The sequence below is a fragment of the Lytechinus pictus genome, chromosome 11 (genome assembly GCF_037042905.1).
Source record: "Lytechinus pictus isolate F3 Inbred chromosome 11, Lp3.0, whole genome shotgun sequence".
In the NCBI taxonomy this organism is placed as follows: domain Eukaryota; kingdom Metazoa; phylum Echinodermata; class Echinoidea; order Temnopleuroida; family Toxopneustidae; genus Lytechinus; species Lytechinus pictus.
In genome coordinates, this window is record NC_087255.1 from 10207200 (window position 1) to 10334152 (window position 126953).

Here is a 126953-nt window from a genome sequence, read left to right on the forward strand (position 1 = left end):
CTAATATATTCTCTTTCATGTAGAATGTTGACATTGTGTATTAGTTGCTGTTATTTATAAAACAGTTCAGGATTCATGAAAAAATACTCTGTTTTAAATTATAATTTGCATAATTTATGTAAATTAGGTAATAATAAACAAGGATATCCCAATTATTTTATGACAATTTTCTTCCCTTTCTTACCCTAAGTCTTTATGTCAAATTTTAGGGCAGTTCTGGTTAAAAATATATTCTGAAATACTTTTTTTTACTATATCGACATAATATGCAAATTTATGCAAATTACTTGCTTATTTGCATAGATACAGCGTGTCTCTTTGGATGAATCCTTTTCTTTTGACTCAAGGAACATTTGTGCCAAGTGGGACATTTGTACTCAAAAATGCAGCGTTCAACCTCTTAACAAGTCTACTATAAGACGGGCCCCTGGTCAGCTAAGTGGAGCCACGTCATAAAGCTTATTATATATGTATAATAACAACAAAGTCGCAGTCACAGTTTAAAGCTATTGGAATCGTTCGATGTGATTGACTGATTATGAAATTATGTTATAATAAGTCTTTGTGAAACATGACCCAAATCTTATATCGTATCTTCCACCAAGCATATCTTTTATTTAATCTGATAATGAATTCCCGCTTCGGAAATCTAAAATTGTTGATGTTGCAAAAAGTTAATACATGCTTTAACAGACTCGCGTGAGGAAGGAGACAAGAGAAGGCGGGTGGGGAAAAAGTATTTTTTTAAATGAGTGAAAATAAAGGAAGAGATTTCAAAAGAAAAGATATGGGGCCCATTTCATAAGACTTGTAAAATGGCAAAATCCTTCAATCTGATTGGCTGATAGTAAATTTGTAATAAAAATTGTAAATTTGTTATTATAACGAGTTTTATGAAATGGGAACCCAGCTCGATACAATAATATTAATTCAAAATCATTTTATAAAGAATAATTGCTCGTTTATTTCCGTCAGACAGAATATTTCAACGGTCATTATCTCATAAAATTGTAAAAATTTTCTATTATTCATAATCTATAAAACGCTTTATCCGATGTCCAATATGAATGCAAATCGTTATGAACAGTATGGTTTCTGGATCGTCAATTTTCAAATGTTAAAAGGCCATCGCACATCTCAAGATTGGTCTGCGACCCGATTTTAGAATAAAACATAGTGGAATTTTTTAATGTGAACATTGCCCAAGAACATTGACACATGGAAATTCTTACTCTTCGAAGTTCTTAATCGTCGTACGAATACTTGTATTTAAATCTGTGACTATGTTATCCTTGTAATCTAGTCGTAATGACGGCACAGCAATCACAATGTTTGGTTACGATTTGAAACCAATTGGGTATTTAATCCAAAATAAAGGATTGCACTTATCAAAAAATGGTTATATTGGTACTCTTACAGAACATTTGAGTCTAAAATAAAATACACTTTTCATTCGCATTTTTAGAATATAAAGCTAAACACCTGCTAACTGCGACATGTTGCAAAATCGGCTGGTTGACCAGTCGTTAGGTGTGCGGAGGCCTCTTTGAGGAACTTGAATGTACACATTTTGCCGTTTAACATTATGGACCCTGGGCCCATGCTTGTATAGTATGAATGAGATCTCAATATTTATATCAAGTCATTTTTCGAGATTACTTAGTCTCTCAGACCATATGCTACTATCATAAAAGGAAACTCAAACAACAAGTTGGTTTGACTAAAATCGAGCATAAATGACAATTCCATCAAAATCGGATGTTGGTCTCGATCAGAGGGTTATGGCATTGTAAGGTTTTGCTTGGTTTCTCAAAAACGTGGTGTATATAGGCCTACAGTACTATGTACAATGGTGCTCGAAAGTACGTGAACCCCACCAGAAAATGAACATATTCAAAGTATTCAACTGATAAGAAATTGTGAAGTCAGATGATATACATTCTCGGGGCTGGCAGTACATTGTAGTGTTGCTGTCTACATTCATCACTCAGCATGAAAGAGTGCATTTTGTGGTGAGGTTCACTAACTTTTGAGCACAACTGTATATATGAGGGCACATACTCACTAAACTTACTGTAATTTCATGGAATATGAAATAATAACATCTGTTTATAATGCAAATCAGGATCTCTTTCTCTTTTCATCAAATCTACTATGATTTCAATACTATATATTCATAATATTAAAAAAAGTGCGGTATTGATTCTGCGATATCTTCTACTTTCTCATTTGCATAATATTTCAAAAACCTAGCAAAGCTTTTGAATGTCGTAGTAATCGTATATTTTTTAAACCTTTTATTAACTTCCTTTAAGAGTAAGAACCTGCATAAAACCTTGAGAGGTTTTAGAGATTAAGTAATAAATTATGTTAACCAACGGATCGCCAGTCTTTGGAGGGAGATAAACTCTTCATAAAAATTAAGATGAATTTCATCGGATTATGTGATTATCATAACTTTGGAATTATACTCAAATTCGGATCGATATTAAATATTTTGTTTAATCAACCGAAAGCTTGGAGTACTGAACTCACCAACCTGCCAACTTGGTAATTGTATCATTCTTGAGAAGTGGACAATGCATGCCTGACATATAAAAAAAACGCGTGACAAATAACCACGGAGAAGTGTCCTCTTAGTTAACTATAACTATTTTCAGATGATTCATATTTCGTTGAACCCGAGCAGACTATTCCGTCTCGATTCCCGTGAATTTTTCTTCGTCCTTAGGTAACGGCAATCGCGAAGCTCGTCCCAACTGTAAACGTCTGATTTCTCCTCGCTCTCTACATTGAGATCGACGGCTTGTTTCACCAGCCGCATTGACTCGTCACGGTTCCGATGGAGAAGACGGCCGCTGGGGTCGACAACGGGAAGGCGAACGTCGGACGGGAGGAGCTGCTGGTTGCGGTTGAGACCTGGTGCTTTGGACGAAGCTGATGCAGCAGTAATGAATCTGATCAAGGAGGGGGGAATAAAGAAAATAAAGATTAACGACATGATACAATAAACGTCCGGGGCGATGCCGAGCATTGACCCTCTTCCAGTGGAATCGACATTGTATTGAAAATTGGTTAGATTTAAATCGAAATCATGTTAATAAATTCCAAAATTAGGTGGGCATGAAATAGGTGCAGCCGTGCAGGGCGGTTAATTTTAGCGGAATAATTAATGCCCAACCCCTTCCCCTGTAGCGATATCGTAATTTTAGAGCATGATAATTATATAATGATGAAATTGAAATCATAATCAGTCATTTAAAGTTTGATAATCAGCCAATTTGTAAGGTGATCATGGTGAAGGAAATCTGGGAAGTCTTGCGCTGACATGACAATTTTATCCTTTAGATGAATGGCCATGACCATACGCAACGGGGGCAACTTTTTATTTTAAATTTTCACAAAATTCACCAAAAGTGTATACAAACTCATTCCATTCTGTTCAGAGAATGCTTAAGCGCCCCATAATAAGCGTTACAGTTTGTTTGTTTGTTTGTGTGTGTGTGTGTGTTTGTTTTTTTTTTGTTTTTTTTCAAAGGCAACGAGAATTGAATATTTTGGTGGATATATTCTCTTTAAAAAGTTACACCATTTGTATTAGGGAAACCTAGGCATTGATATTGACTTTATAGGCCATAAATGGGATCTCAAACCTTTTTACATTTGGGAGAATTGCTAACGTTGGTACGCTTTTGAACATTTGAAACAGATGGTAAAAGACTTTGACTCACTCGGGCTTGGATAAAGAAATGTGACAAATATTGTTACTGATTTGATTTGATTTGAATTTATTCAGACAAATAAATGTCTTGGGTTGCCAAACAAGGTTTAGAGAAACACATACATGTACAAGTAGGCATCCCATACTGGACATGTTAACCAACTCTTTTAGTTGGCATGTTAAAAAACTGTCGATCAGAACACCAACATGACCGATGGATAGCCAGATTTCGACCAACCTCAAGTTACGATTTTGCCCAATTCTTGTTGGTCAGAATTTTTAACCAACAGTGCCATAAGTTCAATTGAGTACCAAACTTGATTGAAACATGATACGTACTTGATGATGTTTCCCGCTGTTTTCATGTCAATATGATTGTGCTGGTTCCGAACGGGAGTGATGGGACATGTCTGTCGATGTTTGTTGTGCTGCTCACTAATCTTCCGCCTCGGATTCGACGACCGGTCCGGCGACGACGACATCTCGGACGAACCCATACAGCTGTCTCCGCTTATCGACGTCCTAGCCTCTCGAGAGCGTAAACGTGATCGCCTCCTCAATCGGGGCGACGCGGTCGACTGCAGGCTATCTGCGGTAGGGACGCTAATGACTATACCTTTCGCAGTTGCGTCATCACCATTGATAGCACATGTCGAAAGTCTGCTGTCGAGCGACAATCTGATTGGACGTCGCGGCGACGTGGTCTTGATGTGATTGTTATTTTCACTGTCCTCATTTACTTTACACACTGACTGAGAGCGGTTGCTGGCGTCATCGCCATTAATTTGGCATGTTGAAAGTCTGCTATCCATCGAAAACCTTAGAGGGCGTCGTGGAGACGTCGTTTTGACGTGATTTTTACCCGACTTGTCTTGGTTTATTTTACACACTGGTGGAGACATATCTTTATTCGTACAGTTATTTTGTTCTTTATTATTTCCAAACGAATGCGACGTCGACTCACCAACCTGTGTTTTCTCATCATGGTCATCCACGCTTCCAGGAGGTGGGGCTAATTCGATGTCCAACCCCAATTCGCTCATTCCTGAAAGCTCATCGTCGGGTACTTCCTTTATCTGTAAGAGTGGCGGAGAACCGAGCGTTGTCCGTACTAACGAAGACCGCCTCACCATTAGGTCGCCAGGGCCACTTGTATCGAGGGATGAGCTCGGTCGATCATGAAAATCTGTCATTATTTTCTGGAAGAAAATGGATGAGGTCGGGAGTGGACGAGGAGATATTGAGTAAGCCGAGAAAGCCTCAGCATTATTTAAAGATTCGTCCTTGAGTCCCGATGTATTTTCTTTTTTGTTTGAAAAATCCCCGACATCAACGTCAAAATTTGTGGCACTTTCTTGTGAGTCCGATCGAGTGATAGACGGCAATCTGCGTGGAAGTCGAGGACTCCGCGGCGTCGACTGTATCCTTGGACTAGCCAGACTGCTCTTCCAAGGCGTCGTATTGTCATTGGATCCATTTCGAAGCGACGACTGCCAGTTTCTCGGAGACGATGACGGAGACGACGAGGGCGACGTTGTCTTGTTCCCAACGCTAACGCCCGTCTGGTGATTAATCTGTTGATGGTGTCCATTTCCGAACGGCTGAACAGGAGCTGGTTTGTATTTTCTTCCCGGTCGGATCGGCCTCGCTTTCGTATCACTTCGCGGCATAGCTGAAGAAGTTTCTTCTGTCCATTCATCTGGTGTGTAATCGGCCAGCTCTGCCAAGGTAGGCAGACTTGGAATTACCTTCGTCTTCAACTTTGCATCCTCACAGCACTCATCGTCCACAGGCCGTGCCCCCATGCTGACGTCACAGGGCTCGATGGCCTCGGAGGCCGTAGGGTCAACAACAGAACCAACAGAAGAAGTCATGGCTACCGCTCCTCTCTATTATCCGAAGTGTTTGAAGAACAACGGAGTGGGATGGGTTAAATGTTGATTCAAATCTTTTCCCTATCAAAATATTTGTCTTTGCGCTAATGGCTACTTATCGCAGATTTCGATTCGTCGAGAGGGTTGACTTTCGATCTCATCAACTCTAGTTGTGTTTGTCCACTCCATGATTGACTGTTGGGGTTCTTTATTAAACCTACAATGAGATACAAGACAGAAGAAAAGTTTATACAATTCAAGGAAAAAATAAAGTAAGCATGGCTCAATCGAAAACAATAAAAAGAGCAGATTTTACCAACAAGTATTCATGCTTCTTAATAGCATTCAAGGGAAATCACCACTGCAAATTACAAAAAAAAATAAGATGAACTATAAATGTAAAATGCAATAGTTCGATCCTTAATTTCATTGATATTTGTTCATTGTCTTTCCATTCCAAAAAATTCCAAAATAAACAACAAATACAATAATGTGTTTATAAATATTATAAAACGATCAATTATGTAGTGTGATGATATTGATTCGGTATACAATTTTGAATGAGTGAATAAACAAACATGTACAAGACAGTTTATCTGATATCTTGAATTGTAATTCTGTATGGTAATTCAAATATCTCTGTGCTTTTACCAAAGGTTAAGACGGTTGGTGATAACAGAGATTGCCAACCTTTAAAAGTGCAGGATTTTGCTTATTGTATATTTTCTTCAAGTCTGTATTTAGACACGAGGATAGTGATATGGGCCCCTTTTAATAAAATATGTTTATTCCCTGTCAAGGGCATTTAAATTCCCGCTGAGATATGGAAACATATATATATATATCAACTAATAACGGGTTCATATCTCTAAAAGTGGAGAGATGGGCATCAGCTGGTCATGAACTAGTCTAAATGTAAGGACCTCAATATAACGATTTCATTATTTGATACACGACACAGCCTCATATGTGTCATATTCTATGAAATATATTATCGATATTTGTCTGACCATAATGATAATTAGTACCAGAAGCGGATCTAGAGGGGGGGTTGGGGGGGTTGCAACCCCCCCCAAACAAAAATCCGGGGACCATTTTTTTAAATCTTATCTTTTTTGATGCAAGAAAACGCCATTTTCACACACAGATTTTCAAAAATTTTCCCTACTGTGGGAGGGGGGACACCACCCTCCCACACCCTCCCCCCTCGCTCGCTCCGCTCGCTTGGACTCGGTCGCTACGCTCCCTCGCATACCACCCAACCCCCCCCCTTTATAAAAAGCTGGATCCGCCCCTGAGTACTAGCATGATTTGAACTGAATAAATTTAATAAGCATTATGAAAAACACACATACACAAAAACTAATGATGAAAGAATTCCCTTTTTAATTCAAATACTTGTTTTTATTTAGTTTCATTTCATCCAGCAATTTTAAGAGGTTTTCCCCCTTTTTTATTTTCGGAATTAATATTACAAGTAATTATATGTCTTTATGAACAGTGTTTGTTGTTATGGTATAACATTTTGCAATGAACCATGCTTGTGTGCCTTAATATAAATCCAATAAATACTAGTGCAAAACAAAGGAAAATATAAGGATCCTCCCAGAATAGAAATGGAAATAGAATTACCAAACAATGACCTATGAGGCAAAGAAAATTAATGAACTGATGAATGGCATGAATGGATTGAGTTTTTGTTCAGTATACGCTATCATTCGCGAGTGAGCAAAAGATTAAAAGTAAACATCCAGATACAATTTCAAATTTTTATTATAGGCTAAGTTTTCATAAATTAAACGGACTATTCGGACAAATAGCAGAGGATATTGAAAATTCAATTATTGAATTGGTAATTTTTTTTGTCATGGTACGAATATCACAAGGACACCTATTCCGTAAACACGCGACCCGTTTCATAAAAATTTTCATTAAAATCATCATGCAGTTTGAAATCACAATTTAAAGCTATTGAAATCAATCGATATGTCTGGCAGATAGCAAACTTGTTAAATAAATTTGCATTTTAAATCACAATGTCTTTATTTAAAGGGTCCCTGGAGGCAGATGGAATGACTTATAAATTTCATTAGCATTTTTTTTATTGTTTTCCATATTATTGAAATTGATAGCATATAATTGTGAATAGGAAATCTCGAAATACACATTTTTTTCAACAAACAAACGAACTTCGTTATCTATTACCCCATATCTAAGATACATATTCATTTATATCCATAAGTCAATAAAAAATTACATAAAAAATGTACAATCATCAATACAAAAAAACCTAAAGAAACAATAAAATAGAAATGCTTATAATAACAATGGATAAACAGGGAATGCAACCTTAAAATAATATTAAAAAGTGGAGGGACAAACAAAAGCACGTTGTTGTATCTTCACTAATCAGCCAAACGTCCGAATTCCAAACTCGAGTCGAGTTGGCCTATATGATATCCAGGGTTTACTCCGAAGTGAATTTACCTGTTTAATCGTTCTACGTCTTTGCAAGATGGATGGTCAATGTTTATTGTTGGAATACCACTCAGTCTTGGAAAATGCCACGAAACTACATTTCATGTATATTCTCATGGCGTCACAATCTTCGGTATAGGAAGTGCATGCGTTGCGAGCAGCGGCCCACGCCCGGGAGCTATATCCACCATTCCCGAACCTGCATGCCTCTTCAACGTAATACAAATGCACTCTACCCTTTACCACAACTTATTCTTTTCAACAAATACTCTTGGAGAGATTCTTAAATGACGAGTGCTTGCACGGAGAAACCAATGAAGTAACCACTATATGAGCTTCGTAATTACCCCCTCTTTGAAACGTTTGGATGGTGAAAGAGTGTAATAGGAAACGAGCAACCAAGTCTATTGTGTTTCGAATCACTTCCTATGACTATCTGGGGAGTGTTTCATCAATATTTTGGTCCGACAAGTTGTCTGATCTCACAACTTTCCTTGATGTTGATTGGTTAAGAAGCACTGTTACTATGGAAACTGTCGGATAAAATGGGACTTGTCAGATAAAACGTCGGACAAGTTATTTCATGAAACGCCCCCCTGAAGAGTAATGCGTATCATGATGAAAGGGAATATATTATAGGGAATATTATTCATCCACTTATACGATTGTGGGCATTAAAGAGAAAAAAATGTATGTCAGTTGATCTGTAGCATTACTTTCTTCTTCCTCTTTTCTTTTCTCTTCCTGGTCTTCTTCTCCTCCTCCTCATCCTTCTCCTCCTCCCCCTCCTCCTCCTCCTCTTTCTTCTTTTTCTTATTTTTCTTCGTCTTCTTCTTCTCCTTCTCCTTATGTTACATATGTCTGATTCATGCTTAATGAGATAATAATAATAATAATGATAATGACGATGGTGACGATAATGATAATAATAATGAAAACAATGATAGATAATAATAACTATTTCTTCGTGTCGCCAAAGTTATCAAAGTCGACATGGAAAAGAATCATGATATAAAACCAACTGTTAGAATCTTTCCTCTTCATGAGAGCATGGAGAGATGAAAGTGTGGAATGCTGATTTAACAACATTGCATACTCACTCAAATTTACTCACCTTTTGAGGAGAAGAATCAAATCCTAGTTCAGCAGTTCTTATAAACGATGTTCCATTAATTAATCCTATATAGATATTTGCGAAGACACACATCTTAATCCAAAGGCCCACATTTGGCGTCATTAAACGAAAGATAGCACCATCCTATAACGTCGTCTTCATCCGTGTTCAGTAGCGTTAATATCCGACGAGTAACAAAATACTGGATCCAAATTGTATATTCCTAGAATTCTGCACCTATATTTTCGTCATAATTTCTTCACGTCGTTTATGTCGAATTTACAGTAAAGCTTGTTTATTATTATGGTATTGTGGTTATCAAACAACATACATTAGAAGTGTCGTCGTTAAAGGATTTAAACTGAATAATTCGATACACCCGAATGAATAGAGCGTTCAGGTCAAAGAAATACGTTGCGTTTCTAATCCATCGGTTCACTCTCCAAAAGCATTATACCACCGCGGTAAAAAGGGGTAAGCCTGGATCTTCTTTGGAAAATCTCCGAAAATCAATAGAAGGTTTTCCTTTTTCTCGGCCTACCTTTGACAACAAAATCGATTTCCAACCTTTTCAGTGGGCAAGCCGCGCCTTCACGTATTGTCATGATTACAGAGTAATAACCCTGACTCCGTGGTTTAAGTATTACTATGATCACGAAGATAATCATGATGTCAAATCAATTGATTGTTTTTCAGACGTCATCATCAAGGCCAATTCGTCGGTAGCATTTTGACGTATAAATGTTGATGTATACTGATTTACTACAAACGATTTTACCCCCTTGGCATTGATGATTCGATGATTTTGCTCTTGTAACTTTTTTTTGTTAATAACTTTGATATTTCGCTGTCTCTCCCTTTATAATAACACTAATTGTACATCAAAAGATAGGTAAACAAACATTACGATTAGATTGTAATAACGGGGAAAGGGAAGCCTATACTGTCTCTAAAAATGATATAACAGAAAAGTGACTTATTTATTGCAACTCTTTTGAAAAAGGTCGTTTTTTTAGTTTAGTTTGAGCAAGATAACAGATAAAAACGCAGGCTGTAAATATCATTGCGTATGTACTTTGTTACTAGTTTATATGTACTATTATTATTTCTTGTCTAGCATACATTTTACTCTCCTCCGAACATATTAACACTTGATTTTAAGAAAGAGTGACATCAGATTGAATTGAATTAGTTTCATAATGGGCCTTTATCGATTATCTTATTCTTTTCATGCATATTCATGATTGTGGTTGCGTCATCACCAGGTGATTATTTTCTTTTTGTATTGTAATAATTATGTAACTGCTATAAGGAAATTTCCCCCAAAAAATATGGGCAGAACATTTTTATCACTACACAGTAAAACAAAACAAAATAACAAAAAATATTCGTTCACTGTGCGAACTTAGGGTTGTTAAATTGTTCTCTAAAAGTTTAGATAATTATTTTAAAGAGTGTTTAAAAAGTATGTATAATCAAACTACAATATTCAACTTTTAAAGCCCCCTCACACCTGACCGAATGTAGGCGGACGAAGGGTGACGAATGGGAAAATGAACCAAATGCACGCGAATTCAACGAAATTTTCCGTCAAATCATGCGATCAGTAACTATTGTCAAATTTTATCAACGAACGGTAAGCGAAGGATAAATATGACATGCGAAGGATATCGATTTTTCGGTTCACCTCTTTGAGAAAATTGCTGCCTAAGGCGAGCGAATTAAGGGTTGATATAACCCAATAAGACGAAGGAACAGTGAGCAATGGTTTGATATGGCGTGCGATTAGAAACGAAGACGAGGGAATAGATCGGGCAATCTTGTTCGTTGTGTCATCGTGTTGCTTCGTTACGAATTCTTTCGAGATCGGTCCACTTTGGCAAAAGCGCGAAGAGGGACTATGCGCGACAAAAACACACGAACGATAAACGAACGATTACCGCAGACAAAATACGAGAGGCGAATTCAAACAGATGACCAACGATTTTTCAATTCGTCGGGAAATTTTAAACATGTTCAAAATTTCCGCGCGAATTTTGGATAATCGCAGCTGTTAGTTCAGAAGATGTACGAACACAAACACGAAGGGTAAATATGATTTACTATCAGTAACCATTGAAAACGATTTTAAAAAATTCCTTTCGCCAGCCATCGCAAGGCATAGTTCAGGCAATTCGGTTAGGTGTGAGGGGGCCTTTAAGCAAAAGACATCAGAATCGAAGATTGCTGAGTAAAATTTAAACAATACCTGATCGGTTCATAGTAAACCGGGTTGTATAAAGTTTTTTATTGTGTATATATCGCAGCGATTATCGATTTTCACACCTGTCAAGTCAAAAGAGGTGTAAACCAATTATCCCATTGACGATTTGGAGAACCGTGTATGCAGTCAGGTGTATTTGTAATTGGAATGAAAATAACAATGAAAGTCAACACTCTTCTTCGTAATGTAAGAAAGGGTGGGTGCAGTCTTAAGCCTTTATGTGTATCTTAATTATTGTCAATCTCTTCTTCTTCCTCCTCCTTCTCTCCTTATTCTATAACTTCTTCTCATTTCTTCTTCTTCTCCTCCTCCTTCTTCTTCCTCTTCTTCTCCTTCTTCTTCTTCTTCTTCTTCTTCCGGGCATGTTGGCTCAGTAGAGAGTGTCCGCCTCATGAACGGGAGGTCGTGGGTTCGATCCCCGGCCGAGTCATACCAAAGACTTATAAAAATGGGACCTTCTGCCTTCTTGCTTGGCGCTCAGCATTTAGACTGGAGAAGGGTAATAATAACATATTATGTTATGCAGGGCCCGCTGGAAGAGCAGTCTTATGATTGAAGTGGCTACCCTGGGTAAATAAAACCTTATTATTATTGTTATTATTATTACTATTATTATTGTTCTTCTTCTTCGCCTTCTCCTTCTTCTTATTCGTATTCCTCTTCTTCCCCCTTATATCATTCTCCGTGACGTCATATTTTCAAATTAAAATCTAGCAGCATTGTTAAACATGAACATACTGTAGTACTAAAATGCTTTCACCTTTCCCATTTTATCAATACAACGTGAAGTTGTCAGATTGATTCATTTTAATAAATCGATATACTCTCGTGCTTACAGGTTTGGCCGAACAATTATGAATAGAAGTAAAAAGTAATGTTAGATTGTGAAGAAAAGAAAGAAAGAAAGAAAGAAAGAGAGAGGGGGAGAGAGAGAGAGAGAGAAAGAAAGATAGAAAGAAAGAAAGAATCATTTATGCCATTTTGTCTTTTTTAATATAGACAATTTCACATTATTCCACAAAATGGCAATAAACTGTACACTTCTTCAAAATTTGGTCCAAAATAAAGTCAAGTATCTATACTATATTATACTAACTAATAAGAGGTAGATTTATATTAATTCTTTACAGGTTTTTGATTTTTAAATATTATTGAGAGAGCAGACACATGCGTTTATTTGTTGCTAAAATAACGTCAAATACTTTTTTAAAAAAAATATATATACACAATTGTGCTGAAAAGTTATTGAACCCCACCACAAAATCACCTGACTTCACAATTAAATATCTAAAACGTTAACACTTCCTGTGTTCGTTCATTTTTTTGTGTAGTTCACTAGCTTTTGAGCCCCCCCCCCCCCCCTCTCTCTCTCTCTCCCTTTCTCTCTCCTCATCTCTGTCATCCGGACATGGATGTCTTTCAAAGGAAGCACTCTTATTTCAGCCTTAATCTCTACTTAATTCCTTTAAATTAAATAATTCCGAATCAGCTCAATACCACAAACATTGGATGTTATCATTATTAATCCATCTAGCCTATCTAAAATCAGTTACCATATCCATTCGGCCCAGGCTATTCTAAGTCTCTTTCTTCAAAGTGAAATATGATTACGAAAGATGAAATAAGTTTTAATGGCTCTATTTATACTCGTTAACGCGAATTACTCGAATTTTTTAATTTTTAATTATTCTATCAGGTTATTGCTTTGAATAGCATTATGCACAACATAAAGAAGAAAGAATCCCCTAAATACTCTTTTTGTAACACTAAACCGGAAACTTTTATTCATATACTTATTAGGTGTAATGTACCGATTTGGGATCAAATTTTGAATGACATCAACAAAATCCACAAGATCATGAATGTTTCAAATTTTCATAAGATGTTTCGATATTCTCAGTAGAGATAAAATTATCGTTTGTAGTGTTTACTATTATATTCCTTACATTAAATTATTATATTATATTTATGAATGTCCATTTCAGAAAAAAGAACTCCAGATTTTCAATGTTTTAGAGACACTATCTGAACATCAATAAAGAGACAGGGGAGGGGAACTAAGGAAACATTTTAGTAAACAGAGGTTTGATTTGTTATTTGAAACTGGAGGTTGATGTAACATATCTTTATTTCGCCATTGCTTGCTGCAAAAGTTCATTGTTTTTTGGGGGGGAGGTTATTATATTCATTCTTGCATTTGTATTTTCTCTTTTTTGTGAGTGATATGTAACTCTTTTCTCTGAATCAATAAAAACGGGGGGAAAGTTTTTAGTCTCATCGACTTCAGTGGATTATGAGAGGGAAAACTAATTTATCTTAGAACATTTAGAAATCTGTTTAAAAACGCTTGAACGATACAAATACTTTTTTCATTATTATTTTATCATTCCCCCAATTTCTCGCCTTTTCTTTGGCTCGTGTTTACTACTTTGTGTAAGGACGGCGCCAAGGTAGGAGGTAATTAACAATGCCAAAAGATTACATCATTATGTCATTTCACTTGAAAAGCAGTGGAAATAGGAGCCCCCCTTAATGCTTTGAAATTCATTTTTATTCTTGAAAAGTCATAGCCCCTGCCTGTATCGCCGTTGGTGACTATTTAGAAACCAAGGGAACGGACTTGTCGGACGTTCTATCCGAAAAGTCCTATTCATTCGTTAGTTATATAGTTATAGTAACCATGGTAACAGTGCTTCTCAGCCAATCAATATCAAGGAAAGTTGTCAGATCCGACAATTTGACAGAAAACAATGCTGATTAAATACTCCCGAGATAATCATTATCAGATCACCTCTAATGAATAGTCGGAAGTGAAATTCATGGGGTTTTTCATTTTTTTTAAATGCATTCTTTCATAACTGTATTAGGAATACCTCTTCCGGGCTTGTTAATGATTCAAATCTCGACTTGCGATTGTAATATATACAGTAGGTCTTTCTTTCGAAGTGCTTCCGAGTAGCGATGCTAGTCTAGTGATAGACCGGGGACCATAGTAATCCCATCAGTTTTATAGATTTTTTTTAAGAAGTGAAAGGGGACAGATTGAGAGCAGTGACGTACAGATGGGTGGGGCTTTGGGTGCTTGCCCCACCCCCCCCCCCCCCCCTCCTCCACCAGAATTTTCACGACCAAGAAAAAAAGGAAACGGAAGAAAAGCAAAGAGAGAAGGGTGAAGATGATATTATTTTCTGAATATTATGTAAAAATCTATCACAAAATTTGATATTTTTTATAAAATATCGACATTTTTGCTCGCTCGCTCGCTTCGTTTCACTCACAACTTTTCATAAATTTTGCCTGATTCACCATACTTCTGGCCCTCTTCAAAATTTTCGGCTCATTGCGTCACTGATTGAGAGAGATGGAGACAGGGAGATTTATTATTAAGGATTACCTTTTTTGGTATGAGAGGTAGGCCTACATGTACCTATGAAGAGTTTCGTATGAATTAATGTTCCTTTAATATCTACTTATTGATATTATTTTTTGGCTGGAATCCAGGTCTTGAAATCGAAAGTCGACGGATCTCCGAGGGTGTCAGGATGGGGGTTTCCCAAATTCAGTATGAACACTAGATAGGAAATTATTTCTCCGTTCACAAGACATACGACAATGTCAAGATATAGTATTATGTTTTTGTTCGTTCCTGCCAGGGGTTGTTTTGATGCCAATGCTCTCCAACTTCCCTTCTCTCTTTTCCCAATTCTTCCTTCCACATCCATTCTATCCCTCCCTCGTTTTCTCTATCCATCTCTTTCCTTATCTTGAAAACTTTTCAGAAATTTTGCCACACACATGGCATCGCGCCCCCTCAATTTTGGGACTCATCACGCCACCTCTCCGCCCTTAAAGACAAGGATAATGTTTATAAAGGGTCAATTTGGCTATAAAATGTGTGTCGAAGTATGCAAGTTTCAAGTGGTGAACCCCCCACCCCCCCCCCCCCCCACTGCTGCACTTCCAAGAGAGTTCCATCACTTCATTCATCCACAATAAGGCATTGAACTTCTGTATTTCACCATTGAAATCATTTGTTAAGTATGAATGCAACTTGAAACTTATACTTCGACACACGTTTTATACCCAAATTGACCCTTTCTAAACATAAACATTGTCCTTAAAACACCAACATTAGAATCAATGAATAGGACATTATGTTGTGCATTTGCATTTATTTTTTTTCAGTTTTGAAAATAAATAACCACATGGCAAGTTGAAAATTAATCAAGAACATTACAAGTAGAGTTGTTTACTGATCAAATTATAATCATGAGAGAAGTGAAAACAAAGAATAAAAGCATTAATGTATGATCAAATCAAACATAAAAACATAATTAAAACTAGACCAACTTTGTTCACAAATACACATATACTTTGTGTACATAAATAATATGCCCATAATAAGTGCCCATTTCTTGCCATGACCTAAACTGTGTATTCAGAGGTGGGCTGAAATCCATAATTTTATCACAAAGGTTTAAAGTCATTCTTGTATCAATAATGACAATATTCTGCTTTTTTTTCAAATCAATACATCGGGATGTATTCAAAAGCTTTACAGACATATTTTTACCCAATCCATAGGTTACTGGCTTGCCAGCACACAAAGTACACAAATGCACATTCTCCGCTCCTTGGGAACGTTCCAGTAAGAGTTTCTGAGCTAAAATGCTAGGCATACTAAATTGGTCCACTGAGTATCCATTTAACACCTGGGTGGAAAGTGTCAAAATGTAGATTGATGTCTCACCAAAGGATTGGTGATTGGTGGGGATTTTTTACCTGATTGCCAAGAAAGCATGAATGCTTGTAAGCAAGCAACCAGAGGACCGACGGCTTAAGGTCCTCTCCGAAGGACCTGGTAATGAGGATTAATGCCTTACCAAAAGGCACTAGCGCACCAAGTGGGAATCGAACCCGGGTCACCGGAATACGAATCCCCCGCTCTACCGACTGAGCTATCGCGCCTCCCTAGGATGTTGTTGCAAAGGTGGGATTCAAACAAACGACCCTCTAATTAGAAGAGCCGTGGTGTAGCGGTTCTGACTCTCGCCTTGTAATCAGAGGGTCGTGTGTTCGAATCCCACCGCGGTCTAGCGTCCTTCGGCAAGACGTCAATCCACAATTTGCCACTCTCCACACAGGTGTTGAATGGGTACCCGGTAGGATGTGAAAGCCTATGTAGTATGCCTAGAAAGCGAGTCTTGGAACTCTTGTTGTTATGCTCCCCAGGGAGTGGAGAAGAGGCATACATTGTATGCGGGCATGCAAGGATCTGATAACCGGGGTAATAATATATCTGTAAAGCGCTTAGAGACGTCGTTCCGATGTGTTAAGCGCTATATAAATGCGGAATGTTATTATTAAGACAAGGGTCGGATCAACTACAACAAGAAGCTCCAACGATTGCTAGAGGGGGAAGGAATTCACTAAGCTCAGAATAGATTACAAATGGATAACTTTTGGCAGGCCAACTTACGCCCCAATCTGATCTCAATCAGTCACATAATAATGTATACACCCAACAGAATTATAGATAATTTTTGATAGTCTTTGCAACATTCATACCACAATGTTAGCCAAGAAACTCAATGTGCATAATATACTTCCAACCATTCTTGGGTTTTTATGGTCATCATACTTTTTTTAAACAAAATTCAACAATCTAATTTCTGATTGTTTAATGAAAGGGTAGGACGCATCAGGACTATCCTAATGCACACTTTCACATGGAAGGGGAATAATTGTATGCTAGAGCTCCATAGAGTTCAGTTTCTCTGTAAGTGCTTTATACAAAATAAAAATAATTTTTATGTATCAATTTCATTGCCATCCAAGGGTGACCAAAGGCCTAATTATGCTGTAACCCACAGTCCAGACACCATGCATGTATATAAGGGCGGTCTTCAACAGGTATAAGCTACACAAGTGTTCAACTTATAAAACAAAACGTAATCAAGGATTTTTTTTTTTGTAAAGTCACATGAAAATACTGTTGAGCATTTCATGTAACAAATAGCATGTGAATTTCAATAACTGTGATAAGCTATCAAAGCCATACATCAGGGCCACGTCTTACAAAGAGTAATGATTGATCCGATCAATTGTAACTCTATGGAAATCCATCAGTGTCAAAAAAATTTCCGCAGGAAATTTGCAAAATGTCCTTTGTAAACAAAGGAGAACACACCAAATTGTCAAGAAATCAATGAATTTATGGAGAAACATTCATATCTAGATTTTTTTTGAACAAACATGCATTTTATATTGTGATTTTGCTGGCTTTCCATAGTTGCGATTGATCGGATCAATCGCAAATTTTGTAAGACGGGCAAGGAGTCCCCAGCGTTTGGAAGTGATTCATGAAGCAAACAGTGAGTGATTTTCACTGACCAATTTGTTACGAGCCAATCAGAGGCAAGGATTTTAGTAGCTTATCACGGTTGTTATTGAAAATCACTGACCTATTTGTTTCATGAAACGCTCTCCTGGGCCCCCGTCTTACACATCCACGTGTCATAATTTTTTTCTATGAAAAACTTGCACGATGTCCTTTATATGCAAAAAGAAGCGCAGTGAATTTTCAAGAAAACAATGAATACATGAATATACATCATAGCTAGAAAATATTTCGAACAAACATGCGTAATAGATGTTGACTTTGCTGGCCGTCCATAGTTGCGATTGATCGGATCAATCGTAACTCTTTGTAAGACGGGGCCCTGGTCGCACAAGTGAACAGCAATACATCTGTGTGATTCCCCCCAGGAATACCACTGTTTTCTTTCTATTGCACTTTTCACCTTAATTTTTTTCTCCATGATTCTCTTTTCAAGGCTCTTTGAAAGCCTTTTACATATAATCACTATCTTATAATAAATCAATCAGCAACTAAGAAGTTGATAAATGCCCCCACCCTCCAAACAAAAAGGATGGTAATACCATAATTATGCAAATTGGTTTCTTTCCATTTCACACCTTTCTCAGTGATACATGTATATACAGCTGACATCTTTAAAATGCATAGTCGGAATTGATTTTACACGCAAATGTGCATTACTTCTACCTTTAGGTTCACAATATGTTTGCAATTTTCAAGCATAAGTCGAGCTTAATGAGTAAATGATCACATAATCACAAATAAAAGGTTGAAGCCTACAATGAAAGATCAGTTTGCTTTGCATACACTTCATTGTAGGTGACTTATGGTTCTGACAGCCTTCATCTCACATCGAATGAAGAATATCTTTGACACTTTTAATGAGCAAATATTGTAAAGCTGAAGTAGGTATGTGCCAAAAACAAAACCAGAATTATCACTGAATACTTTTGCCTTTAAGTCAAATGGCCTTATGTGGGGAAATGGCTGCATCGTGATATGACATTACCATAGCAACACAATTTTTCACACATTAAAATAATGTGCATTACATTTTTCACTCCAATACCAATCTGTGTACTAAGTCATAAGATTATTGGGCAAAGACTGAGGGAGCAATTGGCTCTGAAGGATATTTTCCCTAATTTTGCAATTACATGCCACTACTGCGGTAATGCAGTCATATAACATGAGTACTGGGTGACGACTGAGGAAGTATTTTGAGACAGAAGATTTGCAATGGATGGAACAATCAACTGCCCAACCATGGACAAGTTCTTATACCCCTTCAAACTTTGTTTAGCAGGGGGTACAAATACGCATTCAATAGTGCATTTCTTGGCCTCATGATGACATACAAACCAGGTGCAATTAATTGGGAGAAAAAATATATGAATACTACTAACTGTGAGGGTTGATCCTTTTGCAACCCTTTCCCGTTTTCCCTGGGGTCTAGTGCATAAAACGTTTGCCATTAAAAAAAAATGTGGCAAATAAACAAAAACTCAAGCAAACAAAATTATGCAGACCTGCCAACCTCTGGGAATGAAAAACTGTATTCTGTGATAAAAAAAACTGTATTTTACCCCAAAAAAGTGTATTTCATAATAAAATGCTTGGCGCACTCGCTCATCGCGGCGCTCAAGCTGCATGCAAGCTAAAATGCGCACTGCTCTTGCAGATGAAAAAAAAAACATTAAAACATGTGTACATCTTCACCCTGGTTTGAACAAAATAATTGAAAAAAAAAACAAGTTACCTGATATTACATTGATCTAATAACCATATTTGTGCACGTTTTATGAAATAGAGATTATTTTTCTCAATAAATTACGATTTACTTTAAAAAATTAATTTAAAAAAAAAAAAATATATATTTTTTTTTTTTACAAAAAACATATTTTTCAAAGAAAAAACGTACTGCCGTATTTTGGTTGCAAAAACGTACTAAATACGGCTAAATCGTACTGGTTGGCAGGTCTGAATTATGCCATTGACATCATATTGAAGAACTCCAGCAAAAAAATTGCAAGAGTTTTTTTTTCTTTAATGCAAGAGGCCCCTGGTGAAATAGGGTACTAAGTATTGTGATGTAGGTGGATGATGTTACATAATGATATTCCACTTATAATAAAGTGCTACATACATTAGGACGATACTTCAAGGTGCTTAGCAGATTACACCCAGCGTCTGATTCTGGCTTGTCTGCACCTGCTCCACTCCCTGTGGAGTAATCAGGCAAAAGCTTCTAAGCTCAAATATATTAGGCATACAACATTGGCTTGAGCTTCGAAGCTGAAATGTTCTATAGGCATACAACATTGGCTTGAGCTTCGAAGCCCAAATGTTCTACAGGCATACAACATTGGCTTGAGCTTCGAAGCTGAAATGTTCTATAGGCATACTACATTGGCTTGAGCATCGAAGCTCAAATGTTCTATAGACTTACAGCATTTTCTCTTGCATTCTCTTACTGGGTGCCCATTTAACGCCTAGGTGTAGAGTCGCGGAGTGTAGACCTTGACAATACAGGCTGAAAAAGAGAATAGGGAATTGATTCCAGAAGACGGTATCCCGTAGGGGAGCGATTGATGTCACCTTTTCCTCTTCACCTTGGCATCTTCTTTGACTTTGTAGATCATGAGTTCCATGCAGCTCCTGGCATCCTCTGTACTGTCGTGCCCACCAACTATTAAGGAAAGAACAAAACCCGATATTAGCGGCACGTTTATGTGATGGCATCGTGGTGTAGTGGTTACGACTCTTGTCTTTCAATCTGAAGGACGTGGGTTCGATTCCAAGCCATGGCGTGTTTTCCTTCAGCAAGAAATTTACCCACATTGTGCTGCACTCAACCCAGGTGAGGCAAATGGGTACCGGCAGGAAGTACTTTCTCAAAAAGCTGTGCGCACCGGAATCAGTAGACTAGCTAAGCCGGGGTAATATAGGAGCGCCTTGAGCACCTAGCAAGGTGGATACATGCACTATACAAATCCTATATTACATTATTCATTTATTTATTATTCTTGTCAGATTTCAAGGGGGAATTTGACACCATTCAGATACTTAAATCGTACAAAAATCAAATGACTACTACAAGTTTTTAATATTTGAATGTTAGATGATACTCAAATACAAGTCATATTATTGGCCCCTTACCAAAGCCAAAAACAATCTATAAAAAGAAGAAAAATATTAAGATATATGAATTGAAAAAATATCCTTGCAATGCCCATGATGCACTCATCAGGTGTAATAGCCACATAATGTAGGCTGGTGAGAATTTCAACTACCATGAATAAACAAGTCAATGTCCAGTAATCTGATGTATGGTTTGACTTAGACCATGGTCTAAGTCAGTCTAAGTCAGTGCTTAAATTATGGGAAGATGAAAATGCGTTAAAAAATTGCATTATTTGTTTTTTTTATGTGAACTTTGTTCTTTCCTCATGCTTTAAAGATGAAGAAATCAATTTTAGTCATTATTTCCTGACAATTATGAATGATTTGAGTGTCAAACGAGCAGATAAATAGATCTTGTCCTGTGAGAGTTTTTGTCACAATTCAAACCAGAGTTTGAATTAAACTTAAGTTCAGAATATGAGCCACTAATGTTTACTTACCATCATCTTGGATGAGTCTATTGAGGTATTCCGCCATTAAAGTCTTTAGCGCCCTCTTGAGGGGAGGCCCTCGACGATGGGGAAAGACGATCGCGGTGTCGATAACTGTGCTATGCATCAACTGAAAAACAAAGGGAATCATGGTTCAGAAATTCATCAAATCAATAATTAAAATACAACTATCGCAACCAAGAGGGGGAGGGGCACTATGATAGGGAAAGAGAATCACTTTGTCCACAGCAGGGCTGCCAACCTGAACAAGAACATTTCAGTATGTTAAAAGCTGTAGAAATGCCATAGGACAACACATAAAACTGAAAGTTTAAAAATTAGTATTTTGTATGAAACCATCAGCATTCTTCTCATTTTCAGTACTACTTACTGAAAATCTGTACTTCTCGGCAGCTTTAATATGCAGAAATAAAAATTCATCATATAAATAACGAATATTGTGATAAGGGAACCACAATACAAATTAAGAATTCTTCTAGCAGGCGTGGCCTCTGTGTGGGCTATTCAAGAAGTCTGCCAACTGGGTGCTCTAGGAACTTGATTTGTTGCCTTTCTTAGCTGGTTCATGACTTCAATTTCATCTAAACATTTTCCAAGTTTACTGATTCATACACTAAGAAGAGATATGGTATGTATAACCCTCAATCCATTAAAAAAAGTTCCTTCTGTTAACTAGGTTGTCATCTCACTGGCATAAGGGCATTCGGATGTAAATATTTGTCCGTTCCCATTCCCGAAGAGCATTAACTCTCTTGAGCGATGTACATTTCCCACAACATGTGCTTGAGCTGATGCCAATATACCAGCTGCGTAGACTTCATTAGCATCCCATTGCCCTTCTGCCAGCCAGTCATCAAAGTCAACTCATGTCTTTAAAAGTAATTCTGTCTTACCTTCAGAGCTAGAAAGTCGCTCTCTAAGCTGTGTCCTATAAGGATGGTCTGAGCAGAGAACATATTTAGCAAGACTGCTTGCACATCCCGTAGTTTGGTTCGGACATGCTTGAGATCATCCTCCGTTATACCGCTGAATCTATAGTGCAAAAAATATTTATTAAAGTCAGTGAGAACTTGCGCACAGGCAGTGCTGTCACTAAGGTGGTTGGCGCTGGTTAGATGCACGCACCACTTGCATGGTGCAATGCAGTATGGCCATAGCATTGCATGTGACAGCAGGGGCCGCGTTTCATAAAGGACTTGCAACTGCTGTAACTTTGCCATTATGGTAGCTACCATGGCAACCTTGATTCTGATTGACTGCTGGGCCTTGTTTCCATGGTAGTTGCCATAATGGCAAAGTTACAACAGTTGCAAGTCCTTTATGAAACAAGCCCCTGATATGTGATATTTGTTCAATTATTAAAGGCCCTGTCACATCGTTCCGCGCAAGCCTTGCAGGGGAGTTGGGGGCAATCACCCGCAAGAAAGTTTTGATCATGTTCAGAACTTTTCTGCGGGAAAATCAGACTTATGTGCACACCTGCGGGCAACTGTGTGCAAGGTACTGTCAATGCGAGTGACCTGCGGGTAGCAAAAGTGGTAATCTGCAAGTTACAAACAAGGTTTGAACGGAACAAAGTGACAGGCCTTTAATGGCGTCAGAAAACATGAGTGATATATTAGATGTCTCGCATGGATACTTTCATGGAAGTAAGAATACAAGGCCATTTTGAATCAATTTCATGCAAAATATCTTTTAGACATCATTCTTTACCTAACTCTCGTAAAAGATACTAACAATTTAAGATTTATATAGCGTCCATATCTGTTGAAAATGACACTCGAGGCGCACAATGAACATTGGACAACTTGTACAGTAGAGAAAATTAAACTGATGAATTACAGATTTAGAGAGAAATGCAGAGCAAAGGCTGTGATTTACATACCTCGTGTTGTAATCGACCACTTCATTGTCAGGCTGGACCAGGGTATCGTACACTTCATTGAGGTGTCCATCGATCACAGTCACTCTGGTTAGCTCAAGACCCATGGATGTGTAACACTACAATATAGACATTAAAGAAGGTGAATTAAGAGAACTTTAATAAACCTTAAATAGTGGGGACCTTGGTTCTCATCAGCACAAAAAAATTACTAGATTTCAAATTTGAATTGTAGTTTTTATTGTAGGTGATATTTGTTTGAGCAAAACTAGCTTAGAAATGGACAATAACACAAAAACTGAGCAAGAAGTGTTTGAGATACCATTTCCATATAGAACCATCCATACAGACAAGGTTGTGTGCTTCGTAATGGGGTACTGCCCATATGAATGGCCATAGCTACGGCTATTGTTAAGTGATTGTTAATACTTGACCATCTGCATATTTCACTAAATAATCACCAGAAATGTAAGCAGAAAATCGGTTGTCCTCACAAGAGGAAAACCAGACATTTAGGAGACTACTTTTAAATAGTTTTATGCCAATTATCCTAAAGCTACCACTACTCATAATAAAAGCTTTAAGTGAATATCAAGCAGGTGGTGTTTCATAAAGCTGTTCGTAAGTTAAGAGCAACTTTAAGAACGACTGGTGAACCTTTCTTATGCGCTAAATAATCACCAATTAACATTTTTTATGTACACCATTTACCACAAGAAAGGATCCCCAGTCGTTCTCAACTTACAAACAGCTTTATGAAACGGCACCCAGATGTGGTACAATTTTGATTAACCCCTTTTGATTGGTTCTTGGCAGGTTCTTCTAGCAAATTGTGCATGCAACCGTCACCTCGATAGGTCAATGCCTTTTTGGATCAACTCATATAAGTCAAATGAAACCTACCATTTCACAATCAAGGGAGTACATGCCCGGATGACCATTCCGTGGGATGTCCTTGGGGATCGTCTTCATGTAGCCCAAGAGGTTCCCTTCCTTGTTATTGGTTACATGGTACTGTAAAGGTGATGGAGGATAAAGAACAGAAACAGAGGGAAGGTAATAAATGGTGCAAGGAAGCTCCCCAGGGAGTGGAAAAGGTGCATACATTATATATGGGGCAGCCAGAATCCAAAATGTAAAGGAGATGGTTGATTAAGAACAGAACAGAGGGAAGGTAATAACTGTTGACTGTTACAAAGCTCCTAAGGGAGTGGAATGTGGGAAAAATCAGAATCCAAACTGGAAAGGAGATGGTGGATAAAGAACAGCATTAAAGGGAGGATACGTGACTGCTGATTGCTAGAATGCTCCCCAGAGAGTGGAATATGTGCATACACTGTGTGAGATCTAAACATAATCCAAATTGTAAAGGTGGTGGTTCAGAAAGAATGGAAACAAAAGGAAGATGGCGGAATGCTCCCCAGGGAGTGTAGAATGTGCATGCGTGAGTGTGGGCAAACAAGTATTTGATAATCAGGGTGCCTGTAAAGTGGTAAGATGCCAAGAGAAAAACATTGCATCGTTTGACTCATTGGAAAACTATGAAGACACAGAACTGTAATGGATATGGTCAGTGGACCAAGTTTATTGATCAGTTTTGAATAGCATCAGCTCATGTCCTGAAAAGCTCAAACTGTTCATGGTTTCTTACCTAGAACACAACATTTAAACCCTGTTTAGCCAAGCAATTTCGTAACAAATCTGTAATGCGAAAAGATCACACTGCAGCATTACATGATTCTTTGTTTCCAAGTCTCGTTCGTACTAAGTCTAAGACCAAATTCACAATCCCTGATGATGCGGTTCCGAACTTACACACATTTTAAAAGAGCATGTCAGACCCAAAATCGCTCCAAAACGTGGTCTCATTTACAAATCCAATGCAATTCTGTATGTAGCCAAAATTCATAAAATGTTGGAGATAACGTCGTGGGTGACCTAAATGCAATTTTTTGTCACAATCGTGCATCAACAGCCAAGATCTGACAGGGGGGGAAATAAGCTCCCCAGCTGTACAAGATTAATTATCAAATCTTAAGTTACCTACATAATAAAATGATTAACATAAACAGAATTTGCCAATTTCTATCATACAAGAGAATGTGAAAGGCATACCTTTGCAATACAGCATCCTTTGGTCTCCATATCACCAGAACAGCATGAAAAACGACTTTCAATCATCCCAGCAACTGAAAAGAAAAGTAACAAGTCATGAGCGGCATTACCAGCATCATCATAATCATCTCCACCACCATTATCATCCTCATTATTATCCCTTGCCATCACAACCACCACCATTATCATAATCATCTCCACCACCACCATCATCCTCATTATCATCTCTAGCCATCACAACCACCACCATTATCATAATCATTTCCACCACCATCATCATCCTCATTATCATCTCTAGCCATCACAACCACCACCATTATCATAATCATTTCCACCACCATCATCATCCTCATTATCATCTCGTGCCATCACAACCACCATTATCATAATCATTTCCACCACCATCATCCTCATTATCATCTCTTGCCATCACAACCACCACCATCATCATCCTCATTATCATCTCTAGCCATCACAACCACCACCATTACGAGTATCTGTTATCATTATAAGACATTGTTTGCACAAGCACTGGTTGATTTCAAGTTCGGTATTGGCCTTTTTAAACTGAAGCAGGCACTGGGACAAATCTCACTTGGTGTCGTGCTACATTTGGCACTAATGTGATTTAGATTATTTTTTTAAACTTACTGTAGGTGTTGAAGCTAGGGAAGGGAAGACAGCCAAGATTGTGTTCTCATTCCATACAATACCAACACCACACCAACACCAAATTTTAACTGTTTTTCTACAGAAATATATCAACTTACTTATTGTTATCTTCATCATCACCATATGCCTAACCAAATTCATCATCATAAACATCAATATCGCCATCATCTTTACCATCATTGTCATCAATAGCACCATCATCATCATAAATTCCTGTATCTGCATCATCACCACCATTACCAGCATCATCATAACCATCACTATCACCACCACCACCACCATCATCATAATCATCACCACTACAACCACCCATTCCATCATCATCATCATCATCACCACCATCACCACCACCACCATCATCATTATCATCATCATCCTCATTATCATCAACATCTTCTCCTTTATTTCCACAATCACCATATCATCATTATCACTACCACCACCATAACCATTATCAGCATTGTCACAATCTCCTTCATCCTCCCCCCTCTCCTCACGCTTCTCCTTCTCTTGATCAGTCACTGTACTTACTCCTTCTTGTCCATGGTCTGCCCCAATGATAGGTGCAAGACTCCCTGGTGATGTACTTTCCGTTGGGGAGCCTCAGGTATGTCGTCCCACATCGACAGCACACTTGTTGATTTGCTAGAGTTGAGAACAAACAATCGGAATTGATAATAAAGCAATATTAACTGGCCTAGGGGCGATACGACATATATCGCCCAAACTAGATTTATATCGCCCAAGTCGTAGACGAGGCTGATATCAATTTAGTAAGGACGATATGTCCTTTCACCCCAAGACCAGTCAATATTGCTATTATTAACCAAATCAGACATCTAGAGCAAAAATCGTTAAAATTCAGATATTTTAGAGTTAAAGAATGGGAATCTATTTTTTTCATGTTGAGCAGACTGGGCCTCTGAACTTTACCATTGTGACGTAATTGAAATGACGCGTTCCTGGCCTGGGGGCGCTATATCCAGCACTGTCTCAACTTGATTAAAATTGTGACGTATAGCACTGCGCGATTCAATGACGTGTACAAAAACGCGTAGAAATACGCAGATGTTAGCTCTCTGCCTTATTGCCTGCTACATTTCCACGTATTTTCTCATTGACTTTCCTAAGCGGGCAATAAATTAGTCCGTGGTTAAACAAGTGGAAACTTATTGACCGACCATTTGATCACAGTCTTAAGCAGGCAACGATGTATTAAAGTTGCCCTGCTCAGATGTCTGATACAGTTAATAATAATGAATATAGGCATTTGTACAGGGCCATAATCTTTTCAGGGGCACACTGCTACCCCGGCTTTAGCTTGCGCACCTCTTTCCAGGATTCAGTGCATTCAAGGAATTAATCCATCGGGTACCCACACTGACCTCACCTGGGTTGAAAGCAATACAATGCGGGAAAATTTCTTGAAGGAAAACATGCAATGGCTAGGTTTTGATCCCATGACCCTCTGCTTGAAAGGAGAGCGTTAGAACCACAAGACCATAAAATTGTTTCACAATCATGTAATGTGTGATACAAAATACAATTATGTGTATTATGTTGTTGCATATCATGGGGATTTTAAGCCAAATGATATCCAAACAGACAAATAATCCACATCTATCACAGACAAATAATCCACTAGTCCAAGTTTCAAATCTTTACATGCTTCTCAATGTATCATTTTTGCGTAAGCACTTTATAAAACCTGCATAAAAAAGGGGGGCTTTATTTTCATAGCCTTTTGAAATTTTGACAAATGCCAAACTTGCACTCAGATCCTATTCAACAAAGGTCGATTATAACATTAGCTGATGGGAATCAAATACATGTAATTAAGAACCTGTCTTTAACATGTAGCATCCAAGAACTGGTCCATCAGTCATGCAAACAGCCTGGTGTTAAGTCATGTGTGCATTATAAAACATCATCTATACAGTGTTCTACAGCATATTAAAAACATGGATTTTGGTCTGCATCAATTGCCCTTGCGGTATCACAGCGCATCCCTAAAAAGGATCGAAATCCGACGAATATGACACAGGCTCCTGTACAAAATTTGCTATTGAATATGAGAGCATATTCAACACTTTAATGCGCATGCGCGAATGCGTGAAATGTACAACGCGTACAACAATGAAAGCAATACGATGCGCAGCATAGAGCACAATTACGGTTGATGACGTCATGAGCTATATGCAAGTCGTATGTCGATGACCAAAATTGATCCTAAAAGTGATGATGGCATAAGTGATCTATGACTTGTTCAATCAAATTGCTCCCTCTTTTTTTTTTTGGGGGGGGGGAGTGTGATAGATGATAATAATTATATTGGATGGCTTTATTTCATGAAATACCAGAAATATTCCACTTGTTAGGGCCAATATTCCACTCATCTGCGATTTGTGGAATATTTTCCCGAACTCTTGGAATATTTCTGGTATTCCATTCTGAGCCATCCAATATAATATAAACATTTGAACAGCTTTATACCCCCCCCCCCCATTGTGTTTTTGCTTCTATCTTCAGGTAAGCTTAGAAATGTTTATGCCCTTCCAGCTTAGTATATTTATGTTCTTTATATTTCCCTTCAACCATTTCATTTTTTCAAAAAAGATTTAAAATATGGGGGGTGTTTCACAAAGAGTTAAATGTGACTCAAAGACGCACTTATCCTTATCACATGTCTCTCATTGTGATACACCCCCTGATTTAAAGGGATGGTCCGGGCTGAAAATATTGATAACTTAATACATAGAGTAGAGTTCACTGAGCAAAATGCCGAAAATTTCATCAAAATCGGATAACAAATAATAAAGTTATTGAAGTTTAAAGTTTAGCAATATTTTGTGAAAACAGTCGTCATGAATATTCATTAGGTGGGCTGATGATGTCACATCCCCACTTTCCGTTTTCTTATGTTATTACATAAAATCATATTTTTTTCATCATTTCATACTTGTGTGAATAATATGTCTCCCTTGTAATGAAATAAGTTGCAGGTATAAATATCTAATGCACTAAATCAGTTGTCAATCCAATTTTTCTACATGTAGTTCTTGGAGGAAAAAATTTGAATAAACCTAATTTCATACAATAAAATACAAAAGAACAAGTGGAGATGTGACATCATCAGCCCACCTAATGAATATTCATGATGACTGTTTTCACAAAATATTGCTAAACTTTAAAATTCAATAACTTTGTTACTTGTTATCCGATTTTGATGAAATTTTCGGTATTTTGCTCAGTGAGTTCTACTCTATTTATTAAGCTATACATGTACATACTTTCAGCCCGGACCATCCCTTTAACAACCATGAACAGGTCACCAGTTTTACATAAATATAAATTACAAACAGCCCCCCACACCCGTGTTTCTGTTTGTCCAGCTATGTATATATTCTCCACTTTTTCTTTTTTCTTTTGTATTTGTTACTTCCTTATTTCTCTGACATTGTACGGCCTGTTCATATATAGTGGAACATGCCTATAGTGCTCATCCAAGGGGCACACAAACTGTGGCTTTACCTAATGTGCCAAGGGAATCGGTTTTAGTGGTCACTATAGGCAGATGGCAGCTATAGACAGGTTCTTACACAGTGTGCCAAGGGAATCAGTTTTAGTGGTCACTATTATTGGCAGATTGGCTGCTATAGACAGGTTCTTACACAATGTGCCAAGGGAATTGGTTTAAGTGGTCACTATATGCAGGTAGCTATAGAGAGGTGGTCGCTAAGACAAGATTGACTGGACAGAAGAAGAAGGAAGAAAAAGACGTACGATCACTGCTGGCAACTTTCTTGTTGGCTTCTTCCTTGAAGAGGATTGCTTGACCAGAGATGTCCGATGGTCTGGGGTAACCGTTCTCCCGCAGTTGAACTTCTGTCAGGATGTAACGCTGGAGCTTATCATACAAATGAATCCCTTTGAGACAAAAAAATGGAGAAAAAAAAGTGTGACCAAGACCTCCATACCAAAATTGTAGAATTATTATAAAAACATGATTCTATTGAACAGCATTTAATATACTAAAATTAGGTCTTTATAGGTTATATAATTTGATGAATACTTTTCAGTGACAATAATCATAACATTCCACTTCTATAAAGGGCATAGTACATCTAAATGACTTCTCTAGCACTTCACAGATATATTATTACCACTGTCATTGGATCTTTGTTGCACGCACACAATGAATAGCCTTGCTCCACTCCCTTGGGAGCATTCCAACAAGAGTTTCTAATCTTGCTTTGCATACTTCATAGGTTTTCACATCCTACGGGGTACCCCTTAAGATCTTGGTGGAGGTTGGCAATGCGTGGATTGAGGCCTTGCCAAAGGACACTTGGACGTGGTGGGATTCAGACACACGAACCTCTGATTGCAAGGCGTGAGTCAGAACCGCTACACCACGATTCTTTCACTCTCAGTCTCATATCAAATACTCCAGAAACTAACCTTCAAAGCTCTCACTGTCAAGGTTCGAGTGCTTGTGGATGCTGTAGGAGGTCTGTGCGGCCAGCTTGCCGCCTAGGACAGCCTCATGGGAGACAACCTTCGAGGGGAAGAGCACGGACGGAGTTGATGGAGGGGATTGCAGCCTGCTATCTGTCTGGTTCTTGAGCTTCTTAAGAGCATTCACACAGAGGTTCAGGTAGATGTTCTTTGTGGAAGATCTCTGATAAACTAACTTCTCTTCTTCCAAGGCCTACAGAAAACAAAACATGGACCAAGAAAAGAACTTTTAACAAAGAGTACTGACCAAACCTTGAAATAAGCGGGCGCTGAGCGCAAATTCGCGCTCATAAAGCCATCAATTGCGCCCATAAAGCCCCAAAATCATCAAAATTTTGAGCGCAAATATTTTCCAGGTAATTGCGCCCACCGTGAGTGAGCAGTGAAGCCATATCATACATGTAATTTAAATATCTGAAAAGCCAAAATCAAGTAACTTTCAATTTACGATAAACACAGTTTAAAATTGCAAAGTGCGTCTTTTTTTCGTACCATAAAAAGTGAGCTACGTCCATCTTTTTTTTTCTGTAATACATGTGCGAGCGTGCTTCCAGTAGCGGTTTTTCCATACTTCACCATGTGCAATTTCTAATGGACACATTTCCAGTTGGGATCTCACAATTCTGCGATATAGTAATTCGAATTGCACAGGAGATAAATCCCTGTTCACAGCACATACGATGTGCGAGTCTTTTATCCTCACAGTCGCCGACTTTGCTTGTCAAAACGGAGCCTTAATAATCAAAAATCACTTAGCTTATAGTTGTGAATTGTAGCTTTTTAATTTCTTTCTTGGAGAGGGGTAAATATCAGACAATAAATCATCAAACAAGGCTCCATCTAAAAAAAAAATAGGAGGACGCCGTGCACTTGAGTGTGGTGTTAGCTAGCCAGTTTGAGCTCATGTTCTTTGCCAGAGCTCTGGGTGAGAATTCTATCAGTAATGGCCTAAGTGATGGTGATTTTCCGTTTCGGATAGAGTTTAGATTTCATGTTAATTTTTGAAAACTGTCAAAAAACTTTATGATTTCTTCATTGTGATGAATATTTAAGTTATTAATGAATACATTTTCACCGAATTTAGACTCTCCCAGAATGAAAGGCATTTTCTGTGGAGATCTGCGTTTTCAAATAACTTGTGAAAAACTTAAGGTACATGAACCTACAATACTTGTGGCTATGTGCTGGAATTTGAATAGACTGAGTTAGATATTGATTTAATTTCTTCATTTCTTTAACATAATTTATATGCAATCCAAGTGCACCTCACAGTCACAATCACACACAAACACTCACCCACACCTGTGATTCTAACCATGAAAAAAAACCTTAAAATTTTTTTTTTTTTTTTTTCTAAATTATTATTTGATCTGAATTCTCTCTTTCTCCATCTCTCTCTCTTTTTCTTTTTTATATTTTTATTTATCAATTTATTTAGATTTTTTTTAAGGGGGGGTTCATTGTTCGTGGTTCATTAAAGATGAAAAATAAATAAGCCCATGTGTGTGTGGTTGTAAAGGGGATGTGGAGTGAGGGTGTCAAAACACACTTAAACATTTAAATCTGATTTCTTAAATGTTTGAATAACCTTAATACTTATAGCATGCTATTCATGTACTAATTAAAAAATTGCAGGAGCTGCGCTTACTATAAACAAATTTGCGGTGTGGTTCACCGTTATTTATATTTTTTTTTAATTGTCCCCGGTTCCTGTAAAAAGCCCGTGAGCCGGGGGCAATTTTTCAAAAAAAATTGCCCCCGGCTCACAGGTGCTTATTTCAAGGCTTGGTACTGACACATAGGTGTAAGACATTTGATACACTAGCTTCTGCTCTTCCAAGGCGTAAAGACAACCGTACATGGATAAACAAAATGCAACTTGAAGAAGAGTGCAAAGGTTCAGTAGATGTTCTAGGCAGCATATCTCTGATAAAATTACTTCTCCTTCAAGGATCGAAATGTAACATGTTCTATCCAGACGGGACAGAAAATTGCAAGTGTAAATGTGTATTCTGTTTAATTCAATGATGATATTGCCCTACCAGCTTTCAATTTTCAATAAAAATTTCATAGGCGTCTTTTATATGACATACTCTCTGTTTGAGAATCATCCATAAGTTGCTACCCCAAGGTGTGAAGAATGCATGAGAACTCACTTTATCAAAGGCATCTTGATCATCCTCTAAAGTCTTTAGGAGTTCATCAATAAATACGTTGAGGTATCGCTGTCTGATGTTCATAGGAACCTTGCTGCCATAATCTGTAGGAATCACCGGCCTCTTGGAAACCTGTTAACCAAGGAGAGTTTAATAAGATGAACCAAGGTGGGGGATAACACTGAAGGGGGTGCTGCAGGACACTTGAAATTGCATCATCAAAATCACCAAGATCACCATGATCATCACCATATCATCAACATCAAATCCTGACCATCATCATAAGAAGCAGCAGCATCATCATCATCGATGTCATTACCCTCATTATCATCAACATCACCACCCATCACCATAATAGCCACTACTATCACTATCATCACCATCATCCTTCCCATCATTATAATCATCCCAATCATATTATCTCATCATCATCATCATCAACATCAACATCATCAGCAGCAGCAGCATCATCACCACCATCATTATCATGATCAACATCATCAGCAGCAGCATCATCATCATTGTTGCCATCACCACCACCATCATTATCACCATCATCTTCATCATTGCCCTCACCATAAGCACAAGCACCACCATCACCATCATCCCAATCATATTATCTCATCATCATCAGCAGCAGCAGCAGCATCATCATCATCATCACCATCATCATCATCATCATTAACATCATCATCATCATCACCATCAACATCATCATCATTAACATCATCATTAACATCATCATCATCATCATTAACATCATCATCATCATCATCATCATCATCATCATCATCATCATCATCATCATCATCATCATCGTCATCACCTTCATCATCACTACTAGCATCACCATCATGATCTTACCGTCCTGGGCATGTGAGCTGTCCTTTTACCCATCTTAGAGGTCATGACAGTAGTGGTTTTCTTCTCAGAGGAGGACTCCCCCAGTGTCAGTTGCTTGAGAGTGTTGTTGGTCGAGACTATACGATGAGAAAGAGGTCATCTTTACTTCGCTTTTTATATAAGTTAGTATATATCTTTTATATAAGTTCAAAGATTAATACAACTCATATGTTGCACATGCTAAAGAGGCATCTTACTACAATGTACAGCTCTGCCTACCTTAATTGTGAACAAAATCCTATTCATTATTTCTTTTTATCCTATTTCCAGCCTAAAATCCTATTTTACTTTAAAATTTGAAAAACATACCAAAATTAGCATTCTTATAAAAAAATCCTATTTCTGGGAAAAATATGCTATTCAGTGTCACTTTCCCCATAAAATCCTACTAGATAGGATAAAATCTTACTAATTGGCATCTCTGACAGTGTATATTGTGATGTAGAGTGTATTGGAATTATTCCATTTTTTAAATATAATTTGTGGATATTGTCAACTCATGGCAAAATATCTAAATCCTAATCATACAATACACAATCTTAACAGAAGGAACAATTTTCCCTAATTTTTATTATTGTTTCAAATTTCCAGGGATGTTTTCTTGACATTTTTTAAAAAGCACCACCATGCATTTTTCCTATTAAAACAATTACCCAGTGAAAGACAGAATTGATAGAGAGAGCAAGACAGAGAAAGGGAGAGGAAATAAGCAACCTCAAGGTGTTTCAAGTAAATTCTCAGTGTTAATCCTCAGCACTGTCAGTGACCATATCGACAGTCATAAAGCTTCTCAGCCAATGAAACCAAAGACTCCCATAACTTATACCTCGGTCAAATTTGCTCTACTGCGGCTGTACAGCGAGTAAAAAACAGCCGTTTTAAGATTTTTGTACCAGCTACATATATGTGGTTTGAATAAAAATGAATAAAACGTCAGTTTTCTACTCGCCGTACGGCCGCCGTAGAGCAAATGTGACCGAGGTATTATCAAAGTTGAAAATTCAGTCAGTGGTGACAACTGTCATGAAACAACCCCCGAGAAAATTACGTCGTTGGAACAAACCTGGCTGATGAGCCACTCTCTTCTTCCCTGTGATTGAAGCACCAGCGGTGGCCTCCCCAGCTTCCTGCTCCTGGGACGCCCTCTCTAGCCTACGCTCCATCATGAGATAACGATTGTGGCACATCTGAGCTGCGCTGAGCCTAGAGTTAGCGGGCTTCTTGGGGGTCTGCTTTCGTTTCACATCCTATTGGAAGGCAAATGAATGAAATAAAGTATTTCAGAACATCTCTCAGTTGGTTCACTCTTTGTCAATATCATGCAAAGATTATTAGAAAAATCACATCAATTTGTAATCATCATGGTTATTCCAAGGATTTATGTTTCTGTTTATGATTACTCCTGTAGCCGTAGGTACTTGGCAGAATGGCTTTTTGCTGGTTTGTAACCAATTACCTAGGAAACATTTTAACGTCTAGGTTAATCAGTCGTATTGGCTGACGTTATAGACGACAGATATTACTCTCGGGTCTTTTCATCAAAATGGAGACAATGGCAGATTGGGGATTCGAACTCACAACCTTGTGATTATGAGTCCAATGCTGCAACCACTGGACCGCACGACACCTTGTCAAAAAGAATCAGCAGTGTCTTTCCCACAGGTGGCCAGCTTAACGGCTTTTCATTACCAAAATTGTAGGCAAAGTAATGAGGAATGCAGTGCAGGAAGCAAATATAAAAAGATGCATCATGCCATTATAAATAGAGTGGAATACCTGCTAAAAGACACAGCAAAGACTTTTGGCAAAGGTACCATATACATGTACCATTACCAGTTGTTAGGTGCATTATCATAGCCTTTCACAATCACTTTGAGAACTTTCCTCCATCGAATTTGCTACAAGAACTAAAATTTATCCTACGGAACTGTTGGCATTTATTAAGTAAACACGATTCAGGGTTGGGTAAAATCTTTTTTTTAAGTCGGATTTGGTAAAATCTTTTCAAAGAGCCAAATTCCCTGGCACTTGAGAATCAATGATTACATCAAGGAGAAAAACTTACTCCAAACTTTGTAGAATGAGCCACCCGCTGCTTTCCAGTAGAAACTGGAGCTGATTTTGAACTTCTCTCTTCTGCTCGTTTTGGAAGCTAGGGAGATAAACATGACCATATTCAATTCCTCAGTGAAAACAAACATTATCACTTATTCGTTTAAAAGGAATATTGAAATAATTATGCTGAATGATACTTGAAGTCTTACAGTATTACACATTCATGTACCAAGTAACACATCAGGAGGGGGTGACATAGTACAGGTGTATGTTATCTAATGATGGAAGACGCACCTATTCTTTAATGTTAATTCTTCATTGTCCTAAAGTCAGTATCCTGCATATACAATGTTTTCTTCTTTTTTCATTGCACTTTGAGAACTCTACAGATTGGATATTGCTGATTATAAATATTATCATCATCATCATCATCATCATTATTACACCCATACATGTACATAATTTAAGAACATCCAAAATACTAAATAGGTTCATTATTGCGGACTGAAATAATCGCTAGAGGGTATTCATTTGTCTCGCAATCTAGTATGGTCAACAAGGAAATTTGTGATCACTCTCGCAAAAAGTGTTCACTAGCTTTCTAGCAAATTCGTGATCACTCTCGCAAAAAGTGTTCACTAGCTTACAAGTTCACGAGCTTTCGAGTGCCGCTGCAACTCTTTATCAAGTGACAAAAATTATCTGATTACGTAGTCTATTTATACCAATCCCCAGGACCGTACACACGAACGCGGGAACAATAGGTGGGCACTGATCCGTTGTGTGATAAAGAGTTGCAGCGGCACTCGAAAGCTCGTGAACTTGTAAGCTACATTGTAGTGAACACTTTTTGCGAGAGTGATCGGGAATTACCTAGAAAGCTAGTGAACACTTTTTGCGAGAGTGATCACGAATTTCCTTGTTGACCATAGTAGATTGCGAGACAAATGAATACCCTCTAGCGATTAACATCCAAAATGATTACAAAAAAACAACCCAATTTTTTAAGTGTTTTTGAAGTGTGCAAGAATGATCTAACCTTTGACAAATGACCTCTTGACCTTGCCTTCGCCTGCTCCTCCTGGAAAATGCGATAACACTCATCGGATATGTCATCTTCTGAAGAGCTTTCCTCCATGAACCTTCTCATCTCTGCCATGTATTCACTGTCGCCTTCATCTCCCTCTCCGTCCTCTTGGTTACCAGTGTCATTACTGCTTCCTCCCATATCGTACCCAGCATCGTCATCACCGCTCTCATTGTCATTACTTGATACAAGACCATTGGGGAGATCTGAACTATCATCAGAGAGAGAATAGACGTGCATTTGCTCACGTGACAGATTTTTAGCCGGTTGGTGCTTTCGATTCTCCTGGGTTGTGTTTTTGGAATCAAGACTTGACCCAAATTTACTCTGCTTTTCAACATAGATTTTATTCTTTAGCAGGGGACCTTTAGACACTTGATTCTGCCCACTGGCTGGAGTCTTTTGTGTTACAGAACTTGATGGTTTCTTGGAAGGGCCAACCTTAGAAGTCTTTACACTTGAAGACTTGACTTTGCTGGTTGTAGGAAGGAAATTTCCGGCCGACAATACCTCTCCCGAACCAGAACGAACCACTTTCCTTGGGAGATCAGACGTTGAGGAAGAGCTTTGCTTCTTGATCCTAGGAACCTCTGCTGACTTCTTCAGAATCTTTTGGGGAGAATCATTACATATCAAAGTGACTTCATCTGACTCACTATCACTATCGTCTCCAAACAGATCCAGCTCAATGATTTTGGTGCTTTCTTTCTTTGATTGTGAAGTGGACAATTTCTTCAAACGCTTTGGATCATTTGTTTTGGAAGGGGAAGCAGTTCTTTTCTTTTGTCCAGCACTATCATTTCCACTAGCATGTCTGTTCTTATCAAGTGACACTGATCTTTTTCTTGGAGGACTACATACAGGAGCTTTTGATTTAGAAGACGTTTTTGATCTTACACCTTCTTCATCAGAACTAGAGTCATTGGCTATGGCAAACATATCAAAATTGCATTCTTTGAGAGTTGGCTTCTTTGGCAAAACTTTTGTTGGTGGTTTCCCGAGTGACTGAAAAAGACTACGATCACTTCCAGTCGTCTTTGGAGACTCTTGCTTTCCCTTAGTGCCAACTTTGGCATCAGCACTGTGGACCGTTTCTTTATGATTTATTTCTTTCATGTGGCTGCTTGTTCCCTTAGAAGTGCTTTTCAAAGACTTGCTTTCTTTTGTTATTTTTATGCTGGTGCTGTTATCTTCAGTAGTTCTTTTAAGCTCCCCAATTTTTTGTTTACCCTTTGATTTTAATCCTTTCACTTCCTGGTGCTTTTTGAAAAAGTTTGCCAGTTGCTCAGCTGATACTTTTGGTTTGGACCTTTCTGTGACCTTCTCTTTCTCTGAAATCTTAATATCAGACATACACGTATTCTCTGAAGGTTTAATATTATCTGAATTGACCGTCTTGCTTCCGCTCTTAGCATCATCCTCTCTTCGCTGGGTCTTCACTCCACTTTTGCTCTCCATGATTTTCTTGTTGCTCGACATCAACTTCTTAGGGTCAGTTTTCTCTTGACTAGGCTTTGCTTTTGAAGTCACTCTAACCGATTTCCCTGATGCAGCACTGGTTTTTCCTTTGGATGGGGTCATTGATTTGCTAGATGAGCCGGAAACTTCTTTCTTTTCACTCAAAAGTTCTTTCTTTTTGTTCAAAACTACTTTCTTAGCTACACTGGATTTTGTCTTACTCTCACTTTCCTCAGGAACTTTATGACCTTTAACCCGAGACTGTTTGTCATTAGCATTTGTCTTATCAAATTTCTTTTTCAACTCCAATTTGGTTGTTACTTCTTCGTGATATTGCTCCAGGTTTTCCATATCATAGCCCTCTTCAATATCCATTGAAAAACCAGAGTCGTCATCAACATGCCCTGATGTTGAATATGTTGGAGGAACGTCATTTATGCAATGACTGTCTGAAGAAGTGTAGCTGTAAGGATGGAAATCTACACCTGTCATGGGAGGAATATCACTGTAAGAATATGAAGCAGTGTTTGAATATCCTTTGAAGTCCTTTTCATTTTCATCAAAATCATTCGCCAAGTCATTTGATAATCCATAAGTAGGGTATGCATCACTCTTTGAAATTGGATCAAAGTTGGCTTCTGGGAGATACGTTTCTGGGATAGCCTCTTTGTCTTTACGAAGTGACTGTGATGTCTTTTTGTAACTTTCATTACCCTTTTCACATGCATTTCCTTTCATTACAACCTTAATCTTTTCATCAGAATCAAAGTTGGAAGAAAATGGGTTGTACTCCTCTTCTTCCTCCACGGATGCTTGGTCAGGTTTACATAAACTCCTGGGAGTTCTTGTTGTCACAGTAACTCCACCATATGTATGGGTCTCTATGACCATATCTTCCATTTCTTCTGAAGCAGAAGGCTGTTCTGTTTTCAAGTTCTTTTCATCAGTAGACGGCATTTCTTGGAAATCATCTTTAGTGGCATTTGTTGACTGATCCTCACTACAATCTTCTGCTTCAGCTTCCATCAATAGCATATCATCACCTCCAGGAACAATCGCTTCATCAGGGTTGTCCATAGCCTCCAGTTCTGCCAGCGGGGTCGGGGTGTAAGCAGACACCCCTTCACCTGAACCAACCTCTTCATCTTTACTACCCTGCTCCTCTTCTTCGGTTGATTCTTCTAAGAAGGCATCCTTGGAAGGTTTCTTGCAGAGGAACAACGGTGTTGGGACATACTGGATAGGTTTGGTGGCTGGAGTTCTGTCTCTATGTCTCCTGTGGGATGGAAGGCTACTGCTCTCAATGGCGGGCCTGGTTTTTGCTGCCTTCTGTTCCACAGTGTTCTTTGTCTCAGTTGCAGCCTCCACAGGTGGAACTGCAGAAGAAAAAGAAAGAAAATTCATCTTTAAAAATCCCTAAAAGTATGTACATGTATAGTGCACACATATTTGCATAGTATTCTCTCTAATATGCAACCTCCCTCTTCAGAGCTACACCTTAGATAACAATGTGCTATTTTTGTACTCGGCCAGTGGCCATTGGTTAAAAATTCCAACTGAATTCAGGTACATGTAGTATTTTTTATTATTTTGTTCTTAAAAATAGAGCCATGTTTTGGCAAGGTTTTCATTTACATGTAAAAGGGTACTTGGAGTTCTTATCTAGCATACCACTGTAAATGGATTCCGAAAGCTAAGGTGGTACTTATATCCTGAAAATTCCATCCCAACCCAAGCTTAAAAGATGTTTTGATTGTGAAAATGAAAATAATGTGTAGAGGTCTAAAACATCTGGATCTGGCACCTGATCAAATTAAATTTTCATATGAAATCACAAAAGTTACCATGTAATTAAAACACATTCTCCACATCATAACTGAGTTTCTGGGCATGTATATATAGATATGCTTTTTTCTAAAGTGCCTGAGAGAAACATGAGAAAGGGACCGGATTTTGACAACCGTAATTTGTCTAAGTCAATTTGAAAAATTCCTCTCGAGTCTTGTGACTCAACAAACTATACATGTATGTAAGTACCGGTGTAAATCTATAATTTTTTTTTTTTTAAGTTACCTCTGCGAACATGTCTGAAGTGACAGTATGGTCTTTTGCATCTTCCTTTACTTTCATCATTCTCTGAGCAAAGAACACCTCGAAAAAGGCCTGCAGTTGGAAACATTTTTATAACTAGAACTTAGTAGAACTTGATGTGAAGTTGAACTTGAACTGAACCTGAAGTTGAAGTCAAAGACTCAAACTCAGAAGAACCAGGTCAGTTTGTTGTTTAATGTGCTACACTGCTAGTGTCATGCAAAACCGGGCGGCTATCATGTCCATGCCATGGCTATCAAAAGTTCTTGTGGCATCTTCAAAGAGTTTACCAGACCCAAACCAGGCAATTTGGTATTTTGGAAAGGCACTCAGCCTTTGTCATTCCCACACACGGCCTAGCCTTGGCTTGACACGGCCCCGGGCCGAAAGGGGCTTGTTGTTCCTTCCACGCCAGCGGACTTCTTCCTGTTCAGGTGGCCGGAGCTCCCCCGTCCCTAGCACTGATGATGTGGCCGACGCTCCCTTTAACACCGAGCCTTGTAAAGGCAGTGGCATCGGCAGTATATAGAGCGATTAAGGCTCACTCTTACGATATTTTCAGGTCATTCAACAAATATGAAACAATCAATACAGTATTGATAGTAATCTGTTGAATAAAATATTATGGAAGGCATTAACATTTGTCAAAATAATCATGTTCGACGGCACACTGCTGCAGCCGATTACGCCACAGACCTTTAATAATCTTCATAACGCCGATTACGAGATTTTTCTTGCAGAAATGACCGCCTAACGAACCAAAAATAAAATAGGCGAGGTTTCAATCAACGTTTTGTCCGACAAAATTATTAGTTGTCAGATCTTTCCTTATATTAATTTGATTGGCTGGGAATAACAATATCTTTGGAAACCGTGGGATAAAACGGGACTTGTCAGATCTGCAGATCAACATTTTATATATAAACAAAAACAAAGTGTTGTTGAAAACAGGGGGAATGGGTTGTCTTTTTAGAAACGAGGATTGTTAGGCACAGCAGGCCACCTTAATGAAACAATTCCAATTGAATAGGCCCCCGACCCAGTGAATATCCAAATTAAAAAAAAAATGAATACCTATTGGGAATTGGTTTCAATTTGGAGTACATGTACATGGAAGTGAAACAATAGGTAGCCATTGAAACCAATTAAATATTGGTCCCAGTTGAAACCAACCGGTTCTAACTATAGCCATGATTTGGTCTCAATTATAAACCAATTGGATCCAATTGCAGTCAATTAGGAGGAATTCCACCAATATCTGCTCGTGCTATATATGCAGAAGTACTGTCTGTAAATCCCCCCCCCCCCTATTGGCGGAGGAAAAAAAGGGGGAGAAAGAAAAGAAGAAGAAGAAGGGGAAAATGAGGAAAAATAAGAGGAGGGAGACGAGTGAATAAAATAAGGACAGGGGAAGACTTGGAAAATGATTTAAAAATATATATCTCATGACACTTTATTCAATATTCGCTCGCGCTTCACGCTCGCATAGCCTGTTTGATGAGATACATAGTTGCTCAATAGGCTGATATGTATATAGCTAAAATATACATCCCTTTAAGTATTCAAAACTAAACTTAAATTCTTTCGGCTGAAGCCCTATTTTTAGATTTTTAGACCCCACTTGGATCGGTTTTTTTTTTTACTTTTACTTTACATGTATACGTTTCCTAATGTTATTTTCATTGTATGATTGTATCCTTATATGTCCATTATATATGTACATGTTCTTTTTATCGTTGCAGGGCCTCTTTGTAAATCAGTTCTATAACTGAAAGGGCTACCCTGCGTAAATAAAACTGAAATAAATAAATAAATAAATAAAATATCAAGTTTTGAAGTCAATATATAAAACGTATTTCAGCTCGGACATCGAGCTTTTATTATTTTGTGTGATTTACAGATCGATTTTTTTTTCAAGTGCACTGTAAAATGTCCGTTTTATGGTATAAATATCATGCGCAGCTTTTTGCGCTGTGCACTCACATTTTTTGATTTGCCAAGTAGGCCTACATATTGTTTTTGTTTATTCCATAATATTCTTTATATATTAATTCTGTAACAAACTACTTAAAATCCCCCTTTTATGACAGTTTATCAAAAATTTCGTCTCGTGATTTGTGCTCGCATTAATAGTTTAAAATAATTTATATCAACTCATAAATCCTATTCATGATTACAAAAGTGCTTAAAATATCCAGTTTTCAGGGATCAAATGTCAACAAAGTTCACTCACACATTAGGCTTATTACATTTATGAATATGATAATAAAATTTTCATGAATTCCTAATAACTAAATTGTCCCTTTTTCAGAAAGGAATATCGACAAGTTTCATATCGCGCTTATGAAGAGGAATAGGAATATATAGTCATCATTTTCATATGATGACAAAATGTCCTTAGGCATAGAATGTCCAGATCCTAGGTCAAAATAAAAATAAAATTATCAGCTTGCGCTTCGCACTAGCATCATTTATTGAGTGCTATCCACATACACTTCACGATTTCCCTACACAGTGATTTAGATAATGCTTAAATTCACCCTTTCCTATACCGGAATATCAAACATTTTCCGCTCGCGCTTCGCGCTCGCATCAATTGTTTAGTTTTATACCTAATATACCGTTTACTTCAAAAAGTTGTTAGAATGTCAATTTTTTAGGTCGGATTGTCAAAAAAATTTATCTAAAAGTTGAAATGCCTTAGATAAATCTTCTCACATGGTTGGTATATTCCTGGACTTCTCCAAGGCCTTTGATACAATCAACCACGAAATATTACTTAGCAAACTTTTTCATTATGGTATACGTGGCAAGGCCTTGGAGTGGTTCAGGAATTACCTTTCCAATCGAAAACAATTTGTTTCATTGAATGACCATTCTTCCAACTTATGTGACATTAATTGCGGTGTGCCACAAGGAAGTCTTTTGGGACCTCTTCTTTTCATAATATATATTAACGATTTTTGCAGATCATCTGAAATTTTGTCTTTCATAATCTTTGCTGATGACACCAATTTATTATTTCTGATAAAGACCCACACACTCTTGTTCAAACAATCAATCAAGAACTGTCTAAAATACTCGAATGGATTAGAAGTAACAAACTTTTTCTTGATATTGAAAAAACAAAATACATGTTGTATAGTAACACCTTAAATTCATTACCTAATAGTATTAAGTTTGATAATTTTCAATTGGAATGTGTATCGAATATTACATTTTTAGGTGTCACTGTAGATAATAAACTTTCTTGGAAGTGTCATATTGACAGTATATTTGCAAAACAATTTCTCGTAATATTGGTGTCATGAATAAATTAAGAATGTTCCTCCCGTCGACTTCCTTACTCACACTCTACTCTTCTTTAGTATTACCATATCTTCACTACGGTCTTCTTATATGGGGAAACACACATCAAACTTTACTTAACAGGATTTTATTGCTGCAAAAGAAAGCACTTGGGATTGTTTTTTCTTCTCACGTACGTTCCCACACTGATCCTATTTTTTTCGAAAACAACATTTTGAAGATCAGTGATCTTTACCTACTCCAGCTTCATGAACTTGGCCAATTTATGTACCAATACAATAATAATATGCTTCCTTTTATTTTTCATGACATGTTCTTAAAAAACAGCTCCTCACACAATTACCCTACTAGACGTCGCGATGACCTTCATTTGCCTATGCTCAGAACACTGTTCGCCCAAAATACATTTATATATTGGCCCAAAATTTTGGAACTCTCTTCACCCTGATATCCAGCTTTCCCATTCTCTTAATTCATTTAACATGTTTAAACGAAAATTAAAATTCATTTTGTTGCAGTCTTAAAAACCTCACATTGATTCCTTTACCTCTATAATTTATTTATTTATTTATTGTTTACCTGTTTACAGGTTACCCTCGGTGATTGTGTTAGATTGACTACACTTCTCTCATTCTCTCCCTCTCTCTCTCTCCCTCTCCCTCTCTCCCTCTCTCTTTGCCTTTCTCTCTCTCCATTTCTCTTTGCCTTTCTCTTTCCCCATTTCTCCCTTCTTCGGATTTTCGCAGTTTGTGCAGCAATGTTTGTTTATTTTTACTCTGTTATTTTGTGTGTCTTATCTTTTGTTGTTGTTATTATTTTGCTTTGTTGTGTCTTCATGTCTTTTTTTGTCTCTGCTCACCTTTAATATTAATTTCATTTATTATAATTTTTTTTTTTCATATCTTTATAATTATTTTTTTATATCTTTATTTAATTATTTTTTTTGTATTGCTGCTTTTTTTTGGCCCATATAGATTTAAGTGTTATACGTTATACTTTTTTTTTCTTTTTGAGTGGTCCACCCTTTACAAGCTTTGCTTTTTAGTGGGCCACTCCATTTTTCCAACATAACTTGCATATTATTATCAAATTGGAAATATCTTCTGTATCAGGTGTATATTTTTTATATTTGGTTTATTTGAATATTTATGTCATTTATATTGTCTGATGTTATGTTTTATATATTGTAATTATTGCATTGTAAAATTTGTTGGAAAAATGAATAAATAAATGAATGAATGAATGAATGAATGAAATATGTATCGTCTTATGGCTAACTGCAAATCGTCCGTAACAGGTCCCTTTTCGATCAAGTCAGAACCCATATAAAAAATGTCTGCTCGCGCTTCGCGCTCGCAGTAGTTATCTAGTTACATACGCATCTTGTTCAGGTTCACAAACATTGCCCAGAATATTCAATTTTCAGGACAAAATACATGAAATTCCAAAAATTTTCAGTTCGCGCTTCGCGTTCGCACTATTCAAATAGGGCTTATGAGATAATTAAATTGTTTATGTTGTTTTATAAGAATAAAGCTAAGGAAGGACTGTTATGACATCGGCGTTTTGCCCCCTCCCTCAATATTTCACGACCAAAAAAATGGGGAGAAAAGGAAAGAGATTAGTTTAAAATATAGGCCTATAATTTTTCAAATGTTATGTCAAACTCTATCACAAACTTTGATTTTTGTAATTAAAATGTCAAAATTTTTGCTCGCTTGCTCGAAACTTCTTATGGATTTTACACAATATATCGCATCGAGCCCCCTCAAAATTTTTGGCTCTTTACACCACTGATACAACCCCTTCAAAGAATTAAACAAAAATCAACTTTGAAAATATGGGTGAAAAAAAATTCGGCCCCCCCCCCCCACCATTGGCGGGAGCTGGATCCGTCCTTGTATTACCACCCCCATATAGGTGGATCCAATGGGCCGAAGCTGCTGACCCCACCCCCCCCCCCCCCCCCGGCCTTGGACAGCGGCGAAAACACTGAAGGGGAAAGGGGTAGGAGAAGAAAGGGATAGAAACAATTTTTTTTCTTATTTATTTTTTGATACGCAATATGCCACATAGAGCCCCTTCAAAATGTTTGGCTCTTTACACCACTGATACAACCCCTTCAAAGAATTAAACAAAAATCAACTTTGAAAATATGGGTGACAAAAATTCGGCCCCCCCCCCCCATTGGCGGGAGCTGGATCCACCCCTGTATTACCACCCCCTTATAGGCGAATCCAATGGGCCGAAGCTGCTGACCCCACCCCCCCCCCCCCACCCTCCGGCCTTTTCACCCTGGACAGCGGCGAAAACACTGAAGGGGAAAGGGGGTAGGAGAAGAAAGGGATGGAAATGATTTTTTAAAAAGGTAAATAAGATGAGGGTGAAAAGGTGAAAATATGAAGTTAGAAATAAAATCACCTTAATAAAATATTTGCTCGCGCTTCACTTTCGCATTGACTGTTCAATGAGATATCCTACAAATCTTGTTCAAGAGTAAGACCAATTAACTACTCTTTTAAATATCACGTTTGAAGTCACTTTAGTCCGGGTTCAACATTTTTCAAACTTGCTCAGCCTTATCCCATTTTCAGCGGGTCTGAATATCAGCAATGTTCAGCTCATGCTACCTTTGTGACAGTCCTTAAAATCATGTCACTTTTTTCATATCCAAAGTACAGGTTAGATTAGACTGATAAATCCGCTGTAACTCTCGGAGGAGTTTTCAACATTTTCTGATTTTTTTTTTTTCTTCCTCCTACACAGACGGATGATGACCACATGCGGCTATGGTGCTTGGAGTTCTACCTACCGACGCCTTAACTACAGCGTCTGTGGAGAAAAGGGTGCGATTTTTCACCCTCCTCGATTCTCCTAAAAAAAAAATTTTGACGGGGGAAAAAGGGAAGAAATTATAAAGATAAATTTATATTGAATACAATCAGCTTATACAAACCACCTTACAGAAAAATATGCTGGAAAAATAGCGAATTTTTATGACAAACAGACAGGGCCGTAGCTAGAGGGGGGTATGGGGGGTGTGACACCCCCCCAACATTCGTGGCAGTCGGCAAAATCATGTACCAGTTGGCAAAATGGAGGATAGGGGAGAAAAAGAAAGAAAGAGAGAGGGGGGAAAGAGAGAAAGAAAGAAAGAAAGAAAGAAAGAAAGAAAGAAAGAAAGAAAGAAAGAAAGAAAGAAAGAAAGAAAGAAAGAAAGAAAGAAAGAAAGAAAGAAAGAAAGAAAGAAAGAAAGAAAGAAAGAAAGAAAGAAAGAAAGAAAGAAAGAAAGAAAGAAAGAAAGAAAGAAAGAAAGAAAGAAAGAAAGAAAGAAAGAAAGAAAGAAAGAAAAGGAAAGAAAAATAGGGGTACTAACTTCGAAGAAGGCTACGACTTTTAGAGTAAAGACAACCAATTGGCAAATCCAAGTCCATGTAGCCAGGCTTAGAGCCCTACTAGTCAGCAAAATACTAAGTACAAAACAGATGGAGCTATAATAACACACAAAGTAAGCCCCCGGTCCTCCCCCAATATGAACAAGCTTGTTAGTTTGCAAATTATACCACAATTATTGACGATTTAACAAACACATTAGTTTTGTAAAATTAGAGGCAAGACTATAGCTACATAAATATTGGGTGGGATGAATTTCCAAGGTTTAAGTTGAATAATCAAAGCCAAAGTATAGTTGGCAAATTATAAAGTGGGCCTTTTAAAGTGGCAGAACACTATACGCTCTACCAGTCAGCAAAGTGATGTACAAGTACTGTCCCGTTTCAGATCTGAAAAGAACAGAACACATGACTTAAAAAAACTGGTAACTCTGCAGTTGGCAAATTCATGAAGACAAGTCTACAACTTGTAGACTTGTCTACAAGTTTGCAGTTGGCAAAAAACACAAAAATGTTCTAAGTTATTTTTACTAAACTTTTTTTTTATTATTTATGGTGTCAGAAGGTGCTTAGGGTGGGGATGGGGGCAGGTTGGGGTTGCATCATTCCTGGTGCTCGCATTATCTGACTAATGAGATATATAGTCCTGTTGTATTTTAAGCCCATAAAGATTATGCACCAAACTATCTCCTTGCACTTGAAGTTATCATTGCTTTATGTAGTGACGTATGCTTTTTTCATGACTATATACTTAAAGTGATTGCCCCCTTTTAAGGCCTTAATAAAACATTTCTAGTCTGTGCCTACGTTCGCATTGGTGTGGACCGATATAGATACCGGGCTGGTGTTAAATCAACACCGGCGTTTTTGCAGTGCACGAATTCCTAAAGACAGTCCTTAAAATGTCCCTTTTTCAGATCTAATTATAACAAATTTTCAGCTCGCGCTTCGCGCTCGCATCACTTAATTAGTGAAATAGTAAATTCCTACAAACAAGCCATAGAATGCCCCTCTTTAGGTCTGAATTTCAAAAATTGTCAGCTCGCGCTTCTCGCCCGCAATATTTCATTAGTGAAATACGTATCATGTTCATGATTACAATGACCACAAAAAGTGCTTCATGTGCCAGTGTAATTCTAACAAAATCAGCAAACGCTTGGCGCTCGCATTAGATGACTATGATGAGATACATACGCACTTCATAAATTCCAAAAGATAGTCCTGAAAATGTCCCTTTTTAGGGTTAAGTTATACAAAAAATTTCAGCTCGCGCTTCGCGCTCGCATTGTTTGTTTTGTAAGACAGGTACGTATCATTATTACAAAACTTTGCTTATTATGTCCCTTTTTAAGACTGAATATCAAACATTTTCAGCTCGCGCTTCGCGCGCCCACTTAATGACTCTAAATTTTTGTTGGTGCCCCCCCAATGCCGTGACCCACGGTACGCCACTGTTAGCAGTAGCACTCTTGAAATTTTAGTTGAGACATCTTGCACAGAAGGTCAATTAAAAATTAACAAATCTTTGATTTTGATATTATTAATGCATAGGGTGTATCATTATACTGCAAGTTAGCAACTACGGCACACTAGCCTTTCTATTTTGATCCAAAATGTTTATTTTTAAAGTGCAAATATCTTTGTATATCTTTGTATAATTTACCTTAAAGTATTCACCAAATGCCACTGATTCAATTCTAAAAATTCAAAATCTTTTAGCATGTGATTATTTTAGGGGGGCATATCCCCCATCAGACTCCCCCTGTGCTCACGTTGGCGCTGTCACGCCAAATTTAGTTGGCAAATTTAGCTGGTACACCCCCCCCCCCCCCCAACAAAATGCTTCTGGCTACGGCCCTGCAAACAGATCAGGATCAGCCAGGTTCTCCATATACTTATTAGGTCTTATATTTCTGATAATGTCATGTTAATTTCTCTTGAATTTGGTGCCTCTACAAAACTCCCTTGATACTCGTGTTTAGAGGTCTAATTCGAACATGAGGAATGGAAAAAAAAAGGGAGGTTTTGAAAGTCTTTCCTCCGAAGGCCCCCCCCCCCTTGAAATTGGCAACTTATTTTTAGCATAGCTAGGGGGTCTTCTAGAGAAAAATTCTCGAGAATCTCGAGATTTTTCTTCTGCGATTGACAATTCACTCGAGCTCGACGACCCAAACAAGTCAATAATTGTGGTATAAATTTAGATAGAAATATGACTTTGTGCTGAATAAAAATATACTTTTATTCATCAGTAGATTCAAGATGATCTAACGCTTTAGATCTGACCTATTTATTCAGGAGAGAGCATTCAGGATTCCTAAAATACTCATCACTAGATCGTCTTGTGCAAACGCTCGGTGAACAGGGAAGGGCCTGAGCGAGAATTGTCTGACTTGTACGCCAAAAGGTCCGGCTTGTGCCGACAGCTACAGTCGTCTCGCTGAAACCATGTCGCAGAAAATGACAGGTCGCAAAGTGAAGGGTTTTCCGTGTTTGACGAACACTAGGAAAGTGGTTCGACCATCTTTCAATGTCACTCAAAGGCTTCGTATGCGTGAGGTATACTATTTAACCAAAATTTATTCATATTTTAGTTCGAAAGAAACTGATTGATAATGATCAGTAGAGCCTAGACTAGAGTAGAGGCGCACGGTTAATATTGCCTGGATTTGGAGACTGTCTTGTCTCCAATGTGGGACTCTGGGAGATTATCTCCAAAGAGTCCAATATCAGAGACTTTTGTAAAGAATTTGGGTATCCAATTTCAGAGACAGTCTCCAGTTTTGGAGACCAATTTCCTTTGTTTACATTTGCTGCAAAAGGATTACCTTGTCGGCAAATAAAAATGTGATAAGCAGATTCCTCATGAAAAATTACCCCTTTTCACCGTCTACTTTTGTTAATTGTTTTGATAAGGATTTTTGTTGTCAATCACACACAAAACAAATGGGCTTCTGACCTCAGTGAGACAAAATTTTGGGTGGAAAAAATCATGCTTTTGTTGGTGTTGTTTCTTTTGTCCTTTTGCAAAGCAAGTCTCCAATGTGGGAGATTGTCTCCCCTATCATGCCTATTGGAGAGAGTCTCCCATATTGGCCGTGCACCTCTACTGATGATAACTAACCCAGGGAGCTCCCGCCCGCGCAGCGGCCGGGAGCCCAGGGCCGGGGCTTACCGTGTATTTTACCATACTCACAGGACTAGGGTGATTTATGGTCTAAATATTTCTCCAAATGAATTGTGAAAACAGAAATTATGCACTTACCACGATTATATGGATGAAGGTCTAACGAGTGGCAGTTTCCTGACATCTGGGCACAGACTGGAAACTCAAAAAACGAAAAGTTCTCTCCTTCTACCCCCTTCTCGATCGGCCATTTTTGTAATGAATTGTAACAAAATGGCCGATCGAGACTGGGTTAATTGATAACATGCAATAAGATTTTGAACAGTATACCTAACCCAGGGAACTCCCGCCCGCGCAGTGGGCGGGAGCCCAGGAGCTTACCGTGTATTTGACCATACTCACGGGACTAGTGTGATTTATGATCTAAATATTTCTCCAAATGAATTGTGAAAACAGAAATTATGCACTTACCACGATTATATGGATGAAGGTCTAACGAGTGGCAGTTTCCTGACAACGAGGCACAGACTGGAACTTCAAAAAAACGAAAAGTTCTCTCCTTCTACCCCAGTCTCGATCGGCCATTTTGTTACGATTCATAACAAAAATGGCTGATCAAGACGGGGGTAGAAGGAGAGAACTTTTCGTTTTTTGAAGTTCCAGTCTGTGCCTCGATGAGGGGTCGGGTGTCCGGACACTTTATATTTTTGAAGCCTTCTTTTTTGTCGTGCATGTCCCGCAGGGGTAAGTGAAGAGAAACTGTCCCAATAGATAAGGGCAATCTCAATTTATCAAGACATGATTTGTCTTGGTTTATGAGGATATCCTTGTTTTCTGGGACAATCCCAAATTTGCCACCCTTATTTTGCCACACATGGAGATATAACTGAGAACAAGGTAATATCATAACATAGTAAAATCATAAACTAGCTAACAGAGCCAGGAATTGCTTCCCATTCATCTGCGTGTACCACCCAAAAACCTGAAACTTTTGCCCCCGACATTTCTACTTTCCTTCTTCAAGAATAAAGATCTAGCCCTAAATCATTGGATACAACTTCATTTCCGACATTTCTACGATATTGATTTCATTTTTAACCAAGAATTCATTCAAAAAACAAGAAAAATGTTATTAAAAGACAGGGAAAACTTGCCACCGTGTTTACGTCGCCATCTTGATTTCATTGGCTTTCGCTTGGCGACAGCACGCAAACCGTGTGATAGAAACAGCCCGCCAATGTGTACAGACCCCGTCAGGTGCGACTCTGTTTAGAACCAGCCCGCCATGACACCATGGCAACTGACATCATGCTTCGGTCGGTACTCTTGATGCTTTGCTGAATATTACTGCACAGGCACCCTCTTGAAATATTTTTCTCAATTAAACAAACTAATGAAGAAAAATTGTTTTGAATCCCTGATTCAGCTGAGAGGATGTTTGCAACCCACCAGACAGACGTACCCAGTGTGCCGGTCTCTCTTCGGCAAGATCCCCGGCCGTCTTGGTATACCCCTCAAAGCCATCATCAATGATCGCTATCTTACTGAGGAAGGGTGAGTATTCATTTTCAATGCAACTCAATTTATTTGGTAAATCTATTTCAAGAAAATGCTCAGTAAATACAGATAAATGACCCAAAGACCTGTTAAAAGCAGCATTTGCTTGTGTTTGAGGCTTAAAGGTACTATTATGAAATAAAATGAAATACAAATATTGAATTAAATAAATGCTAAAAAGCATCAACGAAAGGCTCACACAATAAACATACATAAAAAATCACATACACATTTACACCCATAGGTTTATACACCCTTTGTCAACAAGCAATTGAGTCTCCTCAGATAGTCTCATACCACATGGAATAAACCCATTTGGTTGATAATCAATTTGGTCTGATTACCTTTTGGTCATCACTGCAATTGATCTAATACTCACCGAGTCTTACCCTCATTTAGTGACTGAGTTGGTTTAGATGTACCTCCTACATGTATTTTACACAAAGTAGTAGCTTTCCTTCGGATCATAAAATCTCATTGTGAAATGTTCTTTGTATGATAATGGAAAAATTATTGTCATTAGTTCATGAATCTTTGAGTTCTAAAATAAGAGCAACACGGGGTCATATACCCTTATCATAAAAGGTCACCATCATATCACCTCATGCAAATCTCTAAACGTAATCTTTCCTCTTTGCTAAGACCCTCCAGAGAGGCAGCAAGCCCATCAGAACTTAAAGGTAAAAAAAAGTAGTTGCAGCAAACAATCATTTCATGAGAAAGTCTTTGAAATCAAGGTTAATTGCCACCATAGATCTAGATCTGGTACATTGAAATAAACTTAACTTTGTGAAATCATGAAGTCTTAGCTGAAAACCGATAATTCTGATGATCACTAACACAAAAAGGTACAGTTGGCAGCAAAATTATTCAACCCCCCTCACATTTTCGACATTTTGGGGAATTAAATGATGTTGAAACTGCAGATTGTTACTAAATCATTTAAGTAGTTAAAACAAAGATAGTTAATTACAATTGAATACCAGAGAAAAAAATCCAGATTTAATTCCCAGTCTATTCTAAATTGCAGCTTTCACATAAAAAGCAGGTGGCAAAATTATTCAACCCCCTATTAATATACAGGGATAATACATTAATAATGACAAATGACAAGCCATGTGCACATGTTTAGAGGTGAATTCAATGCAGCAAAGGAGCTGTAAAAAGGGCTTGGCTAAAGGCCCGGGCTAAAGGGGGCACTGAGGTTTCTGTGCACACAGTGCACCGCACACTTCATGCTGAAGGCCTGAGGGCAAGGGTCCCTAGACACATATCACTTCTGAAGCCACATCACAAGAAATGTTGCCTCCAGTTTGCTAGAACCAACCTGACAAAGCTACAGAAGTTCCGGGACAATGTTCTCTGGACTGATGAAACCAAGCTGGAGCTCTTTGGTCCTATGGATCAACGATACGCGTGGCGCAGGAAGAATGAAGCGTGCAAAGAGAAGAACACTCTCCCTACTGTGAAGCATGGGGGAGGGTCTGTGATGCTGTGGGGGTTCTTTGCTTCTACTGGCGCTGGGAATCTCCAGTTTATTGAAGGCATCATAGATTCTGTCAGGTACCAGGATATTCTAGCAAAGAATGTCAACCCATCTTTAAAGAAGTTGAAGCTTGGACATCATTGGACATTCCAGCAGGACAACGACCTCAAGCACAGCTCCAAATCTACAAAGGCCTGGCTGGAGAAGAAAGCATGGAAGGTCCTTGAATGGCCATCACAGTCTCCAGACCTAAACCCAATCAAGAATTTGTGTTGTGATCTGAAGAAAACTTGCAGCACGTAGACCTACAAGCATCGCTGACCTTGAGACCATTGTGCAAGAGGAGTGGGCCAAAATCTCCAAGGAGCGTTGTGAGAAGCTTGTGAGAGGCTATTCATTTCGTGTGCAGGAGGCCATTGCAACCAATGGATGCTGCACAAAGTACTAAAAGACACACCCATCTGGGTTGAATGACGTTACAACTTATTTGTTGTGCATATAAGGATTCCAGTTTCATGTGGAGGATAAATGAAATCAACATTCACCTCAAAATATATGCACTGGCTTTAAAATTGTCATTATTTATACATTCCTTTCTTGTGTATAATATAGGGGGTTGAATAATTTTGCAACATGCTTTTTGTGCGCAAATTGCAATTTCGGATGAACTATGAAGTAAATTTTGATTTATTTTCTCTGGTATTTTTTAGTAATTAACTGTCTGCTAACTATCTTAATGGTTCAGTAACAATCTGCAGTTGCAATGTTATTATTTATGACAGAATGTCAAAAATTAGAGGGGGGTTGAATAATTTTGCTTCCAACTGTATACATGTATGTGGGACAATGGATTGATATTGCTTGGAAAAATACCAAACATTTTATTGAATTCCATGCCTATTTTGCCCCTTTTACAGCAATTACAGTTTTTCCCAGAGCCAGTTGGCACATACATTGTAACTGTTGGGTGGTCAGTTTATTGGATTTTGTTTGAACTCATTTTGAGATCGTTACCACATCTGGCATTTATCTTTAACCATTTAATCTACTTCAACAGTGAGAACCGAGGGCATGCTATTCCTTTATTATTTTCATAATTATCCTTGATGTGTATGTCATTGCAGACATGTCTTCTTGGGGTTCAGCAAGGATGGCAACTTTGTCCTCTCTTACACACTCAATGTAGACACGGACGAACACACAGCCTTTCCTGTCTACATCTATCAACTCCACTGGTGGCGATTCAACCATTACCAAACTATGGAAAAGGTGGGTATTGTTTTGAAAAGTGTTCATTTTGGGGTAGACAAATCTGTGGGCTTTATGTGGTTACATGTATGTGGTTTAGTAATAATAATAATGATAATTTAAGATTCATATAGCACACATATATGTGCATGTAGATAATGACACTTAATGCACCCAATTAACATAAGACAACATTACAATACAGAAAATGAAATCAATGAATACATAGAAATTGAACAAATTGAAAAGAAAAATTACACAATCAGTTAAAATTGGTAGTCAAAGTAATCCCACAAAAGTTGGGCAAATGCGTGCTTCATAAGGTGAGTCTTTTATTTGTTGTAGAAGAGCTCTGTTGACTTGCAAGATTTAATGTCCGACAGGAGTGAATTCTAGTGTAGTTGGGTGGTCCTTTTCAGTACCAACACTTGCCCAAGAAAGATGCATGGTGTACCATGAAAGCTACTACACTATTCTTCTTTGCCATGGAAACCTTCGAGAGTGAATTCCAAAAACGGGGACCTGCAACAAAAAAGGATCTGTCACCCCAGGACCTCTTCACTCGAACTTCTTGCAACTGGCTGACATTCCTTGAACGAAGACCGGGTTTACAATGATCTCTACACCTCCAGAAGATCTGATAGGTACACTGGTGTCTGGATTGTTTTAGCAAGGAATGAGTATTGGTTTGTAGTTTAGGAGATGATGGACAGCAGCCGAAAACAATAGACAAACAATAGCGGACACTGCGACAATAAACCCTCTTCTGGACAAGATCCTCTTTGATCAATTCGTGACAGGATATGAGTATTGTGTTTGAGCAAAAACTGCTTAACTACAACCAAAACACCACTAATCCACACTGTAATCTACCACCATTCTCCAAATGCAGGGCCATTCCTACTCATAAAAGACTGCTGGATCACAGCAAAACCATGGAGATATTATTTGACATCAAAGCAACTACTTTTCCGTACTTTACCACACAAAGCCCACAGATTTTTGTAAACCCAATGACCCTCACTCCCTCTCTGTTTCTCTTTCTCTTAATTTTTAAGTGTGACATTATTTAAGTATGCACATCAGGGCCCCGTCTTACAAAGAGTTACGATTGATCCAATCAATCTCAACTGTATGGAAATCCATCCATACCATGATATTTTTTTTTTTCTACAGAAAACTTACACAATCTCCTTAATAGTAAACAAAGAGAATCACACTGATTCGTCAAGAGAATGGTGCATTTATAATTTGTATTTAAGATGTTGACGTTGCTGGCCGTCCATAGTAATGATTGATCGGATCAATCGCAACTCTTTGTAAGATGGGGCATTTTTTTATTAGTCCATGATAAGAGAAAAAAAGAATTTGAAAGAGTAACAAAGTTATTAACATTTATATTGCATCTGTTTCCACCCTATCCATCCTGGCAAATATGTTGCTGTAAATTACCATTATAGAATATCCCTGGATTTTCATCTTGCTTGCCTTCAGGCTGAAAAGAGCATAGCAATAGGGCAAAGCTAAGAACTGCTGATATTTGACCGATAGTCAAGGGAATGGAGTCTTGGGGAAGGGTGGAGGGAATGTGGTCCTTCATGTAGTTGCCAGTGAAAAAAAGAAGTGGGTGCTTAGGTTGATTAGCCCCTGAAGCTCTTGAAATGTACAATGTAAAGTGAAAATATAAACAATATAAATGAAAAATATTATTTCCTGCCATGTCTCTTGACACAATAGATAGACTTCTTACTAGTTCTTAGCACCCCTCACAAAATCAATTTTAATTCTTACACTTTCTAGTAACGCTAGTATATTTTTAAGAATATATTCCAACACCCCTTCTTCAGCCACCTCAGAAAGGCCTCATCCATATTCCAGTGACATAACCAGACAATATAGTCCAGTGTATTTGGGTACAATTTGTATGAAAATTTATTTGATATTTGCTATTTCATTGAAGTGTTGTATGATTTCTTTGGTATGATTTCTTTGTTTGTAAGGTTTCTGAGGTTGGACTGTTTGGAGAGGAAGAAATCCAACAAGATCTCTACATAGCTATATGTAGTTGGCCCAGTGATAGTACTAAAGTCATGGTGTATGGGTGGTAAGTAATGTGCTGTGAATGGAATAATTCTTCTTATATCCAACATAAAGTATATCCTGTATGCTGATTGGTTTGAATAGCATCATGTGACCGAATATATTTCCACTATTTTGCGATGATGTTGAAAATGAAATGCCCACTGAAGAAAATTTACCATTCCGTGATGTCAATGATCATGCAATCTCTTGGGTGCACTGGTCAGCGAGATTTCTCTACCAGGCAAGTCCTGTGAAGGGATGGCGCAAGCACAAATCCACGTTCCGATGAGCTAGTGGCTTCAGGAAAAGTAGGTCGGTCAGTGCAGCACGCTATCAATCTAAAAAAGTATGAACTACGAGTACAATTATAAACTAGATTATCAAGACCTATTGTTCTAACTTATTAAATGTAGGATATAAAACATATACCAGGCCTTTATTTCGAAAATGTAGAGGAAATTATTCATCCTGAGATGCACTGGCAAAATTACTTACTAATGCCAGTCCAACCTCGGACAAGTAATTCCCGCTATACTTAATCAAAGCCTGGTATATTTGTATACTATGTGCTACAATTTTCTGTACATTTATTGCTGCAGTGGCACATGAACCTTACAGAGTTTAAGTATGTTTCATGCGATATGCCAGCAACAGGCAAGCAGGAGACTCGGTAGTTTACTTAATTTTTAACAAGTTTCAAATATCTTTTGACACCAATTTTGCACTATACCAGCCTGCGAATCCATGGTTATGCGATCTATATTTGCTTGCCATTTGTGCAAATTAAGTTTACACTTGTACTAGTCTACAAATTCAGTAATGATACTTATACTATACATGCGATTTTGGGGCATTTTTCTGTATTATAACACTTTCCACCACATACATTTCTTTTTAACTTTTGTTTTCTATGTTACAATGCTTTATTTATAAGGCCAAAACTACTAAATTTACTTCAGCAGGAGTTTCTCTGAGGGTTTTTTTTTTACTTCAAATAATGACTGGACTATTGAGCAATCATTTTTTGCTCCTGAATCAATGGATCACATAATTATCTTTTACAAACACTTGGTTGGTAATTTTGTTGGATTCAGCTCTAACTCAATCTATGATTGTTACCACAGCTGGTGGGTGTCTCAAAAAGCTGTTCGTAAGTTAAGAGCGACTTTAAGAATGACTGGTGATCCTTTCTTGTGGTAAACTAAATGGTAGATCTATGTTAATTGGCGATGGTTAAGCGCGTAAGAAAGGTTGACCAGTCGTTCTTAACTTACGAACAGCTTTATGAAACGGCCCCCAGGTGGGTGTCTCAAAAAGCTGTTTGTAAGTTAAGAGCGACTTTACGAACGACTGGTGACCCTTCCTTAGGAACCAAATCAACACCTCTGGGAATAATACTGTATATTTCCTTCAGCAAAAAATTTACCCACATTGTGCTGCACTCAACCCAGGTGAGGTGAATGGGCATGAAGAGAAATTCCTCGAATGCCAGAGCACCTGCAGGCAGCATGGATATAGTCGGGGTGATAATAACATTATTGTAATGCGCAGTTGAGTATATACATATAGAAATTGCGCAATATGAATTTACAATTACTATTATATCATTTACCATAAGAAAGGATCACCAGCCGTTTGTAAAGTTGCTTGTAGTTTATGAACAGATTTGTGAAACACGCACCTGGAAGTTGTATTTGATGAAGTGGGTGCTTAGAATGTTATATAATCTACACATCCATTCCTTTTTTCCATATTTGTCTTATACCAGTTCCACCTCGACCAAACCACTGTTAGACGAGGAGAAGCTGCTATGTTATGTGACCATAACAGCAGTGCCATCCACGGAACCTTGTCCACACTGTCTCCACCTCAAGTACACATCAGACATAGCAACTGGTTTCTCTTCAGGTAATACAAGCCATGGTGACCAGAGAAAAAAAAAACTTGGAATCTTGGGGCGGTTCTGTCCCCAAAATGCCCCAAAGAGCCCCTGACAATAAAAAAGAACCTGCAAAATTCCCCATACACTGCTGTGTTTAAAGGAAACCAATACCCAAGAGAAGAAGCAACATTGTTTGAAAGAGTAAAATGAGAGGACAAGTTTCATCAAAATCGGTAAAGAAATGAGCCAGTTACCAGTTAGGGACGTTTAAAAAGTCTTGTTGTACATTCTATTGGGATCCTCAAATTGGCAAACTTGCTTTAAAATGGCTGATTTTGTTGACAACTCTCTGTTTGTTTTGTACACAAATTTTCAGATTTTAAGTTTATCCAATGTTGCAGATTTAGGCGATCAGTTGTGGAAATTAGCCTCCGAAATAATTTTTTGCCTGGGCCACGTCTTACAAAGAGTTGCAATTGATCCGATCAATCACAACTATGGAAAGCCAGCAACGTCAATATCTATTATCCATGTTTGTTCAAAATATTTTCTAACTATGATGTATATTCTTGCATTCATTTTTTTCTTGAAAATTCACTGTGCTTCTCTTTGTTTACAAAGGACATAGTGCAAATTTTCTGTAGAAAAAATTATGACAGTGATGGAATAGAGTTACGATTGATTGGATCAATCGTAACTCTTTGTAAGACGGGCCCCTGATCTCCACAATTAAACTCTTGCATCTATTCCCTCCCCATCTCTGCAATTTTTCTACCTCGACTTCACCTACACTCCAACACAGCGGCAAGTTGTTACTTTTCGGCCCTCCCCCCCCCCCCCCCCCCCCCCGAACATGTCTTCCCTCCCCATTACCCTATTTAATACTATATGTTCATCTGACAATGCCCCTGTTGTCGCCACCTCAAGAACATCTGACATATGAGATTTTCTCTTGTAAAATATTTGTTTGCTATTGACTCTCACACCCAGCCTGACACCTTTATTCTTCCCGCTTCCTATGACCATGGCTCTAGTTGTTTGTGCATCAAGTACAAATCTGACATAGCAGAATGTTTATCTTCTGATAACAAAACATGCTCTTACTAACACCCCCAAAAAAGAAATTGTAATAATGATAAATAATAAAAATAATTAGTTAATTTACATTGTAGTTAGGAAACCAATTAATGACTGAAATGATAAATGAATCAATCAGTTATTCAAACAAACAAATCTAACTTTGTCCCAAAATAATAATACTCCCCACAAGGGGGCTGTTTGAAAGGCCCGTAGTATTTTATATAGCTCACCACTTCCAGTTGTCATGCACACGATATCATTTTATGCCTGTTGCTTTACTATGTTATTTTGCACAGGTTTCAACCCAGGTTGGTTGCCTCCAGAATTCCAGGAGGAACTTCCTACTCCAGCAGCACCGACATGCTTGAAGCATGGCTTCGCGGTCCACACCAAATATGAACTTGCCCCACCCTTTCCGTCCTTCTCCCCAAAACACAGCCTTTCAAAGGACGGGGTCACAGTACTCAATACAGGTTATTCCATCATAGCCCTCGCTGTCAGCCTTGGCAAAGGATCACCTTGCAGCAGCCTGTACTCTCCAGGAAACAGTTCAGCAAGATCCTTCGCAACGCGTGCATCAGATGTAGGCTCGATACGTGGTGGAGGAAGTCGCTGTAGGGACTGGTTACACTCCTCCTCCACCAACTCTCAGGGATTTGCTCCGGGGGACGAGCGCAACAGCTCGGACCGGAGACACGACATCAGTACAGTGCCTATTTATTCACAGTCTTCCACTGCCATCACCGACTTCTGCAACTTCGGCCTTGATGACGAGAGCTCGGACTCGGAGGATCTCCTCCTGGGCATACGTCTTGCGAGTGGTCTTCAAGCTCCTAGGAGCAGTTCCCCTTCGGTTATCAGCTCAAGAGATTTTCTTGACATCCTTGATGAAGAGGAATTTGAAGGAGCAGACCTCTGCGAGTTTGCAAAACAAACCAAAGTACTTCAGGGACATTCAGGAAAAAGTCCATTCAGTCCAACCCCTCAGGAACTAACCACAAGGACAGTCGACCTCCCGACTACACAGGAGACAGACTGCGAGAGTACATCATCGGCTGATGTGGACGTCACTGATGGCAGCAGATTACCAAAGACCCCTGTGCCACACAAGGAAGGCACACATTCCAAAGTTTCAGACTCTTCTAGCGTACGCTTATCCTTGACACCTAATGCATCAAACAGAACTCTTGTAGCTTCACCTGAGCACGAAGCATCTACTTCATCTGAGAAGCTTGTCTCACCTAGTGACCATAACAAAACTGTGCAATCCAAGTGTGCTCCAAATCCTTCAGAAATATGCATCACCTTAACCTCATCTTCTACAAATGCAATACCCAAGATTGGCAACCCTCATCCTCTGCAGGGCAGTCCTAGGCATGTCCCTCACTCATACGCATTGGACCCAGAATCCAGGTACATTTCGTTACAGGTGTACAACAGATTATTGCTTTCAGATATTGCTTATTACATTTACTTTTAGGTACAGTTGATCGCATTGCAATCCTTTGCCCACAGGTAGGTTTATTCCATCCTAGGAAGATCCAAGGTATCTTACTTCTCAAACATGATAAAAGGCAATTTCAGTCCTGAGAGTCTATTGCCTCTGATATAATGTGATGTCCATGTAACAGAGGTTAAAAAAATAGTGTGATCTGCACAAAATCCTTACAAAATTTCAAAATAAAACATGGATTACTATGATAAGAGTCCTTTCTCACATTAACACATCAAAACTTAGCCACATCTGATCTTAGAACCGATATTTATTGTGAAATGAAAGGGTTTATTTATTAAGTAATTCATTGCAACCATGACAGTTGGATTATTGACAATGCAAAGAAGTACAATTTAATATACAATTACATATGAAATAAATATTTAAAAACTAGTGAGAAATTTGTAACAATATACACTGTACATTAATACCAAAACAAACAGGAAATAATCAGTATAAGAAGGAAAACAGAATATGAAGAATAAGCAGGGAATGAAAACAAGAATATCTATTCAAAGTTGACAAATTACATGAAACGGGGGGGGGGGGGGGGGGGGCAAACAACCTGGACCGCATTTCTTAATAAATGGTCAAACCAGATCATTCAGAATAAATTAGGATAGTTAATAGGTAATTCGGATGGAAAGGAGGAAGAGAAAAGGAAGAGATGAGGGAAAAAGTAATAAGGAATATGAGTAAAAAAAAAAAAAGGAAGGAGAAGGAGGTTGATACCTCTGTCACATTGACATCTTGTAACTTTGTGCCGTAATCCGATGGAACGACCCATCATTATCATATCATTCTGCCCCAATTCTGTGCCAGGTATCATCACCAGATTGCAGAGAGCAGCTCCAAGCACATGACAGGTCTGTATGATGCACATCTAGGCTGCCATGGTCTCTCACCTCGTAGTCTAGAAAGTGATGACTTCAGCCCGCCTACCAGCAATTGCCCCACGCCCAGTCGATGGAGTCAAACTCCATTAAGTCGGTAAGGCTGACCGATTGCTTTTCTATTGAATTGCTGATTAGTCTACATCCACTGGCCCCAATTCTGAAGTCCGGTTTATTTTCAACTCTGGTTTGAAGTTGTGGTTTAACTATGGATAGCCAATAGTGGCATAAATCTCTAACTTCAATGTGTCAGCCCGTTTTATCTCTCAAATCTTTCTTAACTGTTTTGGAAGGATGAATTAGATGACTTTCTCCACCATCCAAGAGTTAGGAATGAGCACAGTAAACAAAAGAAACATACATTATAAGGACAATTTTGACATTTTTGGCTTTCCATAATTTTAGCACAGGGTTAGACCATGGTCTAAGTTAACCCTATCTAGGCCGGGGGGGGGGGGGGGGGGCCTCCGAGGCCCCCCCTCAACGAGTTGCGCGATATTTTCGCCGTGCAATTTTTTTACTTTCAAGTCTTGCGCAACTTTTGAGACCAATTTTGCGTCACCTGGGTATGCGGTTCCGAAATTACGCGACGTTATGTAAGTGCATGTCGGACCAAAAATTGCTCAAAAACGTGATTTCGTGTACAAAGTTGTGTTTTCAACCAAAAATCATAAATGTATCATTATTTTTAGTTTTGCTGGTCTAAATGTATGTATTTTATGCTGTTAATGATCTTAGAGGAGTCCCCAACGAATTTCATTGAAAAAAACAATGAAAAACAAAGGGTCCAAAAAACAAAGAAATACATAAGAAATTGCAAAAAACAATATACTACATAAGAAATTGATCTGATATCACAATTTTGTTCATGTAAACTTGCTAAGAATACCAAAAAGAGTTTCTATGCCAAAATTTGAACATTTTGAGCTTTATTTGTGGAGTTAGAAGAAAAAGTGATTTCGCATACTAATTACGCATAAATTAGCATAATTACTTAATAACAATTCGCATGAAATAAATTACTATATAATTTTGTAGATTATATCCCATACAACCTGCGTGCCAATTTTCGGCGTGATCGCGCGGTCGACGGCTGAGATCTCAAGGGGGGGCCTAGATAGGGTTAAACCCTGACTTCAGAATTTGGGCCCCTATGTCTACTGTCTGTTTGGGCTCATCCCAAATGGCCTAATCCCATTTTCTCTACAAGTTCATCCTATAACCATTTCTTCTAATTGTCTCTTGGCCTATGTTCCATTTCATCCAATCCCCATTTAGGCTTTAGCCATTTTGTCTACATCCATTTGGTCTAACACCACTTAGTCTGTAAAGTAAAATGAATTGTTTATGAATCAAACATTTGTCATAAAAAATAAGTAGACAGCATGTATATACAAGCAGGGGCCTGTTTAGGGTTTATGGCAACTACCATGGTAACCTTGATTTCATTGGCTGCTGAGTCCTGTTGCTATGGTAGATGCCATAATGGCAAAGTTACAACAGTTGTAACTCTTTATGAAACTGGCCCCAGCTGGGCATTGGAGTAAAAGAGAATTATATTATTATACCAAGAATAGGGTAGAACACTTGACCCCTTGGAATGGTGCGCCATTGTCCCAATGTGAGTCGGACATTTATGGTACATGACGCACCCTCAGTCAGTGAAAATGACTCAGATGTATCAACGTGGACACACCTCCGATGCACCATATACAGAGTACTTGACTGACCAACGACGAACGTCATAAACATGATTGACTTTTTGCTTTTATGAGCACTGTGAGTCATCAGTGAGCGGGACATGACTCGCCCATGGCGCACCATTTCCGGGGTCAAGAGTTGCATGTTACAACTAATAGCTGCATTACTCAGTCCATGACATGTTTCCTTGAAAGTTGGCATGCCACCATGATCTCCTGACTCTCTTCTATTTCATTGTGTTTCAGGCACAGTCGGCTCCCAGGTGACAACTGGAGCACCTGCAGCTCCATCTCCTTCCATCGTCTCAACGATGTCAACGACAAGGACGACATCGGCAGCGAGATCGACCACACCTGCCCTTACCATCATGGGATCTTTGACTACCACTCCCAGGGCAGCGGCCGGAGCACCATCAGAGAATGCACCTGCAAGCTCCAAAGGTTCACCTATTCCGTCCGCCGCTATATGGAGCGGTTGTTCCCGATTGAGGAACCTATAGAAAGTGATAGTAAGTTTCGAAATGATTTCTTTTTTTATTTAATGCATGGATGTGTGATGATGAAGAAAGGAGAAATTTGATGATGAAAGTAGTTGATGACGGGGAGGACAAGGAGGGATATGGAAGAAGGGGGAGGAGGAGAAGGATGATGATATTGACAACGATGGAGATTGATCGTCAAGAGGAATAGAAGAAAAGGGAGGAAGAGCTGGAGAAGGAGGAGAATGATGATAAAAATGTTGATTACATTGCTGAGGAGGAGGAAGATCAGGAGAGGGAGAAAAATAATGATGGTGATTACCACTACTCCATGGCTGACCATCAGCCCAGCTCTAAAGGTTCACTTATTCTGTCTGTTGCTGGATGGAGAGCAGGGCCCCGTCTTACAAAGAGTTACGATTGATCCAATCAATCGCAACTATGGACGGCCAGCAACGTCAACATGTATTATGCGTGTTTGTTCCAAATATTTTCCAACTATGATGTATATATGCATTCATTGTTTTCTTGAAAATTCACTGTGCTTCTCTTTGTTTACAAAAGACATTGTACCAATCTCCTATAGAAAAAATTGTGACACTGATGGATTTCCATAGAGCTACGATTGATCGGATCAATCGTAACTCTTTGTAAGACGGGGTCAGTTGTTCATGAATGAGAAACCCATGGAAAATCATAGGAAGATGGAAGTGTAACCCATTTTGAGTTCATTCACCTCCTGATTATGTCGAGAGAGGAAAAGCAGTCAAAATCATGGTATTTGCAGAGTTGTAACAATCACAAGCTTTTATGAAACAGTGTCCAGGTGATTTTTTTCCCCTCTGAATATGCTTTTTTTCTTCTTTCTTGGAAGTTTTAAGCAGAAGGATTACTCTTTTCAGAAAGCTTTTATAAAGAGTACCGAAGCGATGATGTCAGTTGCCATGGTGTCATGACAGCATGGTTCTAAACAAATGTACCCGCCGAATGAAAGCGTGTGTTTCTCATACGAGAAAAAGGCTGCTATCGGAATTTGATCTCTTGCAACCTATTTTTCAGGCGAGCCAAAGTCATACAAATGTGTACAGGCGATCATCACCTGTGACTCTGTATAGAACCAGCCCACCATGACACCATGGCAACTGAAATCATACTTCGGTACTCTATTTGAACAGTGTGGCAGCATGCATATTGTCTTGCATGCGTGTATTGGTCTTTAGTTTGATTTGATACTGCTGTTCCAAGACAAAATATCTGAATTCTAGGTTTGATTCCTCTTTTTGTATACAGGTTTTGATTATCACAGTATGCTACCTTTGACTGTAGTTGGGTCCAACAATATGAGAATGTTACCAGCCAATCGGAATCTTCCACAAGAAGTAAGATGAGCCTTATGGTATAAAGGATGTAAAGATGAGGAGGAGGATGAGGAGGAGGAGGAGGATGATGATGAGGAGGATGATGATGATAATGATGATGATAATGATGGTGGTGGGGGTGGGGGTGGTGGTGGTGGCAGTGATGATGATTAAGGGGAGGAGGAGAAGAATTTACAAGATAATAATGATGTTCGTAAAGATGGTTCAGATGATTGATAATGATATCATTGCTATGATTCTGATTGAAATATTCTTGATTATTTCAGTAATGGCTTGATGATGATTATGCTGTTTTCTCCTTATTCAACACTAATATTTACACATGATTAAAGTGTAGGCCCTACTCATTTTACATACCTCATCAGAGAGAAACCAAGACAAACTTTCATGATCGACTTTTTTCCCCTCCGCAGGGTCCGTTTGTGGAGGTAAAGCAGCTGACTATGGATGCTGAGCATTACATGTGTGAAGCTATCCGAACAGTGGCCCCTTGGGGTCGACGCTACATTGCTTTCACCGACTATGATATGCAAGTACTAGATGTAAGTAAAACAATAGGATGTGCCTACTTCAAGTGAAAATACCCCCCCCCCTCCCCCTCCCCGTTTCTGATGTCATGATGGTGCTGAATGTTGATGAGCACTGGCATAAATCCAAGTGGGTGAACCTATTGTTCAAGGGGGAGGGGTGAACAGTGATTCACCCCCCCCCCTACTTGAATTGTATACTCTGACGTCATGGATTAACGGCCATACTGATGAGGTATGAGATGAGGAAAGTTGTTGCCTATTGCAAGTGGTGATAATTTCTGAATGACATGCTGCCAATTCTCCTTTCCGGCAATAACCAAAAAGTTCCCGGATGAAGTGCATGGCTTGAATTTGCCATTCACTTTGCACACTGAAGAAGAAATTCCATTTCTTGTTCATTGATGTGTGACCCAACAACTTACAGTCTACTTGTACCGTAGCTAGTCTAGTTTTCTCTGCATTCTCAATCTCCTCTTATATTGCTACTTGTGTTATCTGTCTTGATGAATACTAGTCTTACCTTCAAGGTAACGGAAGTTACTGGGTCATACAAGTTAACAGTGTGAGCTACATGTACATCAGAGAACTTGCTATTATTGTTGATCGCGAGAATTACCTGTTGCTCCCATTCTAAATCTTCAAACTTGTTTAATATAGTCTTTTCTTGTGGTTAAATTGAATTGCATTGAATTGAATGTGTCTACCGGAAGACTTGTCCTCCAGAAAGATCTCCTCCAAGAGAGATATGCTTTAGGAGACATCTTTTCAGAGTCATGTGTCACGTTCATTTTTTACCAGAGTCTGCATTTTACCCATCTTACATGGCAGGGAAGCATTTCATGAAAAGTTTTGAAATGTCAATTATTTTTCACTGAATTTGAAAGTTTTGATGATTTTTACAGATTTAATTGCTCTTAGCCAATCAGATGCAAGGATTTGCCGTAACATAAAGTGGTGCTCAAAAGTTAGAGAACCCCACCAGAAAATGAACATATTTAAAGTTATCAAGTTCTGCCATGTTATAACAAAGTTTGTTTCTCTGGGTTTGCAGAACATTAGGGTGTTGTCAGCATTCAACGCTCAGCATGAACATGTGCATTTTGTGGTGGGGTTCACTAACTTTTGAGCACAACTGTATATAACAATTTTCTGAATATCACCGACTATATGTTTCATGAAATGCTTTTCAGGTAGTGTGTGTCATTAGTTTTATCAGTGACTTTCACTGACTTCCGTGCTCTCAGCCAATCGGATGCAAGGATTTACAGTAGCTTGTAACAACTAGTTTGTGAAATTCACTGACCATATATGTTTTGTGAAATGCTCCCAAGGGAGTGTGTCATGAAAAGTTTATCAGTGACTTTCACTGACTAATTTGCTCTCAACCAGTCAGATGCAAGGATTTACAATAGCTTGTAACAATTAGTCTGTGAAATTCACTGACCATATATGTTTTGTGAAATATTCCCCAGGTGTGTGCTGATTCCTGCAATGTTGTAGTGATGATCAAGTGCCTTGTGCGTGCCTGGCCGGAGCCCAAGAAACCCAAAGATGTCTTCGAGTTCGAGGATGACCCCGCAAAGTAAGTGATATTTTTGTTTTGTATTGCCTGACGAAATATTCTAGAATAAATTCCACTCTTATATTGACAAGAAGAAATTCCTTTGCTTATATTGATAATGGTTGGCATTTGTATTATCAAACCTATTGAATGACCACCTGTATAAAGACCATAATTTTGGTTCCCCCTAAATATTATTCTACATTGAAATGTGTCTGACAGGAACCTGTTCATGAACACCTCTTTTTGTGGTCCTTATAGAGAGGTTTTATTTATGGTATACATTTATTGGACAACTAATAATATTCATGTTATCTATGTTACCAGTCCGCAATGATGCCTTTTGTGCAATACTTAAAACTTTCTAAGCCGATTTGATGACATTGCTCTGATATCAACAAATTTGTAGCGATTATTGTCACTACAAGTGAAGATTCAAGTTTGAAGTTTATCAATTGAAAATTGAAGTTTGAAATTGCAGTTTGGCTGGTTATTTAATCTTCCTGCCTCTCTTTGTAATACTATTAAACGATGTATAAATATTCGTGCACAACCGATATACTGCTGTAATTTATCTTTCCACAGTGACACTCCACAGATGTACCAGACTGGATTCAAGTTTGCATGGAACCTCAAAACAGGTATGGCTATATATCTCAGTCCAAAGTACTGTTCATGTGTGATCCGTAACCTCAAAACCAGCAATAAGTCACCAGGCATTTTTTCTGTTATTAACTGAAATGGTAATTTGGTATCCAAACATAACATTTTTATCAAATAAGCTCATATAAAAGAGATACGGTGTCTCCCTTAAGCCTGTCTAAATTTGAAGTTGTTAGTTAAACAAAAAAACAGATGACAAGGTTTCTTAGACCTAATTTTTTTTCTGTACTTCTTGAAGTTTGACCCAGATTGCACAGTATGCACATTCCACTTTGGAGAGAGCCCCAAACTTCAGACCACTTTGTCTCATTCTTAACAGTTCTCAGTGAAATTCGTCATTAAATCAAGTACTTGACTTATACAGGTTATTGGTGATCAAATTTGACAAACTAGGTATCGTTTGAAACTTTGAAACAGGTTTATGTTACATAATAACATTCTCACAATTTATTTTAGTGACTGATTGTATATCTAGTGGTGGATGGTCACATACTGTGGTGAAAGTGTGAGGGGGGGGGAGGTTATCAAGACCATAAGTTTGAGCAAGCCCAGCTGTCCAAGGTCTAGAACCCTAGAACAGTAAGATTTCAACAACCTTGGAATAAAATATGCATGAACCTGCCATTGTATTTTTTACTATCTTTTTTCCCTCGTCTGTTAGGCTCAGTACCAGACATTTGAGGTGGAATCCCTGCAGGAGTTTGACCAAGCCCAGCTGTGCAAGGTCTTGACCCTTGGCAGAGCACCATGTCAACAGCTTCAGATGAAATGGACCATAATATATTCCCTTGAATTCAATAACTATCTCTTTTCCTTCATCTGTGTAGGTCAGTACCAGACATTTGAGGTGGAATCCCTGCAGGAGTTTGACCAAGCCCAGCTGTGCAAGGTCTGGAATCCTGGAAGAGCTCTATGTCAAAGGATACAGAGAAGATGGGCCATACCTCAAGCCCACACCAAGGGGGTACACGTACTTACCAATGAGGCGGTCTTCAAGAGTAAGTCTAAATGCTGTGACTTTTTGTTTTAAAAGCATATTCGATTCCCCATTTCTCAAGAAATTGGATATATACCTCATTGTTGGTGTTTTACTGTTTTGAGATGTTTGCCTTGAAACTTTGCTGGGGTGAGGAATATTGAAAAAAATTGAAGAATGCTTGCAAGTCTGACCAGCATTTTATCATTATGAAGCATACTTGACTTTAAAATTCATTCTGGAATACAACCTTTAACGAATTTTCATTAAAATTTTTGTTTGCTGATTCTTTAGGATTTCTAATACCTGTTTTTAATCATTTTAATTGTAAAATAAGAAATAGAAAAGTCACAAATTTTGATGATCCCCCCCCCCCCATTTTCTTGACCTTTTTTTTTGCCTGTCTTTTGTCTGATTTTGTTGTGAGGAAACACATCTGTGCCAACCAAGTTCAAAACACATAATAGTAATGGAGGAAGGGATGCCTTCATACATATATAGTCATTTGGCATGAAAGAAGCCTCAAAATTAGAAGGAAAAAAATCTGGGGGAAAATTTCACTTTCTCTACCTTCTTGCAATATGATACAGAGACTCGAATAGTCATTTTATTGGATTTCATTCAAGCTCAATTTTAGATTGTTTCTATGTTTATTGTAACTATTTCTTTACTCTTTTCAGATCGTTCACTGACCAAGCTTTTAGATCCTCTCCATTATGTTGCTATTGTCCTGACGTGAAGCATTCTTCAGATCTGTCTTCTGAAGGATCATCATCTGAATCTTTATTGGAAAGTCCTCAGGACAGCATGGAAGGAATCTAAATCTTGGGATAATGAGAGATTCCTTCAGGTAACTGGCACAGGATGTTCGGAAGACCTTTGAACTGTCATCAGAGATTAGATTTTTCTTGAGGAGAATGCCTTTGGGATAGCATCGAAGAAATCTTCATAGGTTGGTAAGAATTTCTTCAGACCCTTCAAGATTTTGTTCGGAAGGATTGTCAAGAAACTTGAGGAGGTATATTTCAAGAGTATCTTCACAATATTCTGTAAGAAGGGCTTGCCGCATATATCAATGTTTTTAAGAATATCCTCAGACTCTACAATATTGCATTCAAAAGGATCATCAAGAAAGTCAGAGACATTCTTCAAGAGCATCTTCACGATATTCTGTATAAGAGCCTGTAGGATTTTTCAAGGTTGTCTTTCAGACTATATAAAGATTCGCTTTTGTGACCCTCCTGATGGATCTTCAAAGATCTGAATCTGATTATTTTCTTGTAACATCTGCAGGGTATTTCTGGAAGGCTCCTTGAACAGTCTTCTTTTATCAGAATTTTAATTTTGAGGATAGTCTAGATAGCACTCTGAAGGAAAGTCTTCAAAGGAATCACGTTCTTAGAGTGAACAAACCTACCCACCGCATGTAAAAAAAAAAATCAGGGATTCCATGAGAACATTTCATGACACAAATAATTGATTTTCTTTGACAACCATTATAAGCTACTGAAATCCTTGCATCTGATTGGCTCATAGCAAATTTGTCAGAGAAAATCACTGACAATATGCATCATGAAACACTCCACTGGTTTAAGGATTTGGCTGAACCTGATCCAGTCACCAAAACATTATGTACAGCTAACATTTTAACATGTTTTCCTGATGGGTAGGGCGCTATCTCTTAATTGCTCCGCTTTTTACACATGCTAATGAAGTTCCAAGGACAGAGCTTGATCGGTGTTTTTTTTTCCTATTTTAATTAGGTAAAATATTTTGTGAGATTTCAATTGATATCTCAAAGTTCTACAATCAGATTTTTTATAATATTGAATGAGTGACAACTCATGGATTAGACTAAAAATGATTATTTTATGGGGGTTCCTTATGTGATTTTTGCAGAAAAGAAATTGAATGCATAAATTATCATAATTAGATAATTTCAATAATCATATATGCATTGATCTTTGAAGAAATCAATTATACAAGTTTTTATAATCCATTTTAAAGCAATGGGCAAACAAAATTATAAAATTTAAAGATCATCTTTTCTATCATGTCCATCAAAGGCGTTGAAAATATCAGCCCACAACCATGTTTTTAACTCTCTGGTAAAGATTTGAGCCTAGACAAAAATTCAATCATTGCTTGTTTTAAATGTGTGTATTATATACACAGGAAGTCATTCCTTCATGTGAACTTCAATTTGGATCTCTATGGATAGCTGTCCTAGGTTTCTCGGGTTTTGGGCACAGGTATACAAGCAGTTGGTCTGCTGTCATTTCCACTTCATCTTCTAGTCATTTTGAACGTTATCAAATATAATTGGATATATTAACGATTCCCTTAAGCATTTAGACTAAATGGTGCTAGCCCAAGTGGATAATAGACAAACTGGGCAAAGTCGGAGTGGAAATTAGACAAAAAGGTTCATGGCATAACGGCAATTGGGCCATGTGGGATGGCAGAAAATATCATGAAGCAGGTGTATACCAATGGGCAATTTACACATATAACATTGTGTGTAATATCAGGGCCCCGTCTTACAAAGAGTTACGATTGATCTATGGTAATCCATCAGTGTCATAATTTTTTTATACATGAAATGTGCAAAATGTCCTTTGTAAACAAAGGAGAATGCACTGAACTGTCAAGAAATCGATGAAATTATGGATATACATTCATATTATCTAGAAAAAAAATTTGAGCAAACATGCATTTTATTTTTGACTTTGTTGACTTTCCATAGTTGCGATTGATCGGATCAATCGCAAGTCTTTGTAAGACGGGCCCCTGAGGTTGATTTATTCGTTGTCTTAACTGATATTGCCGCTTTTTATTTCTTCATCTGCTCATTGATTACTTTAAATTTGCACTAAAAATCATTGGATGTAAAAATTGTAATGCCACCTCACTATCGTAAGATTTGAATGCTGGAATAATAATCCAATTATTATTGAATTATTGAATCTTTGCTAGAAATTTAAGACAAGCATTAATAGTAGATACTAAGAAGATGACAAGGTATCTAGATTTTAAACTATTCAAGAGTAAGCATTTATATGAGGTCATGTTTTTAAATCGTCAACATCCCTAGGGAAAGTTACAGATTGATGCAGAAGTTCCAGGTTCGAGCCCTGGTCAAGTTTTTTGGATGGTGACATTAAAGGACCATCCCAGACGTAAATAAATCGAATCTATTTGGTATACGTCTGTTAAGACTCTATGAGACACGCAGAATATTATGTCAAAATATTTTGACATTTCACATAATACCAGTCAAGGAGACTATTCGGGTATTTCAAAGTTTTCAAATTCTATTAACTGCTTTCTTGTCTATGAGTGAGTTTGATTAGGCAACTAAATTTGCTGTGCTTTCCTTGTTTTATTTTGTTTTTATATGAATGATGAGGCTCTCTCTTTAATTGGTTTTAGTATGGAAATCTTCAATTAAGTATTTAATGTAACTTTTATGTTATAATGCCTTGCCCACCGTAGATGGATGCCAGGAGCATTATGTTTTCAGGCCATCTGTCCATCCATGCATTCTCACATATCTCGCTAATGCTAAGACCCATGAGAGAACAACTTCAAACTTGTTTCATGTGTGCATATTTGACTGACAATGATCTGATAACATTTTTGTAATAGCAAGTTTGAAAATTGCAAAGGTCATTTTATTTTGATATACCTGAAAAAATGTTTTTCTCATGATTGCTATAGTTTATTGCAAGAACGATGACTTGGATCCCTTCTGAGGGATCAACTTCAAACTTTATTTGTGTGTGCACAAATGAGAATGGTCTGGGTTACTGTTTGAAAGGTGTAAGGTGGTTTTTACTTCAAATTCAAATGTCTTGCTCTTGCGATAACTTAAGAACCATTTGAACCAACAGAATATCATGTGTAAAAATGAACAAGAAATTGCATTTCTACATCATGCTTTTTTCCGAACGAAAATTTGCACTTGATTGAAACCCTCGATCTGATATTGGTTAGTTGGGATGGGCCCAACTTCATGAATTTGTTCCTGGGGAGCATTTCATGAAAGGACATGTCAGACGTTTTATCCGACAAGTCCCATTTTATCCGACAGTTACCATAGTTACAGTGCTTCTCAGCCAATCAAAATCAAGGAGAGATGTCAGATCTGACAACTTGTCGGACAGAAATGTTGATGAAACGCCCCCCAGGGGAACGTTTCATGAAAGGACTTGTCGGACGTTTTATCCGACAAGTCCCATTTTATCCGACAGTTACCATAGTTAAAGTGCTTCTCAGCCAATCAAAATCAAGGAAAGATGTCAGATCTGACAACTTGTCGGACAGAAATGTTGATGAAACGCCCCCCAGGAGTCATGTCTTTATATGCCTCTGTTTGTGGACGACATCTACAAATCCTTTCCTGCACCTCCTGTTTTGAAACGGTGCTTGTGATAGAAATATAATTGTTATCAAAACTTCACATTGCATCCCACAAAAAAGAACAAATCAGTGAAGAGATTGTATTCCCGTCATCAGTGTCAAATTTGAAATAAAAAGATATTTGAAGATTGTGATAGTTATCGTAAACAGAGGCCATTTCATGAAAGTTGTCAGCACTGAATGAATTGTCAGAGCTGACAATATCAGTGAAATCCTTGGTTTTGATCGTCTGAGAGGCACTTGCCTCTGACAGTTTTTATGGTAACTGTTAGAGAAAATCAACTTGTCGGTGCCGACAGCTTTCATGAAACAGTCCCCTAGTTTCAAAGGCATGGGTCACACTGTAATTTTTCACTCTGTAAACAAGATAAGGTAAACTTAGTGCCATTGTGCCACCTTTCCTTATGACACTTCCAAACATTGTTCATTTAATATTACACTCCAAAATACTTAAACTGATTATTTATTGCTGTGGTTGAAATTTAGAAGCACAGGTTTTAACTGTATTCATTATTGTCCTTTCAATCTTGATTTCAGAATTATACTGATTTCAAATCATCGTCAGAATTTGATGTAGATTATAAATTATTTGACTATATTTTATTTATTGACTGAACGCTTTTTTAATTCGATTTCATCCTTGCACTATGAATTTGATGTCATGAGTAATTCTAATTATTCTCACTATATTATTGAATCTATGTTAACTTTATATTTTAATGCTATATATGAAACATTGCACTTGGATATTGGTCTGGTATATCATTTGCAGCATGCGCGTCAGGTGCAGTTCTTAACCCTTTCGTATCCAAAGAGTATTAAATAATTTAAATTTCTTCAAATGCTGGAATGTGATAGATCCAGGAGGTACCAATATTGGTTTTAAAAGATCCGATCCACCCCCAACAAGTTGGTTTGAATAAAAGGGGGAAAAGAAATCAAACAAGGGCATTTTTAGTCCAAAGCTTAGCCCACAACTCATGTCTTGTGAGAGGAATTGCAATATGCTTTTTAAAACACAATTCAGATGTGGCCCAAACTGTCATTGAAAGTTTTAGTATTTTATCAGTGTGCTTCATAAGGTTCACTTCCAATACAGATTAATCTGTCCAGGGACATGTCTCTTAAAAGACAAGTCCACCCCAACAAAAAGTTGATTTGAATAAAAAGAGAAAAATCCAACAAGCATGACACTGAAAATATCATCAAAATCAGATGTGAAATAAGAAAGTTATGAAATTTTGAAGTGTTGCTTATTTTTCTCAAAATAATTATGTGCACCACTCAAAGACATGCAAATGAGATAGTCGTTGCCCCTCACTCACTATCTATTTTGCTTTTTATTGTTTGAATTAAACAATATTTCATTTCCTACATATTTTACAAGGACCAACTTGAGTGAACTATGTAGTAGTGAAAAATGCTAATTCCACATGTTCAGGGAGGAATTAATTGTTGTTTCACTTGGCAATGAGGAGAAAATTAGAATATTTCATGTAATCAAATACAAAAGAAATAGTGAGTGGATGTCATCAGTCTCCTCACTTGCATACCAACCAGGATGTGCATATAACTGTTTTGTGAAACTAAGGGAAACTTTGAAATGTCATAACCGTATTTTACATCAGATTTTGATCATATTTTCAGTGTTTTGCTTGATAGATTTTTCTCTTTTTATTCAAATCAACTTTTTGTTGGGATGGACTTACCCTTTAAAGAGTTAGTAAATATGTCATTATGACAATTACCATGGTAACAAGTCCCAGCACCCAATCACAATCCAGGCTTCCATGGTAGTTACCATAATGACGAATTCACCATTATTGTTAAGTCTTTACAAAATGGACCCCAAAACTTATAAACGTTTGATAATACCTGGAAAGAATCATTTGGCATTGGCAGAAAAGATGTGTTTTAATATTCTTGATGTTGAAGTTTCGACAATGAATTTATTTACTTGATATTCACATAAACTATCAGTATCCAGTGTATTTTATTGTGTAAGCATGTGTGTGACATTGGGGATATATAAACTGAATGAGGGCGTGTGCAGAGCTGCCAACTTATGATTTTCATGTCAAATTATGCCATTATGCTTTTGACCTTAATTATTACTTTTTTGAGGGCAAATAATTGTGTTATTGGGCATTGGCGAACTAAAAAAGGTGGTCAATGATGCTCATTATTCACATGATTGTGTATCTTTGTTTACATCAACCTGAATGGTATCATCACATGCTTAAAGGACAAGTCCACCCCAACAAAAAGTTGATTTGAATAAAAAGAGAAAAATCCAACAAGCATAACACTGAAAATTTCATCAAAATTTGATGTAAAATAAGAAAGTTATGACATTTTAAAGTTTCGCTTATTTTTCACAAAACAGTGATATGCACAACTTGGTAAGTCAGTCGATGATGTCCATCACTCACTATTTCTTTTGTTTTTTATTGTTTGAATTATACAATATTTCATTTTTATAGATTTGACAATAAGGACCAACTTGACTGAACCATATAGTATTAAACAATGCTAATTCCACATATTCAGGGAGGAATTAATCGCTGTATCACTTGACAATGAGGAGAAAATTAGAATATTTCATATTTCGTATAATAAAATACAAAAGAAATAGTGAGTGGATGACGTCATCAGTCTCCTCATTTGCATACAGACCAGGATGTGCATAACTGTTTTGTGAAATTAAGCGAAACTTTAAAATGTCATAACTTTCTTATTTCACATCCGATTTTGATGAAATTTTCAGTGTTATGCTTGTTTGATTTTTCTCTTTTTATTCAAATCAACTTTTTGTTGGGGTGGACTTGTCCTTTAAATACTGACTCAATCTTGTCGTTTTTTTCCTTTTGGATTTATCATGGATTTACGCAAAAGAGAGTACCAGAGATGATTCTGAATCTGAGCCGTAAAGAAAGAGGATTCATTTCTTTTTTAGGAATCTGTTCCTTTTATCACCTCTTCAAAGAAATTCATAATGCCGCATTGTGCGTATGAAATTATGACTTTTGAGCTTCTGGATTACTACTCATTACTTTTGAAGGTTGGCAGCTCTGCGTGTGTGCATTTGAGTAAGATGGTGTCATGATTGAGTAGAACTACCTTATTCCCATTGTCGTGCGATCTGTTACGATTGGCCTTTCGTAGCTTCATGGAAAAAATATATTTGAGCTGTCCAATTTTTTTTTTTTTTTACAATCAGGACTTTCATGACTGACCTCAAGATCAGATGTGATATGACATGATTAATACGATTACTCCACGACAGGGGGCCTGGAAGCAATTTTTTAACAGGGGGTGCTGGTTTAGATTTGACAAGCAAAACAATAAAAAAGGGTTTTGTTACAAAATGAAGGTGATTTTTGTCCAGGAAAAATTGGACAAAAAAAGTATTCACTACAAAATGCAGGTCATCTTGGTTACATTTCTGCTACATATCATACCTACCACATTTCTAGGGGCTGCTGCCTATGGGGAATAACACCCCCCCCCCCCCCATAGGTAAATCTTGGGTGCGCTTCAGCACCCCCGCTTCCTGGGGCCATGCTCCACAATGTAGACCACTGGCGCGAATTGTGAGAGTGGGAACTTGGTATTTCGCATTCGTTAGAGTTGCGTGTTCATGTCTTGTATGGCTTTCATGGCTTCTATAATATTGCCTTTTAATGAAAGACATCCTGGGTCACGTCTTACAGAGAGTTGCGATTGATCCGATCAATCGCAACTATGGAAAGCCAGCAACGCCAACATCTAAAATGCGTGTTTGTTCAAAATATATTCTTACTAGGATGTATATTCATACATTCATTGTTTTCTAGAAATTCGGTGTGCTTCTCTTTGTTTTACAAAGTACATTGTGCAAAATTGTTAGAGAAAAAATTATGACAGTGATGGATTTCCATATAGTTCAGGTTGATTGGATCAATGGTAACTCTTTGTAAGACGAGACCCTGATTTTTTGGTGAGACTGAGAGCCACTTCAACCACAGTGTCCCTATTTGAGAAACATTTTGTCTGTTCTATGTATAGGAAATTCTGCAAATATACCCATTTTCAGCCTCTATCTTTCAATCTGTCCCACTTTCTTGTACTAAATTCAGCATTGATAACAAACATAAAAATCATAATTCAGCAGGTAAGGTTCTTCGTAAAAAAAATAATAGTGATAAAATGAATAAAAAGAATCATTTAGGCTTCAATTGTAAAAATTTTACAAAATGAAAATTGGCTGCCTCTTCTTCCTGTTGTGAAAATATTATCAAAGTTCTGAAATTTATAGTAGCAAGAATTACTTTGACAATTATTTCAAATTACCGAGTTTTCCAACAGATCTTGAAGAGTATGTAGATCTCAGGCTTGAATGGATCTCAAACTTCAAACCATGTTTCTTTTTCTTTAAATACGTCCCAAATTTGAAGCAATGTCTCATTTTAAAGCTGGAAAAAAAATTCTAACTACAATGAAAATTCTATATTCATTGACATCCCCTTATTGTAATGTTCCAAGTCAATTCCGTTTTTATTTCAAAGAGAAAATAGGAGGGTCAGAGTTGCAGGCGAGAATACTCTTTCAATATCATTTCTACTTTGTCTTTATAAGTTCCACTTTTTGTTATTGTGTCCTTGTTTTTTTTTCTAAAAATGATTCAATCTCTTGAAGACTTAAAGGAGTCTTCGACTCATCTGAAAAAATAAAGTATGAATAAAAAGAGTAATATGAATCCATTTACTGATTATTTAACTTTGAATTAGATAAACTGATTAATTTTTTTATATTCCTCCCCCATTTCTTATAAAATCAGAAAAAGCGATTTAAATATTTCAGATAATTTAGCGTATTTTGTTTTGATATCGAACTGAAATTAATGACAAATAGATTATATTCTGGGAGGTCAAACTTTATAAGTTAGAATGGATTCCCCATCCCTTCAAAATACGCTGGCGTCGCCCTTCAGTATTAAAATGATATAATATTTTGGGCCGTTAAAAAAATGATAGTAATGATTATAGTAACAAGAAGCTCACTGCATTACCATAATTACAGGGGTGATCTGAATACCGTATTATGGGGAAAGCGTCAATTTGCCTTGTATCCCTTATTAGATATCAAAATTGTCACTTTATTGTGGATTTATTTCAAAAGAAATAAAGATATTTGAAATATTGGATTGATGGAATACAAGCTTTAAATTTCATGAATATTACTCGGTGTGTTTTCTTTGCCTTATTCTATTTTCCTTATTCATTGTGTGTAGTCACTGTTGTTATCCTCAAAATGAGTTCGTAAATGCCATCTTTATTTAGTAATGAATCCGTTCAAATTCGAAAATCTGCTCTTGATAAATGGTGAGAAACCCCAATAAATTTAATGGATATGTGGATAGTCCCTTTACCTCGGGCGTTTTTGCGTGATTTTTTTTTTTTTTTTTTGGGGGGGGCATATAAAGTAGAATGGCTTGTTGGCTTGTTAACAAAATGTTAGTAACAATTTAAAAGGGTCCAGGTTTGACCACATTTAATTGCTAGATTAGCACCTTTTTTGTGTGTGTGGTAGAATCATCTAATATCAAGTTAAATATCACCATTATCGTGTTGAGTAGAGGATGTTCAACAGTATAATATAATATTTGAAAATATGGTCTATCCTCCTCCCTTTTTAATACTTAACCGCCAATCGGTTTGAGGCTAAGTGGCGACCGTCGATAATGAAATAAAATTTCCATGCGCGTGCATCCTTCGAAAGATGAAAGAATAATATTTAATTGTAAGGAGGCCTTTAGCGCTTAAAGGACAAGTCCACCCCCAACAAAGGGTTGATTTGAATAAAAAGAGAAGAATCCAACAAGCATAACACTGAACATTTCATCAAAATCGGATGTAAAATAGGAAACTAATGACATTTGAAAGTTTCTTTTAATTTTAACGAAATAGTTGTAGACACATCATAGTCGGCATGCATATGACGGGACGGATGACATCACTATTTCTTTTGTATTTCATTGTATGAAATATTAAATATTTTTTATTTTCTCCTCTTTGTCAAGTGAAATAACGTTTTATTTCTCCCAAAATATGTGGAATTACCATTGTTTTATCATCTTACAGATCAGTCAACTGAGTTGGTCATTATTGTCAAATCAGTAAAAATTGAAATGTATAATCAAAACAATAAAACATAAAAGAAATAGTGAGGGACATCATGCACTCTTTCATTTTCATATAAATGAGTTGTGAATATAATTGTTTTGTGAATAACTAATTTGTGAAACTTAAAATATCATAACTTTCTTATTTTACATCTGACTTGATGAAATTTTTAGCGTTATGATTGTTTGATTTTTCTCTATTGATTTAAATCAACTTTTTTCTAAGCAGAGTTAACCTTAGATTGATGTTCATTCCACGTTTTAAAAAGTAAGTTTTGAATTTGATGTCACTATATTTGAACATTAAGTGCCCTTAATAGCGTGCTGGAATAAGAGCCCTTTATTACGGTTACACTTCGTAATTCCGAAGGTTCGTAATTCCGAAACACGTAAATTGCCTATACCTCGATGTTCGTTAATCCGAAAACGTAAAAGGGTTCGTTAATCCGAGCATTTGTGGCGTTATTCCGAAGGCTCGTTATTCCGAAGGTTCGATAATCCGAAAACGAAATAAGGTTCGATGTTCCGAAGGTTCGTTAATCCGAAAACGAAATAAGGTTCGTTGTTCCGAAGGTTCGTTAGTCCGAAAACGAAATAAGGTTCGTTAATCATTTAGTTTTCGGATTATCGAACCTTCGGAATTACGAACCTCATTTTGTTTTCGGATTAACGAACCTTCGGAATTACGAACCTCACTTCGTTTTCGGACTGACGAACTTTCGGAATTACGAACCTCATTTCGTTTTCGGACTAATGAGCCTTCGGAATCACGAACCTTCGGAAATACGAACCTTCGGAATAACGAATCTTCGGAATATCCGAACCTTCGGATTAACGAAGCTTCGGAATCACGAATGTATGCGTTTATTACAGAGTCTTGTAATTTGCTTCAATGGGTTACCAACATGGCGCAATTTCTTTTGAATTGAGCTTGCCTAACAAAGCAATAAAACGCCATGTTGGTAACCCATTGAAAGCGAAATGTCCAATCTCTGTAATAAAGGGCTCTGACAGGAATATAAGAAACTTGGTCAGTAACTACCGATTCGTCTATTGCCAACTCGTCCACTCATCACATGGTCTACCTTCATTTAGTTGAATGCCATTGCGTCCATCAAAATTTCGTTTATTAAACGGCCTTTTGGTCCAATACCCATTTGGTCCGATGATCACTTTGTCTAATCACCAGTTCGTCTATGACCGTTTCGTTTCATAACCAGTTCATTTCGCCTAATCAACACTTAGTCCAATTACACATGCTTTGGACTGGATGGCTATTGGACCAACTGGTTATTAGACGAAATGATGAGTGGACGAAATGGCATTTAGACCATGTGGATAGTGGACGAACTGATGGTATAAATTGGCATTAGACCATTTTGAAATAAACTGCTTGGTCGATCTAGTTCCACTGGTGACTTTAGCATAAACAGAAGAGTCATTTGTCCTTTTATGTGAACATTATGCTGTGAATATGCCATTCTTCAATAAATCGAACAAAAATTGAACAAATTCATTATCTTATTATCATGGGAAAGGGCTTAAATGATAGCACAGTAACACGAACTATAACAAACGACAAAATAGATAACATTTCTGGAGCTCCAATGAATTTTATTTTGTCCGGAGAAGGCACGTCAATAGATATCAGTTGAATCTGCTTTACAAGAACAGATTGTTATTTTTTTTTTTACAGAAACATGACTCCCCTCTTATTTATACATTGACAAACTACATGGTAACATTTTTTTTCCATTAAGGAATAAGTATTTTTTCCCCCATTAAAGAATAAGTATAAGATTGTAGGGACGATTCTCACTTTCATAGTTGTTCAGGTTATTCATGTGGTTTTATTTCACCCATTATTTTATATTGGTTGCGTTAATTGCGTTACCTAATGTTAGAGAGCTTTAGACGTGCGACGCAACTTCTGTGACGTGGCAATTGTAGCAAAAATGCTGTTGTGAGCATGCGCAAGACTTAGAGTAGCTGGTGCCCGTTTCATAAAGGACTTGCAACTGTTGGAACCTTGCCATTGTGGCAACGACCATGGTAACCTTGATTATGATTGGCTGCTGAGCCCTGTTGCCATGGTTGTTGCCATTATGGCAAAGTTACAACAGTCGTTTATGAAACGGGCCCCTGGTCTTTGCAAGCGCATAACTATTAGTGTTGCTGTCAAACAAGTGCGTCACAGTACTTTGGGTCGCAAATCTGTAGTTGTCTTAATTCATTCAGAATAAGCACTTAGTTGGCTTTTATGAACCACTTACCCTGTATGACATAATATTTATGTCGGATGTTTTGTTATCAATAAAAACTCGAACAGTTCGATCTTGGGAGTTTCGTTGGAGAGTTTAAATTTGAGCGGAAGCTTGAATATGGTAACACTGAATACATTTGAAACCCATCGCACAAGCAAACACAGTTCATTGCCGGGGTTCGTCATAGAGCATCCCGGGGGGGGGGGGGCAGTCAAATATATTGCTGTACACATGTGTGACCAAAAAAACGCGTTGAAAGGGGTTGGTTTTTTCAGTTTTTGACGCGGGCGGCGCGTGCACTCGTTAAGGGTATCAAAAACACCGATTTTCACAAAAAGGGGTGGTTTTGAATGACTGGTCTGTGGTCAATCACGGGGTCAAAAGTATTTAGGGTATCTTTTCCCAAAGCTTTTTCCTCCTTGTTTGCGACAACTTGTTTAGGGGCCAAAACGTGTAAATGAAGCCCGCGTAAAAGTGGTTTATGGGTTTATTTTGCACACAGAGAAAAACTCGTTTAGGTTGTTTCTGGAAATAATTTGGTCACGCATGTGTACAGCAATACATTTGACTGCCCCCCCCCCCCCCCCACGGGAGAGCATCATTCCGTCTTGTACCCAGAACAAACGTTATTTTGTCTGAATAATGTCATGACAAACATGGAATATGATGGAGTATATTTATGCTCGCTCATTCGCAGAGGGATTATGCGAGTGGATTTGCACTGTCCTCTCAAGTACCGCCCTTCTGTCTTGTAACGATATCTCACTACCAATCGAAAGGGATGGCGACTCGTCGGTCTCTAACCGGAATCTGGGCAAGCCGGTTTGTAGTGAAACCGACCTGAGACGATCTTGTTTTATAAATTATTGGAGGTGAAAGTTTAAAGGAGGTATACTCTTTTACAGTGAAGTACAAGCATCAATATCAAACACATATTGGTATAGAATAATGATTATATTCACTTAATAAACTCTTAGCTTCCGTTTGACACACGAATAAACAATAGAACAGAATACGATTGACAATGATTCATTTTCAAAATAAAACAGAGCATAGCATATATTATTCTGATAAACAAAATAAAATTCAACCGCACTGAATAAGAGCTTTTACCTATACAAGCTACATAATATGTAAAGGATGTTCTTCTCTCCCACCCCCCCCCCCCCTTCCGCAAGAAAAAAGGGGAATACTTATATAAAAATCTTTGTCACCTTCAAGCCACTCCTTGACAATAGAAATAATAACCTGCTATATGAATAAAACACTTTACTACCATAACTACAGGAGCATGATTTTTCCCCCTTTTAGACCTCGGCCTATATTATACACAAATCATTATGCCAGTGTAAAATATTTTCGTCATAAGCAAAACAAAATGGGGCATTTTATCGCACTTTAAGAAAAATAGTGAATTTTCGCTATGTATTTCTCTCTCATACATGAACACAATAATAGCCTAAAGATTTCGATATTGCTTGTAAAACTTAAAATGCTCATTATTAAAAAGCGAGGGGACGAAGTGGCGTGTTTGAAAGATATTAGAATTCGACACTGAAGTATTCTGCCCACTATGTTTCGTTATATGTTCCAGAAAACTTTATGAAACTTAATGAAACTTTACAAACAAACAAAAAATTGAAAATTTCGGACAGCAACTGCCCCGTGCAAGTTGCTCATACGCCCTACTAGCTGCGGAACGTGTTTGATATTGAGGATTCGAAAAAGGAGGGGGGTGACCATGGTGAAATTCACAACAACATGATCACTTTTCCGTTTTTCTTTTGTTTATTGAAAAAAAAAATTACCCCTTCCCTAGCTGGTTTCGCGGCCCATGCTTAATCCCTATTACACATTTCTCTCTGCTATGCATTATAGAAAAGTATGTAGCAGAAATAGATATATAAAACACATTTTATTCACCCTTGATAAAAAAAAGACCGCATTTTTTAATAGTGGTGAACTCAGAGTTTTCAGAGTCAATAACCCCGAATTAAATAGGAGCTCAATTAATGACATCAATATGGTTTAACTCCAAGAGGTATAAGGCATTCTAATGTCAATATTGCCTCAAGAAAAAAATACATTGTTCCATGGAAATGATTTTCATTATTATGTCTATGATCATGTCACGCATTGTATAGCTTTTCGGGATGAGCGAGACATTCAGCTATTACAACGTAATCAGAAAGTATGGCAATTTTCTTGCAACCTACATAATTTATTTATGATTCCGTTGAAAAAGAAGGACGGCGATTTATTCACTGCCACTGTAAATTGCGTCTTTTCTGGATCAAACTCTAATCATCGAGCCCTGCGATAGTGGATCATTTCGGCATGACGGATTAGAAAAAGAAATGAATAGGCCTACAGATAAGCTTGTTATGATATACCCGGGGGCTTTTTTGTATCGCGCCCGAAACCATGTATATATTCATGACAGAAAATTAACTCCATTTCGAGGCATCGCCTACAAATTTATCTTCTGATATTCGCTGACAGTTATTCGAGAATTCATTTCTTTAAGCAATAATTTATTTGGGTGAATATTGTGCACTAGGTGCAGTGCCTAAAAGGCAGAGGTTCTAGATTTAAAATTTGCAATTCTCATTAAAAGAAAAAACATGAGAGACGTAAAAATCGTTCGATGGCCTTGGAGTATGTTTTATTAAATAGAGAATTTTCTGAAAGGACTCGTCCATATAGAAATGGAAATAACATGTCGTTTCAGACCGGGTAACATTATTCATAGACAGGACGTATAATTTCAGGTTGAAAAAATCAATATTTTGCAGGGATCCAGAAAGCTATACATTAAGCAGTGTCGAGATAATAACACATTTTATTTTTGGAAAGTCTTCATGGTTATGGGTTAGTCAAAAGCGGCAGTGAATCCAGGAACCGACAGGCACCAAAGGGGAGGGGGTGAGTCGACCCCCACTATGACATTCCAAGTAATATATAACATAGGGGGTAATGAGAAGGCAGGTCCGAGTTTACTCATAATAAAACCACTATTTCAATGAGAAAAAAGCGCCACTTTAAGGGCGTCATGGGTTCATATCCCCCCCCCCCCCTCTTGCCCTATCAAACTACCCTGATGCCGCCCTACGTTTGGTCTATATACTCGATAGGCAGATGATATATTATCCGCAAATGAAGCAGGCATTCAAGTTCAGTGTCAATGGTGTTTACCCATGTCGTATTCATGTAAGCTTTGCTATGAACTCGTTTAAAGGGTCAATATTTCTTCAAACACCCCCCCCCCCCCTCCCTCCTCCTCCCACACACACACACTATATTATTTTTTACATCTTCTATCTAATTGCCAGGCTCCACTAAGAGCATTTTAGAAGATTTATGCCTATTTCCAGTTTGAGAATTAAGTTAAAGGTTATAAGTGGTATAACTGAAAAATCCATTTTATTCTCATGGTTGTTGTCGCGCGGGACAGCGTCGAGGGGGGGGGGCGTAGAAACCAATAATTAAGCGGGAAATCTGGCTATTTTGCATATTTGATTTCAACTTTTTTTATTGCGCATTTATAACCCTAAAAACTTTCCAAACATCACTTAGCGGCAGTTTCCAAGATGAAGAGACAGACACACAAACATTCCTTGCAGGTGGAATTTTGCATTTTTATGAGTTAATCAAGAACTAACATGACTAATAGGCCTAATCATATAAAGGCAGAAAGTGACGGAATAAAATCATGAACAGAGATTACGATCTATTTCTCAATCATACCATGATCACACTTCATTCCAAATGTTAAATCGCAATTTTTAATTTGACGGTAAGTTGCAAACTTTGATTATTTTTCCCCAACCCAACTCCTACAACGCTTTCACAAGGAAATTACGTAATTATACCCTATACACTGTTCATGGAAAATTTCATCCATACTACGAAAGTTCGGTTTAAGAGATCTCAAGAAGTACTCGTGACATTTTAGGCTTGCATTTTATGCAAGGGACTTGCAGCGACTGATCACAACCGAATATGGATTTTTTTTTCAAACTCGAATCGTTGAAAGGTAAGTTCACAGCCTATAAAGCCTTAATGGGATGCTATAGCATAACTCAATCAATATTCAATATAAAATTCCTTTTCCAGTCTTCAAAACTTAGCAGGGACAAAGCCTGACCCCCCCCCCCCCCCGATCATCGCCCTTTCTTCATGTTCTTGCTGATGTTAATGCATTTGAGATTGGGGAAATGAGATGCATTACCAAAGGATTTCAGGGCCCGTCTTACAAAGAGTTACGATTGATCCAATCAATCGTAACTCTATGGAAATCCATCAGTGTCATAATTTTTTCTACAGGAAATTTGCACAATGTCCTTTGTAAAGAAAGAGAAGCACAGTGAATTTTCAAGAAAACAATGAATGCAAGAATGTACATCATAGCTGGAAAATATTTTGAACAAACATGCATAATAGATGTTGACGTTGCTGGCCATCCATAGTTACGGTTGATTGGATCAATCGAAACTCTTTGTAAGACGGGACCCAGATATCATGACAACGGTTCTCTATTGTGCTAAAGCTTGAGGACATGTCACATTAATATTGCCTCCCGAACGCTCCCGTATCGGAAAGGAAAATGTGAATAGGGATGTTTAAAACGATTTCGTTTCCAACGTATTGATGCTCTTTCTTGTAATGCAATGCAATTCAATTCATTATTTAGATATAAATAAATTACTCACGTGAATGGGTACAAATGATTCATTATTGTATTGGATTTTTATTTTTCAGTAGTCGCAGTAGGCCTATGGACTACTGATATTACTAATAAAGGGGAACAAAACAAAAACTGGCATATCCTTGCCTGATTTTTCCCAATTTTGACCGAGGGCGGGCGAGCTTTCAGTTTTCATTACTTTATTTAACCTCAGAACGAAGATTTTAGATTAAAATACAATCCCATAATGCGCAATATGTAGTAACCTTTCTAACATTTGTGGGTACATTGACTTTCCATGCATCAAGTTTCGCCTCGACTCAGAGCAAAATTGAATTCGAACGCTGAAAATGTCAGAAGAAATACATTTTCAAATTCATCATAGATCCGATTTGTATCGATTTGCACCCAATTTCCTCATCACTTTTTCGTGAAACTACGTGCACTTGGCCAAGCATCACGCCCAACGTCACTTACTATTTGCGCGGGAAAATGAATGACGTTTGGCGGGAAAATGAATTATGGCTCTTGCGGGGTCTCGCTTCAATTTTTATTACAATCTTTCGCAGCCGGGTTCGATGTATGGGTCTAGATTTGACACCTCTATGTCCCTACATGATTCGATGTGGTCAAACAAGACCGCTAATGTAATATCCATGTAACAGCGGATACTTGTTTCATGAAACACATAATCATCGCCCCCAAGCTCAATCCCCTTCTTTCGGGTATCATTGTTAGAACTGCATGACTTTGTCTATTCGATAAAAGAATAATAACTTTAAAGAAAAGTACGCTAAAAGAACCCTAAACTGGCAATTCACAGGTTACATATTTTGAAAATATAAACCAATTAATTTATATACGATGTATTTGTTAGATTTTACCCGTTTCTTTGTTAAATTCATCATTCTTAATATACTGGGAAATAGTTCATTACAAGGTTACATTCAGCATCAATTTCGAAACCAAGTAGATAATAATTTGAAAGCCACAGACGTTTCCGATTCATTTTCAATAAATGGGAAAAAATGGCAGGCTAGATTAAAAGCTTTGAAAACGGCTCATTGAAACTATTCTGTATGAAACTAATCATCATTAATGGTTTTACTTTTTATAACAGGTATCAAATGGTGCGAACAGCGTGACAGACGCGTAAAAAAGCTAATCAATTTGGCGGTTTTCACTATTTTTTGGTTTATCAATCAGCCATTATCCATTCTTTCCGGTGAATGATATTAATTGGTTTTCTTGCTTTATCAAGTTTTGTACTATCAATATTTTTAAGTGAAATGTGCTTTCGTCAGGTTTATAATATCATGCTGCAAAGCCTTCTTATACTGAAGTTAGTATTAAAAGGTCGAAGTTGAAAATAAGAAGTAAAAGTAGCAATGGTACCCTCGGAGAGGACCTTAAGCCGTCGGTCCTCTGGTTGCTTGCTCACAGGCATTCGTGCTTTCTTAGCAGTCAGGTAAAAACCTCGGTATAACAAAAGTAGAAATAGCAGCAGCGTAGCCAAAATGAAAGAATTACTGAAGAAGCAGCAACAACAGTAGCAGCAGTTGTATTAGTAGTAGTAACAGTAGAAGTAAGTAGTAGTAGTAGTAGTAGTAGTAGTAGTAGTAGTAGTAGTAGTAGTAGTAGTAGTAGTAGTAGAAGTAGTAGTAGTAGTAGTAGAACTAGTAGTAGTAGTAGTAGTAGTAGTATTAGTAGTAGTAGTAGTAGTAGTAGTGGTGGAAGTGTTAGTTATGTTGGTAGTAATGTTTGTAGTAGTGGTAGTAGTAGTAGTAGTAGTAGTAGTAGTAGTTCTTGAAGTAGTTGTTGTTGTTGTTGCTGCTGCTGTTGTGTTGTTGCTAATGTAGCAGTAATATTGAAGATGTGGTGGTGGTGGTAGTAGTAACAGCAGTAGTCGTAGTAGTAGTATAGTAGTAGTAGTAGTAGAAGTAGTTGTTGTTGTAGTAGTAGTAGTAGTAGTAGTAGTAGTAGTAGTAGTAGTAGTAGTAGTAGTAGTACATGTAGTAGTAGTAGTAGTAGTAGTAGTAGTAGTAGTAGTAGTAGTTGTTGTTGTTGTTGTTGTTGTTGTTGTTGTTGTAGACTGGTGGTAGATGGTGGTGGTCGCAGTAGTGGTGTAGGGGTGATGATGGTGAGCTGCTGCAGCAGCAGTAGTAGTAATAATAGGACTGTAGGATTATATAGTAATAGGATATGGACCTACTACAAGGTCCATGGTAATAGGAGTAGATTTCGTACTGGTAGAAGAAAAAGTACATTCATTTCTAATGGTTGTAGTGGGTACCCCCCCCCCCCCGATTGGCCAGTTAAGGGGTGTGTGCACATTATATGAATTGCGTAACTCATTGAAAGGAGGGGTAAAAGTTGCACATTTTCACAAATATTTCGAAAAATACACATGATCCTTTCTTTATTTTATTTCAGAAATGCTCTCTATATTGACTGTTGGGCAGAGTTGTCTCTATGAAACTCAACTATCATTGGCAGAGTTATTATTTATCACAATTTATTGGAAGTGAGATACTGAGAAGTCATTGATCATGACATTAAGTATCAGTAATTTACTAAGGTATTCATGACATTTTTTGATGTGTATGCCTTTACCAGGTTTAATGAAAATATGCAGGTGCTCGCGGGGATGCAAATGGGATCTATTTATATATTTTCTTCTAAATTATTGGTATTGGACCACTCATTTGTCCAGAACTCTATCAGTTTCAAATGAACTGGCGAGAAAATTGCTGGTATAACTTATACAAGTGATTTCGTTTGACTGAGTAGCATAGTTACTATGGTAACTGTATGATAAAACATACTTTGAAACACCCGACTAGCCTTTTTATGAATCACTCCTCACGATTGAGGCCAAAAATGGAGGCTCAAGAAAAAAGACTACTCTACTTTTTTCAAGTGATATAGATTTTTATCAAGGTGATATCAAAGAATACCAACTGGTTAGCTATATGATACTACTTTCACTATCACACACACTCAAAAGACGTATGGAACGCTGTATGTGGTATATCTAATTCAAGTACATCATTAGTTTACCCTGCACTCATATTTAACAGGAGCGCTGTTTTAATGACTTTCCATATATTTCCTTTGCCTTTTATTTTTATATATAAATCTCAAATTTTTATCACAATTCTTTTGGCAAAATAACTATTTCGAAAATCATAATCAAAACATATAGTGTCTGTGAACATTGTCTTGAATACAAGAAAAACAATAATCTTATTTTCTTTGATTACTACAAACCCTGGTGGGAGGGGTCACACATTGTAATTTAAAGCAATTTCAAATTCAAATCATAATTCTGTTGGTTATTCCATTATATACCCCTTTTTATCAGGGTCAATATTATCAGCTTTTTAACATAGCGTCCCGATTAATCGTAAATTACAGGTGAAAGTGAGGTTTAAATTCCCATTCAAACTTAACTTGAATGGAGTTCCACTTACCTAAATATTCACATTGTGAACAGCACGAACACCACCGTGATTTATATATACATCTTCCCCCACCCCTGGAAACATTACACTAAGGAAAATAAGTTATTTTGATTATCTAAGTGTGCGGAATATGGTTCTCGAATCATTTCCACTGCGCATATCAATTGGATTTTAGTTTGTATGTTATTTCAGAATAATTTACTTTCTCGGCATACCAGAGGGGAATACAATAAAACAAAGTCAAAGAAATAAACTGTTATCAATTTACACCTTGTTCGATCATCCACATGACTGCTCGGGGGGGGAATAACCCGAAAGAATTTTCTGCAACAATACTCGTTGAAGAGAATAGTCGATTTACAAATGTATACAACTTTTTTTTTCAAATGCTAACTACTAATTCTATCTACAATATAGAGTGCTGTTCCTGGGCATTGATTGACGGTGAACTTGATGATGACGTCATCGCATTCTGCCAATGGTAGCGTCTTGGGTCTGGGCTTGTTCCCTGCATGGGAAGATAGAAAACAAAAGGAAATCACAATTTATGAGAAAAAAAAAGCTCATGTTAACTAAAAACTATCGATTTGTATCCGATTGAACTGGAAATTCATATTTTCCGAGGTCAATCCCAACACCAGCATCATTTCAAGTACGGCGTTGTAGCCGGTGTTGGTCTTGCGACAACGATTCAACAGTGTGGAGATATTTTCACACTGTGGACACCTTGACAGCGTGACTGTTCCAGAGCGTATTCACATGGACGACTATGTGAATATGTGATTCACACTGTTGGAATGCTCGAATTCACCAGTGTGGAGATATTTTCACACTGTGGACACCTCGACAGTGTGAATGTTTCACAGCCTATTCACATGGTCGACTATGTAAATATGTGATTCACACTGTTGAAATGCACAAATTCACCAGTGTGGAGATATTTTCACACTGTGAACACCTCCACTTTATTACTGTTCCACAGCGTATCCACAAGGTCGACTGTGTGAATATGTGATTCACACTGTTGAAATGCTCAAATTCACCAGTGTAGAGATGTTTTCACACTGTGGACACCTAGACAGTGTTTACAGTTTACAGCGTGTTCGTGTGGTGGACTATGTGAAAATATTATTCACACTGTTGAAATGCTCAAATTCAACAGTGAGAAGGTGATTTCACATTGTGTTCCACACTATGCACACACTGTGGCAAACACTGCGGGACACAGTATTTTTCCCAGTAGGGATATCAGTCGGTTTGGAGTCAGTGTCGTTGGTGTAACCGTAGCATGATATAGTGCTTCCCATCATCAAAATGAGTGAAATATAGTTGTATGACAGACAGATCTCGACCCCCCCCCCACACACACACACACACACACACTTTCGCAATGATTTATCCTATAATAACAACTAAGCAATCAATATTGTATCATACTCTTGCGATGATAATATCCCCATATTTTGTTCAACAAAATATTAAATGCATGCTTATAGAGATGAAAAACGATAAGGTAGGTACCACACACAACCACACCCTCTCCCACACACGCATTATGTATATCGACAACGATATTTCTTTCGTTTATTGCTATATTAGTTTAAATAGGACGTGCTTCCTGACGTCAAGATGGGCTTTGAGAAGAGCACAATTAAGAAAAATAATGTATTATTTAAGATCTGGGAGAAATCCACATAGAATAACAAGTTTTGCATTTAGATATAATCGGGTGTTACATACGAGCAGCTTATCCGATAAACACGATGTATGCCTAATATGAACTCCATGAAATGGTTTTTTTTTCACAGAGTTGAAATAAACAGTATTCACCTATATACATTATAATGTAATTATGATTAGACATTTCATACATTCCTCTACGAAAATATACATTCAATCACCAGAAAAGCTGTTGATTGTCGTTACCATGACAGTTAACATTGGATGGCAAAGTTACCGTAATAGTAACGTCTATGCAACGGGGCCCAGATCTTTTTACGATATTTCACACTCGCACCAGCGTAAACAACAAACAGACCGAACTAGACTTAAACGTTATTGCAGATGACATACCCACCGTCGGTTTGGGATATGTTTCGTTGGTGTCTCTGGGGCATTATTTTATGACATGACCTAATATCAGTCATGTCGGTCGGTTTGGAATTCATTTCTTTGGTGTGATCGTTACATTGCAGCCTTGATTACAGAGTTAATCTAGGTCACTTCTGAATATAGAATTCATTCAGCATGTGAACATGACTTGAAGAATATATTCCACAATGGCGCACCAATTACAGTTCCCCTTGCATTGAACAATTAGATTTGATTCCGGTCTGGCCTTTTGTGTAATTTCATGACAGTAAATTTAGTCACGTAACCGGGATTTTATGACAGAGGTTGTTAATTCGATTTAAGTTCTCCATAACTAGGCATTTGCTTGAATGCGCCTCCCATGTCACCTCTTAGCCGGAATGCAAACATTATTCATTTTGGAAAATATTACGGACACCTAATATTGGACATAAATCGTAAATATTCAGGCGTACATTATGACAGATTTCATATTCACTTTTTACGATCATGATGGAAGTTCGGCAAAACGATTACAACATATGCACGCAAATGTCACAGTCGCACTCAAGAAACTAACTGGTGGTGTGTCATCATGGTCATTGAAAATAAGTAAAAGTTTTGATAACACATTTCACAAGACGTTTTTTTTATGACACATCTTTCTTTTCTGATATCTTATCTGATATCAAACTTATCAAAAACTTGAAATGGGCTTTAACAATCAAACATTACATTACTAGAAACAAAAGGAAATGATAGCTAAAGTTGGCAAAATTCATTTCAATATTTCTTATCATGGTTATTCCAGATCAATTCCAAATACTATTACTGAATATCTATTTACGGAAATCAAATCAAGTGACGAGAGCAAAACTTAAGGGACTATTGCCGCCGTGTAAACTCATCAACGAAACCACTACAATTTATTTCTTGTTGATCATGATATTAATATTGGATCTATTTCGGGGTAGATCGGATAAATTGTATTCACTTGCAGGCATGAATTTTACATGAGTCAAGCATCAAGGGCACACAAGGACATCTGATAATTTATAGATTCACCCCGTAGTTTCCAACAGAACCAAAAAAGGGGCTTGTAAAAAAAACGGTTCAGTTATAACCATTTTAAATTAATTGAATTGATATTTTATGACCTATCTTTACATGGGCGGATCGAACCACACAAGACCGCCCCCGATGACTTCCAGGTAGTGAAGTAAAAAGAAAAGGGGAAAGAGGGAGAAAGGGAAAGAAACAAGGAAGAAGGAAAAAAGAAGAGTTGTCAGTTGAGGAATTAATATATCTAGAGGTTATGAGTAGAAAGGGGGTTCGCCCCAGACATGTGTTTGAACCCATTGAGTGAGTGTCTTCGAGACGGCTATTGCGCGTGCCAAATCCTGCCGAGCCGGTTCGGTTTATCGGATTCGCCCGTAGTCTTCCACGTGGATATACACGGAGGCTTTAACAATTATATTTCATTATTATTTTGGCGTTCCCTTTTTTTAAGGCTAATCACTAACCCGATTTCACTGTCAACAAAACCAACCTACTTTTAAGGACCACTCAAATAATGTATTCTTGCCGCGCAACATTATATACACCCCCATTTTTACTGAAATAGAACTTTCACGTCAAAGTTCGATCCTACTACTGCCCCGATCCTTCTTTTTACTTAATTTGAGTGGTTTTGATGCCAACTGACAATACTCCAAGAATCCCGATAAAATAACACGTGTCAGAGCCATCTCGACATTTTTATCTTCTCTCTTAATGGAGAAAACGAAAATTAATAGAGTATTTTTGTATTAGTCACGTTTTGGTCCATGATTCTGGAGTGATGTAATGTTAGAAAAGGAAGGGCAAGCGATTGATCAGTCAACACGGTTAAGATGACACTGTCGGATGGGTTGCCTTTGAACGCTGCTTAAAATTTTAAGCACGTTTGTTTAAGCCCGTCACTCTGATAACTATTGTTTACGGTTTTAAACAAGTCGTTAAAAAAGTTTAAAAAATGAAAATCCCCATTTTATTGTTCGAAATAGAAATCTGAGGATAGAAATATTCCGAAAAATTCATTTTGCCCAATCGATCATGGGCCATCTTTTACGTCTTCTGGTCTGACAACCTCCCGGTGGTGAGACGGACGCTCTACCAACTGAGCCAACACTCCGGCTGGATCAGTTACGACAATGATTAAACAACTGTAACTTTGTTATAGAGTGACGGGCTTCAACAATTTGCAAAAAATTTGAAAGATCGTTTTTTTTTTTTACAGTGAATCATAAAATCATCTCGTTCTTCCAGATTCGGGAACCATTTTTCATGTTTTACTCCTTCTAACAAGATGATTTGATTTGTTGTGTGATATTTCATAGGAAACCCTTTAAAACGGAGGGTCCAAACAAAACTCCGAACAAAATTAACGAAACACAGATGCAGATCAATAAAATGTTTGAACGAAATCAATCAAACACTTGAAATTTTACCGACTTTTAAAGATTTTATTCGTTATTCATGGCATTATTATCTATCATGATACTGTAATGTAGATTATGGGCAGATTCTCCATTATAACAAATGATGAATTTTGTCAAAGTTCTTATCAGAATATGGGCAGATTCTCCATTATAACAAATGATGAATTTTGTCAAAGTTCTTATCAGAATGTAGGGCTTTTTTTAGTAGAGTTAGGATCACTACCATGATGCAGAGGTTCTTAAAGGGACGGTCCGGGCTGAAAGTATTTATAGCTTAATAAATAGAGTAGAATTCACTAGCAAAATGCCGAAAATTTCTTAAAAATCGGATAATAAATGTGAAAGTTATTGAATTTTAAAGTTTAGCAATATTTTGTGAAAACGGTCGTCATGAATATTCATATTCAGATATAAATATTTTCAGCCCGGACCATCCCTTTAAGAGAAAAACACAAATTTGTGATAATGAAGAAGATGGCAAAATGGTGGATTTTTTTTCCTATATCTACCCATCAAAATGCAATTCAAGATACATGTAAATCTGTATGATAATGGTTTTCTTTTTTATACAGCATCCTTCGTATTTCTGGCCGATTCTCTTCGAACTTTTTCCATTCTGTTTTTTTTCCGCATTGGCATCCGTTTTGGCTCATACAAGGTAGGGTTCCCATTTCCCAAGACTTTGATTGGAATCATGTTTATTCAAAACCTTCTTTTCATTCATAGTTTCGGATAAAGAAAGTCAGTGCGCATCAAAGATATGTTTTGGTTAGCTGTTTTTATTTCTTTTTAATCAAAACTTCTCTTTAATCAAAACTATGACCCCATTTAATGATTGTTTGCATAAGACGAGGGACGAAATAATGAAACCACCATTAGTAAAATTATCTAGATTTACATTACAGTCCATGTTGAGCTAAGCTGGTTGGAACAATATATTCTTGGTGTCCTTGCCAATAAAGCTCTGACCGCCTTACATGCAAAACATAATTTCCGAGCTGCAATCAAAGTCACGAGTGGCAAGGTTGATCCTTTAAAACATGAAATACTTATAAGTAGCCACAGTGATCCACACGTTTCCGTTATCGATTTGCCAATGACTGACTGGAAGTGGCTTCTTTTATGAAAATGCTTTTTACGAATGTGGCAAAGAATTTAATTCGAACTGTTTTCCCGATCAAAAATAAAATGTTGCTGCTTTTCTTATTGGGAGATGGTGTTGAGCAGAGTTATTACGTCGCGGTCACATAAAGGGACGCGACTCCAATCCGACTGATGACATGTCGTTAAAAAGAACGTAATACTTTTGATCGGTCTGTAGAGTCGGTTTCGTCGGTGTGACTGTAACCTAAGGCATGCTCAAAGGCGATATTGACCTTCATACATTAGATTGTTGAAATAATACACGCTATACACAAAGACCGGAAACACAAGGACGTCGCACGATTTCTAAGTTGTTTTCAAGGGTATTGCAATAATGTCTACCATTTGATGACCCAATACTACCATCGACTGATCTAATAACATTTTTTTGAAGAAACTTTCGTTTTCTCTTATATTATTGTGGCGATAAAAGTCGTTTTCTCGAATATCAACAAATTATACACACACAAAATATGTAGTGTTATTCAGTGTGCATATGGCGTACCGGTCATTCTACACCAGTGTTGAATTTGTGGTGTTAGGTCCAAAGTCAGCTATGTGACTGTAATACATTGGATAAGTCTCACTCTTTGATTCAATTTCCTGGGCGTTAGTGCAACACCTTACACTTGAAACTCTCCAAGGATTTAAAATAAATCCAGAGCGGATGGAAATGTGGTACGCAGCTGAACATTGGGTCCATGTCGAATACTAAGGATGTATTTTTTTAATCTGAAAGGACTTCAATTCATTTTTTAGATTTTAATTCAAATCTACAAGATTTAAATCAGAATCTAATGTTAGACTGGTTGCTGATATTGGTCATTCTTCATGATGTTTTTTTCGATGAAGTCCGCAGCGTTATCATATACTCACATGTATTTAGTATGTGAATCATCATATACCATTCTTAAAACAACACACAAGTCGGACAATCGCCACTAATTGTATATTCAATGATAGGATGAAAGCCGGAGACGTTTTTCCCGCAGCACCCAAATCTCACTTTATTTTCGTTCTATCATTATAATAATCCTTATTAATAACGCTTTTAACGTAAGACAAGAACGTACGTATTCCTTTTAGGGATTAATATGACTTTATTTCTCCAGATTTGCCTCGCAACTGCATAATTATACAAAGAAACGCGGTATTTTTGCAGGGCCCTGGGAACGATTTTATGGAAATCAAATTGGTCCCGATAAATTTGAAAAGAAAAAAAAAAGGTTTTCACTGCAAAAAGGAAATCAAATTGTTCTCGAGATATCTGAAAAGCATAACAAAATTTGTTTCACTACAAAATGAAGGTCATTTTGGTTACATTTTTTCTTTTTACACCGCTTCAAGAATACCTGGGGGTGCTGCCTATGGAGAATAATACACGCAGCACCCCCAAGGAAATTTTGGGGAGCTTCAGCACCCTCTGCACCCCCCACCCACCCCCCCCCCCCGCTTCCCAGGGGCATGTATTTTTGTCATTCACCTTAAAAAAGGTATACACTCGTAGAAAATATGTGGACTTCAATCTTATTTTGTTGGGAAAAAAGCATGAAAGTTGTAATCTTATTACTCTGAATATATTCCGAATATAACATAACGCTATATCAGTAGTCATGTACAACATTGCAAGAAGGATTCGCTTATTTTTAAGCACTTATTTCACTGTTGCAAATATTTTTACTCAGGTTTGCTAATCTGTTCTGGAATTTGCTTACTCTTTTTCAAATGATATAATGTATTGGCTGAAATAATATACCTAAACGAGCATATGCCCAAATTTTCTAAAAGGTCAAACATTAAATTTAAAATATATTTACTTCCTAAATTTGCAATCGGAAAAAAAAACTTTCCTTGAACTCAAAATCCATATTCGTGATATGAAGATAATAAGCGCAAACATTTCAATAGCACTCAATATACGTATTCAAACTACTGGGAAATGTTGGAAATTGAGGGGTTGGTAAAATAGCTCAAATAGCTTACATGTGATTTGGTAGATGCGTAAGGAATTATGGTTACCCGCTGAAGAAATCTAATTAATATATCAAAAATAAAATAGTATATCAGTTCGTTTTACCCAGATTAACATAATGAATTGACGTCGTCTATCAGAGCCAGGGGTTAAGTGAGACCAAAATCACTCACACGGGCGAATCCGACTCCAGACAGGCAAAATATTCTACGTTATTTCCAATGACGTAATATCGGTCGATTTGGAGTCGGTTTCATTGATGTGACTGTGGAGTTGAGACAACTAATATGGCAGGCCGTCCTTAACATAAGGTCGTACATGAATCTCATCAACGGAGACGTTGTCGCGACGTTTTCACCCGTTATTACGCGGCAAAAAAAATGGTTTGCGCTGTCCCCAAGGCGCACTGACTTTCAGGAGACATTGGAGACATCTCCAAGCCAGATGTAATGCAATCTTCCCTCCCCCCCCCCACCTCCCCCCCCCCCCTCTCTCTCTCTCTCTCTCTCTCTCTCTATCTATCTATCTACCCCTGCTTCTCTCTCTCACCCAGAACGGGTCACGAATTTCAAATGGAGGGCGAAGAAAGTTTGTAGATTTTTCTCACAAGCAAAAATAAAGGATAATCTCCTTCAAAACGTTATCCTTATCAAATAAGGGAGACACAAATCACAGGCAGGGGGTTAAAGTTTTGACGCAAAGGGGGCATGTGTCCCATTCCTCTTCCCCCTTCCCTGCTTGCTACCATTTAGGAGAAAGTGCCAGTAATGTACTCATCAAAATCATGAAAGCCATTAGAACACAGTCACGCACGACAGCGCAGCGGCTGATGCCCGCTTTTGGCGGCAATCGGATTGCGCGCGAAACTTATAGACACATTACCATCTAAGTCACACATAGACCTCGACAAATATTTGGAGATCATCCTCTCGTGGAGTTAAAAGGACAACCGAGACGAAAGGCAAATGACAAATGTAATGTCAAGAGATGGACTTATGCTACTTTTCGTTGATGATTGCTTGATCTAAAGTTCAGTTGGTTGCCTACTTGGTAAGATATATGTAATGTTGAATTCTATTTGTTTAAGATCAGTGGCAATAAGATCTTAGTATGATTTTTTTACTCAAGTTTATGAGTTTATTCAACCAAGTATATAAAAAAAATGAATACTGACAGAATATTTATACAAATGCAAAAGAAAGTAAATAAAAGGTTGGGATCCTATAAGAAGAGGCGCTTGTGAATTAGGGCAAACATATACACACACAAAAAGGGGGAAAGTAGACTTGGCTGGTCATCATTGACATACACACACACAAACACCCACTCACACAAACCCTATCTCACACAACACACATCTAAAAGCAAATCATGAGTTTAAACGATGAGATAACTTACGCACGATTTTATGAACGACTAGTGACTATCCTATGCGCTGTATAAGATTCTTACTCGTCTTGATTCGTATCAGGCTATCAGCTACAGTCGAAATCGAATCTTTGTAGATTAAAATTCATTTTTCAATAATTATCTGGATCGGAAATCCTTATTTATTCTTAACTGATCAAAACAAATATTCTGAGTATATAATTTTTAGCGCAAGAAAGGATCACCGGTCGTTCGTAAAGTAGCGCGAAACTTACGAGCAGCTTTCTGAAACACTACCAAGACAGTTGAGATAAACAATAGCGGGTACATTGGCTTGCCTTGCTGCTTCACCATTCATAGACACTTAGAAAAAAAATAATTACACTGCAGAACTGTGGTGTTAAAATTACACCACGAGTCTTTAAAGAGGACCACACCATGCACCATACATCATTGTTAAATTCATGTACTGTACTCTCTAAATGCAAAGGAGCTAATCTGGCCCCTAATCACACTCCTCTCAGGGTGACCTGGACCAGTCCTGATGGAATGAGATTTCAATCTTTCAAGAGTGAATTTTTACCTTTTTGGAGTGAATGTAAGTATCTTTTTACATTTTCACTAAAAAACTGAGCTAATCTGGCCTCTAATCACACTCCTCTCAGGGTGAGCTGGACCAATCCTGATGGAATGAGATTTCAATCTTTCAAGAGTGATTTTTTACCTTTTTGGAGTGAAAGTGAGCATCTTTTTTACATTTTCACTAAAAAAAGGAAAACTTCACTTTTTAAAGATTGCGATCTTATTCCATCAAGACTGGTCCCTCATCTCACTCTGAGAGGAGTGCGATTAGGGACCAGACTAGCTCCGTTGCATTTAGAGAATAAGTTAAAAACTTATTCGTGTTATGATAGCACATTCTGCTTATTAACTTTAAAAGTGCACTTTTTTGGTGTTATCCTCAAACTTATTGGTCTGTCTTCTAGCACCTAGAGGCGTAAGTCCTCTCGAAACACCGACTGCGTGATGAGTTTAACACCTTAGTTTTTATTCATACACCTACCTGTACATAAATGTTACTGTCTCAGCATATTACTCAAGATGAGCAGTTTTTGCCTTTCACTTTCTTCTTTTCTTCGCTCGTCATCTGTCATGATATCAGATTTGCTTTCTATCCTTTCCAGTTGTTCCTTTTCGAACTGCAATTAAGGATTTTGAGAGGAAAGAATGATTAAAAAAAACCGGAACATCAAATAGATTTTCTACCATTTACTTTTCTTATATGGTTTCCACATTAAACTGGAATGCATTGTAACTTTGGTATTGCTAACGGGCCAATTTTCACCAACTTTGATGGAAACACAAGCTGTATTAAAACATCTGTAAAGAATAAATGAAATTGGTACTCCCGGTCGAAATAAACACGAATTGAATAAGTAGAGTAAAATCGCCTGACAAAAAACCTAATGATATTGTTATTGGATAATTCACAATCATTGAAATATATTATTTCGATCATAAATCTAACATTAAAAGTAACCATGAAATCTCATCCTTGATATGAGTCCAAATACCCAGTTGGATTGTTCACGCATTGTGAAGTACAAACAAATTAGAAAGTCTCATTTAGAGATTAACGAAAGAAACTTAACAAAGAATACAAAAGATATGATAGTGAACCATCCATTTCTAATGTAAAGTCGTCGCATCTTTAATAAATCTCGACCTATTTTTCTGCGCAACTAGGTTTTGACATTGAATTTTCAAACTCTTCTTGCTCATTTATGCGTGAATTATTCTTATAATACTTGGTATCAAAATAAATAAAAGACGGCTGAATTGTATGATTATATAAATGACAGATCGTAAGTCGCTTAACTATGTTGAAAAATCAACTGGGAATCCTGTTTTCCTTTTTTTTGTGGAACGCACTCTACATTTCCGAACAGATCATTAGTACTTGCTATAATCACTGAACGGGATGATATATATATACAGAGGGTTCCCTACCTGTAATAACCTAAGTACATCAACTAACAAGTCATTAGTACTTTCTATCATCATGGTCAAGTATTCTGCATCCGGATCCATTTGCCTTACGTCTGACAAGTCTGAGTCTGAGTATATGGCGGCATCAGATGATTTTTCTGTCAGCAAAGAAAATTTAAAAAAAATCAAGATAAGAACATGCAGCTCTAAATCGTTTCGATATCGAAGTCTGCAAGAAAAGTGACCGTATCCATTGTTCATAATTTCCCCAATTACAGTTCTGTATCAGCTTTTGGTAAGAATGAGGCCGCTACCCTAGTCAAGCACTGCTTATGGTAGCGGTCTCCAGCATTTTTTTTTTCTACTCAACAAAGTACAACTTATAATATTGCAAACTAATACTATCTATATACATTTTTGCAAATGAATGATTATTTGTATTTTTTTTTGTAAAAAGAAATGTATCACTATTTTTTTCTTTATGTTGTACATTATGTTTGTTAATTATTTCTGTTGGAAAAATGCTGAAATAAAATCAAATCAAATCTATGAAGCTCTGCATATTAAGTTTCTAAAAGGGGATTGATAAACTGTTCACTTTTTTCTTCTTTCGATTATTAAGTTATGTATTCATTACAATATTGAGTAGATTAAAAATCACATCATCATTCGTTTACTTAAACTTTATTTAAAAAAATAATAACTCGTCAACAGATTAGATAAACAAGCATTATCTGTAAAATACGTTTACTGACGAACTAAAGAGGCGTCGTCCAGAATCAGTGATATCTCAAACCAGGGGGCCGTTTCATAAAGCTGTTCGTAAGTTGAAAGCGACTTTAAGAACGACTGGTAACCTTTCTTACGCGCTAATAAACCATCGCCAATGAGAATTTTGGTGGTTACAATTTACCACAAGAAAGGATCATCATTCGTTCTTAAAGTCGCTCTTAACTTACGAACAGCTTTATGAAACACCCACCAGGACACATTTATTGAATATGTTGACAGCGACTTGCATAACCCAATAACCACAATAGGCCTAACCTTCAAAAATTCGAGAGCAAACATGTCGGAATGGTAGCCTGATCTTAATTGTAATGTTATACCCTTAAAGTAAATTATTGAATTTTGAATCGATAAATCATACAATAAGGAGCGAATAAAAGGTAAAACTTATACATTAAAACAGAAATAAGAACATGAAAAATAGTAAGAGAAACCCACTATTAGGAATTAAAATTCATATTTCATGAAAGGCGAAATTCGAAATTGCATCAAGCTTTTATTAGATCAATATGATTTGATATCAATACATACATGTATTTCAAGACTACAAACCATCAAGCAATGTGTTTTATTTGTGCCCAGGCATGAAACTAATAATCTCGGAAGAAACTGAGTGCACAAGAGATCAAAGCATTTTTTGGTTTGATCCTTATTAATTTACTGAAAATTCTATCCATGCGAATTCCCCTCCTTAGAGCAGAGTTCAAGTTTTGAAGAGTTTATTTCTTTTCTCAAAAAAAGGACAAAGAATAATATATAGATTGATAGAAGGGATCATAATTTCATACATAATAATTTCAAGTATGGAATGTATTCAATCGATGTAGAGTGTTTGCTCTAATGTAAATCCATAAACCCACTAAAAAACAAACTAATGCTTTTAGGATATGGATACTCAAGTAGCAAATATTTTTTAAACATGATTTGTCAAGGAAAAATACAGCGATCCTTTTTTCTAGGGGCAAAAGTATCTTTCTTAACAGATTAGGATTATATGGAAAGTTGATTTTATTTGTAACTTTGTACACTATGAGTTATTTTCATGATTCTAAAATCCTACGGCAGGTTATAGAGTGATAAATGAAGTCCTGGAAATTCACGTGCCTAAAAATATCACGTGGTTCAAATGGTCATCGGTGACCAAACAGAGGAGAAAAGGTAATTATATCCAGAAATTCATAAAGGGGTATTTATCATCAACAATTCATAAAAAAGTTACACGACATTTGCCCCTGCGACAATTGCTAGGGGCTTAATATCTCAGAGGGCATAGGGTGAGAGTTAGGATTATTAAAGATTTTTTGGTTCGGAATAATGTAAAGATAAGGAAAAGGGTTTATTTTGTTTTGAAGGTTAGGTTTTATGTTTGTCTGAACGTGTTGATTTTCCATAAATCATGCATACTTTTTTTAGCTCTCTCTCTCTCTCTCTCTCTCTCTCAATTACTTCCGTTTACAATATCAATTTGATAATTGATAATGATTAAATTGATAGCTTGTCGTTAAAATGAGTACAGGCAGTTAAAACAATTGACTAAATTAATAAGTGTTTATCCTAATCTTCTTAATGGCGGATATTGACTGCTTGGCTGGCAAAACTGCGTGTTTAGCGCGGTTTGCGTTAAATTATTCACATTAGTCGTATCGCGTTATTAATATATTTCATTAAGCCTTTTTCAAATTTTGGTTCCAAAAATTATTTCTAGAATAATAAATGGTGGTTATATTCATAGATAATGAGTAAGAGGGTAACATGAGAAATGATAACTTATTAGGAAAATGTGGCGAGTCCCGCACTTGTGCTGTGTTGTCTTTTGTATTCCATTCAGCTCAAGCTTCATTATCAATGTATTCAACCAACCATAAAGTAATTATACTCTTGAAATATAGTTTTGCAAAGCTAACAAGCCGGAAGCTACCCGTTGCCTTCGGGCTTGAAGATAAATACCAGTTGTGGTAATGATCTCAAAATGAGTTCGAACAGAATCCAATAAAATTACCACCAAAATGTTTGTTTATAAAAACAAAAATATTTGTGCAAAATATCTCTGGAAGAAAACGCGTAATAGCTGAGAAATGGGCAAAATAATCACGGAATTCCATCAAACTAATGTCGAGCATTTTTCGAAGCAACATTAATACACTGTCCCACATATGCTTTTCTGCATTACTGAACAACAGAATTATCGATTTTGAGCTAAGATTTCATGATTTTACAAAGATAAGTTTCATTATTGTACCAGATCTAGATGTATGATAATATTTTGACAATTAACCTTGATTTAAAAGACTTTCTCATGAAATACATGTCTACTGCAACTGCAGTCTGTCTTTTACATTTTTATTAGAATTATATGATGAAAGGAATTCTATGCACCACCACATTTCACTCTCCAAAAGAATTTAAAAAAAAGACAATGCATATTTATGGGCAGTTTGAGCCAAAAATTGCATAATTTTAAGATTACAATACTTTGCTGATTTGCAGCGAAATTTGCGCGCATGGCTAAAAAATAGAAACTAGAAACTAGATCATTTGAAAATTATCATATTACAATAATAATAAATATGATTATATATTATTTTGAAGGTGACCGTGACAACCTCCTTGCTAAATTTCTCTCTTTCTCTCTCTCTCTCTCTCTCTCTCTCTCTCAACCAACCAACTTATTCTCCTTTACTGATGGGAATCACCATACGGGAGCGTAAAAAATATTTCATTTTTTCGCAAAATTACTTTGATTATTAAAAAATGAATGTAAATACTGCTCACTAAAATCTAAAAGCAAAGGAAAAATCCATTTCCATTATTTATATTTACCATTGGCGGTCCACGGTTTGATGTAAAGTATACTGAGATAATGACTACGCGATGCTTAAAGTATAACTATTCCAAGGTCGTGGTTCTTTTGTGTATCGAGGATGTGTATAACAGGGGCAAAGATGTTTCCTTGACGGACACCTCCTCCGTCAAAATTAAATAACGAATAAAACAGGTTTAGAACAAGATTCATCATTAAGATTCCCACCCTATGACATGATTATCCGTGAAAATGGTAGGCTTTACGACGCAAAATGGACAGAAAGGGTAACAAGTGTTTTAAAAGAGCGTCTTTCTTTTTTTATTACCTAAACGCTTATATATGATCAAATTTGTTATTATCCCACGCACTCTTTCCCCTGCCATCACGGATGTAAGATAATTATTTTCTTCACTGTGTCATCAAAGGCTGTCGATAGGTGCGAATACTTGTTAATATTAAACGCTGTCAAGATTCTGTGACCTTCCCGGAAATTTTCCGCCAAGGTGGTCATTTTACTTCTCAGGTTGCGTTGTACAATGCATATCGTGCCGAGGTTTTTAAATAAAGCTCACGGAGGAGTGACTAAAATCATGTTAATAGCGATATTCGAGCAAGATGACACCTTCCAAATCCGAAGCCGAGATGATCCTACCAATGAATATAAACAGGCTAAGTACCCGAAAGAATATTCTGTGATGTAAACTTCACAACGGGATAATCCCCTAACATAGCGCACGCATACAATCACGCACACCCTCAAAATTGAACTTTGTTTAAATTGATAGCTTGCAAGGTGTCTTGTCTTTTTACTTTTATATTTGCTGTTGTTTGTGTATATACATATATATATATATATATATATATATATATATATATATATATATATATATATATATATATATATATATATATAAATGTGTGAAGTTATACAAGTACAACAGCTTTGGCAACTCTTTTTATTTTAAATATTGTAAAGAAATGAATGAAGAGAACAATGGTAGGCGTAGCTTAAATCAAGGTTCCCCAGAGCTATCTACCCTTTGGAAAAATTGGTGATGCCGAAAAAATGTCTCTGCCGGGAATCGAACCCGGGCCCCCAGCTTTGAACGCCGCACAGTGGGCCGGGGCGAAACAAAAGTGCGCCAAAAGTCATTTTGGGCAATTTCAGATTTTTAATTTTTGTCATGCCCAGCTGAAAGACAACACTTTGAAGAATACTTCAGCAAAATATTTCATTCCGGAATTTGCATAAAGGTTGTTAATTTCCTACCTCAAATCGTTAAATGTGACATTTGGCGAAATCTCGCGTATATGACAACCTAGTTGAAAAACAGGCCATTTCACGGGAGGTTTTTCATGTAGGAATCTGAAATGGCTCCCACATAATCCTGATATATTCTTTTTTCGTGTGAAAGGGTTCAAAGTAGATAAAAGACACCTTTCAGGAGGTTTATAGGATGATTATTCCTCGAAATAGGCTGAAAATCCATGTTTTTTGCATTTACATTAGAAACGTTTGGATTTCCGTGGATTTCCGTCTAAATTCTATAAGCATCATTTTTCCCGATGTCTAAGCTTTAAGTTGATACCAAATTTAGCTGCCCGTTTTTGCCCGTTTTCATGTTAGAGCCGATTTTACTTGACACAACACCCCAAAAACCTGTTCAAAAACGGTCATTTTTATACCGCGCAGTCGTCGTAGCGCACCGTATGGGTGTACATTGCCGTCCGCTTTTGCACAGCGAGGACGATTCCCCTTCCATTCCATGAAAATGACATGAATTCCGGGCCTAATGTAAACAAAATAAAGGTTGCTAACTCAAATAAGGGCTATACCCACAACTCTTCTAGAGATAAAACATACTTGTAGAATAATTTCAGCCAAAAACCCTCCTCATAGTGATACATTCGTGGTGTTATATACTCTGCGTTTTACACAAGTCAACACAGCTTGATAAAGCACGGTTAATATTTTTCTGATTTTAAAGTTTTTTTTATAAATCTAATTAATGATCATTTTGATGCCATAAAATTATTTTCGGCATCTCATGTCTTTTCACAGATAGGTTTTAAGTAGCTTATCAAAATTTAGTATCAAGGTGACGTCACATCGGCTTTAAATTATGTTTAGTCGATTCTACGCCTAAAATTACCCTTAATCAACATGTTAAAGTAAAAATATAACTCGGAATATAATTTTGGCGCACTTTCAACTCATTCTGGCCCACTGTGCGCCGGTGCCTTAACCACTAGACCACAGAGACGGGTTAGTGGCTAGGGCGACCCCGATCCGATTGACCGTCAGATAGACAGATTTTCGACACTATACCAATTATAATTTTCTTTGTCGGGTGAAGGTGGGTTTTGAACAATGACAAGCCGCCATGCCTCAGCTGGATCAAAGCTATTGCTTTGATACAGTACACGTATGGGAGAACCGTATGGGTGTACTGTATCAAAGCAATAGCTTTGATCCAGCTGAGGCTGGATTCGGCATCACCAATTTTTCCAAAGGGTAGATAGCTCTGGGGAACCTTGATTTAAGCTACGCCTACCATTGTTCTCTTCATTCATTTCTTTACAATATATATATAAATATATCCAAATGAACTGTTGCTTGGCTAGCGCCAAGTGGCCTAGTAGTAGTAGTAGTACCCGGGGGGCCCCTTCCATTGACGAGTGGATACCATGCGCGACCATGGGGTCTCGAAAAGCACCCTAAACACGTATTTTCCATTTTCTGAAAATGCAGTATTGGCGTGTGAAACCATACCCTTTACAAGTATTGGAAACAAAACGATTCTCTTGGCTAGTTCCCTGAATTGACCCCCTAAACAAGTACAGCGATATTTTTATTGTTATCACACGGACGTCGGTTGTCGGCCTACCTTCACCCACATCATTGGGTTTAGTACAGCCCCACCTCCCTCATCTCGCCCAAATCGTACTCTAAACACGTAGTCGTGACTCTTGGGGCAAAAGTACAACCTCTTTAAAACATTTTAGTCTTAATTGTGTACACCCTCGCAAATTTGATCCTAAACACGTAGCTTTCCTAGCGAAAATAGATACCCTTTTTTCATTATTTTAGTGTTGTTGACACCCTTATCACGTTACGTACGTAACGTGCCCTATCTTGGAAAAGACATCCTTTTTACGAGTTTTTTTTTGGTCGCGCATGGTATCCAGTCGTCAATGTAAGTACCCCCCCCCCCCCGGATAGTAGTAGTAGTAGTAGTAGCATGAGGAGGAGTGGGGAAGTAGTAGCGGTAGTATAAGAAATGGAAGTAGTAGTAATAGAACTAGTAGTAGTAGTAGTAGAAGCAGTAGTAGTAGAAGTAGTAGTAGTAGTAGTAGTAGTAGTAGTAGTAGTAGTAGTAGTAGAAGTAGTAGTAGCAGCAATAGTAGTCGTGACGGTAGTATTGCTAGCTCTCCAGCAGAAGAAGTGGTAGAGGTAATGGACGTAACGTAGTATAAAGGGCAGAGTAAAGACTCAGAAACTATCGTGTATCGCAAAACGAGGTAAGATAATATGAAGGGGGCTTATGATTTATTGCGAGTTCAATGACTAATTGTGTACTCCATACGTCACTTCGATCATGGCACGTCACAATAAAAAAAATCATCTTCAGTTGAAGGCCCAATAACCACGTCATCTTTCAATTAGAAAACTGATACCTCCCCCATCATTTCAAGAATGGTATACGCGCTGTCTTCCCGAGACCGATCACTATAAATGCATCTATAGCCGAGGAAGGAAATACCCTTTCAAGGTTCGCAAAGATGGCATGATGATGTTTATCCCCCTCCTCCTCTCCATTTTGACCGATTCCATCAACACACCTTTAAATTGAAGCAGATCAACGCCTAGGCAGTCCAATTGGAATAGGATATGATCACGATGATTGAACTAAAAATACTGGGACGCTATTTTAGAGCGCGGACAAGAAAAAGCAGTGGTAATGGGGGGGGGCTGCATGGCATTTTCCACCATGAAGAAGCAATATTGTATCCTTAAAGTGATTGGTTAACATTGGTTCACCATCTTAATTTCATCCCATACACTTATGTGTACTATTTAGGCGTCTATAAGACGCCTATTTACAAAATCGGGGTTTGCCTTGTAGTTTTAGCTTTTCATTCTCAATAATGGTTGTTTTCAGGGTTTATTAGTTCTAATACATGCACTTGTACACATGTTTCATCTTGGTTTGATAATTTTTTTAAATCGGCTGCTCACAAAGTTAAACAATACCTTTAAAACAGGCGTGAACGTTTTGAGCATTTAGTTCTAAAAAAACCAAGACATACGTTTATGTGTATACATATCAATTATTAATGCACATTACTTTTTTATTATTTGTCATTCTTCGGGAGATGAATTTTTATTTTCAGACATTCCTGATGAAGTCCTAATAGACAAAGCTCAAACAGCCGACTTCTGTCGTCTCTATCAATTATGTATACATTTATGTTATACATATCCTAATATGAAAGGGTGTCTATACTGCATTTCAAAAGCATGGATCATAGACAGATAAAAATAACACTTAAAATACTATAAATTGCATTAGGTATTAAAGGATGAAATTCTAAACATTCTTCAAACGTAAGAATTCAGAAGAAATTACGATATTTGTGGGAAATCACCCTAGGTATCATTTGCAATTTTATTTATTCGTTAAAGGAAGAGGTAATGGCTACCACATTCAAATAATATTAGAACACTTTGTGGGAAATGAAAAAATATATATATTAATCCGAAGTATACTATTGCAATTCCGGTCTGAAATCCTTGTTATTATTGGAGCCCTTTAATGCATTGTGGTGGTTACAATACATGTCGATGGTTTTGTGGGTGTAATGTCATCTTCGAACCATTTGAGGCTTGTCATTTTTTAAGATGAAGCTCCTAAGGATGACATCAAGTGGATTTCCGCATTAGCCGTTCGAATGGTTTCACTTGACTTTTCGAACTATTTTGCCGAAAGGTATTTTCTTGTTAAACAGGTGTTAACATTAATTTTCTACGATTTCTGTCATATCCTGACAAACAAAATACACCAAAACTAATGGAGCCAATTGAAATATAAATGTGTAACTGCACATTTCAATGATAGTCGATGACATTGTTTTATAGTTGTTGAAATATTAACTTTGACCATATTTTCGTATGGGAAGTTCCGAAGCATTATCTGCCATTATTTGGTGACGGTCGATAGTTTTCATAATTTTAAAATCCAAAGTTAAGATATTTGTAAATAAATGGTGTGGTTGATTTAGAGACGAGGGGGACTTAAGCTCTGTATTCCCAAACTTCATCTGTCCACTGTAACCATAAAATGGGTTTCAACCTTGGAAAAATATATTCTTAACAGACATGTTGAACTGAATGAAGGATGAGGAGGGGTCCTTCAAGGAAACATCTTTGCTCCTCTCATCTTCACTAATAATATTCCAAAGAACAATGACCTCTACATTGATGCCTTGGTTGTACACACAAAACCATTAAGACTAAAATATGGCACAATGTAATAACACTTTCTGACCCAGTACTTGCTTTAAATAACTTTCAGTCAGATCATACAGACTTTCCAGATATTTTATATTTTTGAAAATATGAGCAAAGCAAACTTAAGTAGGTTATTCACTATAGAAATCTTGGAATTCTTACCATGCTTGCTATTCAGAGATGGGTAACGACTATTAATGAACAAGAATTCCTTCAATGTTACTTTTGCATTTAATCGATCTCTTCCAAGATGTTCTATTAATTTACACATTTTCTTTGTCCGGCTAATGCCATAATTTGCAGCAATTTCTACATTAAATCGGATGATAACATGACATGCTATTCATCTCGTGGAACGGATCATGATAAATAAACACTTATTTCGATTAAAGTCGACATTAAATTTCTCATTGAAATGTACCAAACTTCATTTTCTAATGGAGTAAATCAAAGCGGTCGATCAATCAGCAACTTCGAACATCATGTTGTAAATGCTTGGGGTGATGTCCTTTCTTATTATAGAAGGCCCTGTTTCATTTTGGATTGGATAACGGAACTATAAAGCGTTTCGTCCCTTCCAGTTCTAATGTTTCAGAAAGCATTCAAAATTTCTCACTTGATCGCATGCAAGAACGTGATCTGTAAATGAATGATGCACTAATAACGGACGAAAAGATGTAAAGCAGATAACAGGGTTGATTCGAGGAGAGTTGATCTTTTCTCAAGAGGAAGTTTTATATTGGATCGAGCATATTGTGTAGGCGATGACATGAAAATACTTCCGTGACTTGAAAGCAAGATTTAAAAGTACAAAAAAGGTAGCCAAACAAAAGTGCCCAGTATCGAACTGAAAGGTGGACCACCCCCCTTCATTTCCACGTGATTCATTTTATACTACTTTTCTTTGAAATTATTTTTGTATGATGTTTGAATGGAAATGAAATAAACAATTGAATTGAAATTGAATTGAAGGTTGGGTGCATCTTGCATATTTTGGCACATGTTAACGCATGAATACTTTACTGAAATGAATACGCATCTAGTTGCTATACTGTATCATAAGAAAAAATATTTAATTCGAGTCCAATTTCAGCGATTTCTTGACCACAGAATCTTAATATCGAAGAATATTGTTACCATTTCATCAAGTCAGTTTTTATTTCTATTAATGTGCATTTCTGCATGTATTTCATTTTATTCGAATCGTGTGTTAAAAATTGTCATAAATGCCGAGAGAAAACAGAGGATTAAACCTCTTCTTTTTGTTAAGAATATATTAAGGTCAGTGCTGGCTCACACATAAATTGATTAATCGATCGATCAATCAATTGATTGATTAATCTTTTTTTATTTATTCATCGATTGATTGAGTGGATTGATCCGCGGACTGTTTGATTAATTGGGTGATTAATCGATTGATCGATCGATTCGATTGATTGATTGATCGATTGATCGATCGACTTATTGATTGATTGATTGATTGATTTATTTATTTATTGATTGATTGATTGATTGATTGATTGATCGATTGATTGATTGATTGATTGATTGATTGATTGATTGATTGATTGATTGATTGATTGATTGATTGATTGATTGATTGATTGATACAACATATACTTGTTAAAGCCAATAATAGCTCAACAACAGCACATTCAAGTACAAGAGGTATACAGCTACATGCAGAATTCTTATCTTGGAAATTACGGTATGATCATATTCATCAGGAATCAGCATGATATCAAAGTACTATCCTGCAAAGCATATAAAGCAGACTATCATCAATGTAAATGGGGGTGGATTGTTCTTATTATTTGGCAACCGGTCAATTTGACTATTTTCACCATGTATTTTCGCCATTTGTGACTATTATTCTTTGTTCCATCCGCCACAAAGACTATTGTAACATGTATTTAGTGAGGGTGTGAGCGTGTACAGAGCGTGTGTGGTTGTGTGAGTGGGTGTGCGAGGGGATGGGTGTGTGTGTGAGAGAAGGAGGTTCCTGTCTGAGTATCTGTGTGTCTTTTATTAAGGTTAATACAGACAACGCACATAGATATTCATACCGAGCAGGTATGAATATTTGTCTTTATCTAAGTTCAGATTAAACTTTTTATCTTGGAAAATACGGATTACGACTGATAACTATAAAGGTTAAATAGAGGATCATATTAATTGCAAATACGAATACAAATCCTGGTTTCAATACATGGCGAAATAACGAAATTTATATTTTCAGCAAAATCGAATCCCAAAGTAATAATGGAAGAAAACATTAAACAATTTAAAAATAAATCATTCACATGATTTATGGTTTTCATTGAGCAATGCAAATCTACTATTGTCGTTCAAATTGAAAAAGTGAACCTCAAAACTTGAGTGAATTCATGGCTTTATCTTATTACCTACACTTGTATATATATGTAAGTAAATAAATTATGTATTTAAAGATAAGTTGGTGAGTATAAAATTAACAGTTCAATTTACATGAAGTCTAACAAAACATTCCTATATTAGATTTTACGGAACTAATGGATATTAAAGGCAGAATTCTGAAATTCGTTATGGTTTATATAAAAAAATAGTTATGAACATCAAACTGAAATTAATATCATCTTCAATACTTTCAAGGGCAAACTTGACCTCATAGAAGGAGCAATTAGACCTTGTAGCCGAATTTCGCTTGTCTCAATCAACAGTTTATATGCTGACATTGCTCTCCATACTTTATCCATAGTTAGAAGTCATCGAAACTGAGTTGCTCGATAGAACTCGAACCCATCGTTTCGTTTACCAAGTGTCGACTCCTCAGCTTTCTGATGCATCTTTTCGTTTTATCTCGACGCGAAATGAAGACAGCGTGAAGGTACATATAAAAGAAGAATATGAATGAGCGGGCCGCCATGCCATAGCACGAACCCTTTGCTAAAGATAGACAGTTTAGACAGGGTTACTGGCGTTCATTAAAGCTAGATGGAGACATCTTTTATTGTATTGATATCGAGTTATTTCACCGTTTGGTCACCATTCTGATGTTAACCCCCCCCCCCCCCTATTATTATTCATGTATGTTTGTAGATCATGCCACTTCGAGGCCTTCAGAAAAAAAGTATTAATTTTCAAATTTCTTTCAGGGAGACCGGGGCACCCGAGGACATACAGGTCCCCCACAAATACAAACTCACAGCATATATACATATATATATACACATACAACGTCCACACCCACACACACATATTTATATATATATATATATATGTCCCAACCATGGTACGGCTGTAATCAAATTTTCTGTGATGCATCAGCTACTAAATGATTCCTTTGGCAATGGTCATGGCCACCTCCAGTACCCCTTCTATAGATTATGTTACTGAATTCAAGGCTTTAAAGAGTATACAGTTCCTTAACGACAGATAAGTCTTTATTTACTTTACCCATTTACCCATTTACAAAAAAAATGGAATCTGAACGTCTTATCTTCCAGATATATTCATTCAGTCATGGTGTCAGTGGTACAAATAATATATCAATAAAGAAATAAAGAGTTGCTCTATTATTCAATGATTATTCCATGTCTAAATTCGGATCACCTTTATTTCGATAAGCAAGCACAGAACATTAAGTGTAAGAAGCAAAGGCAGGACATGAATCATTCGGAGAAACATATCATTTATAGAGAGATGACACCAGAAAGGTATCTGTCCTTTACCAATCAATTAAAATATAGGATTTATTCTGCTCCTACATCTTGGTAAATCACACCCTTATACTTTATTCTCTCTTCGGGATGTACTAACTAACAAATAATTTAATATATTTCGAATGGAATAAAATAAATATATTTTCAGACATTCACAACATTGATTTGTTTCTTGTTTAAAGGGGTATTCTTCAGGCAGAAGATAATATGACTTGAACAGAGGAAGAAAGATCAGACACACCAAACACTTAAAATTTGATCAAAATCGGACAAAGAAAAACAAAACTATGGCATTTTTCCGATGAAACAGTTGTAGATATGTCTTCATAAATATTCAGTGAGCAAACTGATGATGTCATATCCCCGATTGTTCTTTTGTATTACATCATATGACGTTAGGTTTATTCACAAATTTTCCTCCAAGAGCTAAAGCAAATTGATTGACAGCTGGTTTAGTGCATTAGGTATTCATTGCTGCAACATAGTTCATTATATGGGAGACATATCATTCACACATGTAAGAAAAAAAATGAAACAGATATGATTTCCTGTAATAACATTTAAAAAAAGGAAAGTGGCATCATCAACCCACCTAATGGATATTCATGACAAGGTGCGTGTAACCGTCTTCGCAAAATATTGCTTAAATTTGAAATTCAATAACTTTGTTATTTGTTATCAGATTTTGATGAAGTTTTCAGCATTTTGCTTTATGAATTTATTTATTTTATGAATCTATTTATTTATGAATCTATTTATTTGAATAATAAAAAAATCAGCCCGGAGTACCCCTTTACTTTTTAAATCTAAATGAACATACATAAAATGAAGTGAGAGAATAAATCATATTCTTAAATGTATTTTTGTTTTTCCAGGAAAGTTACAAGGGTTGAATTGTTTGTAATTGCAATTTGATACTTACTTCTAATAGGAGAGGTATGACAAGCACGGCAATAATTCAGATTTTCGGTAAAGAACATTGCTGACGTTTTACATGGTGTACAACCTGTAAAGAATGAAATAAGATAAATAAGGGTCGATATATATTCAGAAACGAATAGTGTGTGCACTTGCTGGAATTTTTCTCTGGTGAAATATTTCTGCTACTTCAATACTTCGAGTCAGCACAGTCAAGAACATTTTTGGGAATGAACTTCATAATTCAAATTTGATTGCAGTCATAATTTTATTTGAATACTTGTCTATAAGCTTGACATTTATAATCGGAATTGTTATCTAACATAATAATTGAGCTGAACCATATACATTCGGATTGCATGACTTTTATATAGGAAATTCTGTTTTGATTATTTTGCTGAATTGATTTGTGGTCAGAATAATTTGAGTGTTTTTTATTTTGTTAGCGCTTTAGTTTATGTTATGTGATAATGGCGATGATGTCAAAGATGGTGACAATTATGATGATGACTTGAATAATGATGATGATCATGACGCGGTCGGTGATGAAAATATGCAAGAGCAATAACACTTGTACTAATTCACTTATAACAATTTACATTAATTCAGTTTGATTTACTACAAAACAAAGAAATAAGAAATTTCACCTGGAATGCAGTCGTAATCAAATTCGGAGCGAAGAGTAGATTTATCAAGTGCGATTGGGCGAACTGACTTTGATTGAATACGAGCTAATACTACAATGACTGGATGAAAATTTGATTATCAATCTAGTGTATTTTTACCAGCATTTTACGTTTTCCACGAGAGTGTATTACGTGACGAGAATAATTCCTGTCCGTTAACGCCTCATTTTCTGAGATGACTTCTTCTTTTATTCAAGATGATAAAATGGTCATCATAGCTTATCTATCATATTTTTTGTTAACATATTCAATTTGATTCAATTAAAATGGGAAAAGGGGAACTTAGATCCTGACGATCAACTGCGAGGAGGATGTATCACCTCGTGATTCTGATGTCACAATACTTGTTCACTGGTTTGGCCACGTGAAGGTACCATCAATGACCAAAAGTAATGAAGAGATACAACAGAACTACAATACGAAAGTAGTAAATATATTCTTATCATTGATTTTTTTTCAAATTCATTTAAAAATAAATTGATTGACGTGAATCTATGCAGAAATAATTTTGAATAAATTTGCGAATGAAGTAAAGGCACGATTCGTAAATAAAATGTTTTCCTTTTATTTGTAATGAAAAAAGTCTGCGGAATTTAGTCTTTATCTGTAAAAAGATCAACAGCATTGTGATTATTATTTCTTGTAATCGTATTTATGAACGTGATACTAAACCTAGTAAAAGATTTAAAGATAAGTGGAATTGTATTTGATTCATTTATGGCAACTGTCACAATTATAGCAGGTATCAAGAGCTGTAACATATCGGATCTTTGTCTTTAACGGCATCGATTAATGGCTATCGCCACCCATAAATCATTTTTTTCAAACGCTAATTTCAAAATAAATTCCACACCTGGGATAATGAATAATACAATTTTTTTCTGACCTCTGCATAACCGTGTAAAAGGGAAGAATTTGCTCCTCTGACTTGGATGGTTTTCACCCTTACACGTAGGATTTTCGGAAATATATGAGTTTATTTGTTTATTATTGTGCTATATTTCATTGCAATATGGATTTGCAGAATATCGTTGAAGTGATGCTAAAATAATTTTCTACTACTTCCTAGTCAGAAACTACTGTTGAAGAAAATATTTGATTTTGACGAAAATTACAGTTGTGGCCAGCTGACCTTTTCATTTAGTCGTTTTCGACTAAGTTGTTTTAAAATCATTATAAGACACGTAAAGAGATAGAGGGGAGGGAATGTGTGTGTGTGTGTGTGTGTGTGTGTGTATAGCTGGGTGTGTGTATGGGTATGTGTGAAACAGAGAGAGAGATAGTTTGTGTTTGTGTGTGTGGATGTGCGCTCTTGTGTTCGTGTGTGCGTTTTACTCAAGAGCATGAGGGCTGACCATTTGGGATGAGTGTGTGCTTGCATGAGTGAGAGGGTGTGTGGGGTGGGGGTCAGGTGTGGGTGCATGCGTGTGCGTACGTGTTGCACTATATGTGAAGTGCAGACATGAACGTAAGTCGGAGGTTATTAATGGGGGCGGGTGAAGTACGTGAAGGAAGAAGCTGGTATGGTGGGGAGGGGTACAATGCAGATCTTTTGTGAATATGTCTTTTGAAGGGCGGTTGCGTATTTGGCTGAACAGAAACTAAAACAGAAATTATAACGAATTTGTTGGTAATTATGATGTCAATTACTGAATTACTCTTACCACTCTTAACCCCAAACATTATTTTGGAGGGGTCAGAACGTACGTCCATTTTGGAAGTCTCACGAGATAGAAACTATAATATGTTGTATCCCATCCATTCAAATCTGCAATTTTATTTTATGATAAAATGTCGTCTAGCCTTTCACATACCTAGTGATAGGCAATGAGAGGGTACTGACAGGGGCAGCACCTTTTAAAGATTTTCGTGATAAAAAGATGGAAAGAAAGTTAAGTGGGAAAATGAAGAGAACTGAGTTAGGATGGGAGAGGGTTGGTTCTAAGAACTATCTCATAATTATCCTTGATTTCAAGTGGTTACGACGCTCGTCTTTCAATCTGAGGGACGTGGGTTTGATTCCCAGCCATGGCGTGTTTTCCTTCAGCAAGAAATTTATCCACTTTGTGCTGCACTCAACCCAGGTGAGGTGAATGGGTACCCGGCAGGAATAAATTCCTCCAGTGCCAGAGCGCCTGTAGGTAGCACGGTACAGTTATTAAGAGCTAAAATGGCTACCCTAGATAAATAAGAACTATTATTATTATAACGTATCATCAGAGTAATACTTTTTCTAAAATCATTCCACGAAATCCACTGTAGAACAAATCAGATATTCTAATACACGACTGGGAATTGAAATCACATCTCAAATATGTTTTAGAAGAATGCGACAAGCGTTTTTCATTGGCCATGCAATGACATGATCAATCATTAGACCAACAGTATGGCGAGACGATGAAATATTACAGAGACGGTCGATCTATGATCGTCTCTATTTAATTTTCATTTTCACTTCTATTAATTAAAATAAGTGTCCGTGGACACGTCATGAGCTCATAGCCTAAATTCATGTTTGAATTGACTTCAGGCATGAAGGACAGTGCTGGAGCATATTAACAAGGTCACGTGCATATTACGAGTGTACTATAATGTTCATATTGATGCTGCCTGCAGTCACACCAATGATACCGACACCAAACCGACCGATGATTGCTATTCGAAATAACGTGATATTGTTCGTCGATTAACGGTTGGTACTATTGGCGTGACTGAAGTGGAAAGCGTGATATCAAATAGGCAACCAATGGGCGTTTCCTACCCGACTATTATGGTCACGTGACATTTTAAAAAAGAACGATGCCGACGTGGATGCTCTTTACTTAGAAATCCGTCTACTCCAGGGATCTTATGCATCGCTAGCCGTCCTTGCTGGTGTATGTTTGCCATCTCCTTTCTCATTTTGGTAGTTTTACTTCCAAATATCTCATTGCATTGACTGGCCTGGGGTACATGATTTGGACATGGCCAAGGAAGTCTGCTCTAAATTGCCCCGGGATGCCTTTTTTGGTGGGTCAAAAGTACCGTAGAGTCTATTGCGAATGAGTGAGCACTTTTTCAATTACTTCATTCGCAAGTGCCCCGGGATATCTTTCTTTAATTAATAAAAGTAGTTTCTACTGAAAAAGGGTGATTTTTATTTTCAAGTACTCGGTTCGCAAGTGCTCTGAGAGACCTACCTTTGGCTAAAAGTAGATTCCAAGACCTTGGACACTGTCTTTGCCCAGGAACTAAAGCGTTTTAACAACATTTCTTGTCTGGCAAGTTGTCAGATCTGACAACTTTCTTCTGATTTTGATTGGGTGTGGAAGCCGACTGTCCGATGAAAACATCCGACAGTTCCTTTCACGAGGCTCTCCTAGATTCACCCCGTTTTATATCACACCTTTTTTCAAAAGGTGTGATATTGTTCGTTCCGAATTTCGAGTAAATAGGGGTTCTCTTGCCCATGTTCGTGAATATTGAACACGAAATCTTGAAGAAAAGGCGAGTTTTCTATGAAATTGTCAACGAAATTCTGAAATTCTTTTTTGCTTAAAAAGAAGAAGAAGAAGAAGGGTGTGCATTTTGAACTCTTACTCGAAATGGGTAAAGATGGTGGTGTATATTGTGTCCTAGTTTGCCATCTTCTATTTTCACTATTAGAATTTAGTTGGAATACGAAAAAGGAACATCTAAAAACCAGTTTGTACTCGTTTTGTGCAGAGTAGAGGTACAAATTGCTAATATGTATCTAAGATCCTCTTCATTATAGGGGTCAAATTTGTAGTTTGTGGGACAGTCACGGTCACAGCTATAGATGGAGAGTGGGCGAGATCCGCATCAATGCAACCGCCAGAAATATTCCCCCGTCCTGCTCCCAACCCCACTCCAATCCCATGTGTATACGACTGGGAGTTTGTTTTAGCACTGATTTCTCTCGTTACTACTGTCGTCTCTGTTGGTTGCTCTCTGCGGCTAATTAATTTCTGAGCGGCTGGCGAGGCGTCAGTAGAGAAGGGCTGTACAAATATGAGTAGTTCGACCGGTGTGCCCACTTTGTCTTTACTCCGATTTCAAGCGTCAATTTGGGAGACTGCCTTTATTGGGCATTCGGATGGTATTTAAAAACATAACTTACGCAAGGTCAATGTTCACCGCCAGTGTACACATCATCTTCACAAAAAAGCAAATTGTTTGCGTTATCGATGACTGGAGAAGTCGAGATGGTTTGATATTTTAAAGGGAGGACGGACACTCGAAAGATGAAGTGTGTGGTCGATGTTGCTACGTGCAACAGAACATCATCAAGCGTTTGGTATGACACGTATAAATTAGCAATGATAATAATATGTAGGGTATTTATATTGCGCACATATCCACCTTGTTAGGTGTTCAAGGCGCTCCTATATTACCCGGCTAAGCTAGGCGTTCATAGCGCACACAGCTTTTTAAGGAATTACTTCCTACCGAACCCATTTACCTCACCTGGGTTGAGTGCAGCACACTGTGGATCAGTTTCTTGCTGAAGGAAATTACGTGACGGCTGGGATTCGAACCAACGACCCTATGTTTAAAAGTCCGATGACTAATCCACTGGACTACAATGCTCCACATAAGCATTGGCGACGGAAGCCAAAACATTTAGGGGGGACTTGAAATTTTGGGATGGACACAGGTAAAAAAAAATTGACAAGCATAAAAAAGGTTATCAACCTAAATTTTAGGGGGACACAACAAATTTTGAGAAGCGAAAAAAACCGGGAAAAAAAGGTTATCAAAAAAAATTAGGGGGGATCGCCCCCACCTCAAATTTAGGGGGGGAACAGGTCGCCCCTCCCCCCCCCCCCCCCCCCCCCGCATCCGCCGCCTATGAGGATGAGTACAAAACTAGTAATTTCATGGCTGTTTCCGACATCGGATTGGGTGACCAATTTTGGAGCGAGGGGGCTGAAAAGATAAGTGTAGCCTAACATTAACTGTTTGAAACTGCACCCAGAATCGCGTTCCGAATGCGTTTTAGAGAATATATGCTCCATAACATTTTTTTCATGAAATTATCCTTTTAAATCCTGTGTCAAACGAATAAATTTGCGAGAAGGGCGACGGGATGTATTATGGAGTATCGTTTGCCGTCATGTTAGCCACGTGGCTTAAAGCGAGGGGTGCGCAGAGATAAACGGGGTGTTTTGTGAACGAATATTTTGTTTAATTGCAAAGTTGCTCCTGTAAAAGAACCTCCAGTCATACACTCTTAAAATGTCGGGCAAAATACTGTCCACACTACAATTGGTTGAAAAATTTATCCAACTTTGGGTAGTTTTCAACCAATACTGTTTAGTTTTCACCCAAAGCACACGTTATTGGTTTAAAACTACCCAGAATTGGATAAAGTTTTAACCAACTGTTGTGTGGACAGTATGTTGGCCAACAGTTTTTAAGGGTGTATCAGTCCAGTGTTCCCTTAAACCATCCAACACTAATTTTCCTTTCAGTATGTGTTCTCGGCCTTGCCCATGTACATGCACACAATTATGCCTCGTGGCGCCGGTTTGGTATTAAACCCTCGTCGCGATGTCACAATCCCACCGAATTTGCATTCATTAATCCCTGACTACCGCATGCCGATTATATCAATGTATGATTTCCTAACTGAATTTACCGACTTAACAGCTAGATGACACTTTTAGGATACCATACGCACCATGTTACTTCGTTAGAATTAAAGAAGTCTGGGTCTTGCTCTCTTTCCTTGAAAAACATCGTCTCGTTTTAAACTGCGAGTTTTATCGTTTTCCGGGTTTAGAAAATACATTTCTATATTGTTTTATGGATTTGATATCGTGTCCATAAGTCCCTTTGATATTAATAGGCATTTTGGAGACGTTTTTGCTTATGATGACATGGATGGCTACATCGATTGTGATTCTGAAACCAGGGTTGAATGTACATGAATTTGATTTAAATGAAAATCAACCAGTGAAAATAAAGCAAACCTTTGCTTTGAATGACAAAATCTAGGATTTCTTTTTTTACGTAGAGTGGACAATGATTTTTAGATTATATTTACGTTAAGAAATAATGAAATAAGACACGGGGGTTTATATTACTTGTTACACAAACAAGGTATATACTGTATAGTTAAAAGAGATTATGCAAATAAAATAAGTTAAATTATGTGAACTAATGGGAATGGGAAGGTCTACACAATGATATAACATATTCCAAATATTTTTTTAACACAGATTCAAATAAAATTGCTAAAAAGAAAAGGAATAAAAACTTGCTTCATAAAATACAACATATTCAATATGTGTATCGAATTACTAAGTAGTAAAAAAAACGTGTTTTACAGTAAAACACAGCTTTAAATCTTAAAAACATGTCACATTTAAACATGTCCTGTGTCATATTCCAAATCGATTGATTCCTTTCTGTCCTTTAAAGGGATACTCCAGGCTGAATATAATATTTGAACAGATAAATTAAAATCAGACAAACAAAACACTGACAATTCTATCAAAATCGGACAAGGAATAACAAAATTATGGCATTTTAAAGATTTGCACTATTCCGGTGAATAAGTTCCAGGCTTGTTTTTCATTTCATTTCATTTTCATTTATTGGTTTTTGCAACATTTTTCATAACAAAATTCTGGACAAGAAAATACATATCTGAAACTTGACATCAAGATAATGAACAATAGTTTTGCATATAAATCCTCAACATATCTTACATAAATGAAAATCATTAAGTGGTATTTTCTGTTACACAATAAATAGGATGGTTGCAAGGGTCGTCACAAAAGCAAAGCTTGAAAACGTAACAACCCTGGAATATAGCCAAAATAATTAATATCTATTGTCATTAAACGTGCAGGTGCATGAGGGACTGGGGGAGGGAGATGCTTGGTCCTTAGCATGGAATTTTAGAAAATAACACGTTTTGTTGTTTGATTTTAATTTATACATATTCTAGATAAAAGTCAATGTCTAATTAAAATAAAGATAACAATGGTAATGATTTTCTTTTTTTAATTTGTTAGGTATTGGTTTAATTGCATTTCTTTTATAGTTCGTTTAAAGGAATAAAATGATCTTGTCAGCTTGAGTGAATCTGGCAATGCATTCCAAATATCATGTCTTAGTGTTTTATGTGCAAATAGTGTCCTGGGATTGTTTAAGTGAATATTATTGCATGCTCTTGTTGGATATGAGTGTAAATTGCTATTATATGAATATGCTATGAGCAAACTGATGGTGGCATATCACCACTTGTTCTTTTGTATTTATGTAATTAGGTTTTTTTTTTTCTATCAAGAACTATAAAAATTCGATTGACAACTGATTACGTGCATTATGTATTCATTGCTGCAATTTATTTCATTATAATTTAGGCATGTCATTCACGCATGTGTGACAAAATGAAACAATTATGATTTCATTCAATAACATAAGGAAAGGGAAAGTCGGGATGTGAAATCATCAGCCTACCTAATGAATATTCATGACGACGTGCATATAACTGTTTTCACAAAATATTGCTAAACTTTAAAATTCAATAACTTCGTTATTTGTTATCCGATTTTAATGATATTTTCAGCATTTTGCTCTGGGAATTTTACTCTATTTATTTAGATATAAATATGACAAAATGAAACAATTATGATTTCATTCAATAACATAAGGAAAGGGAAAGTCGGGATGTGAAATCATCAGCCTACCTAATGAATATTCATGACGACGTGCATATAACTGTTTTCACAAAATATTGCTAAACTTTAAAATTCAATAACTTCGTTATTTGTTATCCGATTTTGATGATATTTTCAGCATTTTGCTCTGGGAATTTTACTCTATTTATTTAGATATAAATATTTTCAGGCCCGGAGCATCCCTTTAAGGTGTGTCATATTGGTTTGATCTGTCGTTACTCAGATGAATTGAGTTTTAGAGTGACTGGAGTGTGCTTTACAAACAGCCCAGACATAACTCCCACTCATCTTTTAATCGTTAGAAAGAGGAAAACATTGGAAGAACACTCAAGTATAATTGACGTACTCGGGGAGAACGGTGGGGTAAACCATTAACGTCTTCTAAACGCTGTTCTGCAATAAATATGCCGCCTTTTGAAAGACAAAGACCAAATTACAGGATGAATTCAAAATATAAAAGTTACATAAAAGTGCAAAATATTACAATATATATATATATATATATTTCATACTTAGAGTAATTATTATAATATATTTCAGTTTAAGAGATAGCAACCTACATATAAGTTCCAAGTCAAATATAATTATTACAAACCAAGTTGTTAAATATGAAACCTAGTTATGATTGTCATCGACATTGCAAAAAGCAGAAACACCTGTTACCTTTAAGACAATCACAAAGATATTATGAAATATAAAAGTATTAGCGCTTTGTAACTTTTGAAAATGCGTTTTGTAAGAACTAGTTATTTTTATCATTAAGGTCTTTTTGATTAATCATTTAAATGTATCAACTCCTGTTTGCAATATCTTTCCAAATTACCTCTTTTTTCATATCATTTCCCCTTTTTAATTTTTTTATAACTTTCACATGATTATTCAATTTATTTTATGCTCTTCCACTCTCTAATTAATGTTATTTTGTATTGATGTAGCTAGGCCTATTGTATTTTATTTGATTTTATGCAATTTATTTTTTTTATGTTTCATTTATAAGTTTCATTTTGTATTGATATAGTCACTTGTATTTCATGTAATATAAGTTACAAGTTTCAAGATCGTCTCATTCGAATTAAGCCTATTTATCTATTGCATGTTGCATCACTAATTCTTCTTCATGTGCTTCATCGTTGTAAGAGTGGTAGATAAACTTGAAACTTGAACTCAAATAATAAAGACATTGGTTCCACTAGCGTACATACGGGGGGGGCAGTCTGTCCCCCCTGACGAGCCACAACCCATGCAAAGGACGTATCCCTGCCCCCCCCCCCCCCCTGACGAGCTTGAAAGACCTTTTTTGCCCTTCCCCCTGACGAGCTTGAAGACCTTTATTGCCCCCCCCTGACGAGATTGAAGACCTTTTTTTTTTTTTTTGCTTGTCAAATTTTTTGGCGGACGGTTTTGCCCCCCCCCCCCTGTGGAAAATCCTAGGTACGCCACTGATTGGTTCATTCTATTTTTAAAGGCTTGTAAAAAGACTGAGGAGCGTGCGTATTAATGGCCAGAGAGTTGTATTGCGCTCTTAAAAGGAAAAAAAAGGAAATGTATACTTTTGCCAAGATTTCTACTACTGTTTTTAATCCGTTGCGGTCGAGTGCTTTATGTTTACTTTTAAAAGCATCTCCTACAGAGATTAGAAAAGGTATACATGTGTACAAAATATACACTAATCACCGAAAATATTCTTGAATATTCGCAATACGATTAGACAGTCCTCCTTAAAAAAAATAAATTCATATTCAGAAAGCATAGAAAAGTCACTTTCAAGTAGTTTTTAGTTTTGAAATTACATAAGTTTATTTAATGCAAGCGCTTTTGACTTCATGGAAAAGCGCAGTATAAGTAGTAATGATAATAATAATAATTACAGTACTTATAAGAATTTAAATATTCCCACTGTTAAACGTACAAATATCTTTGATTGCATATTAATTCCTTCATTATTCGAGTTAAAAGGTAAAGATTAATACTAGCTAACCTACACTTTGAAAAGAAGTTTTTACCCAATATTGGGTAGAATGGAAACATGCATGTTGCTTGGGTAAAAAGATACCAATTATTTTGTAAATTTTACGCAACGTTGCGGTAAAATTTACCCTATAATAAAACAGGCACTTTTCCCAACATGGAGTAAAACAAATACCCAGCAAACATGCGTGTTCCCTTTCTTCCAATATTGGGTTAAATTTACTCACTGTTTTTAGAGTGAAATAAAGATGAACTCTATTAAGAATTGCAATTTAGGATGGAGATTACGTTAATATACAGATAACATTTTTCGATTATAGCTCAGGTAACTATGAATTATGATGAATAAAGGAAAAATTTCCAGGATGAATGTAGGCTTACGTATCCTCTCAAAACTCAAAACAGATAGGGATTTTCAGAAAAAGATAATTGATCCGTAACTTCTTCCACAAGTATAAGATACGAGAAAAGGAAAAGTCTGCGAAGGAACCAGTTGTTGTATGGGAAAGCATAAAGCAAAAACTGTTACGGCGGGAATTCTTCTTTACAGTTATTATATATATATATATATATATATATATATATATATATATATATATATATATATATATATATATATATATATATATATACCTTTAATTTTTAACACTACGCTCCTTTTAACGGAAACGGAATTTGAATATATATTTATACAACAGCTTTGGCATATATATATATATATATATATATATGTATTTGTGTGTGTGTGTGTGTGTGGGTGTGTGTGTGTGTGTATGTATACATAATCACAAATGTAAACTGTAATCTTAAACAGCACTATCTAACGAAAGAAGTAATTGCAGTGCTTGCGTTCGTCTGCATTTCATGCTTTCGGAGCTGCGAGGCGTTTCATATATCGCTATCTTTAAATTTTCCTTAGTAGCTTTGAATCTTAAGAATTCGGATTCGGTGAGGAAGGATGCACATTCTTTCCTGAAGATTGTCTTGAATGACTTTTATTCACATGGAAGGGCTTTCATTGCGTTAATTACAGAAAGGATGTAATTATCCTAAACATATTCATCGTCTTGCCTTTAGGCTTCAGGATATGTGCTATAGTCGAATTCAAGGTGATTTATTTCGAGTCACCCGAAACCCAGTGTTCTCTTCTAAATCCTTGTGCTAAAGGAGGCACTTTACAGTAATCAGTAGGTGATTTGCCAAGCTTAAATCGGAAGACAGAAACGCATCAAGATACCACATTTGTTTTAATAAAATCAGAAAATGGTCTAATGAGTTGACAATTGGGGATTTGATGTAGACCATCGGGAATTTTTGACTTTGCAACAGGAGAAAATTTGTTTCCTTGTCAGGGTGTCCCCGTATATATGCTTTAGAACTTCATATTTATAGAACATTTCCTTAGACATTGATGAAAAAATATCTAGTCTTTGGAAGGATTATTGATAAAACTATGTGTCAAATAAACATAACTTGTTTCATGCTATTCTGCATATTTGAAATAATTCCAGAAGTGCTCTCACGGGAAATCTCTAAGCTGTCCATCTACGTTTGATCGATGGCAACTTTACGTTTTCAAACTCGCACTGATTGATATTTGCTCGATATTTCCTCCAAAAGTGC

At 37.1% G+C, this 126953-nt stretch overlaps 3 protein-coding genes and 1 long non-coding RNA gene across 5 annotated transcripts; 1 reads left to right on the forward strand and 3 right to left on the reverse strand.

Annotated features, from left to right (window-relative positions):
- Positions 1 to 585: 585 nt before the first annotated feature.
- LOC129271749 (uncharacterized) lies at positions 586 to 9630 on the reverse strand. 2 transcript variants are annotated; one of them, XM_064106679.1, is made up of 3 exons: positions 9188 to 9630; positions 4061 to 5812; positions 586 to 2957 (listed from the first exon to the last, which is right to left on the reverse strand). In XM_064106679.1, exons 2-3 carry the CDS (start codon positions 5593 to 5595, stop codon positions 2666 to 2668), a joined length of 1827 nt encoding a protein of 608 aa, XP_063962749.1. In that variant the 5' UTR covers positions 5596 to 5812; positions 9188 to 9630; the 3' UTR covers positions 586 to 2665. The 2 variants fall into 2 exon arrangements, with proteins under 2 accessions (XP_063962749.1, XP_063962750.1); XM_064106680.1 differs by lacking the exon at positions 9188 to 9630 and adding an exon at positions 8083 to 8511.
- A 10249-nt stretch (positions 9631 to 19879) lies between these two features.
- Positions 19880 to 41116, reverse strand: LOC129270791 (RNA exonuclease 1 homolog). The gene is made up of 15 exons (XM_064106681.1): positions 40384 to 41116; positions 36805 to 39686; positions 35776 to 35862; positions 34774 to 34957; positions 33672 to 33787; positions 32808 to 32939; positions 30595 to 30844; positions 29917 to 30060; positions 26665 to 26778; positions 25462 to 25535; positions 24250 to 24360; positions 23350 to 23465; positions 22358 to 22496; positions 21453 to 21573; positions 19880 to 20518 (listed from the first exon to the last, which is right to left on the reverse strand). Exons 1-15 carry the CDS (start codon positions 40487 to 40489, stop codon positions 20424 to 20426), a joined length of 4671 nt encoding a protein of 1556 aa, XP_063962751.1. The 5' UTR covers positions 40490 to 41116; the 3' UTR covers positions 19880 to 20423.
- Positions 41117 to 49217: 8101 nt separating this feature from the next.
- On the forward strand, positions 49218 to 75632 carry LOC129270783 (uncharacterized). Its single transcript, XM_064106682.1, has 14 exons — positions 49218 to 49658; positions 51653 to 51780; positions 54394 to 54538; positions 56518 to 56621; positions 58368 to 58507; positions 59858 to 60974; positions 61879 to 62046; positions 63896 to 64158; positions 65419 to 65507; positions 65921 to 66049; positions 67510 to 67619; positions 68184 to 68239; positions 69089 to 69259; positions 69918 to 75632. The coding sequence occupies exons 1-14, from the start codon at positions 49548 to 49550 to the stop codon at positions 69974 to 69976; spliced, it is 2790 nt and encodes a 929-aa protein (XP_063962752.1). The 5' UTR covers positions 49218 to 49547; the 3' UTR covers positions 69977 to 75632.
- Positions 75633 to 88860: 13228 nt separating this feature from the next.
- LOC135155931 (uncharacterized) lies at positions 88861 to 115071 on the reverse strand. The gene is made up of 4 exons (XR_010295075.1): positions 114987 to 115071; positions 101281 to 101417; positions 100334 to 100469; positions 88861 to 90745 (listed from the first exon to the last, which is right to left on the reverse strand). It is a non-coding gene; the product is annotated as an uncharacterized LOC135155931 (long non-coding RNA).
- Between the last annotated feature and the right edge of the window lie 11882 nt (positions 115072 to 126953).

Coding starts and splice junctions, on each gene's coding strand:
- LOC129271749 (XM_064106679.1), bottom strand. CDS start 5,595: ATGACTTCTTCTGTTGGTTCTGTTGTTGACCCTACGGCCTCCGAGGCC. Junction 2,958..4,060: donor ACAGCGGGAAACATCATCAA/GTACGTATCATG, acceptor CTCCTTGATCAG/ATTCATTACTGCTGCATCAG.
- LOC129270791 (XM_064106681.1), bottom strand. CDS start 40,489: ATGTTTCCAACTGCAGGCCTTTTTCGAGGTGTTCTTTGCTCAGAGAAT. Junction 34,958..35,775: donor CTCATTCTACAAAGTTTGGA/GTAAGTTTTTCT, acceptor GCCTTCCAATAG/GATGTGAAACGAAAGCAGAC. Junction 25,536..26,664: donor CAGACCATGGACAAGAAGGA/GTAAGTACAGTG, acceptor TTTTCTTTTCAG/TTGCTGGGATGATTGAAAGT.
- LOC129270783 (XM_064106682.1), top strand. CDS start 49,548: ATGTCGCAGAAAATGACAGGTCGCAAAGTGAAGGGTTTTCCGTGTTTG. Junction 54,539..56,517: donor ATTACCAAACTATGGAAAAG/GTGGGTATTGTT, acceptor TTTGTTTGTAAG/GTTTCTGAGGTTGGACTGTT. Junction 68,240..69,088: donor TGCATGGAACCTCAAAACAG/GTATGGCTATAT, acceptor TCATCTGTGTAG/GTCAGTACCAGACATTTGAG.